Source organism: Paralichthys olivaceus, chromosome 17 (genome assembly GCF_024713975.1).
Source record: "Paralichthys olivaceus isolate ysfri-2021 chromosome 17, ASM2471397v2, whole genome shotgun sequence".
In the NCBI taxonomy this organism is placed as follows: Eukaryota; Metazoa; Chordata; class Actinopteri; order Pleuronectiformes; family Paralichthyidae; genus Paralichthys; species Paralichthys olivaceus.
The window spans coordinates 13188773-13310668 of NC_091109.1; the positions used below are offsets into that span (position 1 = coordinate 13188773).

Sequence of the window (121896 nt, forward strand, 5' to 3'; positions counted from 1 at the left end):
AAACTTTATTATTCGTCTTCAACACAATAAATGGACTTGCACCCACCTACATAAGCGAAACCCTGAAGCTCCACCAACCCGGCGGAGCTCTCCGCTCTGCTGGTCAGCACCTGCTAGAGGTCCCCCGATCCAGCAGCAAACAGTGGGGTGACCGATCACTTGCAAACTTTGGAATGCACTGCCCTCTGAGCTACGCACCACCACTGACCTGCCTCTGTTCAAAACGAAGCTAAAAACATACTTGTTTGAGCAAGCCTTCAAATGAAACTGTTGTTCTTGTCTCGTGTTTGCTGTTTGTGTATGTTGGATTTGCAATTGTGAAGCACTTTGGTCAACCCTTGGTTGTTGTAAGGTGCTATATAAATAAATGTTGATTGATTGATTTCATGTGCTGAAATGTCGTATAAAAAAACTTGAAATGTCACATGTTTAATTGTTCAACCAGTCAATAAACTAACACCAATCCTACACCTAAAGAACGTGATGAAAAAAATCTGATTAAAATAAAAAACGATAATTATTCAAAATATATAATTTTCTGTGCTTGGGGTGTGTGCAGCATTCTGCTCCTACACACTAAATGTCACGAGTGCAAGCATTATGGTTGCACTGTATGTATTCACCTCTGCTAAAACATTTAGAGGAGCCACCAGGTAGCTAAAATAACACATCTACACATTCAATTGTGTATAGCAACAATGATTCAGTCTAAGATTGTGAGTATTTGGATGCTTGTTTCCTTTTATTTGTAGATTAAATGTGCTTCACATTTTTGCAAGTTGAAATAATGTCACACTGACATGAATATGAAGAATTAAGACTAGGAGAAGTAAGAAGGTCCAGGTGAAGTCTCCCACTGAGCTGTTTAGATCGGCATCTTCGTACACTGACTCACCCATTCAAACTATTACATTTTCAAAGCTCCAAGAACTACAAATAAAGCATAATGATATTAACCCTGAAGTATTTATTCAGAATGCAGTATTACCTGTGTTCAGTAATGGGAGTGAGGCTGTAAGATATCTTGACATTTACAGGTCCATTTATGCAGAAGTTGTTTTTCCCCTGCCTGCCTCCCTGTTCTGTGAATACAATTCAACACTGTTTTCTTAATCTGTTGAAACAGGGTCTCTCTGCCCTGCTGCGTACACAAGCAGCGACAAAGTGGTGGAGCTGAACAAAACTTACAACTAGTTGTTAAAAATGATCAGTAATTACACGCGGTACATTTTTAAATAGATCGTCTTAAAAATAACTTCATACATTAAGTCGCTATTATGGTATGAACTATAAAATATGTTTTTATTCCGTAAATGGTATTACATATTCAAGATTTTCAGATTCCAGCTACTTGTGAGAGCTAATGTGTGTATGATGAAATGAAAACATGGGTAGCACATGTACACACCTCACACAAACTGTGGATTGGTCATCCAAGAAATAAAATATCCATACCAGTGTCAAAAATAAACCGATGGCTTTGAAGCTTTCCAACGTTACCAATTACAGCATGAATAATCTAAATAAAACCTACTTTTAGGAGCCCAAGTCAAATAGAACCAATCAACATGGAGCTGAATTTCTTCAAGGGAAGAGAGCGGCTACCTTCCTGAGATTGCTTTTACTCACATGTGTACGTAACATATAGTTGTGAAGAGTAACATGACCCCAACCTCTCCCCATGTTACAAGTACCTTTCTGTGTACATGTACATGCTCTGTTGGGTGTAATTACAAGTGCAACATAGCTCCCAGCAGTCAGTTATGCTGGCGGCGGTCAGTGGTAAAACGGTTGGAATGTACGACCAGGGTTTGCAGTGAAACGCTGCTTTTGTCTTTCCAGCTTACTTACTGTGGCAGTAGACCATGCCACGGGGCTCTCACCACAGCAGCTAGAGACAAACCATTCTGGTTTAAGCATCTTCATTTAAACATTTTAAACTCTCCACAATACAACTTAAAGTGTCCAGCTCAGTCTCTGTCCATCACTGTCCTGTGTGTGTGTGTGTGTGTGTGTGTGTGTGTGTGTGTGTGTGTGTGTCTGTGTGTGTGTGTGTGTGTGTGTGAGTCTTTCTCCTGAGTCTCTTTGAGGCAGCTCCGCCGCTGCCTTTTAAACCTGCGGACCAATCAGCTAACAGCTCTCACCTGCGCTGATTGATCCTCTGTGGTGCAGGTGAAGGTGCTCTCCCAGCCCCCATCACCTCCTCACTTACATTTTAGCAATTCAAGATAATGCTAATTCAGTCGGTTTGAAACGACACAGGAACTAGGGACTCTCAAAAGACGCAGCTCGTGGGCAAGTCGCATTCGAGCACACATACTACCGTGCTCTAATATTTCAGGATCGTATAGAATGCATATTTATTGTCAACATGTTCCTAGCAGCTAATTAAAAGGGAGTGTTCGTGTCCCTGGGCCTTGTCTGGCTCTACTGAATGACTTTAATCTCAGGCAGGACTTGAGACCGATTTAAAGCATGTGGAAATGATTTCTGATCTTAGGTATGCACATCAGTCCCTTGATGTTTTCAACAAAGAGCCTTCAAAGCATTGTCGTCATCAGCCTCATGATCTCGCAGGACGCAGTAATCTCCTGTGAGATGCAATCAGCCTGAAGACGCACTCAGCTCCATCAAAAGACCCCGTTAGTAATCAGGGTCCTGAAGCATCTATGTGACAATTAACATTGAGACTACACTTCAACCTTATATACAAGCTACTTGTCATCCCTCAAGAGATGGTCTGCAGCCCTTTTGTACTCACTTCATAATATTCACATAAAGTAAACAAACTTGAAGTGACAAAAGACATTAGTCTTCTGGCACCCACACACTTTTCAGACGGGAAAAGTGAAACAGCTGAGCACACCCATATCTCCTTGGCTTTAAGTGTGCATTAGGACGGTGACATGCTTTCATTATTATGGCTGTGTACTCCGACACATTGACTTTGAGTTGCCGGAGTGACTATGAGGTTGAAATACAAATTTGTAGCTGTAGGGATGTTCAAGAAGAACTCACACCAATATTGTGTAAACTGTTGTGACTGGTTGCTCAATGCAACGCAGTTCAGTACAATGTACACACACGTACACACACGTACACACACGTACACGTACACACACGTACACACACACACGTACACACCCATGTTAATAATCCCATTACAGTTTGTGCAGGATTACAAACTAAAGATCAAATATGTGCATATTTGTGCATTTGTTGAATTTTTCTTGGCAGTATTAAATTCACCATTCAGTGTAGGCTGGAAAAGTATGCAAACATCCACTCTACCAACATCGACCACTCCTAATTGGAGTCTTCTCAAACCTGGAGTCCGGTCAATGAGACAAGACTGACAGTGCGGGTTGCCTCACAAAGAACAGACCTCTAAGACTTGTGATCAAGAATAGCTGCATTTGCATGAAGCTGAACAATGTTACAAAGACATCTCAACAGTTTTGATATTATTCAGTCTAAAGTTTGACAGACTGTCCATGGATGGAGTTTTTGTTTTGTTGTGTCTGCCCTCTCTCTAGAATCCAGAATGATTCGAGAGGTAAAAAAAAGAAGCAGGGTCAGTCATTTGTTTTCTTTTCATTTTCAATTAAATCTATTTATTTCTGGGAGTAACTGATGGTTAAACCTGTTCTCTGTAATAACTGAAAACATCTTTTCTCAAGACGTGTCATTCCATTTTAAACAGGAAACAGTATTATAACTGTCAGCGCACAGCACAGAGTACTGCACATTTTGTGTGTATCTTCTGGTATAAATATGTATTTATTTATTTTGACTTTGACTGTTAGAAGAGTTGGATTTTCTCCACACAGTGGTTCTCCTTTCCTAACTCCTTACATCTTCCCCTTCACATATTTCCCTGACCAGGTGACATATTCCACAGAAGCCATAGTCTGTGTTTAAGTGGAGCAGGATTACGCCACAGAGGAAGTAGCTCCAAATAAAAGAGAAAAAAAGATGACCGCTGGCCTGAAGTCTGGCAGAGAGCAGCTCAACACTTGGTGATGCATAACTGTGAAAAGGTTTATTGAATTGATGAATCCAAGTTTTAATTTGGTTTAGAGGAACATGCAGCACTGATGGCCAGGTGGCCAATGTTCTTCTGGCAAACCGTGGGCAGTCACATTCACGTGGCTCTTACATTGTCATTAATATCGCTGCAGATCAAATAAAGAATCACTACAATTGTTTTACTTTTCACGCACATTGAATATGCAGTGGGTCTAACCTCTCTCTGAGTGCATTCCTATATATAGACCCTGACATGCAACATATTTTTCAACAACTGATGCAACATATAATCTACACTCAGGGTAGAAATGACTGAGTGGTCCCCTTTTGGATGTAGAATTATGTTCATCGGTGGTTATTTACAGGCTCACCGGACCCAGCTCATTAATGCCATTTCTCCCTGATCTAAGTGGACGACTCTGGCCTCTTCACAACAGAGGCAGGAGTCAGGTCAGGCAGCACAGGTTGATGTTTTGAGGGCGCGATGATGGAAATAGCTGCAGTTCTCTTAGGTGGGGGAAAGCGTGCATGTTACCACAGACACACAGTACTACACACCTGCACGTGCACACACACACACACACACAACACACACACAGTTCCATAAAAAGCAACCTTGCCATGGTATCAACTGATGAGTCATTTATTTCTAATCCAGACATCTCTGGTGTGCACGTTCTGCCACAAGCCTTTGACAGTAAACTGTTAATCCTGCCTAAAGTCTAACTCCACAGATTGTGATTGAGAATTCTTCAACCTCATGCAAATAAATCCCCATGTCAACAACTGCTGTACAGAGGATGGTCTGTGAACATGGTTCCGATGAATGGGTTTCATTAAAGGGAATCAAAAAGAAGAAACAATACTTAACTAATCATAACCTTTTCTGATACAATCACGGGTTAACAGGCTTAGTCATCTGGTTTTTGCAAAGGTATTTAAAGACAGTGAAGTAAATACACCTCATTATTGCAGCAGCATCTCGCTTATGGGACGTTCAGGTGTTATTTTCCCTTTAAATTGATGGAGGATTTCATACGTTTCATTGTTAGGTGTCGCAATTTTTTCAGACAAATACAATGCAGCACACTAACATGAAAACACGATGCTCCATTACAGTCCCACGACATTAAAATGCAGGTTACATTCATGATATCGGGCTGATGCTTGTATCATGACAGCAGAAAAAATTACAAATTATAAATGACATGAGTCTATTCTCAAAAGTCCACAGGCAACAGGACCAGGAGGAATGTCCACAGGCCACTAGGACTGACTAATGTTAAATTCATATGTAAAAACTTTTTCAAGCTGGAACATAAACTCAGGAACTTGTCGAAGGTTAGACTTTGGTTACTTGTAAACTGTATGTCCACCTCTCACCTTGCTCTTCGTTGTCATGTACATATTAGAGAGAACTGTCAGGGTGATGTTAAAATGCTGTAAACACACAACTACAACACATTTTGTTTGCAACCTCCACATTAATACGAATTCACAACTCAGGAGATGAAACCTTGCAAGGACCATGTGAATACACAGCCACTTGGATAAATTACTTTAGTAAGTAGTATTCAGCTTTCTGTGATGCGCAAGCAATGGTTGGGCATGTACGCAAAGTGCAGAGGCAAGCATGATTGAGTGTTGGTGTCAACAGCAGCCAATTTGTTGCAGTACGTGCACACGGCTATGGAAAGCCCTGAGGATAAGCAGGTCGGTCAGTCACTGTTAATGAAAAACTGTAGGTAAGCATGGACAACCTGACAGGTCCTTAAAGTGATGCCATGTTATCTTGACCCCCCCCCCCCCCCGCCTTCTCCGTGTTAGCAGAAACAATGTTTCCAAAAGAGGGTGGAGGGTTTAGATGCACCCCGCTAATCTATTGTTAGTCGCCAAACGATCATTTCTCCTGATACGATTGGTTTCATGAGTTGATATAATTAGTAATTTGTTGCTATAAAAATAGGCTGATAAGTCATGATTGACAGCTGGGACTGCCTTGTGATTGGTAGGAAGGGTGTATGAGTCAGACCTCAATACTGCAGCTCCACTCAATGATTTTTACTGTGTGTACACTACTGGATAAGATGAGGCCGTCACTATCTGGAAAATTGTGACTTTGACTGGCATTGTCCATCCAGCACTGCTCTGCTTATAGCTTAACTTAATCTCTCGAGTGTGTGACTGAGTTTGTAACACTGCATCGTATATTATGCTCTCATTGATATGGTGGGCTTCAGTTGTAACGTACTGTGTATTCACATGCTCCTTGGAAGGTCATATTTCCTGAGTGGTGAAGTCGTTGTTTGGACTTTGGTGTGTCCACGTGCACTGATGCCAGGATGTGGGGAAAAACACCCCTTTCCAATATTTGCAGACTAACAGAGAGCAACAAAAAAGGATCAGGTGTGACAGACATAATTTAAACTGTGCACGGTTATCATGAAAATGTCTAAATTGAATAAAGTCTAGGCATATGTGAGGGATGGACACGCCATTTGAAAGTGAGAAGAAGAAATTGCGGGCTGACCGGCACAGAGCGACGCGCTTCCAGTGTGAACAGCCAAGTGGCTGCTCCCAAGAGAGTACACGCTTCGCAGCGCGTCCGCCTCCGGTGTGGTACAGGCGTTAGTGAGGTGTAGTAAAAAGTACATAGCAGAACTAAGGGATGGTTTAGGGCTCAGCCTTATGAGCTTGATCAACGAGAAACTATTTTAAGTCTCACCGTGAATGCAGAGATAGTGTCTGCCTCCCGAACCCACAGTGGGAGTTCACATTAAAAGCTACTTAGAGGTAACTTTCAGAGTGGTTCCAACTTGAGATGGCGTTCACATGGATTCTCCTTGTAATTTCTGAACACACAAATACACCAATTAACGCACAAATACACCAATTAACCACCACAATAAAACCAGTTTCCAATTTTGATGATCTGTGAAATAAGTCGTAAAGTCTTGTTAAACTTTGGAGATCCAGGATACATGTCCTGGAAACTAAACATCTAGTTTAAACTCAAACATTATGAAGCTGCAAAGATTTTACTCTGAGTGCAACAGCTTAAACACATTTTCCAACAAAATTTCAACAACTTGCTTTCGAAGAACGTCCCACCTGTTTGGCTCTCTCTTCTGTACAGAGTATCTGCCCTTGCCACAGAAATACCACACAGATGGGAATGTTGCTTGCACTGGTCGTTGTGACACTGAAAAAATAGTTTTATCTGATTTTGCCAAGGCTCGATAAGTGGGGAAGGGACTGAGAAAATACGATTCTGCAGGCCAGGTTTTATTTTGGAATCAAAGAATGAAGAACACATAGATGAAATTGGTTTTCAAAACATTGTTATAATTACCTCAATTATTGTGACAGCAGGACTCATTAAAATACTGATGGAATAATAATTATTAAACTTGATTAGACGTTTTTATGTTTTATCCTGGAGTTCTAGTATTTAATCAAGTAATGTTAATAGGAAAATGAGAGCTCTTATATAGTGTTTTTCCATCCTGACTCACTCAAGGCACTTCACAGTACAAGTCACATTCACACTCCACATTTAGTGCTTCCACAAGCAATGCTTATTTGATTACATCACTCATACCCTCACTGTCGTCAGGGGCAGAGATTGAACCATGGAGCTCCTGGTTAATGGACGACCCTCTCTAACCTCCGATCCACAACCGTGTTCCCCAAGACAATTTGGAGTAGCATGGTAAAATGATCCTTTTCCTTTCAAATTCAAACTTTACTCCATTTAAAATCCAACAGATGAATATACTTTTCATGTTTTCACTGTGACACAGTCTTTGGTGTTCCTCAGCTAAATGTTTGGGATGTCACGCTCGTTTTCTGCTGACTACAGCACAGTCCGCATTTGAATGTGATAAGCGTATCATCTGATGGCCGTCTGCTGGTTTGCCACATACACTCCTTTATCGCTCTCTTCTGCACTGTGATTGATCTCTGTTGTCAAAGTACTTTATATCTGTTGTCAGCAAAATGAAGAGGTGATTGGCTGCACATTTGTCCACAAAGTCATTCTGAAGCATTGGACTTGTGAAGGTTATCAACTCACACAAAATCTAAGGCAAACATCGACTTTCAGTCAAAGTCAAGTTGCAAGCCTTATCTGATAATGTCAAATCAAGTCGAACGTCGTCACATTCTTGACTCTGTCCCTCTGACTCAAATTCAAGTCATGTGGCAGAGGTCCACACCTCCAGACATTTCTAAAGACAAGACAATGGGGCCGGACAAAGTTTGAAGTTCAATGATCAGCCTGCAGAGGATCAAACTTCAATCACGTGGTCAGACAAAGGCTTCAGGCGTCTCTGTCAGGGGGGATTTTATTCTCTGATGTTGAGACGCAGCAGTGAAGATCAATTGGTCACATTTTTTTCATTATTATTATTATTATGATAATTTTCAACAGGAAAAACCCCAGTAGCTGAGTCTTTCTCTCCTGACCTCCTCCACAAAGGAGAATGGCACAGCTGAGCATGCTCCAGAGTCCTCTTCATCCCCTCTGCCCGTCTCTCCCCATGTCTCCGACCAAAGCCACGTGCTGATGGTGGGAAGATATAAAATGCAAGATAAAACAGAAACGAATGCTGTCACTGAGCCTGGAGGCGCTATGAAAATGACTGATAGGCTTTCATCATAAGGAAGAACTCCCTTCTCTGCTCTGAAATGCTCAGTAAACTCTAAACTTTTGATGTGAGAATGTGACAGTATAAAATGGGGTCGGAGTTGGTCTTTGAGCAAACACATAGTGTGGACAGCTCTTCTGACTGCGTGATTGGCTCATTATCCTGCTGGCCCAAGGCTTCACTGAATACATTAGGGCGGTTATATACTGTTCTTGGCAGGAGGCGTTATGTTTTCGGGTCGTCTTTCTGTATGTCACCTTTTTATGAGTGAGATTTCTTAAGAATGCCCTGAGGAATGTCTTCAAATTTGGTACAAACATCAACCATGATAAGATTTTGGTCGACAAAGGTCTAAAGGTGAAGGTCACGTGACTGCTCAAAACACACGTCTTACCTCGTGGATGTGATATCTCAAATTGGGCTTGCACGTTCACTTACACTCACGGACTAAGTTATTCGATTTCGGGGGGTCAGAGGTCAAACGGGCAAGGACACGGTGGCCTCTTGAACGTGACATATTTAAAGCCCGCCTTGAGGGAATGTCTAACTTTTGATCAGTTATCATTTCGACTCAAAGATTAACTGATGATATTTCAGTGGTCAAAGGTAAAATAAAAACATGTATGTAGACGGAAAACTGCACTGGGTGGTGGAGGCATGCAACCTCCAAACACATTACAGTATTTTTTGGCCTCACCACACTTTTGTTCTCTAATTGTTACTAACTATTGAGGGATGTAGTGATCATGCTGGACAACTGAGCGGTAGAGCGGTCATCCTCCAACCAGAAGGTCAGCCGTTTGATCCCAGTCTCCGTGCCAAAGTGTTCTCAGGCAGGATGCTGAACCCCAAATTGCACCTCTTAGAAATGTGTTTTTCAAGACAAGAAACAGCTTTATAAATACAAACCATTTACCATTTGTAGGAATATGATTAAGTATCATTCACTGCTAGAACAGTATTCTATGATAATTAGTCCATATGTATTTGGAGCAAAGCTATCATGTCTCCAATCAATGTACCAACAAGCTTGTTCGAGATGAGACATGTCTGTGCAGAACTCGCTGCACACTGCATGCAAATTAGATCAAACCCACAAGATCAAGGTTGTCGGCAGATTTTGAAGCCACGTGTTGCAGTTGTGCCCTGCCAGCTGCAAAGCATCAGGGCATGATGGGAAACGCCTGGCTCTGATCTGATCTAAGAGCTGATTGGTTGATATTTTGATTCTATTAGTCAGAGCTGCACTCTGATGTTGTATTCTATAAAGGGTTAGGGTAAGCTTGAGCTAATTTTACAAATATTCCTCATTAAGTGCGTTGTGATGTGAGGATTCTGGAAATAACATATCAGCTATCAGTGTGTGTGTATGTGCTGTATAACAGTATTTATATGTAGGACATCAGAATACTGGAAATGTTCCTTTACATATGCAAATTAAAACGGGAACAGATCTCCTACAGCTGATTGACCCCTTGTGATGAAGAGACAAATATGATGTTAAATATCTGTTTCTGAAATCGCCCTGGCTGCCTTTGTCATCCACACGAGACGCTGCAAGTGTAACAGAGCACATGTGAGTAAGGAGAGGGTATTTCAAAGTCATGTATCCCCTCTTGGCATGCCAGAGGAGTTAGAGCCCTCTACAGGCTTTGAAGTCATAAAATACTCAAGATACAAGATGAGATGGAAGATGATCTGGAGCCAGAAAATACAGTCACACTTCCCAGCAGTAACAAAGCTCACTTTTACCCAGCACAAGGCTTCTGTTCCCATGCTTGGTGGCACATGTTTTGTCTTTACGCCTTCTATTGTCAAAAAGTGTTGCATTTACAGTCAACGTGGAAAATTCCAGACAGATCGACATGCCCTGCTGGAAACCAATCACAGATTTTATAATATCGCATATTTTCCAAATGCGCTCGGTGCAATTGACTGCCCTCATGTTCAGATTGTATCCCTGTGAGCAAATGAGCACATATACTGAGATATATTCCAGCAGGTTCCAGGCCTGTATGTGGGAAATTACAGAGGGGATAGAAAAGCTATCCCGAGTATGAACCCTCCCCAATCCTGTTAGGGCCCTTATCACTCCACTTCCGTTTTGAGTGACACTCAATTTGAAGTGTCAGTGATGTGATGGAAGGGGGCCACTCACAGGTGAGGATCTGAGGTGGAAGAGAATGAAAGTTGCAACTCTGGGATGCACTGCGCTCCATCATCAATTCACGAAGCCATTCTCCATCACCAGAAAGCTGTAGCCGCAGATAGTGGAGGTTTTAGTGCAATTATAGATTTGAAGTTTCCCCACAATGTAATATTTACAACACTGAATCAATAAAAATGAAAAGATTGGCGGGACGGCTAAGCCCATTGTCAATCAACACACCGATCCCTGCTGAAAGGAGCAACATATTTTGAATGAAACCTATTTGTTATCCTCTCTCATAAACTCTATGCTATGTTAAATCAGGAATTTCTCCACAAGGAAAGTAGACTTGAGCACACACCTGCTCATACTATAGTCAACGGTCTACCCAGATCTATTCCACACATGTAGTTTTGTAAATATCACAGTGACCGTTTTCAGACATGACCCGAGGACACAGTCCAGACTTTCCCCACAGTTTGCTTTTCACACATGCACAGCAGGAGGTTTTCTGCACAGATGCTTCACAACAACAACAAATCCTGTTGATTATCCAGGCGAGAGGTGGAACAGCAGGGCGTAGCCAGTAGAGACAGGAAGAAACAAAGTAATTCTGCTTTTAAGATCACGTGATTTTCTTTTCAATCGTCTATGTGCATGACACTACTTTTTCACCGGGAGGTATTTCGTGGAGTTATAGTTATTGGATACTCTGACTACTGATGCGAGGCAGAGAAAAGTCCACAAATAATCTGGAGGCTCTTACCAGGACATTTGTGTTCACACATTCACTTCCTCTGGAGGAAGTACGGAGATTCACCAGAGTTCACTGCATGTCTGAAAACAGCTTTTGTTGTGTTTGGCCGACATGAACAGCACAGCATTTAAAAGCATGAAAAAGAAAATACTGTGTGCAACTGCCAAACAAGAATTAGAAAAAGAACAGGAAAACAACTCTAAACTGTACATGCATGGCATGAAACAGGCATCCAGCTTGCTCTTCAAGTATATGCTTGTGTAGCGATGCCAAATATACAGAAGTAATGTATAAGAGTCCATTATGCCTTTGTGATATCTATTCTAATACTAACAGCGAAGCACACTGAACATCAGACAGTTGCACATGCACCCGGTGTAGAAGAGCCACATGATTACATGGGGGATGAGGAGCCAAAGGCAGGTTAGCCAGCCTGGAGAGTGGAAGATGCACACTACCTGCTTTTAAGATGTATGCATACAGTGAGCAAAATGTCACAAAACTGAATGTGGAGGAAAAGCACTGATACTGCACCAGTAATCGTTGGACTCATGGGGCCTGATCTACTAAGATCCCAAACAAAGAGTGCTAAATTGCATGTGCATTATAACAGACTGCACGTTTGGTCGGTGGCTGTTTTCAGGTGGTCTACTAAAAATAATTGATAAATGATAACAGGAGCAAACATGGTAGAGGCAGTGGTATTTTATGTTTTGCGTACGGAACTGGTTTCCACCATGGAGCATTACGGAGAGCAGAGTGACCACAAGCGCAATGCGAAATTTAATCCTCATGGAATGCGTGTACTAAATTAAAGTATTTGCATCTACTCCTCCCAATATTTGCACACTCAAAACCCCCGATATTGCATATTCATTGAGGCAAAAGTACTAAATGAACAGCACATTTTATTCTTCACACAATCATCAGTGCACACCATTAGTAGATCAGCTCGCATGTTTTTTTGCAGGTGAAATCAATTTTCATGAAGGCTCATGAAGTGTTGCAGGACTAAATTGTAGTGGTGGAATCACAAGTGTGTTGGTGGAGTGGGATTGAAACCATTGTAGTAAAGGACACCTAAATACTGGGAACAAGTGTATTTGACAGTTAATATTAGAGTCAGCTTCAGTTAAGGGTCGAGATTTAGGGTTAGATGCTAGAGAATGTATTGTATAAATGTGGGTCCCCATTAATGTGGAGAGACAAAGTTGTGTGACACAGATAGAACAATAATGTGACACTCACTTTGATAATTCCACTGTTATCACCAGGGAGAATGGGAATAATGTAAACAGAAACATGAATATAAATATATATTCTTGACTAATTACATCTGCCAACATAGCAAGTGGCTGCATACACTACAATCAGTGGTGCAGTACAAATATTTGGCCTCCAAATATATATATATATATATATATATACAGTTTAATTAATCCTAATTGGACCACTTTGCCCTTTAAATACATTCATTTAAAAACCTGAACTAATAACTGCATCAGCAAGTTAACACATGTATCCATGGTCATTGGAGTAAATACAAATCAAGTGATACATTTAAGAAAGTTCCCACTGTGATACTTTCACACATCATAGGTTTATCTCAATAAGCCATACACTTTTAAAGATCACTGCACATCTCTTTTCCACATTACAAGGATCACAACTTAAAAAAATCTGTTTTATTTGCACACGTAAGGTGAATTAAAATCAATATGAAGAAGCAAGAACTTTTGCAGCAGCTCTGTGCATTTCCACTGAAGGGACCGGGATCTGAATTAAGTTCTGAGGAAATCTATTTACTCCCCCAAAAGTCCCTGCTCTGGAGGTACTGGGGCTTGTGATTGGTTGAGAACTCCAGCATTTTACTATGACAGATCAACCTCTGCAATATTGCTCATAAAAAGCATTTCCTTATTTAAAGTTGAGTTGCTCGAGCCATTCTCCACCACTGACTCAATCAACGAGCAGTGTGTCACTATCAACAGCATTAACATCCTCCATGTTTACTGTTGTAGTGTAGCTTGATTGATATAGTGTCATCTCTGTTGTATAGTCTCATGACCACCCTCTAGTGGATTGACTTGGAAGACTGTGAACAACAGTAGGCAGTAAAAAGTTCCTGGGACTAAACACTCCAGGTTCTCAAAAGGTGACATACAAAATTGCTACTTCATCTATATATTGCATATTCATTTCAACCACTAGGATTCACATCCACATGACACACTACCCCTGGTCCCTGGAGCAAACCAGAACTGAAGTAATACTGGACTAACATTTGACAGGTTGATGTTTTCTTCCCTTGCCGAAGTCATCAAGAGTTGCTGAATATATTTTTAAGAATGCACAGGGGGTAAATACTTCTGCTTGTTTCTTGTTAAAACTGCCAGCCAATTTACCTGCTGCGGGGTTTTACTGAGGAGTGCAATAAAAGTACTATTTACTCAATCGCTTGATTTTCTGTAACAAACCAATTTTCTTGATGTCCTTTGGTGAACATTGATGTTGCATAATCTTAAGGGCTTAAGCTCAAACCAAAGCAAAGCCCGAAAGGTTTGTGCTCAGCTGTTCAAGGACAACATCATGCTCCCAGACCGGAGAGTGGATGAATAAATTCAATGACTTTTTCTCCCGCCCAACAGAGAGGCTGACATTTATGGCTAAAGGAGAGATTTGTCATGAACTTTGGTATACATTCAAACATAAGTTATAAAGTTGGGTCTATGATTTTTCATCTAAAACTATTAATTATAATGTCGAAAATGCTGATTTCGTTCTTTTGACAAAATTGATTAATGACAAAATACTTCCTGTCTCAAATTTACATCAGCATGTGGCCACTGTCATCAGCTGTGTTTCCACTGCAGAGACTAGGGTCTGACTTAAATCAGAATCCCTTGATCCCCCCAAAAGCTCCTTGCTCGGGGGGGGTAGTAGCTACACTGATGATGCCTGATTGCTCGAGTGTTCCAGTGTTTTATTTCAGTGCAGTTTCCTTATTTTGTTTTAATTTGTTTGTTTTTTGAAACACTTTAATCAATAGCAGTATAATTTGATTCTCCTGTTTGTCGTTTGATTTAAAGGGCATCACCGTTGTTATATAGTCATCTGTGCTACTGTGGAAGAGCTCGTTTATACATCTGCAGGCTAAGGCAGGTGAACAACGGGCTGCAGGATCTTTTTACTTCTTACTAGGGACTTAAAGTTCCAGGTGCTTTTGGTTCCAGGTTCTTCACCTCAAGGCATTGCTGTGCTGATGCGCAGTTTCTAACAGCAATGTTGTACATTCCTATTCTTTCAAATCAAGATGCAGACACTCTTCCAATAGGAATAATGTTTGCTCAAGGACTGCATATAATAAATTCAATCTCAGACCACCTCATTCAAGTACTTCTGCGTGGTCCACACCCAAGTTTGGAGAAAAGCTTTCACATTGAAAAACTGCTTCAGCGTTCACACTAAACTACAGACAGTAAAGTGTGCATAGCCGTTTTTATAGCACTGTGGATTTGTTTTTAAACCCGTGTGCTCATGTTGCTTCGGCTGCTGGATTCAGCTCTGCTACTGCTCAAGCCTGTCCAACTCTCGTGTCACAATCCCGTTCGATTTACGGGGATGCGCTTTTGGTTCAGTTCGAGTTTACACATGCATAGGATCAGGTGTTCAGATGTGGGGAAAAGGCTGGTGTATTTTTCCATCTTGAAAATTGGAGGAATATGACAGTTCAGTTAATCCATTTGATGGGCCAAAAGCCAAGCATTGGCTCGGAATACGCTGACGGCGATCTAGGTGTTTGCTGTCAATGTATGTTTCAGTCTGTGATAAACTAATTAAATTAAGCACGAACTTGAATATCTTTACAGACAGTGTACACTTGAGGAGGAGACAGGAGAGAATCTGAAATGACATTTACACCAGTGAGTCTCCATTCTGCCTGCCTGTCTCTCTGACCTAAAATAAATTGCCAACCAGAAAAAGGAAAATGCATTATTACAGAGTTCAGTGCAAATAAATGGTGGTGGCATCCAACTAGGGGCTATTTTCTCTGCCCGGCCCACTCTTCATACATCTGTGACTAACTCATTGAGACAAGACATCTCCCGTCATGCATATTCAGTGGGCATCAATCTCAACAATCCTCTCACTCTAAGGCTCTCTCCCCTTCTGCTCACAGAAATGGGGCTTTGTCAATACCAATGAGAGGAAACTCAAGACGTCCTCAGGGGGGGGAGGGCGCTTCATGTGTTTTAAGCATCCCTCTCCCTCTCTGCCCTTCCCTCCTCTTATTTTTCATTCCAAATTCCATTAAACATTTTGAAAATTTGATGTCTGGCAGAGGCATCTCGGGACCCAAGTTTAGACAGAAGTGCTGCTTAATGACTTAAATGGTGTGAGGTTAAGTTTGGGTGAGCAGTTGGAGGAAATAATTATTCTGTCTGCTGAAGTCAGCTGAATGAAGCACCTCCCCTCTGCGTATCCAGATGTTGCAAATTGTTAGGAATGTATAGGCATCAATTATATATTCCAACAGTAAGCATTTCGACTGCTGTTTCAGCTGCTGCTCTCACAAATGCTGATCCCTAATTACACATTTAGCCATTAGCCTTATCTTAATTCAAACCTTAAAGCCTGCCTCATGTCAGCCCCTGTGCTACAGAAGTATTGCTACAATGGAAAAGACAAATTAATAACAATTACAGATTTAAAGGTCCAGTGTGTAATATTTAGGTGAAAGGGACCATCTCTACGGAGGCCGCCATGTTTTTTACATTAGTCCAGACTGGACAAACTAAACACCTTTTGAGTTTTTATGACAACTGAAGCTACCACAGGTTCTTTTTCATGTTTAGACGGAGAGGGTGAGGTGAGGGGTGTTCAGCTGCAACATGCAACTTCAACAGCAGATATCACTAAATTCTACACACTTTAAAGAAAACGTACTTATATACAAGAAAACTGAACCGTGACTGGTACTGGTGATGGGGAATATGTTTCAACTTGTTTTAATAGTTCATCTTATACCATTAATTATATCTAAAATACATTAAAAATCATATGGAAAACAAAGTGATCTCTTTCCCAATCTTGCTTGCTCTTTCTCCACTTTCTCTTGCATGTGCACCGATACGATACATCTGGAACACTGTTTCATCAGCGTAGCTCTAGATTCAATCACATAACTGCATCACACAGGAGATGAGGAGTCAGGAATCTCCTGCAGAAGCTTGGTGTGAGAGGCTTTCAGTCAGCTGATCTGATGGAACAGTAACAATAAAAGCCACAGGAAACTGGGCCTGGTGAGAAATACGTCTGAAAGCCTCAACAGCAAAATTCTGGGAGTCTCAACAAAAAATTGTTGTCAGGAGAAATTGTCATTAAAATGTACTATAAGCATATTATGTCCAGTATTAGATAGGCAGGGTTTTCACTACATTCATTTTGCCTCATGATTGGGGTAGACACCCTTGCACCATGTATTACCCTGCAGCACGTCTTCCCTCCTCCCCCACAGGTTATCAGACCTGAACAGTTCAAACAGTTGATTCGCTCTCAAGTTTATAAAACACGTATTTAAACCCATTGAAAAAAAGTCCAACAGTTCCCACAGCACTAGACTCGCACAGCCAAAACATCAGGGTTAAAGTGACACCCTCAATTAATAACTTTATACATGTTGGTGAAGAGCAACAGAGACAAAGCAACACCCTGTTTATCCATGAACGTAAATATGAATCCAGCATGTTTTTATAAAGACCACTGTGAGTGATTAAGAGAGAGAAGAGGATACTGCTTCAGCATAACACTGGAACACTAGGTAGGGGGGACCCGCCCCGACTGCCACTGGGTATTTCACACACTGAGCAGGGCAATTGTGGAAACTGCTTCAGTCTAATGTGCAACTTGAAAAATAAATTTCTCGGAAATGGAGCCTTGACAGAAAATAAGTACTGTTAGGAACTTTAATTGCTGGCTGATTATGTTCAGAGGCAAAATATTATTTTTTTTTACAACAACCAGTGCTACATTTTTAAAAGCTACAGAATGATCAGTGGCTGCTTTGGATAAATGTTAGGTGTACAAAGAATTGTCTCATCAGAGACCACATACATGGTGCCGGTTTGTGGTTAGGATGAGGCAACAAAAGGGTTTTGGTTATGATCCGGAAGAGACCACGTGTTATTAAATTTAACATGCAAACTACAGTCGTTCCTCATACATGAATGACCTATCTTACAATTAAAGAGACTGAAAAGACACCACAAAGCAATGGGTTCTTCCCCGGCCCATACTACATCACTCCACCAAGTTGCATGTTAATCTGTTATATAGTTTGTGTAATCCTGCAATCCACTATCAGACAAACAAATGCAGACTAAAACAACCTCATCGGTGCAGGCATGAAAATATTATTATATTATTATATTGTATATATTTCATTGCAAGATTGATAACTTCAAAGAGAGAGAGAGAGAATCTTGATAAAAATCAATTCTCAATAGTTTAAAGTGAGTTTGTTAAAGTGCATGTTGACTCATTATGGAAAAATAAACAGCTTATGTTAAATACAGCAACATATTTACAGTCAGAAATAGTTCCTTAGTGTTGGAGCAGAAGTTATTCTCTATTTCTCATCTAGTTGCGATCTTGCGCAACATGAAAACGATGCTGGAGTGAGTGAAGATGTATTATCTAGTTAACGAGTGTTTCTTCATCTATCTCCCGCATTTATCTCAAATGCACTTAGAAGACGATCACACAGAAGAGCCAAATGGAAAACGTCATAAATGGCTGCCCACTCACCCCTCATGCCTGATGACCATCCTTGACCTTTCAAGTAGCCGCCAACAGAACGGTGATCCATCGTCCTTCTTCACCATCAGAAACACTTCAGCGCTGCCCTCACTTAAAAGCCACATCGGAAATAGTGAGCTCAGGATATTGTACGTGCAAGACACGCATTACCCTGTCGCGTCACAGCAGCTGGTCCCCTGCTCTTGATGGACCCTGTTCAAAGAGAAATGAGGAAACATGTAACCAGCAGGCTGGGTCGTGTGCATCAAGTCAGTTAGGTGGCTTTGCAGGGACTGCACTTAAATCTGGGTAACCAGTATTAATGGTGGGGGTTAAAATATGTCAATATCAGTTGGAAACTATATTTAGTCATCTCTGGGGTTTGAAGTGTGTCGAAGTAAAACACTGTAGAGTTAATTTATTCATTGTAAAGACAAGGAGCACATTGAAGCTGGAGGAAGGTAGTTACCGGCCTGCAACTGACCCAGCTGCAGAGAGGTGACCCCCAGTGACAGAGGTAGGTCAGCGGTGTTAACACCCACATCCATTTCCCATGGTAAATGGACTGAATTCATAAATCGCTTTTCTAGTCTTAAAAGACTTTACAGTACAAGTCACACTAACCTCTATGTGCAGTGCTTTCTCTATCACATCATTCACACAGGGTAATTCAGGGTTTGGTGTCTTACCCAAGGACATGTAAGTATGCGGACTGGAGAAGCTGGGGATACAAACTACTGGCGTTCTGCTTCTGGGATGACCCACTCTACTTCCTAAGTGACAGCTGCTCTTTACAGGGAAATGTTTGTGAATACAAAGACTTAAAAGTTTGTGGGATCAACTGGCGCGTGGACATGTCTCTTCTGTCACTGTCAGGACCTAGCGTTTATCAAATTTGGATGTGCTTGCTTTTGTAGACTTTCTGAAAATAGCAGAATTCAGATATCCTCTGTTGTTCAGTAGTGCGAATAGCCTCTATCACAGGACTGCAGGAGCATTGATGTGAGTTTGTGGAGGTTACAACTCCAGTCTGAAGCTCTACCCATTAATGAACTCCTTGAGGGAGTAGACAGGATTTTGGGGAAAACAAAAGCTGGTGACTCACTATTTTTGGACATGAAACTGAATTGTGATAAATTAACAAAATATTTTCTTTATTGGTAGGGCTGTAAAATGCCACCATATATTTTCTTATGCACATAACCACTTAAACTGGGAATCACAATAGAGTGAACGAGTTCTGTTAACGTGTTCCTGTAGTTGTGGAATGCAGAGAGAAGTTCACTCCATCTTCACTTTCTACTGTGTTGAACTGTAAAATCTCATTATTATATTATACCTGCATTAAAATAGATTTCTGACCTCTCGAGGGCAGAACAAGCTGCAAACACAACATTAACAGATTGGCCCTCATCTACCATAGGTGAGCATAAGCCTGCTGTTGGGCGGCTATTTCAGTTGGCACTCTCCTAAACTTCTGCTTCCAGCCTTGTATTATTATATTTAAAAAAAAAGACAAACTACACACAGAAAATAGTAGGTTTTGGATAAAAATTTGGATCATGCAATCTCACAATTGTTAAAACATTTGTATTGTTTTATTGCAGTTTCTTGGTTGCAAATTAGCCATTTTATTGACAGCGCTGGATCCACTTGTGACATTGTAAGATTAGAAATCCCTCCAAACCTGAAGTTAAGTAATGTAACATTCTGGATAGAAAATTTAAATTTTTTGCTAGTTAATAGTGACAACTATTGGAACAGAAATGAGAGAGGTGCAGTATAATTAAGTCTTTCATAAAACAGCAGGGATAAGGCTTACGGATGTAGTGAGGCCTCCAAAGTCAAAAACCAGGGGGAGCAGTCCAAGCTGTTCAACCAGAGCCAACCAGGAAGCATGTGGTAATCCAGAGGCCAGAACATGAGTCCAAAGATCCAAGGTAAGAACAGTTAGGCAAAAAATAAGCACAGGAGAGAAGAGCAGAACCACGCATGGGTGGAACACAGAACACTCAAGCAGAACACAGTGAAAAGGGGGGTTTATATACACCGAGAAGTGATTGGTTAATAAGACACAGGATGGGAACACACAAAGGCAGGAAGTCAAACCCACAGCAAACTTCTGAGAACAGTGATTCCAAAATAAAACAGGAAGTCAGAGAAAGTTCACACAGGGAGAAGATCGTGGCTGAAACACATGAAACAGATGCAACACTGAGAGCAAGAGAAGGAGATACTCTAATTCAGCACAATGTACAAAACATGCTAAACACATTTAAGAAAATTGCAGTGCTGAGCAGAGTAAAAGTATAGTCTAAAAATCAATACTATAACATAATTGAGCAACACATTCTACCTCTGTGAAGCCTATGTTTAGCTTTTTTATTTCTGTTTTTCTTATTTGAGGCTGACATTGATGTGCTGCTTAAAATCTATCTATGGCTTGTGAGGTTGTAATTGGTAGTGCTGCTGTACTAAATGATATCCAATTATTATGTTGTGTTTCTTTTTTAAGATTACAAACATTAGAGCTGATGAATATATTTGGAATGTAGTTTACTCCTCCTACCATAAACATCATGTGATTGCAGCAACATTTTGAGGCTTCTATGTCCTGGCTCTGTGAATGTTACACTGAAGCAATAAAGACATCCAGTAATAACAGAGCTACATTTGTAGTAGTGAGTTTACATGAGATGAATATATGTCTCCTTTTAGCTGTTTTCAGTTTGCACCAAGTCCTGAAAAAAATTTATGGCTCCTCATCAATTGAAAAAAACAAAGGTCAGACTCCACGACAGCAATGTCAAACCTCTTCTTCTTTATGGCTCGAAATGCTGGAGCGCAGCAAAGTGAACAAGATCAAGGCCTTCCACAATGAATGCATCAGGAAAACATGCTGCATCATCTCGCCTTAAAAAGATCTCAAATAAATAATTGACAAGGAGAATAAGAGCCAGAGGGTGGTGCTAGAGAGCAGACATTGGTGCAGACAATGGCTTGGGGGTGTCCTTAGAATGGATCAGAGGAGCATACCGAAGACCTCCCTGAGATGGACACCACCTGGAAAACAAGGTCAGACCAAAATAACATGTCGGTGCACTGTGACCGGCAAACTGAGGCTCAACATGCAGCGCAGGGGAGGCTCAGATGGAGCCAGATCATTGATGTCTTATCCCCCTCAGGGACGAAGAGGTAGCAATTAAATGCTCCACTGTTTTCGCCAATGATTTGTCCGTTACTTGTCTGTCTGTAGTTTGATGCTTGAAAGGCAGCATTAACTGGATTTGTCTGAGCATTATTTTCATAAGAGCTACATGTCCCCCCTTAAAACAATGAACGGGGATGAAATGTGAAGAAATATATTTCCTGAAAATATACTGTGGTTGAGTAAGTAGTATTATTTTAGTAGTATTCTTAATAATTTACCTGACAGCGTTAAATCAGGAACAACATTGTATGTCCCTGCACAAGAAGAAGAGAAAGTTATGCAAGTCAATTTGGCACTTAGACCCCATTGTGATGTCATTATGTGTGAAAGAGGAATGAGAGGAGACCTTCCCCCTGGGTCCAAGCACTGGTCGTGGTTGTGATGGGATGTATAGAGTCTCTGAGGTTCTGAATGGGATGAGGAGTGAGCTGGGGTCCAGCAGGGCACTGGAAACTGGTGGTGATGAGGAGGGGGAGGATCAGGGGGAGGCAGTGGATCACTGAAATGGCACATTCTGATTGGATCACTCCAACACCCACAGTTGTGTGTACGTGTGTGTGTATGTGACAGAGAGAGAGGGGGAGAGGGAGAATAAATGAATAAATGAGTCATCCTCCTCCTGATTGAAGTTATACTCGAAGCTTCATAACAATGAGCTGACAGACACTACCTACCCCACAGAGCTCAGGGGAGACTGCACAGTCATTTGATCATTCTCCGTGGGTTTGTCACTACTAATGGCATCTTTGATATTATACACTTCCATTTGATCCATTGTTAATATAAAAGTATTGATTGTAGCTGTAACTTTAAGTTGGCACATTCAGGTAATTTTGATTTGCAATTAAGCTGAGCATAAATGTTTTGCTCGATATCTTTTAATTCTTTTATGCAATTGTAGGATGAGAAACAAAAATATCTTATATTATCTTTATATTTGTATTTTCTCATGATTGATCAGACCTGAGAAGAAAATCCTTGCCAGATTTTAGTGGGATATTAAAAATTATTTATCAGCATTACCGTTGAAAAATAAGTTATACAATAATTAGAACTTCACATGGAGACGCATTATTGTGCCATATTGGAATTGAAATGTTACATGGTCTGAGTTAATGATATAATATCATTGTTGCCACAATGGTGGTTTGGAGCGACGAGGGCCAGAGAGCAGACACGCAGGCTGGAATGTGAAGGACGTTTTCATGAGGTCGGAGCAGAAAAGCAGACTTACAGGCAGAACGAACAAGCAGGGTGGTGAGTCAACAGACAGACAGACAGGCAACAGGTAACAAATGGAACTAAAGCAGACAAAGAATGAGCGGAATCCAGTGACTGAATACACGAGGAATGAAAGGGTAACTGGGTGGGAGGTGGTGGAGCATGCAGACAGTGAAACACTCATAAGGGCAGGAAGAAAAAGAAAAAAAAAGAAGATAAGGGATTATGAAAATAAAAAGTCGAGAAAATTATAAGAAAAAGTTATCACAGTATATCACAGTATCAAATCCTGCAGTGTGATGTAAAAGGATATATGTGACACATTTTCCTAGGACTGATCTTTTAACATGTATTCAATGTCTTAACAATGTACTCCGTAATTTGAACTAATTTGAACATGAATACAATACATCACGTTACAACACAACTTTATTAAGGCAAATTGGTAGGGTAATTAAAAGAACGCAACAAAACAAGATACAGACATGCACTGACAAACATCCACTAAACCATAACACAACAAAACACTATAACAGAGCCTATGTAGTATACAACTCATAAAAACATGAGCGCGGCAGACAGCACCTCTGTCCCATGTACCAAGCCTTTCTAAAACCAAAAGAAAACTATTAAAACAATAGTTATCACATTCACATGAACAGAATCATATCTAAAGGGGAATAATGTATTTTATTTTAAAAAATCGGAATGGCAAAATGATTATGAAGAGTACAGGAATGAAAAAAAAAAAGAGCAAATACTCTAAGACACTTTGAAAACTACTCTGGGTTGTTTTTTTCTTTCATTTAATGCTTTTCAGTCATTATGGTTCCATACAGAGCCACTGTTCACATGCTCCCAAACACTGTCTTTTGTCTGCACATAGCCCATTTAGTCCATTAAAATAAGTACCTGCTGGATCTTAACAGGAGCCAGTAGAAAAGGCTCCAAATGTATTAAAAGCTTGTAGTGTGTCGTTAGCTCACCCACCTGACAGTGTGTTACAGCTCACCTTGACAGACACAGGGAAAGGTCCTTCCTCTTCTGACAGATGAACTTGAAACCCGCCCTCTGAGACTTCATTCCTTTCCACTCTTCACCTCTCTCTTCTGACTTCAAATCTTTTTTTTTTTTTTCATATTTAATCATATGTTCTCTGAAAGATCAGGCTGTCAAAATTCCCCTCAACCACAAAAAAGTACATCTTAATAAGAAAAGGTAAAAGAAGCCTTTAAAGTCTGAGGCCCCTAAAAATGTTGGTGTCTTTTACCCCCATAGAATGAATGTCTGAAACATGAAACATATAAATGTCTTTATAAAATATATATTATCATTAAGATTACAATTATTTGAACAAATGAAGGCCAATGCTAATAAAAGTCTTCCTGCAGATGTTTCTAGCAGGACAGGGCAAAGACGTGATGGACATCTTTGAGTTAAAAACATCTGCAAAGGAAGTGTTAAAAGACACTGTGGCGTTCGACCACGCCACCGGGTTCCCCTCACGACAGCCAGAGACAAACCAGTCCAACCATTGTGGGTTCAGCAACATCTCTTTATTAATTCCCAACAGAACATACCAAACATGTAACTTAACTGGTCCAGCACTTTCTGCTGGACCTTCAGCTTCACCCAGTCTCTCTTCCCAGTGTCTTTCTCCAGTGTGTCTTTCCGCGTGCGTTCTTTCCTGAGTGTTCTCAGAGCCTTCTCTCGAGGCAGCTCTGCTGCCTCCTTTTAAAGTCTGAGGATCAATCAGCTAACAGCTCTCACCTGTGCTGATTGATCCTCAGTGGTGCAGGTGAAGGTTCTCTCGCCGCCCCTTCACCTCCACAGACACAAAATATTCCAAGTGACTACAGATAAATTCTGGATTTTGTCTGAAATCAGAATTAAATTATATTATGAGACTCTTCCTACCAAGAAAAACAACATCAAGTCATTTCAGTGAGTGTCCCACAACAACATCTGTTTATGTTTAAATGAAAAGCCCTCCAGCAGCCGAAATAATGAAGAAATAATTTGGGATGATCCAGGCCTGTGGAGAATTTATCTTTTCGCCTATACATTACATAAGCAACTTCATTCCAACTTGCTCTGAATGTAAATGCAGCAAAGATAACCTGGTGTAGGTTTTGCATCGAGTGAGAACTTCAGGGCAGGGAAACACTATTTGTTTAAATATAAACAGCGTTGAAACCGTTGCAGGTGAGATGGTCATTCTTGCGGAAGAAATCTCAGAGTTACATGATGTGGGTTTAAATGCATCTTTAAATCCACTGTGAACACTGCCTTTTTAAAATGGCAGGGTTTGTATTCACGTCGCTGTAGTTTAGATTAGATGAACTGAATTGATCGCTGTTGGGAAATTGTTGTGTCATAGCAGCAGGTCAACATTCACAAAGAGTAAGAATACAAAGAGACAAGGTGCAACATTGCAGTATTTGTTTGACATGACTAAAATAATAAATAGGACTATATGTGGTAAAATTAGTATGAATATAATATGAGCAAAATAAATAAATACATTGACAGTTGTCAGCAGTAATTACTATGAAGTACTATCAGAGGTGGTAATTGTACAGTCTTATTGCTGTGGGCAATAAGTATCTGTCCTTGCGGCAGCGCAGCTGATCCAGTCTGTTGGAGAAAGTGCTCCGCTGTCTGTCCACCAGGTGGTGGAGAGGGTGCTCTTGATTGTCCATGATGGGTAAAAGCTTATTCAGCATCCACCTCTCCACCACCACTTCAAAAGTGTCCGGTTTGCAGCCAATGACGGAGCCAGCCTTCTTAATCAGCTTGTTCAGTCTGTTGGTGTCCGATGCTGCTCCCCCAGCAGACGACAGCAAAATACAGTACACTGGCTACAACAGACTGAATTTCCAACATCTTGCTGCACACGTTGAAAGATCTCATGAGCTTCCTCAGGAAATAGAGTCTGCTCATTCCCTTCTTAGACAGCATCAGTGTTGGCTTTCCACTTCAGTCTGTTGTCGATGTGGACGCTCAGGTATTTGTAATCCTCAATTGTTACAATATCCTCTCCCAGAATACGAGTGGCTGTGAAACCGTCCTCTTCCTGCTGAAGTCGACCACCATCTCCCTGGTCTTGGCCACATTCAAAAGCAGATGATTTTTACCAGCCCACTCTACAAAACCATCCACCGGCGCTCTGTACTCACAGCCCATCATTTATACACCCAACCACCGCAGAGTCATCAGAGAACTTCTGTAAGTGGCATGACTCAGAGTTGTCAGAGTGTGAAAAGGAAGGGCGACAGTACAGTCCCCTGCAGAGCTCCTGTAGTGCTCACCACCACATCGGACAGAACGCTGCCCAGTCGGACAAACTCTGGTCTGCCTGTCAGATGGTCAGTAATCCAGGAGACGGTGGATCTGTCTACCCCCATAGCCTGTAGCTTCTCCCTCATAAGAACTGGCTGGATGGTGTTGAACGCACTGGAAAAATCAAAGAAAGTGATTCTCACTGTGCACCAACCTGGTCCAGGTGTGAGTGGACTCGCTGCAGTAGGTAGATAATAGCATCATCCACTCCCACATGAGGCTGGTAGGCGAACTGTAGAGGGTCAAGCGATGATTTCGACCTGTGGTCAGAGGTGGGCCAGGACCAGCCTCTCCAGAACTTTCATCACATGAGATGTGAGGGCAACTGGTCCGTAGTCACTGAGGCCAGATGGAGTCGTCTCCTTGGGAACTGGAACCAGGCAGGACGTTTTCCACTGCAACTGTATCTTCTCCTGATGCAGGCTCAGATTGAAGAGATGCTGGAGAATAGCAGCTGGCTGGTTGGCACAGTTGAGGAGCAGCACTTTGAAGGTGGGGGAGTTATGTCCAATGAGCACTCCAGGGTGGGCAGAAGCTTTGGAAGCAGTGAGGGTGTGTGGAAGTCTGGGAGTGTGGTGGGGAGGACAGATGAGGGCTGTGTACTGAACCTGTTGAAGAACAAATCTGGCTAATTTGCCCTCTCCAGGCTGCCTCCTGGCTGTTTGCTTTTCGCCTTGAACCCAATTATTTCCCTCATTCCCGACCACACATCCCTCACATTGTTCTGCCGGAGTTTGGCCTCCAGTTTCCTCCTGTAGGAGTCTTTGCACTCCCTCAGCTCTCCCCTCAGGTCATGTTCTATGACCTTCTGTTCTCGTCTGTCCCCAGACCTGAAGGCTTTCTTCTTCTTGTTGAGAAGAGCGCTCAGCGGTGATCCAGGGCTTGTTATTTGGAAAGCAGCGCACAGTCCGGGCTGGCAAGGTGGTTTGTTCACAGAATGTATTCTGTTGATGTCCTCCCCATGTGGCTCACAGAGCACATCCCAGTCAGTGGAATCGAAGCAGTCCCGCAGTGCCTCAGTGGCCTCCTGATTCCACCTCCTCACATTCCTTGTGGATGCAGGCTGTCACTGGACAAGAGGGACATATTACGGCGTCAGCAATATCAGGTTGTGGTCTGATCTGCTGAGTGGGGGGAGGGCAGTGGCACTGTATGCGTCCAGAGCATTTGCATACAGGTCCAGTGTTTTACTGTCTCTTGTGGGGCAGTTTACATACTGGTGGAATGAAGGTAAGTTTTGTCCAGTGTGACATGATTGAAGTCACCAGTGATGGTTATAAAAGCATTGGGATAATGAGTTTGCAACAGTGGAGTGAATGATGTTGCTAGCTACAGTCGCATCAGCTGATGGAGGAATGTAAACAGTGACAACGATGGCGGACGTAATCTCCCTCCTGGTGGAGATCCTCCCAGACCTGGATCAGGACATCAGTGAGCTAATACAGTGAGCTAATACATAACCAATACATAATGTCCCATAGGTGCTGACTTGGATTTAGGTCAGGGGAACGTGACGGCCAGTCAATGGCATTAATGCCTTCATCATTGATAGTTTGGTCAGACACATGCACACCAGCCTGCTGGAGGTCATGCTGTAGGGCTCTGGCAGTGCTCCTCCTGTTCCTCCTCGCACAAAGGAGCAGTTACCGGTCCTGCTGCTGGGTTGATGCCCTACTATAGATTCCCTGTCCAGCTCTCCTTGTGTGGGTTAAATACAGAGGTCAAATCTCCCCATGTTTGCATGTTGCATGCTGTGTGTGGGACCAAAAATTGGAATCTTAATCTTAATCTCCTCCAAATTGAGATTGTGCTGGGAGACACAGAAAACCCTCTCGCAACCGCACTTGCCTTCCTGGAGGAGCTGGACTCCCTGTGCAACCTGATCGAGCTGCAGGTACCGCCTCATGCTACCAGTAGCGACACAAGCAGAACACAAAACTAGAGAAGAGTCAGTCAGGAAGGATAAAGAGAGAGCAGCTGTCTGTGGCCACCACATGTAAAACCATTTCCTTTTTGGGGGTTGTCTTGATTTTTCCCCTCCATTGCACCTGTTTGCACCAACGCAGGTGAAACTGATTCATTATCACTTGTGCTTCCTGAATGGACGGATTGAAATCCCTGAAGTTTAACAGATTGGTGTTATACTGTGACCATTAAGTGTTCCCCTCATTTATTTGAGCGGTTGTATTGAGGTATTATCGCCTTAATAGATCCGCAGCAAGCTAGTTTTGCAACAGAGATGGCAGCAGGAAACATGGGAAAAGTGACAAAGTGGATGATATAATCTTCCTAAATGGAATAAAATAATGCCTCACATTTTTATGTCTTGCCCTAACAGATCGGAATTCATATAGTGTGTCCAGACATGTGTGCAGTAGGTGTCTTCCCTGCAGGAAATGACTCAAAAGAAAAAAATCCCCCGCTTCCTCCCTCCTTCCCTTTCTCCATCTTTCTCTCTCTGTCACGTTATGACCACCTTGTCCACCTTTTAACACGGGATGGCTACCACCTTCATCCTTGATATGAACATTACAGAGGGAATTACTGTGCGGCTGAGAGCAGTCTGACTCAGCTCTCTGCCCATACAAATGAGCTTGGATGGTCCGGGCACTGAGGTGCACTAAAGTGCTGTCGTGCACGTTCCTCAATCTTAGGTAAGGTTTTATTATTTTATCAATATTTAATGATATAAATGCTCTTAAAAGACTTCATTGTCATCCTCCAGAGGTTTAGCTGAATGTGCAGACATTTTAGGTTTAAAGGCAGCCTGAAAGCATGAGCTGTCATTGATTTGAATTCAGAATTTTCAAATAACATGTCATTTTCTTTCAGGCTAGATGGCTCTGCTTTGGTATAAAAGAACAGAAGAGCGAAAAGAAAAGAAAAGAAGAGAGAAGAAAGACATTTATATTTTCCAGCCACGAGCAGTGATTACAGTAACGCTGCATGCATGCAAAAATATTGCAAATGTAAGCTTTTACTGGAATTAAACATATTTACATGTACCTGTTTGTGCTGTTTGAGCATTTTTAATGTGGACAGCAGAAATGCCTCTCTAACAGCGGCAGCCTTTGTTCACTGCAGTGATTAAAAACAACAGATGAACACATAGAAGTACAGTTAAACACGTCCATTTGGTGCAGCAGATGCCCCATCACTGCTTTGATGCTGTCACAGTATAAAGCGTAAGTAATGCACATTGCAACTCTTTCCATATCATTCAGTGCTGTCACACTTGATGCCCATGGTCACATCACTCATGGTGATGAGAAGTGACTCCGGCTTTGCCGGCGGCGGCTGCAGGCTTTCTGCTTGCTGATGACCTCATCATCCTTTTAGAAGTGTTCCTTCATGAGTTCCTCCTGCCACTCCAGAGCATAATGAGTTTTAAAAATGGATGAGAAAACAAGCAATAATAAAGTCATGACCAGAATTCAGTTTACTTTTTGTTGATAAAGTGTTATGTATTACTGCGTTTTGAACTAAAGTACGTGTAGCTTTTAGACCCAGAAACTTGACCAGTGGAGATTACCACAACTGTTCCACTCAGTCCACCAAGCAGCGGTAATGCAGAAAACTATACAACTGTGATGACACTACATAAATCCAGCATCAACAATAAAACACATAAAGAGACTCAAATTGTGCGAATGTTTATGTAATTTAATGCTGGCCAGTTTGATTATAGAATCAGCCCTAGAAAAGGGTCAAGCACTCGTAACATAACCTGATTAAAACTCCTGAGATGAATTCGAGTAAGAGACTGATTTTATGAGTTAATGTGGGGATTGACCAGCTGAAATAAAAAACTGGAGGCATGTTCAGTGCAAGTCCCAGTCAAAGGGTTCCTGTATGATCGTCAAATAACTGAATCTAATTTAGACCCTGGTCTCTGAGGTGGAAATACACAGTTCTTGTAAAGGTTACTAGTTCCTATGGAAAGAACCTGTGGTCGAAACAGTCTCACATATAGTATATACATACAGAGAGAGAGGAATACTTTTATACAATTGAGACTGTAGGGTCTGTGAGCACACACAGAAATCACATAAACTGATTTGAAAGATTATTTGATAAAGATTGGTGATTAGTTGTAAACAGTGTTCTCCTTTTCTACATGTTCATGTGTTTAAATCTCTGGAACACTTTACAAATTAACAAAATGAATTCAAATTTGAATGCAACTATTACGGTCATTAAAACTTAATCATACAAATGCAGAATAAAAACCAAAACTTTCTGCTCTTGAGGGTGTGTAGCTTCTGTTTTTATACAAAGACAAAAATCCCAGATGAGACAACACTGGTGAAGGTCAGAGTCTTTGTAACTGCATAAGTGGGTTTTAGGAAGACATTTCTTCTTAAGAACAGTTGGTGAATGAGGCCCCTTTTTTTCTTGTTAAAACCTGGCACTGATTACCCAGTATGCAACTCATCCTCTGACAACGAATGGCCTCAAGCAGAGGTGGTGAATGAGGTCTGGAAGGCTGCTTCCTTCTCACTGCACACCCCCAGATTCTGCAGAGCCTTCACATCCAACCAATGCAGTACAACCCACCTCAGTGTGAAGAAACACAATTTGACTCACACAATCTGTTGAGTTCAACTGCAGGGTCTCTTGCCTTTGCAGTGTTTGAACCCCCCCCCCCCCAAAAAAAAATAAATAATTAAAATTATTTCCCAAACTTTTCAGATTTTAATCATGTTCCTTTTAAATTATTCTAAATTAGGCGAGGGCTTCCCGGACACTTTGGAGGTGACACCAAATCTGCCATCCTTAACACCCCCAGGCTATGTATGAATAGGATCCTGTTCACTTTCAATAATTAATTCAATTAATTAATCCACTGTGTGTGGTGGGCAGGAGCCGAAGGTCAGAACAACAGACCGTCCCACAGAATATCAATGGATTTCTTAAATTAATCAGTTAATTTTTAACACAGTATGAACAGATATTAGTCTGGCACATTTTTAAACCCGTATCTGGCTAAATCTCATTTCCTTGCTATTTGTTACTGTCTTTATCAGCGTATTAAGAGGTGCCATATATTAAGTCCCTGATCCCTTTACCCTGACCCAGATCTCCATGAATTCCTTTTCAAATTTTAACATTTTCGCAGATTTATCCAAAAAGAATTAATGAAATGAAAAAAAATACAATTACCAAAAAATAAGACATATATAAATTTCTTCAAATGAAGTCTACAGATATATTTAAAACAAAACAAGGAAACAAAGAAACAATTTAAAATAAACAGAAACATGTATTAATTCTCAAAACATCTCGACCGTCTTCTCTGCAAGCACTTGGTTTACTCTACTGCTAAAACAAGAAGATATCAGAATCTCATAATGCCTGAGACAAGAAACAACGACACGATAAGTTTAAGTAACTTTGCAAGTTCTAGTAACTCCTACAGCAGCGTCACTTTCTACGATCTAAAGCCTCAACGTTTTTTAAGTGCAGTTCATAAACGCAGCAGAATGATCACTCTTCTCGACCCCGACCATGCAGGGCTCCTTTAGTTTGAAGAGGACCACTTGTTAAATGGGCACCAGCAGAGTGTTTGAAACTCATATCATCAGCAGATGAGTTTCTATACATTTCAGTCTTTGCTAGAAACAAAGTTGTTATTGAATGTACAGAGTAGGACGATGCATATTAAAGCCATTTATGAAATATTAAGGATCGACCACGGTGAGATGGAAACAGTGAGAGGCCCTATCCTTTTTTCTTTGATGTGGTATTGAGAAATAGAAGCTCAAACCTAAGCTGCTGTGTGTTTCCTCTTTAAGGAAACGCTCATGAGGATTGCGAGAGGGCAAAGTTATGGAGACTTTGGTGATCTGAGGGAGCCTGGTTCACTCACAAAGACATCAAGCTTCAATGAGAACTGAATGAGACAGTGTACTTGCTGCGCTCTGTGGATTCTGCCCACTATTCAGAATTATTTAGAATTCATATGGAGCACTTTGGTGGAACAAAAATAAGAGAAACCCTGCATTTCAAAGCTCAAATGGTCAAAGCTCAGAATGTAATCACACATTTTTTTCTATAGTTATGCATACAGCAAATAATTACATGCAGCATACCTACAGTAACAGGTTTTGAACTTCTGAAAGTGCTTAAATAAGAAAAATATCCCATTAATGCCTTTTCTGTGATCTGTTTTATGACTGTTAAACAAGTTTGTATTGGAATTGAAAAAAATGTCTTAAAAATTAGCCCACATCAACACATCTGCCTTTAAGTTTTGTTGTCTATAGCTGCGGGCTGCTTCAGGTTATTTTTAAATATCTTAAGGGAATTTCTCTTGGGTGGTCAATCAATCAATCAATCAAATTGTATTTCTATAGCCTATAGTCACAGATTACAATTTGTCTCATAGAGCTTAACAAGTTGCAACATCCCCTGAACTTAATCCTCGACAAGAGAAAGGAGAAACCACTAACAGGAGGGAAAAACCTTAGAACCCTCGGAGAATCATATGTGAGGGCTCCCTCTCCCAGGTACGGAGATGGATGTCGCACCTTGTTAAGCCCTATTAACAATATTTACAACATCGATCAGAGGAAAAAGTTTTAACATGATGGAAAAGTGTTTCAAAGTTTAAAGTATTTATGGAAAAGAAAATGTCTGATAGATGAGGGGAGCAACAATGACAAATGAATGAAGGCGTGATTGCCATGGCAGAATATGTGAGTCACCAAATTGCAAAAATGTCCTTTCCTTCTTAGGCATATTGTAAATGAAGCAGTCGTAATCATAGTAATACTGCATGTCAACCAAAGGTGCCAAAGGTGGCCCAAATTTGATTTGTGCTGTATAGGCTATATTTACCATTTACCACATGGGCCACATCACATATTTGCAAAAAAGGCCCACAGCATTTTGGGATATAAGCACCATTCCACACTTAAGGATCAAATCAATTTTGTTCAGGCCACAAGAAGGCCAGAAGTGCAGCATCATCGTTTAAAGTGGCCCACATTTAAATACTTGCAAACTGGATATATGTAGCATGAACCCATGTGTTTTTTCAGGCACAAATGTGGCAACTTCTGTCCCCACGGAAGCTGTTTTCATCACTTGCACAAGGCTGCAGACTGAGCCACACATGTTCGTTGGAAGGCTGAAGGTGCAGCTCTCTCCTCATCGCAGCTGCATTTTATGGAGGATGGCACAAACAATAAGAAGAGGCATGTTAGCAGAGGTCATTTAAATATTCAGCTGGATTTACTGAGGTCACGCAATTTGCTTCAGGTTTTTTGGGGAAAATTCTCTAGAACATTTATAACCAGGATTTACAAGAGCCACAGCGAAGGTCCGCACATAAGTAAGAATAATCAGACATCCTTAAACTGAACCGCACCTATGAGCTCTTCATCATTTGCAGAATGTGTCCTGGATGGGAGAAGGTGCATTCAGGTGAACTGACTAAAAGACTGAATGACTTACAATATAATAAGATACTGAGTACACGGAGAGTGTGGCCTCCATGAGAACTTTACCACGTAATTGCACAATTCTATTTTTCTAATAAAACCAGCTCAGACCGGAGACAGTGTTTCAGAAAAAGCTTGGCTAGAAATGGATGAGTGAGTGGTGAGTGTGCATCGCAAAATGTCTTCATCCCTTGGTATCAGGATAGAGAGCGGTCTCTCAAGGGAGTGGGCAGCAAATGTAAATGCACTCTTCCGTCTCTGTTGACTGAATCATTTCATCTGTTTGAATATGGTTTATTGTTATTGCAGGACCGGAGGATGTACAGCTTCATACTGGAGAGTCCTTATATTTGGTTGACACCAGGTGATGGGCAGATATGCTATTTTATGCGCTGCATTCTCTCTATAGCATTTGATAGTTATGTATGATAGTAAACTGAGCGTTGGAAGTTATCTCGGCAATAAATGCATCCATCCCCTTGGGCCTTGGAGGGTTCAGCGGGTGGAGGGTCTGAGATGCTAGTGGTAGTTGCAGTGAGGCGTTGCATATTGTGTATGTGTGACCTTAAATGTCCCACTGGTCGATTGTCCATACCGCACGAGGCTGGTTCACATCAGGACAGGTGTTGACTCAGTCAGTCGCTCCTCTAACATCTCACGGCTTGGTCTCCCTCACTCCACAGTCCACCCCCCCCCCCCCCCCCTCCCTCTAATCCCACAAAAAGTTGAGAAAGCATATTAAATGGAAGTGAGGGAGAGTTGCTACTGTTGCTAATTGGATTGGAGCTGGTGGGCATTGGCTCTGCAGCACAACGGGAGCAAACGAGAGTGAGCAGGCGGATTCTCTTTGGCTGATGTTACAGTTATTATTAGGCACAGAGAGAGGTAATTCACTCAGATCAAATGGATTCTGTACTTGTTTTTTTTTAATCTATAGACTGCACTGTGAGGTTGGTTTGGAGGTTAGCTCTGTAACCCCACAGCAAAGAAGTTTTGGGATCGAACTCCTGCTGGCTGGGTTTTTTTTCTGAGTTACTAAATACTTTGTTTTTGCTTTCAACATGGAAGCTAAACTTCATGTCCATTTCTGAGGTTTGACAAGGTGCAGGGAGGACAATCACTCCTCCAAACTAAAATGAAGACACAACCATGTGTACATCACATTTTATTCAAGCTATAGTTGCAGGTGTCTGTGAAGACACTGCTTCATAGTCGTTGACTTTTATTTTGATGGAAATGTTGCATTCAATTAGTCACATTACATGTGCAAAAATAATGCTATGCCACTACTGTAAAATCTCCCCTATTAACCCAGGTGTCAGAAAAGATTTTCTTTTTCGAATTCCTTGTTTGGGATATTAAATATTCAGAATCACTCTATATTGGTGTAATAGACCTCAGTTAATTATATGATTTATATTACAATACTTTATTTATTTCATAGTAATAAAAAAAAAATTAAAAAAATCTTTGGTTGGACCAAAGGTAGAAGCAAATGTAGCTGAGCAGTGTAACAACAACAACAACAAATCATTTCAAAACTGTCAATAATTGATGCATTCATTAATCAAGTTTACAGCTGCATTGCTAACATCAAGTCTGAGCTGTCCTTGCAAAAAGGTTCATTATAAACCTATAAAGTCAAGGTCGTCACACACTATTAAATTAAATGTGGAGTTTCTCCGTTGGACAAATATGTGTCTCAACTGGCTCGTCTTGCCAAACCTTTGTTGTGTTTTCTCAATCAAGAGCATCACAGTGAATTCTCTCTCCTCCAGTTGGTTTCTATTTGGCTTTCTGAGTCAAATGTATGTCTTACGGAGGAATTGTATTGTAAGAGAAACATGTGGTGAATGTGGATAATCTCCCTCTGACCTGACTCTATGCACTGTGCCGTCCTCAGTAAGAGATGCTTGAAAAATAAGACAATGCATACTACGTGAAAGAAAAGACAAAAAGAACCTTAACAAATCGGAAACCATGAAAAGCTCAACACAGGTGATTTTTATTGGAAGCAGGGATCTGGAATGTGAACACACACAAACACACGATACACTGCAAACAAACTTCCTATTCTTGTATTAAGACAGAATCCTGTGAGTTGTCAGTGTCTGCTTTGTGGCGACGCGTTAAGAGAGCCAGACAATCCATGATACATACCCTCCTGACAGAGCTTAAAGCAGATCCCACTAAATTATAGACATTAGCATGAATTATCAATAGGAGAAGGTTGATGAGACCAAGGGCAGTGAAGGATGTAACATCCTCCATGCTCAACACCTCTTTATTACTTCAGATGCTAAACAGTGCTCTGAATGAGAAATGGCCACCGATGTCTTTATCTCCCGTTCCTCCTCGCTTTAGCTCTAAAACAAGAGGTTCGTGTGGGACATGTTGGGATATTTAGGCAAGTTGCTCTTAAGAATGCCTTTATTGTCATTGAACAGGGTGTACAATACAATTATAGAGCCACTCTTTCACAGTGCAAAAATAGTGGAAATTGACAACACTTACAAATATACATGTAACTATATTCAAGCAGCTGTATTGCACAGCAGTGGTTATGGCACAGTATGAGTAGTAAATATACTGCACAGTGGATGGATGAGTATCGCAGGTCTCACAAGTACAGTTCGTCCTTTGTCCATTGTTCTCTAGCATCACATTTCTACAAGCCCCACAAATATTAAAAAAAGGTCCATTATTGTTCTGGGAATAAGAGATCCAGTATTAATTCTCGGGGAGAAAAAAAAATTCTGATACTGTAATAAAAGTGAGTGTGTGTGTAAATTTGCCAGAGCAGGCAGAAGTCAAATATTGCAGAATCATTTTTTTCTCACATCTCTTTAGAACATCCATTCCATATTTTTTGTCAGTAGAAATGGCACAACACTACAGAGAGAACTCCATACCTACCTCAGCGTAGATTGACCCTGTCTGATCCAAACAGTATAAACATGAAACTCAAAATCTTCACTATCACTGTAGATGCATGACCCAGTTTTGTAGACACCATGAATCGGCTTTTTGTCAAAAACCAGAGAGCCCACTCACTTGGAATAGATTCATATGTGACCTTTAGCTTTGGTAACAGAACATTTAGCATCTGTCAATTTCTGCCTTCTCACAATAAGTCAAATGTTTCCCTGTTACTTGACATTTTTTGTATGACCCAAAAGACATTTCAAATCAATAAACATATTGAAGTTGAAATTTAAAATGGAATCCCAGTTTTAACCCAGTTCTCCACTACCTCTTCACAAACTTAACTTATAGAAAAAAACAAGTTGGGGCCTTGCTGCTCAGAACCTGGCATCACTCACTGCGGCATTTTCTTTGTCTTTCTACTTCCTCTCCTCCTTCCCTCGGGCAAGCCAACACTGAGCAGGTTTCTCTGTTGCCCAGACCAGTTCTGCCCTCGGCCATTTATTTTGCTCCAGATTGGCTTTTACATGCCACCACAGCCTCCACTTTCCTCGTGGTTATTGTAGTGATGCCTGCCTAAGACACCTCAAGGTCATCTGGAGCTGGAAACTGCAGGTGTTTAGTTGCCTGAGCCGCAAGAACACTCTTGGCTCAGACAGATGAAATGTACAAACGGGCTCAATGTCAATATACCTTCTCACTCTGCCTGTCTTGTTTCAGGTGTTGGATTTTGCTTTTGAGCCAGTGCATTTGCAATACTGAGGAAGGAACCCTTGCTAAATGGACAAAGAGGCAAAGTTGATAAAAAACAATTCTCTCTAAATCTAATCGAAGTAATTTCCTGACTGGAACTGCTTTGTTAATGTATTTATTGAGTCACTTTAATTAAAAAGTTATGATTATTATATCAGAAACCTTGTTAACACAGTTAGGTTTACACTCAGTCATTGAATTTATTGCAGCATGAAATTGCCTAAGATTTCTTTTCATTGTATTGCATCATAAAATTAGTTGCATATCTTTTAAATGAACCACTTTCCTTTATCACAGGTTTTCTGATTTAGGCTTCGGACACAAAACGTCCTTCAGTACCTTTAAAATAATGAATCATTCACCGGTCAGAAAATATAGCAATAAAAACTTTAAGAATACATTTAGAATCCTTAATTAAACAAAACAAACAAGATGACACATTTCATAGCTAGTTGTCTGAGCAACGAGCATGTATGAAGAACTTGACCACTGGAAAATTCCCCCTATGCATGTATTGTGTAGGTATTCTTACACACTTTAGCCAAAATCAAATCAATCAACAAACATTTTGTGTTTTAAATGGAGAGAACTACAATACTTCTTACTTTTAAATGGAATAATTTCACTTAATATCACCATCACTTCACAAGTGCCACTTGAAATAAGCAAAATAATCTTGAACACAACTTTGATTTATACCTTAATAGAGTATATTGATACATGTTGAACCTCTTAGTACACAGTTTGTGTGTCTTATTATATTTTGAGAGTCGTATGCTCTGTTTTGCTCTCTATTACACTGGAAAATGCCTAATTGAAAAATAAAAAGCAAGAGAAAGGGCTGCTTCAAATACTACAATTGGTTCCTGTTATACCACCAAATGTTATTTTGATTAAATGCCCTCTTTTGTTGAAATGTCTGTCTTACTTTAATTTATTTGGACTTGTTAATTTATTGATCTCCTTTGGCAGTTGTTTGTGATTAAACAACCATTTCAACATAACTAGTGTTGCCTGCTGTGTAAAGTTTGTCTTTGTTCATATTCTCAGTTTAAAAAGTTTGTTTTTCATTAAAGGTGAAGAACCTGCAGCTGTGGCTGCTTCTGTCAGAGCCACTTTGTACAAGAGTTAGCACAAAGACAACAAGCGAGGCTGCTCCCAGTGACTTTGTCACCCTGCACACCGGCGTAGCCAGAAGCAGGGTATGGTTTTTGCCTCTCTCTCTGTGCATGTGTGTGTGTGTGTGGGTGGGTGAGTGGACAAGGTAACTCAACAATACATAGATCAATTTTCAACAAACTTGGTGGGAATATTACTTGGCAGTGCGATGACTAACTTTTGGAGGCAAAGGTCAAAAAAAAAAATACAGAGAGAATAGCCAATATCCAAATATCTCCCCAAAGGAGAGATAGATTATCTAAAGTTCATATTCAGCAGAAAATGATTCTGCATCCTGTATGACATGAAAATACATCCCATCATGACAAGGTCACAATGAAGTTCATAAAATTCCACCATTCAAAAATGCATTTTTTGTGGTAACTCTGTATCCTTCAGAGCAATCGTGTAGAAATGGCATCATGATGGAATTATTCGAAATATTAATATTGCAAAATAAAAAAGCATAAGCCTGAAAGTAATGTCCCTTAAACCTTGTAGTGAAGCTGGCGGCGAATCTGAGAGTCCAACCAAGTCAGTGCAAACACTGTGTTAAATCAGTAGCTTTATTCTTTCATTTCATTCTTTAAAGTATAGCTGCAAAAGATTTGTCACTTACAGATTTGCAGAGCACAAAGCAGAATTCTTGAAGCTTTCATTCAGTACATTTGCAATTGATTCCAAATCTGATCCAGTTTTACACAAAAAAAAAACACCAAAACAACAAACGTGCATCATTATGTTCCAAACAATCCTGCATTTTAATTTGCCTGCCTCCCTATGTGGTAGAACAGGCCTTCTGATGTGGAAAAAGAAATACTGCAGCTAATAAGCATTCATGCCATATCCAAGATATACGAATTATGTAATAATATTTTCACCTTTTAAGTCCACTTCACATCAATATCCAGTTGTAATTAGCAGTGTAAGGAATTGTCCTTTAATGATTCCATGTGACCAACTGAGTTAAAGGTTTATCAGTCCAGTGAAAACACAACCTAAGGTATGATCTGACAAATAGTAAAGCATTTCTTGTAAAATATTAATATTGGCCTGTTTGTGCTGTGTGTGTTGATTCACACCAACCAGCCAATGGACCAAACGTATAGCTATTAACTGTAAAACAGCTTGAAATGGACAGTGACATGTGTCTGCGTGTATTTGAGTTACATTGTGAACTCACCAGGAACTTCAGTTCTTCTCTCATTTCTCTTCAATGTTTTATTTTTCCTCTTACCTGATGCCCTGCAAAAGAAGACTTACAAAGTCCATAGAAAAGCACATTTGTCTGTTCAAATTGAAATATATTAAGACCATGTGGAATCAGTGTGTCACCCTGACCTAAGAGCACTCATCACTAATAAAATTCACCCTGGGTATGTCTTAAAGAGTACGTCTCTTTGCTATTCCAGCTCAGTGAGGCAGCAATGCTATAAATTCAAACTTAACCTGTACGGCTAACTTACGTTCAAGCATTCATCGAGATTCATCCTCAGAGGACTTTGAATTATTTTCTAAATTTCAGGGGCCAAAAAACAATACTCCAAAACAAACTGTTAACCTCATGGTGGAATTAAAATAGCCTGAAGATGATCAATGTTTGAAAATGTATCATCCTCAAAGCAATCCATTCAATAGTTAGTGATATTTGTAGAACTCGTACTTCACATGAATTTTTCCTATAGTCACACTGTTAGCTTTTCTATGAAAATTGGTAATAATTAGCTGCCTAGTCTGGAGTTTTGTTTATAGATATTAAAAAATATTAACAAAAAAAATGATGTGTGGAGTTTCAATTTTGAGGCTTAAGACTTCAACTAGCCACAATCTGTCTCCTCTTATTTGCCTCTAATGCTCACATGTGCAACACGTGCAACTCTCAGCAACACCATTTCGAAATGACCTCCTCGGCTAACTTGAAGCACAACTTGTTCCATGATGACGCCTTTCATAAAGGTCGCAGTGAGATTCTTGGATCTTTCTTTCTAAAACAACCCGCGTCGGTTGAAATGAATGTACAGGTTGAACCGTGATCACTGGGGACATTATTACAGCCACTTTACTGTATTAAATGTTAGAGCAATTATGTCAAATTGAAAAAAATCGAAATGAAATTGCAGCTGTGGTGATTCAGATGACCTACATTTGTACTTACATGAGCGTATCACGCGATTGTTCTCTCAGCGTCTTTAATGACACAAACATTCCAGTGTTTTAACTGCTGCCGGAGTTAGCAGATAATTTGATGACTGATGAGAGCTATTTAGAGGCGCTGGGTACACTTGCCATATTTGCGTGCATCCGTGTAGAGGTTGGCTGTAAATTCGTAGCCGCCGCACTTCCAATTAAAATATATCTGATGGCATTCACAGTGTCAGTATTACTTTCACAGCTAATCTGCCAAACTGATAAGGTGAGGAAGTGAGTGTCTTACAGACAGAGAGCAAGTGGGATGACACTAACAGACTCTCTATTTAATCAATGATCTGTGCTATCTCAACCCCCTCATTCAAACAGCTGCCGCATTGCCGCCAACAAAAATCAGATATATTTGCATAAACACCTTATCATTTAATTACAGCTGAGAGTTCTCCAATCATGCCTGAAGATTATGCTTTTGTGGAGGCCTTGCTGACTAAAATGATGAAAAGCTGGAGGATGGTGTGTAAAAGAAGAATATATAGTATATTATAGCATATTGGAAGTAACTAAAATGAAAGGATGTGTCCGGTAAATTCCCCAAAGGATAAAAACTGCATGTATGTAATAGACTGTTTATGAATTGGGATGACATGTCAGCTTCCGAGAGTGAAGCCAAACCATTTGGATTGCCCCCTGGTGGCAGGCTGCAGTGTAGGTCATGAACCCCATTCCCTCCGTGTTAGAAGAAGGGACGTGGATCAAAAAAAGGAAAAATCCTTCAAATAAATGTTTCAAAAACTTGGTTCTGTCATTTCAGGTTCTTATCACACTGATGCATACTCAATTGTGTCCATGTTTCTGATAAGTCTGGTGTGATGCGATAAAAACAAGATGAAATTTCTTGATTGACAGCTGAGACTGACTTGCAATTGGTCGAGCTAGTGTAATCGGAGAGACTTTGATATTGCAGCTCCACTATCACTCCTGCACTTGCTCCAATTTACAAAGTACAAGATAGTAGCACCTTTATCCAGGATATGTTGGCTTCATTTTTTGTTCGGCAGCAGGAAGCGGAGACATGTTGTACATTACAAATGCAGCCTATTGTGTATCCCAAAAAATCTGGGAGTATACAAGTTGTTGGATGTCACACAAATCAACAATGTTCACAGAGAGACTGTAGGATGTCTTAATCACATTTAGCTATTATTTGTATTAAAGGTTTTTTACTCAAACCAATGCAGTAGCCTATAGCTGCATTATAGCTTGCATAGCACTCCTTGTTATTGGTCATCTGTACAACCCTGAGCACCAACATAAGAACAGTGTGGTGAGTTTTGGCTTGTCTCTGCTCTATTTACTCATCGACAAGCTTACTGGCAGAGCCAAAGTAAATCTGGCCTCTAATGTTGCACATATTCAATAATTCTATAAACACAAAAAAATAAATGAGTCAATGTCAACATATCTGCAAAACATTAACTTGGAAATTCTTCCCTGCAGTTTTTACTGAAGGCAACAAAAGCAACCATGTTAATGCAACTTAAAGCACTTTGCTGAGGTGAAGGAATGATCTTTCTGTTGGGCAGATATTAGTATTATTATAATATTATTATTATTGGAACATGAGACATGGAGGTTCTTTCTGCCTGAAGCATAAATCCTGACTAGAAGTACAACAGAGAAGCTTGATTCTGGTCTCTTTACTCCCCCGCTCTACTCTGACAACCTCGACCACTACTTTGCTGAACAAGAATGCCGAACTGAAAAGAACACTGCCAGTGAACATAATTCAAGCAGTAATTATGCTTCCTCTTAATGTATAGATCTGTATTTTTAAGAGAGGTTCAGCTGTGACCCGAGGTCACTTTTTACGCTTCAAATCTCTTTATTTTATCCACTCATGTGCGTAAGTACATAATTACGTATAAGACTGAGCGCTATCAAAACACAGAAGTGCACAGCAGTACAGTGGCTGAACAGATCCGTGGTAGATGCTAACAGAGGACTGCAGCAGCTGCTGCTGTTGTAGACGAGGCTTTGTACATCATATCCCACATGAGGCCAGATCCACGCATCACACATATTACAGATGTGGAAGAACGGCACCAACACATTTTCCGAGTTGCCATCCATCTGCATATCATTGAATATAAGGAGGAACATAATGATAGTGGATTCTTGTCAGCTCCAACACCTGACTTCATCTTTTCACAGGATTTGAGAATTCAAAATGTGATGCCATTTCTTTTTCTCCACGCTTTCCTTTGCTGACTTGACAGATCTGTATCTTGTTAGGATCAACAGGAAGTAGATTTTCATATCTGTCACAAGTAATCAGTCACATATGATGTGACAAACTGTATGCACACATTAGTTATTTACAAGTTTGCTGGAAAACATGTGTCTGCTTCATCTTTGATGTCCTATGATATATAATAAATGATAATATAACATAATCCAACCTGCTGGAAATGAAAATCCCAGCAATACTGTCCCATTCATAATGAAGGAAACTTGTGGAGGCAGCGATAAAAAAAGGATTTGAGGAAATTATTCACACACATATTCATAAATTATTTGTATTGGCATCCATTAGATGAAACCAAAATACTTCATAACGATGTACGATCACAATGAGTCTTGAGGAGTCAAATCAAGGTTGATTCTAAATCAATAATGATAATTTAAAGCAACACTACAATTTTTGATGCCCTATAATAACAGCGCCCCCTTGATGTCTGGAACTGCACCATGACCCTCTGTTGTAATGTACAGGAACACTGCTAACTTCTTCACTGACATCAAGGTGGAGCTAGTGAAGAAACAGAAAAGGAAGTTGTCACACGAAGCAAAGAGGTAAGAGAAAGTTAGTAATGAGGGTGAATATGATTTGATTCGCTGGTGAGAGCTAAAAGAAACCAAAGGATTCGGGAAAGATGCTGCTTTATTTTGTTATTGGATAAGTAAGTCAGAACTTTTGCTTGTGGTTGCTTTGTCTTGATCTGCTTGCTTGACATTGGGCTGTGTAAGTGAGGCTGGCTTATCATCAGAGGTCGGGTAAACCGATTTTTTAGCTGGTAAGTTAGCAAAACATTCCATGTGAATTAATATACATTATGCTCAGACATATAAAACTTCATTGGTTACTTGCTTTGCTAGTTTGTTGCTTGAATGCCACTGTTCTACTCTGAGCTGAGTTCAGGGAATTTACTGCCAGATACCAAAAACCCTGTCAGTCAACATGATTCTACGGCTTCTGAGGTTGCCAGGTGTGAGTTGCGTCTCTGTCGGCTTGTCAACAAATGGTGTACTGCTTTGTGCAAGGGGAGTAGTAGTACAACAGTTATGCATCCCACCTGTAAGGGGAGCACTAGTATGGCTGAGAGCAAATCTTGCGTAATTTTACTTGAATAAATAGTAGGGTAGTAGTTCCTAATCCAAGTAAACACTGTTTATAAACGCTGTTTACACACTTTACTAAGTTGCAATGATGGAAAAAATGAGGCTCTGTGTATTCCACTTTAAAATGGTTTGGTGGATTTTGGATAAAAAAGGGATGGATTAATGTTATATTATTTTTAGCCAAAGTCGATCCTGATCCTGGTGAGCTGGAGGTTAACTTACTCAACATATCTGTTCATATCTCTCGCTGTGCTCATTTCCTTTCAGCTCTCAACTGTTCAATAATGCATGTAATGCTCCAAAAAGTTCCTCTCATACTGTCGAACTATTAAGATTGAGTATCCCATTCGGAGCAATCACTTATAATGATCAATTGAAACCATGCCCGTATGTTTCTTAATAGTGGGGGTGGGGTATCACACAATGTAGGGTTAATATGGAATTAAAAACATACTTGAAGGAGCCCTGTGCTTCTGATGGATCTGTTTTCATGCCTTTTTGAGTCAAAAGCACCTGCAGATCCAACCAGGAGATCATTTAAATATACTGAGATGAATCCTAAGCAAAAGGTCTCACTGCATGACGCGAAGAAGACTTGATCTGCATATCAACATTTTTATGGACTCATTTCAACTCAATCATCTGGAACTGTAGCAGTAAGGAGGGGACAAAAGTATTAATATGAAGAGAGAAGGGGAAATGTGTCCCCCATCTGACTGAAATTGAGGCCCTCGGTCTAAGCATCGCTGCTTTCACAGTCAACAAAATTGTGTTCCGTTTGAGTGACAGTTCAACATATAAATCAGCCAGCAGATGAGATTAGTTGTCCTTGGTCCTCAGCAGAGAATCCTCAGCCTTGATGCGGTTACTCTGACTTGTGATTAATTTAAAGATAAAATCCAGAACCCTTTTTTTTGCATTAAATGCACAACAGAGAGGATGATGTAGCATTGAGTTACACTGTTGACAAGTGTGAAATCAAATATAGTGGAAACCACCCTCTGCAGTTTAAACGTTGATTTGTTTGAAATGACGCCACAATATCAACCCCAATCAACACATAAAGGTCAATACTTTTCTTAAAGGTACAGTGTGTAGAATTTAGTGATATCTAGTGTAGAAATTGCATGTCACAGCTGAACACCCCTCACCTCACCCTCTCCTTCCAAACATGAAAAAGAACCTGTGATAGCTTAGTTTGTCTGGACTTTGTCTGGTCCAGTCTGGACTAATGTAAAAAACATGGCAGCCTCCGTAGAGAGGGTCCCCTCGACGTAAATATAAAGTATTTAAATATAAAGGGTCTTTTCTGGGGTAAAGAAAACTACAATTCATACAATTTAGATTAAATGAACTAGTGAAAACATCATGAGGATTATTCTACATTAAATTTCTACCAAGAGATCCCTTTCACCTAAATCTTACACACTGGACCTTTAATACAAACAATAGCTAAATGTGATTAAGACATCCTAGTCTCTCTGTGAACATTGTTGATTTGTGTGACATCCAACAACTTGTATACTACCAGATTTTGTGGGATACACAATAGGCTGCAATCTTACACACTGGACTTTTAAATTAGTCATATCATTCTTCATAGCTGCATGCACATTCATTCGTAATTCAGCTTGTCTCTCGTGCTGACACACACACTGATACACACAAACGTGTAAATTCAGACTGGGTAAAAACAACAGAATTGGTCAATTTAGTCAATGTATGGAGAGCCATATGAGATGGTGTGATCCAATGGATCAGATTTGCCATTATAAAAAAACAAATTTAGCAAACTAGAAACATCAACAGTTCAGGCTTAAAGATTAGACAAAAAATATTTGCCACTGCACCATATCTCTCCATCAGGAGAGTCAAGCAGTTTGTTGCCTCCACTTGTTCGACAGTTTTACACCAGGAAGTCAATGCTGAGAGCTGTAATTTAAATTGTTGACCATTTTGTTCAGGGAATTATCCCGGCTGGCATCAGTGAAGTATTATTTCTGCAGAGAGAAACCCCAGCTATCTCCCTCTCTGATCAATGCCTACTGTGCATTCAATCATAAGCACGCGTCCATTCCACTCAAAGCACAAAGCAATTACAAATGGCTCCAAGTGAAGTGAAACAGGGAAGAGCTGTAGTGGTGGCTGTTGCAAATGGATTTACTTTTAAGCTGAAATTCATGGACCCCTGGCTCAATAAGAAAATATATATTTTTTAATGTGTTTTCACAACAGCCTCCTGTGAACTGAATCCTGAGATGTCTTTTTTTAGCCAAACACTGGCGGTCGCTTTAAGGCTTCATGGACCAGAGGGATAAGACAGAAGAAGGTAAAAACCTGAGTTTCTAACACAGTCACAGTCAGACTGACAATTAGTGCTGTTCAGTTTGGTTTAGTTCAGACATTTTACTATCCCAGATGGGAAATTTGGCTTGAGGTCAAGATAAAAAAAACGACTCAAATGTTTCATAAAATGTTTCTGTTACCGACACACAAAACATTATAATTAATTCAACATGCAATCAAGACATTATCTTAAGTGCTAAAGTAAAAAAATATGCCGTAATAACGTGCAAATGTCGAAAGTTCTAAGGAGAAGGAAAACAAATCATTTAATTGAAGCAGGAAATGTAAAATCTCCTGACAGGAGAGTTGCCAACTCAGAGTGAATGGGTGTTTTTTTGCTGTCTAGTATAGATCTATAATGGCGGAAGACCTGCTGGTAAAAGACAGACGCCAATGGGGGTCTCTGGGATGCCTGTCACCTTGCCAGCTGCCTTTACAATATGGCTTTTATCTCCCTGATGTTCAAATTACCACATTAGTCAATATTAGACAAAGTAAGGCTGGTGGGGTTTGCATGTTGTCCCCTTGTCTTCATGGGTTTCCTCCAGACACTCCAGCTTCTTCCTACAATCTAAAGACTGATTGAAGGCTTATAAATTGACTGTAGGCGCAAATGTGAGTGTGGTTGTTTTTTCTCTGTACCTTGGCCCTGTGTTACACCGACAACTTAATTAAACAAGGAGACTGTCATGTAAAAAATTAGCCTGGAGGTCATCTGTGTACACAGCTTATCATGACCCGTATTTATGTTTGATCGCTGGGCAATCACGTGGCTGTGGTAATTATGACGAGGCTAAGGAGAAAGTTGGATGATGTAGTTTATAGAGTGTATGTACAACGTTTTAGTGATGGATGGATCAACTAAACAAAGGACTTTCACAGAGGAAACCACACCGTGTACTACTTGAAACCATTGGGATATGGGTTTACTATTATAACCATGATGACAAAGGTCCTCTAACCTTACGTTAAACCAGAATCTTTTCCTGAACCTTACCAAAAACAGTGTGACTCTCCAGAGGAAGGTACACGTGGAGACACAACCACGTACTGCCTTGCAGCAGCAATTGAAGCAAAGAGAACCACTACCAATTCCTAGCCATCCAAAACATTGAGAGCTACAAATACATAGAGAGTACCTCCTTGACCGACCAGGATTGGTCAGCTGAAGCAAGCCCAAGACTGGGAAATATTTGTGGATATAGGCTAGTGGCCTATAGACCTGGTACTCCGGTCCAACACCCTGTGCATCGACTACTTTGTAGAACTGACTGGTGGTCACTAAAATCTGCTATCTTACAAGGGATAATCTCCATCTTGTCCTATTTTTTCAAAATAAAATCAAGCCGTGACTGTTCCATGACATTGAGGGTTTGTAACCTGAATAACAAATTAAAACCAAACTTATCAGAAACACAAGCACTTGCACAAACATTACTGTGACCTGTGTTATACCTCGAATAACAAAAAACAATGTTGGTAATTTCAATTTATAGGGACCTTAACTTTGTAGTTTTCTGGCTGTCCAATCTGCTAACATGGATGAGGCAGGGTTTATGATCTTTACTACAGTCAGCCACCAGGGGTAGTCAAGATGTTTTGGCTTCACTTTTGGTAGCTTTAATGTTGTCAATCTTTATAAACAGTTTATGGTCCAGGCACAACATTGAGGATGAATCAACTGTGTTTTTGCAGTGCTCAGAGCCCAACACACATATGTTGTAGTTATGTGCATAAAGGACAATAGACTTGATGTGTGAACACTGATTTAGTTTTCATTTATCTTTGTATAGCACTAAGTAAAATGTAACCTGCATAAAATACACAACTAACAAAAAATGTCTGAAACAGCTCTAGCATTAACAAACTGTCGGACCTGGCCAGCTTTGAAAAAAGTGAGTTTTATCTCAGTCATGGATTGTATCCTTTCATCCAAGTACCTGTACGTGTATGAGCTGCAATATGCGTGAGTCAAAGCCTCTCCTGAGTTCTCCACTCAAATGGCAAATTCCCATGAATATGATTTCCATCACAATAACTTCATTACTACAATTATCCATAAATGTATACTTATAAACACAATGTCACATTGCGATGTATGCCAAAATACATTCACTTTTTCCAGAAGGGGATAAAGCGAATGGTGCCAGATTTAGTTGAGGAAAGCATATACATATAATCCTTTCATTTGTCAACCTCCGTTCTGAAGCATTGTGAAAAAAACGAAACCATGTGAAGTGATGGTTCCAGCTCAAGCAGTTACAGCGTGTCAAGAGTTTTCTGTGGTATCACATGTGCAGGAATGTCAGCCGAGTCAAGAGAGAAACACAAGGTTTCTTTAATCATCTCAACATCAAGGAAATGCATCTAAATTCAGTCATGGATTGATCTTTCTATTAATCTTCCAGAGTAGCAAGATACACACTCCACCTGCAGTTCCACTTTGATCCTCTGAATTAGTAATTAACTTCAGCATCTCACTCTGCATGGTATCCTTATTTGTGGTGTTGCGTAATAGCTCCTTAAGGCAATCGTCCTCCAGCAGCAGGGCCCAAACATCTGTCCGCTGGTCTGACTAGACATGTAAAACTAAAGCAAATACAAGGTGAACTAATGACTGAAGTAAACCTCCATACCTGTTGATATTTCCCAGCTTCACTGGATAAATCCTGCTGATAAATGTCACCATCCCATCAAATGTATGCAGACTGACATGGTTTACTTTGCATATGAACCACCCTCTTAAATGTCAACTTTGCACAACATTTTTTCCTAATTTGAATCATTGACAAAAGATGGATGGAATTTATCTTGAAATTAGCCGAGCACATTCTAGCTTCAAAAGAGATCAACCTGTTTGATATGTTGCTAGAAGCGTAGTGTTGTACTATTTTTGCAGGGTCTTATTAATTCATTTGTGTTTTATATTCATAGTGTTTTATTGATCAGGTCTCAGCTTATTATTCTTGTTTACAAAATTCACAATCAAGAAAAGAGATCCAGTATCCACAATGTGTGAGGCTTTATTTTGTAAACCTGGAATTGGCACAACACCTCCAACAAATCAATGTGCCATTTACAAAAGAAATAAACTCACTTGTATGAGGATGAATACAGTTACAAACTATTCATACAGGACAACAACATGTTTTATATTTTGTCCACCAAAGTATCCACTCCTACAATGAAACATCCACTTGTAAAATCTACTGCACCAATAAACTTCTGTGTGATCCTTAAAACAGTCGGGTCTGAACCGAAGAAGAAGTGCTGCTCAGAGGGCAGAACGTAACCTCCCCTCCCTCCCTCCCTCCCTCTGTCAAAGCAGGTGTCAATGTTAAGCTACAGCTTCAATGAGAAGACAACAGAAGTATCTCTCTGTTCAGGTTCGTGAGCAGCAAACAGGTGAACACCTTCTCTCCACACTGAGTTTAATGAAACTGATTGAGCTGGGCAGCATCTCTCTTGGCCTGTATGTCCTGTAAGTCTGATTATGACTCGTCCATAAGCCATAACATCCGCTGCTCTTCTGACAGTTTTAAAACCTAAACCTGAAATAGTTCAATGGAGGACGCTGTCGTTTTTCTTACCATTTTAGGGGTTTTCGTTCTAATTTTCCAAAAGCCATTTCCAGCTTGTTTACACCCAGGGCTGTTTCCCCAAGTAGTGGTAACTGTTGCAAATCGATGTGGCAAAATGCAGTGAAAACTCTAATAGGGTATATTATATCTTGCGATCAAGTTTTGCACATGTCTACATGATGGGACTCAGGTCAGAATACTCCACTTAAATATTCCAGGCATGACTTTATTCAGGTTTAGGTCATCCTAAAATCCTTTTTAAATGACAGTCTCTAAATCAGACTATAGTCTTTATTGGGTTCATATCAGAATAGTGGTGTCCATATACATTTAGTCATTGTTTAGAAATTACAGGTAAGGCCAGTCGATGAGTGAAGTTTGTAGTTTTAAACTCTTATAATATGCTACTACATATGTATAAGTAGGGAATAGCAAACACTTGCTAAAAAGCAAAAAACATTTTACAAATCTGAGGTAGATGGACAAATTATAATTCCTCACTCTGCTTGCACATTATTGATCACAGGACTTTCATTTTATTGCTATTGATGACAGTTACATTGCAATAATTGATCATGATTTAGCGCAGAGCCTTAACTGCAGATTAAAAAAAAAACATGCTCACACAACAAGAAACTCATGCATTCCAGCAGCAACACTTATTGTTTGACCAGTCCAAACAATATGTTGGATTGATGACACTACTCATAGGCAGACGTCATTTTAAAACAAGACAATGATCATCTAGTTATAAAAGCTAATGCAAGATGAAAAGCAATGGAGTGTCACGGGGGGGGGGGGGGATATGGATGCTCAAGACGTATTAAACAGTAAGTATTCAGCCTTTTTATTTCATCAAAATGCTTTGTCAATGCTTATGGGTCAGGTAGAAGAGCAATGGCAGTTTAAAGTGAAACCCAGATAGATTTTTTTGTTGGTACCACCCACCCGCTGCCCTTGTCACAATATGCACGGCTTGCAAAGACAGCCATTCCTTCATCGGATCAAACTCAGCCTGGTGATCCCACACTCAAATGACGAGTTGGGGGATATTTATTCTGTCTGTTGTGTCATCCTGAGCCACAGAGAAAAACTCCCTTGCGGCGTCCTTTAGTATATCTTGTGAAATATCAGTAAATCCCTCTGCAACAGTTCTTCAAGACAAGCTGACACTTTGGAACAATTTAACATCGTCTGAATCTCGCAGCTCTGCAAGCGGCAATAAGGCTCCTTCGCAATTTATCCTCCTGAATGAGGATATCACCTCCGTAGCTATCAGCTCGCTCACCACAACACTGAGCTGCATAACATGGTCTTTTTCAGAGTGTGGTATTGGGAAAGCTCCACAGAGGAGCTTGCATGTTTCCAGCTGTAATGATCCTCACGTTTTGCCTTATTCCTCACACTGACTTTTTTTGATACTAAAAAATTGTAATTTATCAATTTCTGTTGGAATGTGGTCTTGTGCATATATTTTATTTTCTTGACATGTCAATGTTGACACGTAACTGCTAGACATGTGTTGCTTTCAATCTGACCCATGACCTGATACACAGCCAGAAGGGACCACACTGAAGGGCATGTTAGTTATTAATTTTTTAAATAATAAAAATAGGTACCAGTTCTTGCTTTGGTTTTATTCTTCATTGCTTTGTTGGCTGGAAAAAAACCGCCTCACAGGTTATTTATGTTCTGTTTATATACCACATTACTAACATAGTAAAGTCTAAATCCTTAACACAGAGAAATAAAAGTATTAGAACGACAATAATAAATATAAACAGGAATAAAATCCCATTAGATAGAATATAGAAAACAATTAATGGCATGAAATAAAGTAATAATGTAATTATGGTGCAGTTAGAGTGCAGTAATAGACTCTCAAACCTTTTCCACAACTGTTGCACAACCGCAGACTGATCTTCACTGGAAACATTGGTGTTACTAAGTGTAAAAAGCTCTATTTCAGTTTTCTGTATCAAAATTGTGCCATTTTTACCACGTGGAATTTTAATGGTTGCACAATGCAACAACAGAAGATTCACCTCACTGCATCCCTTTGACTGACACTTGAAGATCCGTCCTTGAAACAGCCTCCAGTATTCTGTTACAAAAGGTGTTCAATCATTTGCACGTGTAAATATTGCCGTCACTCGGATTTTCCTGCTCAGATCAGAGTAAATGCTTTGAAGCATGCAAAGGGAGGTGTTTCCAAAACAGAGAGGCCTAATCATACCAATCAGAGAACTGGGGTTATGCAAATAACAGCAGGCTAGAATAGTATTGCAGGTCCTTTCATCATTTATTCCACATCAAATAGTGCACTGATCTCTGTGATCATTACGTGTCTGTTACAAATCCCAGCTTCATGTAAGAAATGGTCTCAGGGTCAAGAACTTTCCCTGACACTGTTTCCCCTCACACTTACTTTAAATTTAAATGAAACACTAAGCATTTAATTGCTTCCAAGTGCATGGAAGGGAATCTCGTAATGCTAATTCAGTGTTTAAATCTGAAGAGGGTAAGTGAAGGCAGAGTTCAGTCTGGATGACAGTGCAACCTCATGTGAATATTAGATTTAGCCGCCCAAGGACGAACAGTTGAATTCCTCCAGAAACACTGGAGTGAATTACATCATGGTTGGAGTTATATCAACACTACTAATAATAGACATGAAACAAAAAAACACTGCAAACACATTGCATAATCTAAACAACTTGAATAGAACTGATTCTCACAGTGCTGGCAGGAACCCCACTCCACTCCAGCTCCTGACAGTCAGTCTTTGATTTATCTTTCAACTCTGTGTCTCTCTTCCACTCCTCCCTCCTTCCCGAGCCCATTGATTAGCATGATTAAGTCTCATCAACCCAAATCAACAGCACAACCCCGACACACACACACACACACACGTGCGCACACACACACACACAAGCAGGGAAAAGAAATCAGACATAACTAATCAAGTACAGCTTGATGCCACTTTTTAGCCAATCATGCGTAGCCTCTGGCACTGTGAATAAATAAGGCTGATTTGATCAGTCTAAATTTTTAATCAGACGTTTGAACTGCTGCAGTTATTTTCGCAGTTGTGCTGCTCTTTGTTTTGTTGAGATGAGGTCAAGAGGAGGTCAGGGTGACTTTGTCTGTGCAGCAAAATAATATTCTCCCCTTGTACACTTCCCTTTCGTCAGTGATGTCCCTTTTTGTTGCTACATAGCTCTAACTTTTGTCTTATATGTCAGCTTATCAACAGTTTTTTCAGTGGCTGTTCACTGCCAAAAGCTATTTTTTCATATTTCAATTTTAATTTCAGTGAGAATAGAGCTTGTCGGGGCTGCTGATGATTTGACCGAACAATTCTAATGGAATTGGAGAATAATTGAGAATAATTTTAAATGAAAGCATGAAATCTTTAACTGTCAGCATTAGTTGAAGTATTTTCTTCATCAAGCTGATCACTTCAGACCTGCTTTCAGACATTCACGGAACTCTGCAGATCCTCCGTAGTTTCTCCAAAGGAGGGAGAGGGTGCGAGTTATCTTCAGACTTTATCCGCCTGACCTCTTAGTATAATGTTGGTAAAAAGTCAGAAGAAGTTGCAGTGTGAACACTGCAGGGGATCAACAAAACAACTGTGAGGCAAATTACAGTGCAATCTTTCCAATTTTTAAAACACTTTATGTTGCATCTATATTTGCATATTCCTATTACTATTACTAATTAAATAGATATGTTTGCCATAGGATTCGGGGGGACAACTGGGGGGGGGGGGTGTACTCTGGATCAATCACAAAAGCTGACATTAGGGTCATACATTCATCAACTTCATTTTCTAATCTTCCGTTATAGGTAATAAATGCTCAGTGTGTAAGATTCGGGTAAAGGGATCTATTGGCTATTGGATATAAAATAATCCTAGTGATGTTCTCACTAGTGTGTTTCATCTAAATTGTATGAATTATTGTTTAAATTGTATGAATTATTGATTCATTTAACTCTAGATCCAGTTTTCCATCCAGCCGAGCGTGCTGCCAACAAAGTGCTTCAACTGGTCACAGCTGAGAACAACTGAATTAAGCCATCAGAAAATGAAAAATTAACTGTTTTTTTATTTTTTTTTTCAAACCAATTTTCTATTGTGGAACATAGGACAAGCGCTACTTCCAGCTCTTTTTTTAAACGACTGGTACATCACCAGGTTAAAAGTGATTTTGAAAAGTCACTCCGTTACACAATTTCCCCTCAAGGTTCAATAACGTTCGTTTTACCCTTAACCTCAATGATGATGAACAGTGACCCCCATAAATGCTACAGAAATAGAGATCGCTGACATTTACCCTGACGTGTCCTGCCCCCATTTGATGGCACATTTCACACCATCAACTCCACAGATTCTTATTTTCCTGCAGCCAAAGCAGCCTCTCTTTATACAAAGTGTTCCAGCGAAATAACTCATCAAAACAAATGAGAGCGAGAGAGAGAAACAGCATTAGGAAAATGGATCGATCTATATCTTTAACGTTTTCCCCGCAACCCTGGCTTAAGTTTCCTCACACACCCCCTCAGTTTTTCATTCATTTTGAGATGACTGTTGGTGTTTTCCTTATAAAGCCCCTTGAAGTTGAGTTCTTTAAAGTGCCACATTAAAGAAATGATACACAGGCAGCCTCTGAAAACTGGCACGCTTCATGTTTACCATTTCTCTCTCAGATATTAAAATCCCCCTATTGAATTTACCCTCCTCAACTCCTTCCTCTGCCCTCAGCTTTTGCTATTATTCCAACTGTTGGAGAGACGGAGAGAGGCCAGAAACCCTCCATTACGTCCTCTGGTGTATGTGTTTCATGTGCATGTGCCGACAGGTTATGAATACAGATTTGGACCATCGTACTATTTTAGTTTCAAAAGGACACCAAAGGTAATGCCGTATCTATTTCTCAGAGAACAATCACTGAAAAAAAAAAAAAAAAAAACACATCTTGTGATTTGACACCGGGAGCGTGTGTAGCAATTCACCTTTTACTTTCCATCACAGTTTGATGAGATGCCATCCTGGGTTGCCACAATTTGGGCAGGTAAACGAGGCAAAGCGGAGCAAAGCGACTGACTGATATGGAGATGAGATGGTGTGTGATGTCCCAGAGGGGCAGGGGTGAGATTGAAGGCTCGGATTTTTGGAATGCATTTAAAATGTTTATGTATTTTCACCGAACTTTCTTCGCGCCTGCAGCACTGACCTGCGAGCGCCACCTAAATCAACCCAAGCAAATGAAGTGAACAATGACTGATGTTTAGCAAAGCGCTTGTGGCGCTTCCAATCAGCTGTTTGTCACCCTGCAGGTCACTCTCAGCCAGAGCCCATATCTATCATCTGCATTCATATAGCAACTCCCAAACCACTTCTCGCACCATTAGGACAATATAGTATCAGAAGCACTCTGAAGATTTGTAAATAAGTAAAGAGAAATGAAACATTAAAAATGAAAGTCATTCATATGCAGCTCTTACTGAGCACAATGGGATTTTCAAGGAGTTAGTGTTTTATAAGCCAAACAAAAAGCAAGATTAAACTTGACAGGCGGTAATAGTTGTGCCACCTATGACAAAACAACAATGATTTAAAAAATACATTTGCAAAACACAAACATCTGTGTCCCAGCATCACTTGTTCTATTGTCATGTCACACTATATATATTTTAAAACTCTCTTAAATCTCTCTCCATGTTTTAATGGGTCATAATATGCAAAAATATTGAATGAAATGTTATTTAGAGCTGCCAAGTTGCCCTTCCACTCATAAACTTTTCACCTTATTAACTCAACAAGTCCTCAAACAAACAAATGTTTTGCTTGTCTCTAACCTTGGATACGACCCCAAGCAGTATGTCGGACTGTATGGAGGCCAGCTGTCCCCTGGCCTGAGACTGCTGCGGAGGGGGGACGTCATGCTTCACTCTAAAGGGGGATTTATAGTCCTGTGTTAAGGGCTTATGGCACGGCTTCACAACCTGTAGTGTGTAGCTGCTGTAGGCTACATCGTGGCACTCTGATGGATAGCATGGGCTCTATGGACTTGTCCTGACAACTCTGTATAAACAATATTTAGCAGGTTGAAGAAACAATACACATCCATTCATAAAGTCCTCTCCAACACACATCCTCTGCTCTCTATCAATGAGTGATTATGAATACATAGAGTGATAGCAAAGCTATAGGCTCCTACTTGGCAATTAAAGAAAGGGAAGAAAGGAAGTGGAAGTTACCTGGATGTTATCATGGTATAGACAGACAGGCAGTCTGTATTGGAGAGTGGATACCCAGACTGGATCAGAAAAAACATTAAAATAATATTCAGGTTTGATTTAGGTGCGGTCACATTGGCTGGGCTAGTGTACTTGATTTTCTTTACACTATCCACATCACGGACAGAACTCTAAGCCTCTAAGGTTTGGGTCTGGCTTGGTTAGTTTTTCCTCGGACTCGGAGGTTGCCAGAAATAAAAATGTAACCCCAACTGCAATGATTTTTTTAAAGGTTCGGTGTGTAGAATTTAGTGACATGCGGCTGAATACCCCTCAACTCAAAAAGTATTTTAATATAATCGGTCGATTCTAGAGTAAAGAAACACTTTGAGTGAAAACATCACTAGGATTATGTTATATTCAATTTCTGCCGATAGATCCATTTCTCCTAATTCTTAGAAACTGAACCTTTAAATTCTGGTTCATTCCACAAACCTGTAACTTTGCTCCTAGTGTTTGGTGCATTTGTATTTGCTTGTGTTTATATTTTTCCTTATCACCCTTATGAAGGCTTTCAGGCAAAGTGGTGTCAACCATAAAATATTAAAGCCTTTTTATCATGCACAGACTCCGTGCCCGGATATTTTCCTCTTTTTTGCAATCGCCGTTGCCCTTGGAGCACCTTTGTTTATTTAGTGTAATTTCTTCATAAATCAAAGTCTCTCTCACACACACACACACACACACACACATCCGCAAACACACAGTTTTTACCCCTTCTTTTGAAAACCCCATTGTGAGTGTGTTAATCGCTCTTAAAATGATATCACCAGCTATCACTCTGAAATATATCCCATTACAGGAGTCAAACACGGTCTGCCATGTCACCTCTGGAGGGGATAAGTGAGGTTGGTTAAAGTCAGGTTAGATTAAGAGCTGAAACAAACAGCTCTCCCCCACATACAGAACAACTTTTAATCCTAACAGAAGCTTGTTTGTAGTTATAAAAAATATCTTATTCTGGTGGCATATGGTTTTGCTCCAGTTTTCCTGGAAGAGGCCTCATCTGGCCAAGACAAGATCTATTGGCCATGACTTGCTGTTGTGTGATCTTGCACACACTGAACAATCTTTCACCAGGAGAAACCACGACTGGTCCCCAAACTACATTTGATCACAAAAGCACATGAATGACACATTGAGCTTGAGGAGATATTTTCATGAATGAATAATAAGACATATTTTTATGAATTTCAAATTCTGAATAAAAAATGAGAATAAAATACTATTACTATAAAGCCATCTCTTTAAAAATATCCCACAGCTCTTCTAAGAACAAATCAAATTTGTTATGTTTAACAAACATAGTCAACGGGACAACAATGTTACATTTGATAACTACACACTTATATTTTTTACCTTTACCTGTGTGGCTCATTCTCAAACCTAGCCTACATACTAAATTCATGTCTATAGTGCTTTACATAAAACCAATACACACAAGAGCGGGGGGTAACTCACCACTATTCAATTTGATTCAATTTTATTTGTGTGGCATCATATCATAACAAACATTATCTCAAGACAGTTTACATAGTAAGGTCATAACCTTACAAAATTATAGCCCAAAAGCACCCAACCGACTGTGGAGAGAAAAACTCAATACATGTAAACTACATTTAGATACATTTCGCCAATGCATCTGGATAATTATTCTAGAAATCTATAGGACACTGCAGTGTGTTAGCGAGCCCCTGGATTTAAGTATTTGAAGAGTTTACACAAAACTAAATCCAACTGCAGAAGAAATGCCAAGTTGGCTCTGATCTGCGGATTTTGTTTTTGCTACTTCCAAAACTCATCGGTGACTGAAAAATCATGATCAATTTTGTGAAATGTGAAATAGGCTTCGAGGAAGTGTGCTTTAAAACTGTTCTGAAGTGGTTTAATAAACACCTTTGGAAGTGTTGCCCCAGCCTTGGACTTTTAATTACACAGATAGAATGCCAGGCTGTCATTACCAGCAACCCTGTCTCCTAGACATTACATTTATATAAAACTTACTTGCAACAGGAAGCATTAAACATTGTGACTGGATGTGAAGAGAATAAAATGTTTTGAATGTGTTTACTATGAACTAGTATTTAAGATTCCCGGTTCAGCTAAAGGATAGATCTGGTTTATTTATTTTGAACCACAACTGTTTCCTGACTGAAGAGCTTTTGTTGCCTGGAGCTGCGACTGTGAACTCTGGTTTGCGGTGCAACAATCTTTTGTGTTTCGTTTCACCATCCACACTTCCTCACTCAGGACTCTGCTGCCATTAATAAAGTGCTCCTTTCATTCGTTCATCCTTTCTTTTCTTAAAAAAGAAAACCGATGTTGTCACCACAAGAAAACTGGGAAAAGAAAGTGAATCGTGTATGATTTTGAAATTTAAGAGACAAGGTTGTTACCATATGTAAGAAGTAGTGTGTGTGTGAGAGAGAGAGAGAGAGAGAGAGAGAGAGAGATAGATTTGGGATCATGCACAGGCTCCACTCCCATAAATCTGCCACTGAGATTATTAAAGTGTGGAAAAGCTCCATTGCTTTGTAACTGCAACAACTAAGGACCGACTGTGATGGTTAGAAACACAACGCTTCAACTTAATGAACTCACATGATGCAGACAATTATTTCAGACATAGAAAACCATCTATCTCTCCTACATTTTAAAACCCCCCAAATAAATGTGTCTGCGGAGAGACTGTGGGTTCATTACCACACTGAAATTGATCTCCCCCCCCCAACCTTTGTGTTGTCTAATGGGCAAAGTTTGGCCGGTAACCCTCACTCCATACGTCAGGTCTTGAGAAGCAAAATTAAATGTGAAGACTTTGCAATGGTTCATTTTAACCTGCTGTGCAGTTGGAGTAAGCCGTTCCATCGCTATGGTGCATTTACACAGACTGCAGCTTCACGATACAATTCTGGCTTTTTAGTTGACAGCTGTGAGAAAATTGAGGCAGGAAAAAGACATTCAGATTCCATAATGTAAATATGAGGTATATGCACTTTAACTGGTTTCCTATCATAGGTTGAGTCTTTCTCTTTTTTATTTTCCGATGCTCTCTTTCACCTCAGAGCTGCCGCCTGTGTGTGTTTTCACTGTGACGATAGAAACAGCTGCATTGTGATGGCCAGTTTCCAACACTGATGCAATCCAGTGCTCTGTCCCTTTAATAACGATGACTGTTGTCACAAATAAAGACAAGACAAAATGTTCATGTTTGGCCTTTCGCATGTGAGTACAGTTCTGTGTCTGAGATGCCAAGTGAACCTAAACACTTTAGGTTTTACTGTACAACATGTGTCATTGCACTCTATCTGAAAGCATAGAGTTTTGGATTTTTGAGTTTTAAATACAATTTTATAGTCTGCTGTGAGACCAACTACAACACCTATGAGCGGCTGTGGCTCTACCTCCACTCTACCGGTCATCAGACTTGAGGATTTAATAATTCCTGGGAAAGTGCAAAAGGGGCTTGAAGGGGACTTTAATTCAAGCTAAAGAAAACTGTATGATGTATAGATGTTAAAATGTAAAAGAAATGCAAGTGTCACATTTACTTTTGAAGAAATCTACTTTTTCACATCTTGTTTTTTTAGATAATCGAGGTGCTGAGGTTTCATACTGCACATGGTCAAATAGAGGTTGAGTTCTGATAATTTTGTTGACCCATGACTTTACCGAGTGTCCTCTACAGTTCGCCGCTAAAAGCATGAAAATCTAATGAGCAGATCACAATGGAATTAAAGGAGCACATAAACGCGGAGGAGCAGTTTTCATTTTCGTATGATCCATTAGCTTTCTTCTCGAGAGTAAAATATGAACTTTGCACACAAGACATTAGACATGATCATTGCATTTTGTTTGGTCCAATACTTGCAGCCTCGAAGAGCCACTATAGTGTCCCCTTTTCTCTTATTATTACTCCATTATTTCTTTCCATATTTCAAAACCTTTTGCGTCCGTCCAAGAGATGCATCAACATTTTGCCATTTATGTCTTCTCTTTTACATGTCTCCTTATTTGTTCTGCGATTTCACACTGCATTCTCTTCCTCTCTTGCGCACCATGATCCCACGTTCTTCTGTCCTTCCTTTAATCTGCACTGGCTGCCATGCTGTGCCTTTACAAGCCTCTAATGTGACTACCACAAGAATAGCCTCTTAATAAATTAGCGTGTGCTTAAACCATAAAGGAGAAGTTGAGTGCGTGACACACAAATTATCCCCATATGTTGCCAAGTGGTGAGAGGTAACCGTGTTGTTGTCATTGTGTGGTCTGATGTCGGCGGAAAGCTGTGTGCGTGTGAGGGACACGCTATGATTTCAAAGGTTAATGCATGGCAGAAATAGAACATGAGTGGGTTTGATAATCACAGGCAAACAATGGAGTGGTGATACAGCATGTCCTCTGGAAGATACAACAGGATGTGTACGTGTGTGAGAGACTGCAGGACAATTTGTTCAGGCAAATGGCTATTGTAAGTTTAATGTGAAGGACTGAGATGCATAGAGATTACATTAAAGGATTGCAGTGCATTCGAAATTTGACACTGTTTGCGTATAGCGCTGGGTGCAGTCTACCATATCGAAGATTATCAGTGCGTTAACTTGCAATGATGGATGTCTCAGAAATATGCAATCGACTAAGACGCACAGCCACTGACCCTATCTGACAACTTCTCTTCCTTGTCAAAGAGAAATCGCTCCACACTTGGAATCACTGCAAATGCAAAATGCCACAGGGATGGTTCACCGAAAAAGTGAAAATTCACTCATTATCTATTCACCACTATGCCGATTGGAGGGGTGGGTGAAGTGTTTGAGTGTCTGGAGTGTAGCAGCTGAATCTGATACGATTGAAATCAATGGTGACCCTTCTTCAAACAGAAAGAAACATAACATGCCTCCATACTGCTCGTGTGGTGTCAGTCAAGTGTCCGCAACAAGGTCAGTTACACTGTGTTGTAAGCCTAAATGTCCACTGACAAGAGGCTATGCTAGTGGTCGTAGTGTGTCCGCGGGTCTGTCAATGCACCTCGTAGGGAAGATATCAGAGGACATTTAGGCTTAAAACATGGTGAAGTCTCCCTTTAAAATACTGGAGAGCGTTTTAATTGCTTCTCAGAAAGACACAGGCTTGCCTTAATTTCCACACGGCAGGGAAATCAATTATCGGAGTCTTTGTCCAAATTGTGTAATAAATCATAACATCAGGTCTGCGTTGTGTTTTGCAAAAATGATATCATCGTGTGGTAATCCAGTCCAAGTGGAGATTGATTTAGAGGTTTGAAGAGTCGCGGGTTGATTTTGGCACCGCACAGGGAAGACTGCAAAACAATAATAATGAATCGTCTGTATTTATTCTGCACTTTTCTACTCAACACTTCATAGTACAGTTTTGTGTCATTTCACCTATTGGCAGCGAGAAACATTAAAGGTGTGGAACATTCGAGCATATGCATATATATAAATACATATATTTTAATATCTGTGCATAATGTTCTGTTGTATCTGTGTTGATGTTCTGTGTATCTGTGTTGATGTTCTGTGTATCTAATCTGCAGGTTCAGGAGTGGGTGGAGTTAAGGGGTGGGAGAGACAGGGAGGTTGTGTGTGTGAGGGAGTTGGATAGAAGCAGAGAGTTGTAACGGGAGTGTTATCAGAGAAGTATCAGCATGAGTTGTGGCTGTGACAGCAGCTCGTGTTTAGGGACCCTTACTGTGGTTGAAATAAAGCATTGAAAATAAGTAAATGACTTAACCAGAGGCATTACAAATGCTGTAAGATCAACAAGGACTTAAGATCAACAAAGGCTTTGCTGCCCTCTGAACGACCCTCAATGAAACTCTAAAGAGCAAATGATTATCTATGTTTTATATCATTAATACAATGATACAAATGTAGCTATATAGGCATACAAAATAAATGCATAGTGTAATTATTCTACAACCAGAGAGCAGCGCACATGACATTATGGTCCCTTAAGTCAAAGTTGTTGTCATGGAACTACACTTTTTTTGTTTAAACATAAAATACCAAAGGCACCACTTCACGAACCGGATAAGATAAATGTGAAGCCTCATGAAGAAATTCCAAATCGACTCCCAGACTTAAATGATCATAGACCGACAGATATTGTATATATACTGATCATATATATGGATGGGTAATATTGCAGGGATATTATATATTTGCAAAATCAACAATACCAAAAGGCAGTTGCTGTGGTGGCAAAGCTGTCATGAGAAGCAGCAAAGTAAAGGGCTGCATCGCCATTCCTTTAATCGCCTCCACGTTTTCCTTAACGTACTTCTGTTGTATGCATTTTAGTCCCTGCCGCCAGAGATACAAGAGGGGACGCAAGAAAAAGATGTGAGAGAAGGAAATGTGCTTTTAGAGAAACGAGATGCCGTTTACCTCTGTAACTTCATCTAAAGGAACCTCCACGAGTGATGACGGTGGCACAGCTGGATCACAGCTGAAACAGGCATCATTCAACCTTTAACAGTCAAATTGTTTCATTTAATGATGTGGAATTGCTCATATAGGCACATAAAAAAAATGAAAAAACAGCAGTGTTTATTTCAGCCTCTCTACATGCACCCTTTTAAAAACAGGCAAATGTGTTTATAAAATGCACATTGATTGGAAATATGTCTTTTGTATTTGCTCTGTGAACAAACCAGTGCCTAAATATACTGAAAATACCAAATATGCACAGAGCACTTTTACCAGGTTGTGATCAGAATGTATTGTGTCTCATAATTTGTGGAATGAATTAATGATGTTCGAAGTGGAAATACATAACGTATAACTATAAAGTGTTTGCAAGTGACCATAGACAAAGCTGTGTTTATATCTGACAGACATTCTGAGACTCCTCTTCACTCAGAATGTAATCTGCATGCTACAGATTAAAGGGGAATAACAGGTTTATGGAACCAACACTATTTCTAATGAATCAACAAAGTTGTGCGTGTTTCCATATCCACTATTTTCCATTAGATCATTGAACTATAATTTAAATTATAACTTTAATTATTGTCTCTACTACTTTTCTGTTATAGACCTGGGATTGTTGAACCATGAAAGATGATCGTTGATTACCGTTACAATTGTCATAACAGTTCCCTTCATCTCTGCCTCTTTTTCTTTTCTATAACACTTTATACACCTCTCCAGTTATGTTAGACACAGTCTTTTCCCCTTAATGTTGTAAATGATATTTTGTTGATGTGCTCTGCTACATGTGCCATCTAATGCACTTCTGTCCCTCCTGGGAATCCTTCACATGTATCTCTCTGAGGTTTAAGGGTTAAGGGCAGAGAACGTTAAACTCTACCAGATAAATTGTGATTTGTGACTATGGGCTATAAAAATAAACTTTGAATGCTGAATGAACCTTTGATTGTGAAGCAGCTGATGTGAGCACAACTTCAGTGACATAAAGGGCTGACCCCCCTGCTATATACCACGTACTGAAAAACATGATGTGCCACTAATTCTCAACAGCAAATTGTCAGGGAAGGGGATGATGTGCAGGGAGAGGGTGGGACCAAAACGCTCAACTAAATCTCATGTAACAAAAAGTGTCCTTTATTTTAAGGTGAACGTTACAAAAAGAAATCCTCAATAAAACAAACGTTGCTCTCAGACAAAACAGGGGAGTAGCACAGGGAAATAAATGAAACACTGGGGACGTGGCGAGAGGTGACACAACACATGAACAAGACCAGGGTATATATACGACGACGAACCAACAAATACATGGGGGGGGGACACACAAAGACTTAAATCCACACTGAACTGATGACTAACTCGAGACAGGTGGCACAGGACAAACAGGTGAGCCTGATGAGGGCAGGAAGTCTAGTGGGGAAAAAACACCAGGAGCAGGGACTACAAAATAAAACAGGAGACAGATGAACACTGAGATGAACATAGCGAGGCACACAGGAGAAGCACAGGGTGGAACACGAGAGGAACACAGGGTGAAACATAGAAAGAGAAACACAGGAGAGGGACACAGAGAGGGGACACAGGAGAGGGACACAGAGAGTGATACGCAGAGTGGGACACAAAAGGAGCAGAGCGGGACACAAACGAGGGACACAGAGGGGACACAGGAGAGGGACACAGAGAGCGATAAGCAGAGTGGGACACAGAAAGGAGCAAAGTGGGATACAAGCGAGGGACAAGGAGGGGACATAGAGCAAACTTAAAACATGAATTCAAAACGTAACAAAAACACAGTTTAAACTTGAACTGAAAACTCTCTTTATAAAAGAGGACAAAAATACAATAACCATGACACAAATAGACTGAAAGAAACAACGTCATCCAGATTTGTGTAATTGGAATGATGCATTTTGAAATTACAGCTAACTTTAAGCCCCTAATTGACTTGGTATCGTCTCAGGTGGAATGTTCCATTTGCCCACAAATTATTTCTAGTCATTCAATACATTCAATTGAGGATGTAAGCTGATGCAGTCCCTGTTTCAAGTTATAACATCACGGGTATGATTGTTGAAAAGATAATAACCACTATACGATCATTTCAGTTGATAGATTTGCATTTGGAGCTGAGAGTGCAGGGGTCTGAGGAGAGGATTTAAGCTGATGCTGTCCTTGTTTTGTGTTATATCATTACAGCTGCAGTGTTGCAGTGTTTTCTTGGATTGTGTCCTGAACTCGCTGAATTATTACTTCTAAATAAATTAGAAAATGCATCAGCAAAACATTTACCGTCATGTTTCATTGGGTTTTTTTCTCTCCCTAAAACATAATCTGTGCTCAACCTTTTTTTTCACACTTTGATGTAAACTAGGAAGACATTTTGGTCTTGGTTAAATACTAAACAAATATTTTATTTTGCAGGTCTGCAATTGTCTGTAATTACTGATAATTTCCACAGCTATTTTCAAGGAACATTTTATAATTATTAGACTTTCAGCTCATTAGTTTCAGTCAATGTGGGCAGAATCTTTTGCAAACTTCTAAATTTGTGGTGTTGCATACAGGTTAACATATGGAGGGTAAAGTTACCAGTCATATGGGAATAATGATTGTTTGAATATTTTTTTTTTTAGAATTTAGACCAACAAAACAAAATGTGGCAAAAAAAGTCAAAGGTCACATGAGACAGGACACCTTTTTTTTTTAGAATTTGAGACCCAGGCCTGACTGGATACTTATCAACCCTACAGTAACTTCGACTTGTGTACAAAAAAAGACAAACTTCCTGAACTTGAAAACATGAACCATACCACAATTAAAGTTCATATTCAGGTAATCCCATTTAGTACATGAACTCAACTTGTAGACGACAGGGCTGCAAAGTGCAAGAACATGTCAAATCATTGGTGTGATGCTTTAACACAGCTGAGAATCTGCCCCCAAACAAATGTTTCAGTTTGTCTCCAAATCCCTCTACGAACTTGGGATCAAGCCACTTAAAATAAAACGCACTCCAAATGGCATGGGAAATTAACTTCTTCCAAATTTCTGTCAAGTGGAGTTTAGAAGTGAGGATGTGAAGCAGACTCTCAATTTGTGTATGTGTGGCTTTGATCTTCGTATAGGAGCGGCTCTCACTCTGAGTATGAGGTTGATCCTCTGGTACATGAGCCACTGAAGATGCTAAAGGCCACTAAATCTTTGCTAAATAAGCCTGTGTCTGCGTGTGCATGTGTGTCTGTGCGTCAATGTGTGTGTGTGTCAATGTGTGTGTGTTTATGTGAGTGTGTTCCTGACATGCCTGTGTGGGCAAATGCATGCATGCACGCTCCATTATCTCATCTTCTTCAAGTACCCCTTTGAGTGGGTTTCAGTTTTCTTCATGCCACCCGCTCCTCTTGCCATGCATTATGCACTGTTCCAGTACACATATTTATTTATTACTGTGTCTTTCAAGATCAAAACGAATGGCAAATAAGCTCCAGCAAGATAAATATTGCAGCAGAAGTGGGAGTCAGCTGAGGCCATCAGAAGGGGAGGTGTGCCTGAACAAAACAGATCGTATCAAGGTATATTTTGAAGCTGCTTGTCGGAGGCTCCACGGGTCATCAAGTGAGTGAAGTTGGAGAGCGAGAGAGGCACACACAGAAAAGGAGGGCGAGGTCTTATGGAATTCATTAGAAGTCTTTCGCTCCATCCAGTCAGCTCCACTCATCACTTTCTCTGTTCTCCTCACACCTAAAGCTATTTGCAGCCAGCCCCACCTCCACATACATACATACAAGGTTACAGACTACAGGATACATCTACAGCACCTCCAGGCAAGTAGGCAAACGCCTGGAGCTCTCAACACCAAATGCTCCCACGAGCCTCCTGTAAAGAGTTGAAGAAATAAAAGGCAAATTGTTGATCCCCCAAAGGAAACATCAGTTTTCTTCTCCACTGATGATTCAGCTGGTAAACCAGTTGTTACAGTACCCTGCTAGAACAAACAGCACTTCTTAAAGTGACATTTACTGCAAAAGCGAACTGCCTGGAAGCCGCACTTTGTTCACCAGCACCCAGCTCAACTGCATTAGGAAAACTGAAGATGGAAAATAGGTGAATTCTTTCTTCCAAAGTAGTAAATGTCAGTTTGATTAAAAATGAAGCACTGGAAGGTGTTTACGTGCTGCTTTTTAACTTACACATATTCCTCTACTTACAGATTGGGCATATTTGAAAAACCTTGGCAACACATTGATTTGAATGTGCAGAACTCACTGAATAGATGAGAGACAACAAGGTGTTATTTTACGTAGGAGTCAGACAGTGAGACGATAATTAAGTGGATGAAAATGAATCATGATTGAGAGAATAATAGTATAAGAGTATATAAAAAATTTAAATATTTCTGGGATGTCATTTTATTGATAAAAAACGGAATTATAACTGTTATATGAACCTCATTACAACATTATATTCAGTCACATTGGAATATATGTGAATCTTAAAGGTAGAATCACTTTTTTGTATAATAGAATTGACAACAAATACCATAATTGTACGTGCTCTAAAAACCCAACACAAATAATTTAAGTAAAAAAACAAATTCCTTAATCAACAAAATTAACAAAGACTGAGCATTAAAGGAGCATTTCTGTATTTTCTCAACATGGGCCCTGTATGTATTAATGCCTGTGTGTAAATGAATTGTACTTACAAAACATTTAAATATGTCCAGTAGATCGTTGCGGCTGATTTTTTCACCAATAAAAGGCTGAAATTAAATTGCTACTCTGGGTTTTTGCTTTGAGTCTGGCCCACACTACACCTCTTTATCAATCATCGCTGCTTCATACACAAAGGTGACAGATGAAGACGTTTACTAACCAGAATGATGTTTCAGTCACTTCCCTTCACGTGTCCTGTAACTACAGTATCCAAGCTGACGTTTACTCTTAAAAAGAGACTTTAAAAACGAAGCAAAGCGTTAGTAGCCTGTTACATGCGTTATAAATAAACGGTTGCTGAAACCAGCTCAATGTTCATTATTGAGGGGCGCTTCAATACGTTTAGAGGAGATGCATTTTCCAGAATACTGATTTGGACATTATTTATATTACTTTCTTTTATGGTCCTATTGAAATACAATACTCATATCCTTTGAGGGTTACGCAGTGAAATTGGATCCACATATCACTGACATTGGGAGAGAGTGGAGTTACACCCTGGACAGGTTGCGAGTTTACTGAGGCAGCTTGTTGATTTTTTTTTTTTTTTTTCCATATAGATGGAAAGCATGAACCGGAGAGGTGAACAATGCTCTTTCATGGAGGCATTGGTGGCTTAAGTCAGACCACATCATGTGCACCAGAAGTGCTTGTACCAGTGTACAGAGCGTTGACCTTCTGTTGTGAATACACTGTGACCATGACCTGGGGAACACAGTGGAACAATTCATGGATTATCCTCACAGGGAGGACAAACACACCTCTAACTGCATAAGAGCCCTTCTTAATAGTGCCAGAGCTGGTGTGATTCAGGAAATGATACCCTCAGAATCAATCTAAAGTTAGATCTAAAAACAATATTGTTCCGGGAAATGACTAATATAAATCAGAACATAATTCAAGAGACAGAAGAACATCTGGGTAACGACTGTAACCATGGTATAAAATTACTTTCAGACTTACTGATGTAAGTGAACAGTAAGACAACTGCTGGGGTGCTAGAACTCTAAGGGTAAATGATAAAAGGCTACATTTTAATGTCACTATTTCACAAAGGGCTAAACAATCTGTCTCACAACTGACAGAATAATGTTACTAAACTTTGAATGTTTTTGCAAGAAGTTGACAAATGGGCCTCACTATGGCACTAGAAACAGCTGGGGAAAAAAACGAAATGTTCTGATTCATCCTATGAGAATATAAATGTCGGTGGGCTAGCGTAACTCCAAGCCCAGTATTGATACTTACTCTAAACATGACCAAAACATATCTATCATTAGCGGTACTATTTACTTTCAGCATCCTGTTGTAAATCCTTCTAAATGAAGCATTATCCTTTGCCCTTCCCTTGTTTCTTTCCACTACAGACAAGACAAGTGTGGATAGTGTGATACATTAAGGCTCTAAAACTGTCTGGATGCATTCTGATTGTGCACATGCACGCACACACACACACGCACATGCACGCACGCACACACACACACACACACACACACACACACACACTGGATGTGGCTGCGATAGTAATTACAGTTGCAATCAGCTCAACAGGTTACATAAGGAGTCTTTTATAGGAGCATATAGTGTTTCTGCTGCTCAATTAAAAAAAAGACGAATGGGTGACTAAACTACATAACGTTGTTGTCTTGTGCAAAGGGAAAATAAAGTCTGCAGACATGCAACGTACACAGCAGCACAACATGTGTTTCTACAAGAGTAGGACACACTGAAGGCTTCAGTTGACATTACTCACAGAAAACAGCGTTTTTTGACTTTTTTCCAATTTGTTTGCCTTTTGCATCATGGATTGAGTTAACTTGCCTTGCATTCATAGTGTTAACCCCTTTCACAATTCTGCAGACATGGTGACAGTCATTAATCAAATTTCCCTCAGGACTCTAAAACCAAACTATGACCTAATTTCAAATAAAAGAAAAGGCTACTGTTTGGAGTGGCCCATCCAGAGCCTAGATCGTGCCACAGTAGAGATGCTGTGGAGGGACCTAACAACAGCTCAGATCACCCTGGCCCATTGTACAGTCAATCTGTCAGTCAATCAGTTAGGAATAGGTTGGTCTGAAATAACAAAACACAATGGTCAAAATGTAAAGGCACGCATGGAAGTAGAAAATTACTTGATAGCTAATTATCCACAGCCCTTTATCTGAGTACCTCGCAAATCATGAACCCATTCAGGTCCTGGCCCTTGCACTGTGCTGGTCAAACCATTTAATTTCCAGGTGCCATCAACAGCGACAACTAATTGTGACAATGAAAAGAACTTCCTTTGTCACTAACTTCTGTTGTGGTTGTTCTTCAGTTGTGTGGCAGTTGTGTTGGGGCTTTGGCATTCACTGTCAGAATATTCCCACAGAAGAAAGAGCTAGACACTCTGATTGGGCATAACTTGGACTTATCACCTCTTCAGTGTGTTTTAGCAGCCAAAGTGCCGAACGCAAGAAATCATCATAATGCAAAACTCATCCGAATACTCTTGTATATGGCAAGAAAGACTATTCTCAAGTTTTGGATTCATAAGAACATTCCTACACTGGACGATTGGTACAAGGAGGTAATGAGCATCGTCCCTCTGGAAAAGCTGACCTATACCCTTCATGACAACATGGGAGCTTTCGCAAGGGCATTGCAACCTGTTTTAGATGTTGTGGACCACTCTGGTCTGAGCTTTAATGTTCCTCAATAAGTGATGCAACATGGATGTCGCTGACATAGCTTAGAATTGGGTGTCAATCTGTTGGTGTGTTTATGTGTGTGTATGTTTATATGTAAGCTTTCTTTCGTTGTATAAAAAAGTATGGTTCTGCAGGAACTATATGTAAAGGACAATATGTGGACTGCTGAACCTCAATAAAAAAAGATAAAAAAAAAAAAAAAATGAATATTCCCACAATGAATGGTGACATCTTCAGGAACTCTGTCCTTGAATGCTTGTCCTGTGACTGTCCTGCAGTCTCTTATTTCCCACATTTCAAAGGAACTTAAATATACCCACTTTCATGAAACCTTCTTTTTATGATTATAGAGTTCACAAACTTAACTCCATGTGGATTTATACTGCAGTATGAAATGAAGGTTGGGTGCTGTAGGCCTAAAGAAGGGAGAATTATCATTACATTTAGTCACTTTCCAAAGGTTTTTGTTCAAAACAACTTAAAATCAAAGCAACACAACAAAACATTTACAGGACAGTTACTCAAAAGATCTGCTCACTCATGTTGAGAGGAAGATAAACAATATTGAATGGTTTGAATGACAAAGTCAGAGCAACAACACAGACTGATTTAACCTGCATGGCTGTGTTGGTCTTCTGTTTATCTATGATCATATACAGTGCAGTATGTAACATGTTATAGAATATATATTACTTATATAGGTAAGAGTCAATGTTCGTATACCCAGATATTTTACAGAATTACCCCTTTTTATTTCTCCCCAACATTTGACTGTCTGTGCTCTGTTTAGATCCTGGGGATATCTTAATTTCAAAGGCTGGTCTCATACCACATCAACAGGAGGAAGCAGTTAGTTAAACAGCACAACAGGAGATTAAAATATGTCATCATAAAACCCTTTAAATAAAATAATAATTTATAAAAGGAAGAAATATCACCAAGCGGAAATTAGCTCATGCTACAATTATTCTAGTCCAGACAAAAATAGAACCAATCAGGTAACAGTGTGGTGAAACTATTCGAAAAGAAAGAATCATATTTTATTATGCATTTCTTGTGGTATGCTTTGATTAGATACTAATAGTAATAGCAATATGTTATGAGAAACCTTCTAGGATTGTCAAATATATTGATTTCTCAATTTATATAGTTTGTAAATTGATATATTGTCAGTATTTATTTCCTTACATTCTCTCCAGTTCTCTAATTCGCTCTGACAGCAGCACGCACACACGCACACGCACAAGCACACACCCACACACAGAGAGACAAAAGTGAAGATTGTGTGAATTAAGTCTTCTCGCTCAGATTCAATGTCAGAGAATCTTGTCTGTGCTGCTTCCATGGCCAGTCTCTGCTGTTTTGTCAAAAAGACAAGTTAAAGCTCTGACAATGTCCAATACTGAGTGTAGCTTGTATCTTTCCTGAAGGTTTGCTGCTCATTCAATGTCTCTTTCATCAACAGCATACATTCACACGCACTTGATAGCTGCATTGTGTATCCTGCATCTGCAAGTCCAGAAATTTGTGCTGCATGTAGGCAAGATGCAATGTGCATATAAAGCATAAGTATAGATGCAGTATCACAGTAACATTTCAATACTAAAATTCCAAAAGGGCAATTTGGTTGATACTGTCCAGCATCAAAAGAGTTTTGTAAGGTCACAGTGGACTTGACCTTTCCCCTCTAAATTCTAATCAGTTAATATTTCTGCCAGATTTGATAAAATTCCCGATGGGTTTAGCTAATATATCACATTCACAAGAACAAGAAGTCACCCAGACCTTGACCTCAGACCACCAAACTGGAATCATTTCCTCTGCTCAAGTTAACGTTGGCACCAAATTTGAAAAGTCCCTTGAGACTCATAAGACTGTAAATGTGTTTTGTAAGGTCACAATGATCTTGACCTTTGACCACCAAAACCATATCAGTTTAACCTTTAGTTGAACAGAACACTTGTACCAAATTCTAAAAATTCTCTTTTAGATATCATGTTGACAAGAATGTGATGGAATCCGAAAATGTAATGCCTCCGGTCACCTCCTATTGTCGGTACCGAAGCATAAAAAAGTAGCCGTCTTCGAACAGAACACTGTTACATGTTTCCCATTGTTTGACTGCTTTTAACAAACACTCATAGTTTTGCCTGACATTGAAATGTTTGGAGTTGACATCTGCAACATAAAAACCTATCAACTGCTCTTCTTCACTCTGCTAAGAGCAGAGAGAAACTCACCAATGACAGAAACTTAATAGACCCTCACACTGAGCTGAAATGAAACAAGAGTGCAGAAATAGGTAAATAACATCAATATATTTTATTTATTTATTTGTAGACAAAAGTAGGGAAAACAGTGCTGTCTGAACCAGTTTATGTCATTCCTCTGTATCGCTTTTCCAGTATTACTATGTGAAATCATTATTTGCATTAGTCTGAAGTTGAGTTAAATGCTGATATAAAGTCAATTAGCCTACTTTGCTGTCAGGGGGATACATACATTGGAAAACAATGTTATTTAATTTGCTTTCTTGAGCATTATCATTACATTACATTACATTACATGTTGTTTAGCTGAGGCTTTTATCCAAAGCGACTTCCAGCATTCAACGTCTATGAGGGCCCATTCAGGGTTCAGCATCTTGATATTCTGAAATGACTTAAAAATGAGCCTCTATTATACCAAGACCTTTGCCAACGAATCCTTAGCATCCTTTCTTGAAAAGTTATATCTTCCTCATGAGCTCACTTTTGTAAATGCAAAGGAATATTATACCAAGAAGCTCAACTATTGCTTATAAAGACATTTAGCTGCACCCCATGTTGTAGGAAGAGAAGAAAATGTAAGCACACAGCTCGTCTTTTTTTAGAAACAATAAAATTAAAATGTTAGCATTTGCTATTCTATTTTTTTTACAGGGTAAGCATGCAGCGGCCCAACCCAGTCGTGCCACTGGTCCCTTAATCTCATCTCCAGTGACACAAACACTTGGGCAGGCATTTAAAAGACAAGCTGCTTATTCACCCACATCAAAAAAATGCTCAAGACCTCACTGCAGCCATTTCATATTACACTACAAGGGCCATGATGCCATTTCAAATTTCTCGAGAGGCCTGGCTTTCGGAGGCTGATGAAGGTTGCTGTGCTACAAACATTCTCTCCCAATACAGAAATCCCAAAACTGTACAGTCAGGTAAAGTTGATGTCGGAAAAAGTTTGGCTCAGGCTATATGGTTAGTTAATTTACTAACCTCCGGACCACTGACGACTGGTCCACCCTAAATCAGCTTCATTACCCATTACCTCACCCCGGATAGACAACTGGAATCAAACTGCCAGGAAACACAGTTCTTCCCAGACGATTGCTTTGCTCGCAACATCAGAAGGGTTTGGGTGAATGCTGCAACAGTGGGGGATCAACAAACAAGCAAAATCTGCTCCAGAGCTTCTCATGGAACTGTAAGAGAGAGAGCCCAAACAGAAAAGTAAGCTGCCCTCAACATGCTATAGACTGTATTCATGGTGTGGTGACCCAAATGGGATCAATTACAAGAGGATTCAGTGTTCCCTCAGCCAAAAACGGCCGGCCTGTGTGAGAACAGCTGCAGAAACAGGACTACGGTCTCTGATGCCAAAGGTGCCCATGCAAGTGTGAAAGAGAGTAAGTTTACAGATGCACTTGCCTCAGTGACAAGAGTTGCATTGCCGGCCATCAAGCCTATCCTATAGCCTCCTGAGACCAATTAATTGTTTGTCAAATGATTGACTTGTGTTCAGGAAAAAAAAAAATGAAGCTTGAGTATTTATCCAGCGAACTCTGTGGCGCTGCTGCGTCTGTGAATGCTGAGGAAAAAGAGCCAGGCTGTTGAGCATGGGTGCGCAATATTCTACTTTCCATGCGTACGGAGATTAAGCAAGACTTCAGTCGTTTTCTCTCTCTTTAGCCTTCAAGCTGTCATATTTATTTAAGGGAGGCGAGCACACGCGGCTGTTGATACAGGCGTCTCTCCCGTACACATCCATACTTTACACAGAGCGAGATGACGTCACATCAGAACGCACTGCATGACACTCAATAGAACACAATATGGCTGGTGCTTCAACACAGGGAGTAAGGGCGCCATCAGATCATAACATTTAACACAGGCGTATACAAAAACTTAATAAGAGTCGGCGAACAAAGTTCCTGTTGCGGAGAAAGAACAGTTCTTCAGGTAATGAGGAGACTGGCCCTGGTTGTGCTGTACTTGTGTTTGATGGCTTATGCTTCACTGGTGGGGAGTAAGAGGGAAGTACCAGTAAAAATACTGAGATATACAGGGCCACTGGAGTCATTTACTGTAGACTCTGCTTAAAATGTGTCTCCTGGGACAAGACACTGATTCCAGTGTTACTGTGCAAGGGATTGGGGCAACAATATATTCTGCTCTATACCATAAAATGATAATAATAAACCGACATTAATCTAAGGTCTGCTGAAAGGTGACCTGGTCATGAGAGTGCACCCTTCCTTAGCTGCAGTACAGAGGGGACTAGGATTATATGTCATCATCAATGACCTGGCAACTCAGTATGGCCGGATGTATCTGTGCCTTCGGTTACTGGTAGAACCCCGACTGAGGTACTTTCCACCTGTGAGTCGTGCAGTTGATGCTTGTCTTGACAATTCAGACAAGGAAACTGAGTTATTTTCTGTTGCCTGGGAGATAACAACATTCACACCACTCCTTCATGCATACAGATCAATGCTGTCCACACAGATCTTTCAACACTTGCACTGATCAGGGGTCAGAAAATAGTCTGATTTGCCTTTTGTATATGTAACAATGCCAATTATACATTAATAGTGTTTTTCCAATATGCATTTCATTTATTTCATTTTAATTTATTGTTATTATTACACAAAACCTCTGTGCATAGTTATTACCTGGCATGTATAGACCTGCATTGCCAATGTGGAATTTTATAATTGATACAATCCTGTAAACTTAATGTGCACTTTCTGGGGACCCCTCTTTAATAGAGTGTGTCCCACGCTTCACTGCACCTTTTAAATGATGTAGAGAGGTACGTAACATTTTGGTCATTCAAGTTTTTCTGTCATATGTTTGCAAGATTGGAAGCTTGTTTAAATTTAATTGGTAAGGGCTCCACATGTCTTAGGTATATTTTATGTGTTTGAATGTGCCCTTTCTATTCTTGTATTCCAATGAAGTTCCACATACTGTATGTATAAAATCATTTTTGTCAGAATAAATGGAGAAAGACACTTCTGTTATTAAATTATCTCTATCAAATAAATCATAACAGGCAGTGCAACATGCCACCTGTTACACATATATGATGAAATTAATCTACTTTATACCGTACATTGAGTAATGTGAGCATTATTCCAATGTAGCTTCAGTTACCATTATAAGGGAAGACACAAGACTGCAGCAGGTACAGTTTACATTTTCAAATATTAACAACATTTGTTGTGAGGGAAGCTTTCAGTTACATCTGTTCAACATCTGGCTTGGCTGTGTCTCAAACCACTTCCCGAAGTGATTTGAACAGTCCGTCTCATAAGCTTCTTGTATTCATTTATACTCAGCATTGGAAAGCTGCCTGATGTGTGCAGAATGCATGAAGTGACTGAATGCAAATGGGGTCGTAGAGAGGATTCTTAATATGGCTATATAATTGAGTTGTCAGTTCAGACAGCTTTTTTCTGATTTGAAAGAAATGTTTCATTCTGTGCGGGAGAGCAGGTCCCATGCAATGTTGAAACTACACCTGGAAGTAATCTCAGCCACCTGCTGTCACGTTTTTCTCTTCATATCCAAAGACATTTCATCTGAATGCTCATTAAAGGGATTTCACCTCGGTGTCAAATATCTCAGGAGGCTGCTGCAAAGTGCTGTGAATGTCATGACACAATTTAAACGCAGTGAAAAGAGAAAGCAGCAACATCACGGGAACGAATCAAGGAAAAAGGGTTTAACAAAACTATTGTGCTGTGTACTGATACAAAAGCTGATGCATCTCAGCAGTGTTAAAGCCGCTAACCTTCTATCAGCAGGGATTAATAAGGCTGCTTTGTTTCCTTGCTGTGCAGCGTGCCCTCTCACATCCTGCTGTGATCATACAGTATCATCCAAACATTACAGATGAACAAAGAGCATGCAATCCACGAGACACTCTACTGCATGTTGCACAAACACACGACATGCAGTGACTCACCAACTCATGCAGGCTGCATAAATGCATCAAAGTCACTTTTTTGGAAGAATTGGCCTTTCATCCGAACAGGAGACATCATCTGCCCTCAGCAGAACCTCCACTTGACTCCTTGTCAACTATAAATGAAACCATAGGCAGCCAGATTTGATGCAGTGGGGCACACACTATCAATTGGAGGAAGCGCCAGGAGCAAAGTCACACAAATTACGAAATCTGAATAAATTGCACGAGAAAGATTCTGCACAAATTAACCTTGGACATGCAATTTGATCTTTTCACACAGCTCAATGTCGTTCCAATTCATATTCAGGACAGTATTACAGGCTGAATTTAAGCCCTTATTCAGTTTTTGTGGGTGAAATGGGAGAGCAGAAAGTATTCTGAAGATATAAATGGTCATGTCTTGCAGAAAAGTTGGAGCCATAGTTTTAAAGAAAACAATCAGAAGTCAGAAATATATTCGGTCCGTCGACCATTTAGTCAGACTGACAGCAACAAATATTTAATTTAGACTGTATGGGTCGATAACAGCTGCTGTTACTTTATATAGTTCATATTCAATTAAACAATAAAAAACAACAATGTGTTTGTTCCTATATTTTCTTACATATTTATTTTTCTGTCTGTGATTCTTATTCCTAAAACATTTGGATCTTATTGAAGACACAACTGCTCACTGATACAAGGTCTGAACAGAGGACCCAAACACAGGCACTGCAGCTGGGTAGGTGAATGGATTATTTATTAAGGGAAAGCAAAACAACACAGTCTTACACAGACGCCAATCAGTGAAGAAACAAAAAGTAGATCCTTAAATGAAAACAAAACCGGAACATGAGGATGTGCAAGTGTCAACCGATTTCAAGTAAGATGAACTGACCAAGACAAAGGGAAACACAGAGTCTATATTCACAAGGGAGGCCGGAGAACAGGTACAGCCCTATGGGTGGGAAACAGGACAGAGGTAGGAAATCCATTTAGAAACAAACAAAGGAGGGAAGATTTCAAAATAAAACCAGAAATGGAGAACCTTGGGTGAACCACCAAACAGAACACAAATCCAAACACATGGTAAATGTCAACAAACTAATAAAGTCATACAAATGAAAATCTGGTCTAAAAACAGTGTTCCAATAGTTCATAAAGTTCAGGGCCCTTCATGACACTAGCCATAAAGTGCTTTTCCAATGTTTAACACACAGTAGCAAATGGTGCATTTGGGTGTATTTGTTGGACTATTTTCAGTGGCGCATTAATCCACATTTGTTGCTCCAGTGAGTATTTGGGACAGCGGGATGATGTATGTAGTACTGAGAAAAAATAAACTACAGTATTTCTGTTTTTTTGTTTTTTTAATGGAGAAACATGTTACCTAGTGCAACAGTGTGACTCATTGGTGTGATTTTAATAGTTTTTGGACAACGGTGGAGCTGCGTGGCACAGGGGAATAGGAAATAAAAGGCTTTAGATGCATACACGGTACTTGTTAGTAAGATTCATTCAGTGCTGACTTTGTTTGTTTAAGCATTTTCATCTCTTTGTTTTCATGCTATGACAGGTATTCTGTCTGGGTTCAGTCTCATTAACCTTCCAACAGCAGGCTGCAGCAAAAACAAAAGGCATAGGGCTGATGAATACCCTGCTTGTGCCCTGTATTTACCCCAATCAGGCAATGCAAATTTTTTAATATGGGATTACTGCCATTTCATTATGATGTCATTGATACCATACGATAACGGATAATTGTTCAAAATAACCTGTAGATCATGTCTCTAATCTTATTAGTTAGTGTATTTCTACTGTATAGATAAGAGATAAAACTAGCTGGTGGACATAGTGGATCATTTAGTCGGTCAAGAGCCAGATATTTTCTTAGGAGTCGGTGGAGACCCATGCAGAGCTCAAAGGAGACCACATATTGCACTGACATTAATCAGGTGGACAGAAATTACAGGAATAGAAAGTTGTAATCAACTTTATCAGATGCTATTATGCAAGTGCTGTGTTTACAGATTGTTTTGCAAGGTTAGATATGCTAATGTTTACCATGTTATGACAGCCAGTTAAGATAAATTCTTAAATTAGGCTGACAGAAATTAGATCATTAGCCTTCATGAAATAAAGTACAAGTAGACAGTGTGGTGCCAGAAGAAAAGTCATTTGATTACTCAAGTCATTATGGGATCCATTGTCTGGGCACCAGGAGAGTCTTTATCACATTCTTTGTGATCAATAGATATTTTACTCTGAATCAAAGTATTGGACCAACAGACGCTTTATTACCGTGGGGATATATTGCTTTAGCCATTAATCATTTATGGATAAATCTAAAATAATGTCCAGTTAATTATTTGTGGCTTAAGAAAATGTTTTAATTATAAACTGTCCCATTCTATTAACATTCAATTATGTTTGTAGTAACCCCTTTAATAAATGTCTGATTAAAATGTGAACTAATTCAATCACTGCGTATGTGGAAACTGGGGTCTTCTCTTTCAATAAAAACAGTGGTGAATCAGTATAAGATAGCAACAAATGTTGTCTGGTAATATGTATATTTAGTTCCCTTCCTGTTAACAAGTTCAGTGATTCAATTACAGGTAATATCTCCCTTCTGTCAAAGCTTGATGATTAATGCTAGCTTCCTATCATATGTATTGTTGATTTAGTGGCATCCACATAAAGAAAATTGTTATAAATTCAGATGTCGCAGAGTTGGTTGGTCGTTAGGAAGGACTGTCTTCTTTTACTTATGTAACATCTCAAAAATCAGTGCTTGTCTCAAAAAGATTAAAAAAACTAGCCTTTGTTACATGCAAACTTTATTATTGTAATTCCTTATTATCAGGCTCCAGCAGTAAGTTTGTCCAAAATGCTGCAGCATGTGTCCTGACAAGAACCAGGAAAAGAGACCACATTTCTCCTGTATTAGCTTCACTACTAGCTTCCAGTTAAATTGAGAATAGAATTTGAAATTCTCCTCCTCACCTACAAGGCCCTTAATAATATGGCACCATCATACCTTAAAGAGCTCATAGTACCATGTCACCCCACTAGAGCACTGCGCTCCCAGAATTCAGGCCTACTTGTTGTCCCTAAAGTATCGAAAAGTAGAGTAGGAGCCAGAGCTTTCAGCTATCAAGCTCCTCTCCTGTGGAACCATCTCCCAGTTTCAGTTCGGGAGGCAGACACCCTCTCTACGTTTAAGAGTAGGCTATAGGTCTAGAATGTCAAAGGACACATGAAACTTCTCTTTCCTCTTCTCCCTCCTTATCACATCAAATAAAGGAATGTCTCATCAATACATGTTACTGACTTGACTTCTTCCAAAGGGTCCCTATGTCTACTCAGATACTATACCATTACTGACAATTTCTTCAATTCATTTACCTTCCATTATGCTACAAACTTTTTACTCTAGAGGTGAGACATTATGTTGTAATAGCTTATATCCCCTTTAAGAAAACATGCTCTGACTGTAACACTGTATTTGATGTTTACTTAAAGATACAGTGTGTAGTATTTTGTGGTTTCTAGTGTTGAAGTTGCATGTTGCAGCTGAACACCCCTCACCTCACCCTCTCCTTCCAAACATGAAAAAGAACCTGTGGTAGCCTTCAGTTGCCATACAAAGTGTTCAGTTTGTCCAGTCTGGACTAATGTGAAAAACATGGCGGCCTCCATAGAGAGGGTCCCCTTGATGTAAATATAAAGTATTTGAATATAAAGGGCCTTTTCTGGAGTAAAGAAAACTACAACTCATCCAATTTAGATGAAACGAACTAGTGAAAACATCATGAGGATTATTCTACATTCAATCTCTGCCAATAGATCCCTTTCACCTAAATCTTACACACTGGACCTTTAATTTTTGTGTGTCTCATGAAATCATTTATGTATGATGTATAATAGGATATACATGTAGGCACGCTGGGCAGGCAGGCTGTTGAATTGAACAGCTGCAAAACACACTGAGAACAGCAGACACTGGTGTACTGGCTGTAGCCTCAGCCGAGTACTGTCGATACACAGGCTGTCATAGCCAGTGCTCTGCAGAAGGAGTGGAGTGGCAGGCAGGCAATGGCTGGTTTTCATGAGTTTGATTGAGTGTGATCTGTTCCCGGACACTGGGAGATTGTGTCGGATGTCGGACGCTGCTTAGAAGCCAACAACAAAAATGCTGCAACTGGTGCCTATTAGTGTGTTGAAAAATCTCTATTGATTTAATGTTATAAAGATCTGTGGTGTACTGATTATTAAATATGACCCTAACTTAGAACACCAGGCTGAGTTAAAGTCTGAAATCTTTTTCACCTGTGTCTACAACCCCTGTGGTCAGGAGTGTGTTCTGGTGTCCCATTAACCACACCCAACAGTGGTGATGCAGTGAAAAGATGGATTTAACAAACATTGAAGACCTTGGTTGGGTTCTTAGGAAATATCTGTGGTGTATTGGAATCAAAATGTAAACAGGAAGTAACTGTAGCATCACAATGTGTACTGCCAAGGACATTACATTCAAAGAAATGCCAATACTTCATATATGGGGGTGTTACACTGGATTACTTATGCATAGATAGAGAAAAATGTCTTCCGGATGTTATTCAGCATTTAGCACACCTATTGAGAGCACCTTTCAACACAGCTGCACATTGAGTGATTGACGCACATACAGATGATCAATGTTGAATTCAGATGCATGGTGCCTATATTAGGCTTTTATATTGGGCTTGGTAATAATTAGTGGAGCAGAACATGATATTCCTTAATATCTTGGTTTAATATTATATTACTTCCATTTCATGACGAACCAGGATGTGTGTTCACCATCGTAAATACTTACTGTTGAACTCAAAAAGAGCTGATTCACATACATTCTACTGTATGATGCCTTTTCCTATTTGACTAATGAAAGACAACCAATTGTGGTCTGTTCTACTTTGGTCTACTCTAATCAAAAATATCTCCCACCAGTGTTTGGATGGGTGGATCCATTATGGCCTTTCCTTTCAGTTGATTAAATCTCCGTGCCCTCGTGATCTGGCCTGAGGACACATATACTTATAGGTTTAGAGTACATTACATTTCTCTCTTGACAGCACATCATTAACTCTCTTGGGAATCTTTGCTGTCACCAATTCTGCATCCTCTTGAACAAAATGTCTGAAGGCCAGCCGAACCACAAATTCCTCAAGCACTCCAATCTTTAAACTGAAACACAGGTAGATCCGTGGTTATATTGAACAAGCTGTTAGTAGTCATGTGTGTAACTATTGTCGGAAATAACGCAATGTCTTTCTTTTGTACATAAATCGTTGTGGATGTAGCAATTAAAATAGCTCACAGCAAAAACCTGCACTGGGTACCATGAATGTATCTGAGATATAGAATATTTATCACTTTTGCTGTATCTTACACATGTACGCAAATGTTTGGTGATTATAAATTAAAGTAATTGCCTGACCATTCAGTCAAAATGATGGGAAGCTGAGTTGCATCCGCTCTCTTTGGCTGGTTTAAGCCTATAGGTGCTGTTGCATTTTGGACCATTTGAGATTACTTTGCATGCTCTCATCCCTGCCAGAAGGGTGTTACCAAATAATGTAAGAGATGATGGGAACCTGTATAAAATGTTGATGGTACATAGTGCACAAGTTAAAACGTGAGGCAGAGCTGAGCTGGATAACAGTGGTGAGCTGAACAGAAGCACCGGCTGGGATCACCCAGAGTTCAGTCACAGACTGGGTTCAGAATAATGTTCCATCATCCATTTTGAGAGCATTGAGGAAAATCTGAGCTGAAACAGTCAGGTTCTCTTGTGGCAGATAGAGCTGCATTTTATCAACCTTGTGAATTGTGAGTGGAAAATCTAACCAAGTGGGAGGGATGGTGTAGGCTACATTGAGAAGGGTAGAGGGCCAAACACAGATACTTGCAGTACCCTGTTAAGGTGGCATGATCACAAGGCTAGCAGTGAAACAAGCTAAAAGAAGAGCCGCATGTTTAGTTAATTTGAAAATATGTTTTACTCTAGTGTACACATTATATACACTGCAGTAAAAAACTCTATGGCCAGGTAACAATGTCATGTCTCCTCCTTCAACCACATGGCCAAATCCTACAAGGAGGCTATAATTTTTAGCTTGATTTTACTAGCACAAGAAATACAATTTTTTTAAATATAAGACATTTTCCTTAGAGAGAAAATCATTATTCAATATAATTCAATTTTATTTGTATAGCGCCATATCAAGGCACTTTAGAAGGTCAAGACCTTATCTACTCACCACCATGCCAATGGGGGGTGGGTGAAATGTAAGAGTCCACAAGACACTTTTGGAGTTTCAGGGGTAAACAGAGTTGCAGCCAAATCAAGAAGAGTCATGTAAATGGTGACGAATTCATCGAACAGAAAAAAAAAAAAGTAAAATGCCTCCATGCTGCTCCTGTGGTGTGCAAGTGTCTGTATGCCCCGGCATTCAAATTCGACTTGAATCAAGGTCATTTACACCATGTTTTTAGCCTTAATGGTGTAAATGACCTTGTTTCAAGTCGAATTTGAATGATAATGATAATAAAATAACTGAATCCAGATGATATGTTATTTGGATAATCAGTAATGAATGAAATGCATATATTATAAAAATGTCAAGATAATCGGTAATGAACATTTGTTATGCATTCAGAGACTATTCACAATCTCAATTCTTTTGTGCTCAATATAACTGCGCTGCATCTGTACTATCATTATTACTTTATTTCCAACTGTTAGCCGAGTCTGCATGTGGCAAGACAATCTCAAACTGACTCAGTGGCCTTATCAGCAGGAGCAGCATTAAATAATAACTAAGCTCAATAGAAGCCCATCTTTTCTGATGCTGCAAAATGCTTATTTACATCAGGAATGATTGTATGTACAATAGTACAAGTATTCAAACCATATGTATACTGATCACATATCAAAGATCAATGCTTGAGAAACACTGTTCAATAGAGGCCCTTTATACTTGTATAATACTGTGTAATATCTGTTATTTTTGGTATCTACAGCTCAGTCATCCTCAGTAACATCAGACACATCGCAAATGTCGGACTATTTATTCAGTCAACAGTTGTAGTTAAAATATTATGCTAATAACCTATTTTCCATGAAATTATCATATGCTAATAATACAATAGCTGCAATTCACAAACTCCACTGACTTACTTTGACATTCCTTAAAACAATGTTACAGAAATGAAAGTAGTTGAGGCTAAATGAACAAAAGCAAGAGGACAATGGAAAAAAACCCCCCACATATTTGCCAATTGACTTAAAATAATTTGAATATCGCTCAGTACCTCTGCCCCCTTATGAAACCACACTTCAGTTCACAATTTCATAAAAATGTATTTGTATCTGCACCAAATTACACAATTTGTTTTTCTTCATTAAGATCCATCAACTATTTAATTTAGATCAATGTTTGAAAGATTGTATAGTAGAAAGATAGGTATGATATTTTACTAAATCTAGGAATGATAACTTCAAATACTACAAAGAAAGAATGGGATAAAGAACTGGGGTTGGAGAACATTTGGAATGAAGGTTTAAATTGTGTTAATATCCATGTTCCATCAATGCCGGACACTGTTTGAGAGAGTTCAAAATTTTACATTGATTACACTACTCTAAAGTAAAGTTGCATAACATGTTTCAACAAGTATCACCAATGTGTGATCAATGTAGCCAAGCAGAAGCAGATTTACCTCACAGCTATATCACATGCTCAGAAATACACGACTTCTGGGTCAGAATACTTCCTTTACTTTTCCAGGGTATTAAAAACTAGAATAGAACTAGATCCACTCTTGATTAGATCCGGCGTCTCTGAGAACTGTAAACATTTACTGAGTGAACAACAACTTCTTCTGTCTTATGGCCTCCTGTACAAACAAGATCATTCTCCAATGCTGGAAGACATTGAATAACAACTCTGACTGATACCCTCCACTTGGGAAAAATCTGAAATATTTCTTCAGTGGCAGCTCAGAGGTTTTTGAACGGATTTGGACACCTGTGATCACTTTCTTAGAATGAATGGATGGATGAATGGAATGAATATTCTTGATTCTAACGGACAGTAGTATTCTTGGTAGCACAACCCAGGGTGGGAGAGAGATTATTTGTGGGAATTGTCAGGTAATTATTTTTTTATAATCTTTTGTTTGTTTGTTTGTTTTTTATCCTTTTTTCCTTTCATAAGTCTGGTGCGTCTTTCCCTTTGTAATTTTTTTTTAAATGAAGCAAAACGTATGTTGAACTTTGGAACATTTCAATCAAAGCTTCTGAATAAATATATTTTTAGACAAAGATTCATTAATTTTTTTGGGGGAAAGCGAAAATGTTGAAACGCATCTCACAATTCGCAAAGAGACTGAAAAAAAGATTCCTCCATCTTCTCCTTGATCCACTACCAAAACTTGCTTTTGTTTCTGAACCATACCACATCCTTCCACCAAGCTTTGTGGTAATCCACCCAGTAGTTTTAGTGAAATCCAGCTAACTAACAAACAAACGCTGAAAAAAAACATATCGCCTTAGGGTAAAGAAAAAAATAATGATGTGATTATTAGTCAACAATATAATTTTTTGATGCTATTGTCTTGCTAATGTATATGTTTCACATCTAAATACTATTTGCCTCATGGCGAAGAAAATGATTGTAAACATTTTCAGAAAGAAAGGCTTTACTGATTGAGATGGAATTTATAGTACTAGTGTATGGATTTAGCGTTGTATAATATATGTATAATACTTTCCGACTCATGCTGGACAGCTTGAAAGAACAAGGATCAAAATAGATGTTTTACTCCCCATAGTCTTCTTCCTTGTCAAACTCCAGATTCTAGATTATCCACAGTGCAACTTAATTGCTAGCAGTTCACTCCAAGATTGGGATGTGTTATGCGAGTAGTACTAATAGCCCAGAGCCTGTAGCCTCAAGCAGAGATGGGGGCAGTCTACAGAGGTCGGGTAAGCTCACTTCTTGAACTAACTCCATGGCTTTAGATTAAAAAAAAATATATATATAGCTCCCCCTGGAGACACAAAAGGTTGGACATCCCAGCAAAAAAATTAATGTGGAAGGGTTCCCTTTTAATTGATTCAATAGAAATCTTTACAGTTAGAATAACTGAAAAGATGTTCAAACGAGATATATATATATATATATATTTATGAAGCATTGCCTTAATTCATGTAGGACACGGAGTCATGTGCTCAGCTGTCAGCTACAGGTGCTTGTCAGCCCACCACCAATCACAGCCCGTTCTCTCACCAAAGCAGTCCCTTTAAATATGACCTCATCCTCACTGATCCCTGCTCAGCTACACTGCCACCCACGCCTGCTGCCAATGTGGTCAACATGTGGCAATGGTAAACGATACTCATCATAAACAAAGGCACATTGCCTGCTACGCCCAACAGGGGGTTCTGCACATGTTCCCTGTTTTATCTTAGCACAGCTAATCCAGGGAACATCCGAAGAATGGAGCCTTCAACACCAATCATAACTGTATCCCCATTTGCAACTAATGGGTAAATCATGATAAAGTGTTCCTGACTGAATTATATATATATATATATATATATATATATATATGTGTGTGGTCAACACCTGGCAATGACTACCGATGCTCCTCTGATTGGGAGACGAGATAATAAGCTAAATTAGCCTTGGTTATAACTGTATTGATAAATACCAGTGATTAGACAATGTTGGCTGAACAACATCTAAAATTGTTACACATATGTGGTCTTAGCAGGGTTTTATTTTTTCTTTAAAACCACCTTGTCTGGTCTTCACTCCCTAAGGGAGGATCTCCTGAAGGTCTGAATTTTATAGAGGTCCTCTCTCTATACATTGATATTTATCCTCAGGATCAACAGCAACCATGTCTGAAATATTAAAACAAACATGTTGCATTACTTACAGTACAGTGCCATCCCCGACTAAAAGACATTTACTTCTGCAACTTAAAGTATGGCCATATAAACATCCTTGAATACTCACTTCTGTTACTATACCAAATGTAAGGCTGCACTGTACATAAACTGATTTTTTATTCATGAGCTGAAATGTCTAACACTCTTAAGCCAATGCTGGAGTCTCCCATGTGTTATTTCCAGGTTCTCTGGAAGCTGCATTTTGACTTAGTAAAACCTGACCAATCCCTTTCTTCCTGGATGAACTAATGGCTACAACTACAGCTCCAAACATCCCCAGGGTGAACGTGGCCTTCCAGCGTTCCCGTTCTCCCTTGGCTGCTTAGTATATCTGAACTTTTTCATTTTATATGCCTCATCTCCTGCCTTCCCTTGGTACCAGTGTATAAAGTAAGCAAGTGTGTTTAACCTCAAGGTCAGGGCTTGAGGGCTGCGAGGGGACTAGAATCTCTTGGAAGCCAACACAAATGCTGTTGATGTTGTATATAACAATATATATATAAGGATAGGGTATACAGATTGTTTATTGTACAAGCTAGAACGTTTGGTTGAGGCTGTGCTGGACGAGGCAGAGGACAAGACTCGCAAATGAGAATGGAACAGAGGCGCAAAGAAGCAAGAGATAGAGAGACTTCAGAATAAGACCTGAATCCAAAGAGAGAAGTTATGAGTCAGTCCTTGTATATTGCAGAGTCTAGGTAAGTTGATGAGCTGATCAGGGAAGGGTGCACACGTTAAATGGCCGGAAGTAGCCAGCAACCAGGTATCCACAAATAGAGAGAGATGAACTGGGGACAGACAACACATACCATGGAAGGAAGCACACAGAAGAAACAAGGAATGGCAAGTTCCCTAAATATTTCATGATCTGCCTCTCGGACTGACTCTTAGTGACTTTTTGAACTTTTGGATTTCCCATGTCATTTTGAAGTTACTTCCATTTTTTGTCTCTTGGCCTTTTTGTTGTTTTGTTTCCTTCGTGTTTGTCTAGTTTCTCACTGTGTCCAATTATTCCTTCTTCCCTTGTGTATTTAGTCTCCGTGCTCCCAGCCATCTCCTGGCCTAAAGTCCCCTTAGCTGCATGTCTTTGTTTATAAAATGGGAAGTGAATTAACCATTCACCAAATATCATTGCCCTTGGCCTTCCTGAAGGCTTGAGTCCAGGGCTATCTCACTAGTTTACCTGTTTTTTCTGTCCAGATCAGTAACTTCAGTCAGTCAGACAGGAAATATAGCAAAGTGAGTGGTGGATGGAAAGGCAAGGAGAACAATAGGTCAGAAACAGAACTGAGAGGTTTAATCTAAGTAAATTATTCTGATAATCTGCTCAAACAATTTCAATTTTAGAACTTTTTTTTACTTACAGACAGTTGCTTCCTATCTTTGGTGCCTGTCAAGCAACACTATGTGACTTTTTTTCCCCTCAAAACCACAGTTTTTGGTTGGGACACTGACTTGCAATAGAGACAATTGTGTAACTTTCATTCCAACTCTTGCACTATGTAATGCCAAGTGTACAAGACGCATGTGACTGGCTGATGGTCGCAGCTTAAATTGTCAGAATCAGGCCCAGCAAGTAAAGAGTAATTCCGAACTGTTGATCAGTTAAAAGACGTAGAAGTCATTAAAATGTGTTTATCTCCAATATTCAGTAAGGAAATGTTTTAAAATATCAATAATTGTGAACATAGTTTAGTGTGTTAGATACAACAGCAGCACTTGCAAGTCATAAAGCTGGGGATCACAACTAATATCAGGCAAGCGGTCACCTCTGTTTCAACATCTTAATAATGTACATTCGGCGGTGACCAGGTGGACTTTGAGTGTTGGAAGGAACTTAGCAGTATACCTAACATTTAACTACAGGGTACCCATTTAATTTCTAGTATAGGAAACCATATGACCATAAAACTGAACGTACAGTGATGATTTCTCCATGATTTCTGTATTTATAGGACCAGGGAATGTTGGCTTATTTATTTCAGACCAAGGGTCCAGGGGGCAGAGTATTGTGACAGACTGTCTCAGCTCAGCTTAAACTGCATTATGGGGTGGTAGTATTTTAGACTTGTGGCTATACCTACCATCAGTGGCTGGAAACAAGTCTGACCTGGAGTCACTTACTCATGTTTAAATTTTTTGTCCCTAATTTTTTTGTTGTTAATTGCTTGTTAGAAGACTTTAAACATTTTGTGTTCAGCAAGTACATCATTGTTCCTCAAGGTGCAAGCTTACACAGCCTCCTTTGATTGCTGGCAATAAATACACATACTAAACTCCAACACATGGAACACATATATATATATATACACACATACAGTACAAAGACACACAAAATAAATATAGTTTTCATTTGCTGGAATTAGTCTAAAAGTAAGGCAGCACCATGACCACTTCTCTCAGCTTGAAACACATTCATACTATTGTAATTTGAAGGGCAGACTCAAACAGAACTGTTACTTCACTGCTGTTACCATGTTTCAGTTAAAAGCATTAAATCCAGATTGTATGGAGTGAGATCATTAACTAAAAATGACTCGTTGGAGGGGGATCTGATACTGAGCAGAGCTTTGTAGTATTAATGGAAGTCCCCTGAGCGGTTTGACTTTGACAGAGCAGATAACAGGTTCGAAAGATTTGGAGCTCGAGTTGAGTGCATCTCTCTCATTACTATATTACCCATCAGAGCAGGAACAGAAAATGCTACAGGCACACAGAGTCCCTGCTTGTTCTGGAAACACTCATAAGTGCCACTGTCAACGCTGCAGGGACCAAACACATCACTGAGAGCTTAGTGCATTTGTATATATTGTAATCAGCTGCACCGGCTGCACTTATTGTGTTTTGTACTGCGTGGGGGGGATGAAGGACAACTATGATGCTGGTAAGAGTGAGCAGGTCAAGGGCAGGAATGTGAGAGGATTTTTAATTCCTGTTGTAAGTGCATGCATCACAACAGGCCAGGGGCTCATATCATTGCTGGAGCTTGATAGAAAGAATACTATGTGGTGTTTTCAAACTATAACGATCTCAGTCCACACAAGTATTTTGGCTCTGTCTCTACTAACGCCTGAAAACCACGTGACCGCTCACATACACTTAGCAATTGGAAAAATATACACGTGCCATGTAGGGCTTGAAACGTATCTGAACACATGAATTATCTCAGGTTGTGCGAATACTATCTTGTCTCTTATGCCAGTGAGCAGTAACATTGTAAAAAACACAATTCCAATGCACAACAACTGTTGGAAAAGACAACAGGGTCGACAACATTTGTAATCAATCATCCACATTGCGTTATACACTCCTATGTCTGCATAACTGTTAAAAAACATCTAAATTAAAAAAAAACAGAGATTTCAAGCAAAACTAGGGCTGGCAGCATTTCCAATCTTCTTTTGTAGCAGCCTTAAAACTTGTGAGTGTGGACACCAGGCTTGTCTGTAGCAGGGATGATACATTTTCAAATGAAAGTAGTAGTATTATATTGTTCCTAAACAAACAGGCAACATATCAATAACTTGTCAGAAATCACTGCTCAGCCTTTACTACAATGAGTTTCTGCTTTATTTCTCAATAACCTGATGTGGATCATCTATTTCCACTTTTTGATTTGTTAACTACCTGGCTGTCTTTTAAGTCAGGAGTTATTCTTTTTTTTTTATACAGGCAGCACAGACAAAGCGTCATCCAGCTCGGCTGACATGTCAACCACTGGCACAGAAAGGTTGCACATGGATGGATCGTTCTTAACCCTGCAATTGACTGACACAGTAGCTGACAGCTGGCTCTGATGTATGGACACCCCCCTACCCCTCTTACTGAAGCTGACACACTTTCCTCCGAGGTTTTTTTTCCTCCTCTATAAAGGGCAAGATTGATTGCAGGATTTCAGTTTTTCTCTCTTCTGATGTCTTTGAGTATATATGCATGTGCATCTGGCTGCACTATTTCAGTCTGTGCACTGAATAATTGTTGAAACTTGCTTTTTTATCACACTGATAATGGGAGATATAAATGGTAATGTAAATCCATCTGTTCATCCAACATTTTGCCCAACAGTTACAAATTCTGACAACTTGTCGGATATAAATTACATTTTATAAGCTAATTAGCATAATATCACCAAGCCAAAGCAATTGCGTTTTTAAAATGACAATAATTACAATATTTTACTATTCCAAAATCCCTATCTCTTGTTCTGCCTTTAAAGGTTCAGTGTGTAGAATTGAGTGGGGATGTCAATTCTAGGGTAAAGAAAACAACATTTCTTTCAATTTAGATGATTGTGCACTATTGGAAACATCACTTAGATTATTTTATATTCAATTTCTGCCAATAGAGCCCTTTCATGTTGCATCTGAACACCCCTTACCTCACCTTCTCCTTCCAAAAATGAAAGAGAACCTGTGGCAGCTTTCAGTTGTCATAAAATTTTTAGTTTGTCCAGTTAGGGCAACTGTAATCTCCCGATATAAATATAAAGTAGTTAAACATAAAGGGTAAAGAAAAACAACTGTTGTATAATTTAGATGTAACACACTTGTGAAAACATCACCAGGATTATTTTATATTCAATATCTGCCAATAGATCCCTTTCACCTAAATCTTACACACTGAACCTTTAAATTGAAAGGGTATGTTCCTTCTCCAACCTATCCAAGTCTGAGTTGTGACTTAAAGCTATATGAAAGAGGTTTACCACAGTTTTCGTTTACAGATAAATATTTAAGAAAAAAAGGGTTCTCTTTTTTTTTTTTTCAACGAGAGCAAGCATGTTGACAAAACTTGATGCAAACACTATTATGCAATAAACTGCAAAAGGGCTTGCAGAGAAAGCAAACTTTACTCTGGAATGACCGTTCACATTAAACAGCGGTGGACAGGGAGCTGCTGAGATTACCACCAGTTTAACCCAGCAGGTGGGTTCTCACACATCTGAAAATGCGGCGGCAAATTTCCAAAGACACAGCAGTGTAATAAACTCACCATATATTGGAAATCTTGCATGAAAAAAAACAAAAAAAAAAAACTAAATGAAATGGCTCTAAATATCTGCCAATGTCACAGCAATAACACCCCACTTAGCAGTTAGCTGAGTGGGAGGTTATTGTTTTTTCTTCGCTGCGGCAGAGTGTTGTGACCGATGAACAATAGACAGAGTGTAACACCTCCTCTTTATCAAATCAGTTGTCCATTTATCTCTCACTTTTTCCGTTGACACACATTGCATCACTTCCTCTATAACTTCTTCAGCATTTTCATCCCCTCCATTTTCCCCCTATATATATTTTTTGTTACTTCCACTTTCCTGAAATGATGAATGGCGATTTTGTTTTGTGTAAATCATGAGTGTAGGCGAGGGAAATTATGAAAGTGTGGTTTTCATCACATAACCAATGTTTTAATCAACTTTTCTTTGAATTCATCAATTTACTTGATCATTCATAACTCTATTTTCAGTTTAAGAGACATTTTTTTCAATTTATATGCATTTTCTTCACCTAAATTTGTATCTACTTCCACTCTCATGATAATGACATTCAGTAGTGTGATAAAAGTGCATTTGAGACGGACATGGAGAGAGAATGCATCATGGACTTCCCCCAGCACTCTCTGTCTATACAGCAGCATAAAGTTTTAGTGTGTAGGACTTGGTGATATATTTATAACCAACTGAGAACAACTTACCTCAACCTCCCCTTTCAAGCCTCAATGAGAACCTCCAATTGGTAATCTCCAAAGGCCCTCTCTAGCTGTCTAGCTCTTGCAGTGTTTGGTTTGTCCGTTCCTGGCCACTGTAGACACAGGGAGAAAGAAAACAAATCCAATAATCGAGGTCAATACATCTTGAAGACATCACTTAAGTTTGACTGATTAGTTTCATCATTCATTCCTTATGTAATTGCTTGGTGGAAACCCAAAAAACAGTGTCCGTCCAAGCACAGACCCTTGTGGAGCTCCCTGACAAACTAGGTCTAGCAGTCCTTTAAGACCACTAGGGGAACATTACTAACTTTTGCCAGTGCTGTTTATGCTATGATGCTTTCTAAATCCTGATTGAATAACCCCTCAAACATTCTATTGTTTGCAGCATTTTTGGCTAGATTTTTGAAATAAAGCAGAGATTGCATACAGGTCTGTAGTTGGCAAATGAAGCCTACTCCCAGTGTGTTTCGGTTGCAATACACTGAAAGAGCTCCTGCCAGATTCTGGCTTGAAATGGGTTCACTTGTATTTAGCTCAACAGAAAAATACATTCATCAGAAATAAAGCAGAGCTGAAGGAGTAACAGTCTCATGTGTATTCAGACAGGAGGAAAAATGCATGTTGTTTTTTTGATTGTTGTCTCCTCCTGCCTCCTCTCTCTCTGTCCAATCTCAGTATATTTCATAAAAGCAATGATCTGTTGAGATCTCTGAAACGGGACAGCCTTGTTAATTTTCCTACATCCTCAGCATGTTTGTCCGTATGGGATGAGCCGAGCCGGCTGATGACAATAGAAAACAAGAGGCAGGGAGAGTGTCTCGCTCCGCAGGCAATGAACTATTGGAGCCCCGCAGAGTTCAATCAATAGCATGTGTACGGCAATCTGTTCACAGTGTCTGTGCCCAGATACTGCTGCTCTAACTCTGCAAGCTGCCTTGTGTTGTCATTTCAGGGCATCAGATATCAAGGTTGCATCCATTTTCCAAACACGCACTTTTATGTTACCAAGATCTCTTGTGTCTAAACTCACACCTGGATGGTTTTGTTAAATGATTGTTACTGTTTTTCAATTGCATATGTCCACCAAGCCTAACAATCTTACACAGTCTATTTCTTTCAATAGAAAAATATAATAATCCATCCCAAATTGTACAACCTAGTAGATCTCAACTAAATGAGGCTTCCATTGCATCAGGATTTATACATTATTCAATGAGAAACTGACAAAAATGTTGAAAAAGCCCATTCTTGTGACTTAAAACCTCTTGGATCCAGCCCTCACACCAGATCTGCACCAAAATTCAGCGGACACAAATAAGTTAAACACTTTTTGTGTGTTCCTGCTGATAAATAAACAAACACAGACCTCCTTGGAGGAGGTGACAATAATTATTTTTGACAAATATATACATTTTGTTTGCAATCTTTAAGCCCCAAAGAACAGCTCTATGACTTGCTTCTAAAATTTTACTGAATGCCATTTTCCACAGAAACATTGGGATCTATAAAAACAAGTTTATCAGGAGAATGTGTGCACCTGTATGGAAATTCTGACTCAAACATATGGACATCGGTCACACAGATCATGAGCTGGTGAACTGAAGCTAGATTGTACAAATGAAATACAAGAGGCATCATTATTTGTAAAATGAGGCCCGCCTGTGAGGCATCAGAATGACTCAAATTTAATTTCATTTGATATACCCCATTACTTAAGGATCCGTTTGATCATAAACATTCAAACCAGCGGTGTTATTTGTGCTTTAAGTGAGCCATAACTCTTCTATAAGCACATTTCCATCGTAAAAGATATGACCCAAGTCAAATTCTGCTCAATATTTCACCAGCATTGCCCTACAATCTCATCCCTCACCCCCCCGAGAGGAGAATACAGGTATGTATGCTGCTGACACTCGTGGTAAGTTGTGGTGCCATAGCATCTAATGAAATGTGAGGGTGATGCCAGGATATTGCAGGTGGCAGGTTTTAGGAAAGTCTTTCAACTCCACATCAGCTAAATTATCATCATTGGTCATGCAGAAATCCAAATTACTGTATGATCAAATAACGATGAACTGCAAAACATTGAGAAAAGTTTTAAATAAAAAGAATAATACGTTTGTATCAAGTACATCGTTAGTCTTTATATAGTTTTTGGTAAAAATGCCTCATTGAACGTGAAAGTGAGGTCAGGCACTGAGACACCATGCTACCACACACCCGCCTTCTACAGCCAACTCACCAAGCACATCTTCACCTACCGCTCAAGTGAATTGTGTAAAAACTGGAAATAAAGCCAGTGACAGCTCTCGCACAAACAGAAACCCTAATATAAAGAAGCCCCTCTCAGCAGGGTCACTTCCATGCATCAACACCAATGATGTACCTTGTACTGACCATTTATGGTTGGATGTGGGCATGCAAGCACACAGTTTTATTAATCTGATTACTTTATGCACTGCACATTTTAGGCATTTGTGCAAACACAACCACATATGCATCCTTTGTACAGTTTTAAAAATCAGGCCCCTGATCCAGCTTGATCCCATATTGTCATTGTCACACCCAAATAAATCTGCAGGAAAACACATTTTTTGCCAGTCACTAAAGCACATCAAGATGATCCTGCATGGACAAGAATTCTAAATATTTAAGATTCACTCAGGGCATCATCTTAATCCAGACCCAGAGTGAGTAGTCCACTAAAAATACGAATAAGCACATTCATGACAAAGACGAGCTGCAAAGACCTTGGGACATACTAACAAACTTTCTAGAGGATAACCTGTTTGTAGTGTAGTATTGCAGTGTCGGGTTTTTATAGTAGTGTTAAGCATACGCGATAAATGTCCATCTTGCAGGTGGCCATTGGTCAAGAGGTAGTGTTGGTTGTTGATCAAAAGGTTGGTGGTTCCATCCCCTGCTTCCCCCAATCATGTTAAGTCCTTGGGCAAAACCCTCAGGGTTATTTACATTATTTACTTCTTACTGTGGAGGCTCCATACAAATTGCCAATTGTTTTACATAGTGTGTAGTGGGCATTTGCAGCCGATGGCAGCTGTCGGGTTTTACAAGTTGTATTGTACAGTGAGAGTCTGCAGTAGTTGTGTTGTGCTGGTTTAAAACATGAGAGTATATCCAATTGTAATATAACAAAAAATGTTATTAGTTTGGAACAAGGACCAGTTAACCAGGCAAATTCACACAGATTTGCATCTGTGTTTCACTGAAACACCTAGGGAAAAAAAGTGCAGCTAAATATTGTTTGTTAAATGTTAACATGACATGGTTGTTCATTTGTTATATTTACTGTAGAAACAAAGGCACATTGGCACTTGGCCATAAGAAACATACCATATAAATATACAGTTTGAAATGTAAGTTTTAATATTGAAAGGATCAGCTTTTTATTGAAAGCTCAAGATTTTACGCTCAAACTCAGTCAAGAGCCATCTTTTGGCACAGTTCTGCTGCTCTGTAGCACTAGAGGTTGATCCATTGATGAGCTGTCAGCACACATATCACCACATGTACATTCAGGCAGTATTCAAACCAGCATCACATGTTATGTCGCAGCGTTATGCTGCAGTGTTTAAAATCACGTTTCCCACATCAATCTACACTCAAAAGCCCTTACTGATAAATCAAACAGAGTGAGGAATTATTGACATGAATATCCAAACTCTAATTATAAAATGTATTTATTTATTCAGCTCAGGTGCCTATTACTCTAGACCATTTTTGAGATGATCCACCTCTCCATCTATATTAGACACAGTCTTTTCTCATGAATGTTGTGAATATTGTATTTGTGTTAAAGTGCTGTGCTACACATGTAATCCCTTAGTCTCTGAGGTTTATTTTATGTTTCTAAAGGCTTTTTGATTGATTGATGGATGTTGGTAGTTTTCTCCCTTACTTTTGTTGAGGGTTAAGGTCAGAGAATGTCACATCTCGTTCCTCCCTACGAGACAACGTATTATTTGTGAATATGGGCTTTACAAATTGAATTTGATTGGTTGACTGGACTCCCCCTGTGGTCAATCCAGTTGATTGGACATCATTTGGAAGAGCTGGCAATGCTTATTCAAGTAAAAACCAATCATGAGGTTGAATGTAGTGCTTGCGGAGATTAGAGACAGAATTGTGCCGTGGCACAAACTTTAAATGTTCTGACGCATTGAAGGTTCCCAGGAGCACTGTGGCCTACATCTAACTGGAGGAATCTGTGTCTTTGCATGTTGAAATTTGGCCTAATTGTCATTTTCTGCCTAATAGTTACATGAGTTACAGCTTCTAGGGTTAAGCCTTCTTGCTAAACATCATCAGCAGTCCAAATGTAGGCCGTCTCACAGCACAGACCGCACAGTTTAACACAAAGCAATGTGTCTAGTGTCGATTGCAACCACCACACTCCCAAACAATACTTTAAATACTGTACACTGAAGGCATCTCCAGTACTGATTCCTCATCTTTGTTGTTCATTTGAGCTGAATATCAAGGTGTTACCCCATGAGCACAGTTTAGCAAACAAATCGAGTTCTTCCTAAATTCAGTCACTGACAGAAATAAATTCTTCAGAGAACTCAAGTAGGTTGATGGTGTACTACACGATTTGTTTTTGGATCTGTGTTGAATGTGATACCCACCATGAACATCCTAACACAACCAACACAAATAACAATAGGCAAATAATTCAAACATGGCAAATAAATTGACTTTCTCAATTTCAAAGACACCATATTCGGTCAATCTATAGTGTCATTGGGTCACAACCTTGAGCAAGAAAGACAGGACATTGGTGACTAGTGGATCAGGTTTTTTGTTGATTAGACACATTAAGTACTTTGTCTTATTTTGTTTTGTGGGAGAAAAGTCTATGAAAATATGTATACTGGAATACCCAGGTCCCAGTTTGGGCTCAGTTAAGAAAGACAACTAAAATTCCAGATCCATGTCATTACAAAGCCTGCATGAAATTATTCGTCAACAAGCAGTCAAGAGGACAGTGTAAACAGATAGAGGGTTAAGGACACATGCATTCACACGGACACACACACACACAGAGAGAGAGAGCGAGAGAGAGAGAGAGAAAGAGAGAGAGAGAAAGAGAGAGGCTGACACACAATTTTCAAGGACATTCCTGAGCAATTAACTTGTGGTTTTTGCTATCTACCCCATTAGTCTTGGGGGTTTGGAAACAGGCATTGATTTTGGATGTCAGCCACTCTCATTTTATGGAAATTGCACTAAATGGCAGGGAAACAAAAACAAATTGAATTTTCTGTGCTGTTACTTGTAATGTGAAATTAGATATGTGGCCATGTGTGACTGAACAAGCCAGCCACAGATACAGAAAGAGCGATGGTGCAGTATGGGTAGGCTACATGCCACACACATTTTGTTGAGTGCTATTGGAAAATTGAAGATGTACTGTATGTATAAGGTATAGTATCTGAGTGGCAGTACACAACAATTTAATTTCTTCCCTCGTATTTGATTGTTGTGGACTTTGGTAATACATAGTTCAATTTGTGTCGTTGTTAAGCAATTTCCTAAACTACAAAATGGTATTCTGTACCTTCCTCAAAAACAGTCACTGGGATATATTGCAAGCACTAATAACAACACCATAATGTCCATTAGCTCAGGCTGAATTAGCCACTGTGTTTTTATAGATGCAGGTGCTACATTCAATCCTGTAAGTCAGGATTTTAAAAATAGTTTGACGTGATTTTACATCCCTGTGAAGTTTTTACAGCAGCACATTTGTTTTATCTTTAGTTGAGCTGAACGGGAGGTAAACAGTAGAAATACTGTGCTTATTTTAGAAATCTACCAACAACGACTAAGTATGTGTAACCAATTTGCCAAAACAGCAGCTTTCCAGACGATTTTACTCTCTGGCAAAAGTTGATTCAAGTTCAACCTTTTTGCTGGAACACGCTCTGTGTTGGCATCCCCACTGCACCGTGGGACAGGCCTTATTTAACTTAGTAGGATGCCTGTGTCTGTTCAAGCATTCAGTCTGAATGCGGCCTAAGACATGCAGCAGAAGTCATAAACACGGTACAGGTTAAACACACCTACACCCATATTACCCAGGGATACAGGTAGTTGCTAGTTGAGGGTTCAGGTTGGCTGTCTTACATCTCTATGTAAACACATAAGACACATTTACTGGGTGCCTGTCACAACCCGGCTCAAGACTGGACAAATTAGTTTAAACTAAAAATACGTTTATTTAAAGACATGAAAAGGTGTTAATAAAAAAATCTAATTACAGCAGTAACCAAATGTTGTGGAGGCCATGGGGAGAGGGAGACTGGCTGCATGCCACCCTCTGCAACCAGACTAGGTGAGGTGAATCACCCTGTTGATCAAACCCCCTCAAAAAAGTAATCCAGCCATAATCCCTAGAATTTAAACAGTTAATTAAAATTTAAAACAGGCATTCCACATTGAAATAGTCGTTTTGTCTTTGTCCCTTTGGATCCAAGGATTGAAATGTTCACCAACACCTCATCACTCCCTGAAACAAACATCCAAACAAATCATAGGTTGCTCGAGCTTGTCCACCCCTGGGTGTCCACAACCCTGGTACCAAAGGAAGCAGTCTAAAAACAATCCTGTGTAGAATACAGCTGTACTGTTAGCTACTCTCAGCTACCACTACATATGGAGGCCTTGGTTTCAATTTACAAGATAAAGAAAAGATGCAGGCTGTATAAACCTCTGAACATGACTATGTTGCTCCCATCATGCCTCTTGTTCCCTGCAGTGCTCTTCTCATGATAACCATTCACCGAGTTTGGCATTTGTTTCAATCCGTTCAAGTTAACCAACAGACACGGAGAGAAACTAAACCCAAATACTTCAGGGATGAGCTCTTGACATTTATTTTCCATCACACTCTTGACAAAAAGTTGCTCTTCACATTCATCTGGAGCTGGAGCCCCTCTCATCCCCACTAGCTTGCACTCTTCCCTGGCGCCTGCCCTCTGGCAGCCTCATATAAAGTGGGCTCTGTTCTCTTGAGATCTGCAACCAATCAAAAATAGCAAATGGTAATGTGTGACCACGGCAGGAACCATAGCTATCAGATAAGATTACACTCAAAAGAATAGAATCTGGGACCAGGTTGACATTGCATCAACGTCTACTGAGTCAGGAAACCCAAGCAGTCAGACGGTCAGCCGGTCAACCGGATATTAAAAAACCCATTATTTGGAGGTCAACCTCAAAGTAAGCACTCATAACTACAGAACTGACTGTAACAGTGAACTGTAATGAGTCACAGTTTAATCAGGAAACAGGTCTTTAAAATGTTCTATTTGTTAGATTTTCTGTTGCTACACAGCCATAATTTGCATTTACAAACAGATCATCAGAAACAATGCGAGTTGAGCATCGTAGGCTACTTCAGTCCTTTACTCGCCAAGGTCTGTCTCCTGAGGTGGAAAACAATGCCAGTGTTTGCTTTTGTTTTGCTCCCATCCAAATTATTTCCATTCTTTCTCGAAATTAGAATGCTAACGAGCCCTGGTCCGGTAGGTCTGTCTTGCTACTTTCTGATAAAGAGTCACTGTAGCCTCTAGTGAGGAAAAGAAGAAGCGCTGCTCAGAGGGGGTATTATATATTCTTGTCTTGCAAATGCAAGACTGGCTGAAGCTCTTGGCAAGTAACCATCACCACCATCCACTCCCGGTAGGACACTGGCTTGCATATAGCAACTTTAAATTGGGAGGAATTGAAAGTTTACGGAATTATTTTGCCATTCACCGTTAACTTTAATTTTCCTGTATCGAAAAGTTGGCTCACTCTTAACCAGGATAGATCACTGTGGTAACTGTGACATGATGCATGGCTAACCTGCATCAAAACTTGCCAACAGATGACTAATCAGATCCCTGGAAACATTGAGTCATACAGGATGTTGATAAAAAAAAGTACAATGAACTAATAAATAAAGAGAAATAGCTATTTTTATCTATCATTTAAAATATGTTGCTATTCAGAGCTTTTCATATCACTAAAAATAGAACTCCAAACCAAACTAAAGAACTCCACAACAACAATCGGAGCTGCAGTTTAACTTCACAAAGCTTATTTCATTCCCAGGAGGTTTCCCTGCTGGTCTTGATGCTTTTACAATCCTATGCCATCACTGTGGTTCAGAACAACATGGGGAGACTCTGTGATGATCAATGGAAATAAAAAACTAAGCTTGCGAAACTGAAAAAAATACAGATACAACAAGAATGGCAATGAGTAGAGTTCATACCTTGACCACTGCTGGACAATACAGTAAACATAAAAGAAAACAAACATTAAGTGTTCTGATAACATAAATTATTTATTTGTAATAAAACATAGCTAAAGAAAATTACGTAAATCCCAGATCTGGCACTTAATCGGCCTCCATGGCAAAATGTAATGCATTATTTCTTCCTTTCGAGGCCCAGGCAACATTCCTCCTCTAAATCACAAGACAAGCAGCCTCGTGGAGACATGACCTCCTTGGTGGAGGTAATAAGACCCATGGAGAATGATACAGGAACCTCTCTATTAAAGCTTCGTCAGACACTGCTCATGTGCCTTTCCTGATTAGTAACTGAAGGTGATAGTTCATGTCACAGCAGTTAATAGCTTTACTCAGTCTTCACAGTGTGAGTGCAGTCATATTTGTGAGCATGTGTGTGGGTATGGATGTAATATTTACATAGGGCTGTCTTCCCAGACATGAGAAAGCCGATCCAGTGATGTCAGTATTTGCCCAGGGGCTTCCAGTACCTCCTCAGACATCCAGCACTCTGAATGAGGCTGCAGGGAGCTCTGCCACTCACTGGCCCAATTCTGTCTCTCCATCTTCTTTTTCTCCCTGCGCCTGCCAGAATCCACAATGCATGGATGAATATGCATCTCTCCAAACTCTCTCTCACGCACAGAGAGAGAGAGCTAGAGAGAAAGATAGAGCGGGAGCTGTATAGACATAAAATAAGAGAATGAAAAAGATAAACCTTCATTAGTAAATGTGGAGAAATCAGGTTGTCGCAGCCATAGAGAATTTGACTAGCAGAGAGAAAGATGTTGTTTAAAAAGCAATAAAGCAGAATAATCAGTATACAGTCTGCTAAATAATATGGTACCTCTATATTTCTTATTGGCCGTGAAAGAAGGGTAAATACAAATGTAACTTAATTCATTTGATTTAGTTTTGTTTGCAAGAATTGTAAGAATTCTGAGGGTTGTGAAAGATTCTCCGGTCATTTATCAGTTTAGAATAATAATCAATTTCTAAATGTCACTTGTGGAGAAAAGTACTTCAGTTTCTAACAGTGATTAGAGTAAGTACAGTTTATTATGTGTTTGTATAAAAACTGCAGATATGGGACACAAACATGATATGAACCTTTTCAGTAAAAACCTGAAAAGGTTTTAAAAAAAAGGTTTTGTCTCCATGTCATGGCTACTCTGCAAAAGTGAACATGCTCAAGCACCAAACCAAGGCAGCGTGCATGAGCTGAGATATAAAATATTCTCTATATTGGACATCAACATTAGCAGAGCAGCCTCCAGCAGACTTTCTGAATATGTATAAATGAAGCATGCAAGAACATCAGTGTAATGCTTGTACATCATTAAGATGAATAATTGAGGGAGAGTAGATTCACTCTCCTGTAGTAAGGCAGTCAACTCCCATCAGATGGCAGAACGAGTTCTAAAGCAGATTGACAATCTGCTAAATACTTAACGCTGATCAGCCCGAACATTACTACTGCTAACTCAGATATGCTGGTCGGTCTCTATTTTGACAGTAAACATATCCAGCATATATATCAGGCATATACAGCATTATATAGTATATCAAATATAAATTATAAGGATTCTGATTGGCTGGGTATGCTGCTCCAAGACTGGATAAAACTTATGAAAACTGCTGCTGGACCCCTTGGACGTAGCACTGAGGTCATCAATGTTATGAGCAGTGACGGCTGGTTAATACAGGACACTTGGGTGCCGCCCCCTCCGACATACTGCGATAAAAAAGCCTGTATTAAAATGTTAAACATATTTAATTGTATAGTTATAGTTTACTCATACAATGCTCCTGGTAGACCTTGAGTGTCTGTGAGCATTCAACAAGTTGTTTTCAAATTGTATTTGGTTCATTTCTGTCTAAACAGTTACTTCCGGGTGCAGGGCACCACAGCATTCTGCGCCTGGACACTCCCACTTGTATTTACAGCCAATAGGTATTGATTTCCGTTTTTTTTGTGGTTGGTTGACCCCTCGACGCCGTCTCAGGTACATCCAACGTCACTGAGACAGCGAAAGATAATTCAGTAATTTCGATACAAAAACACCCCAGCAAGAAAAACAGGATAAAGGAGCTTGGTCCGGACCGACCCGATTTACAGATTGAGCAAGAAGTGATGAGGACGAGCTTACACCTTGTCCCACTCTTCTCATGAGAAACAGAGTTGACTATCTGGATGTGGTTTAAGTAATGTATTCACCTGTTTGTTGTTTTGCGAGACCTAAAACATCTTTCTGAAAAATTGTTGCCAGGGCCACAATGAGGCTACATTTCGGATGCAAGCTACAGGACTGGCATACTGCAAGTTGTGTTGTTTTTTGTTGAGTCTGACTTCAGATTGTTCAGTCTTAGTGTCTGGTTGCCTGGAGTCTTTGACGTCTATGACAGAAGATGCTGTTGAAGGAAGGTAGTCACCGTGTGAGTGATCTCAATCTTGCTGCACAAATATAAATGTGTTGAACATGTCTTTCTCTGTTCGTGGGCATTTTTTCAGTGCCTTCCCACGCAGCCATACAATAGTGCATAATTGCTGAAAAACACAGGAAAATGATAAAAACTCATACAAAGGCGTGAGTTTCTGGTAATGTGGCTCCAAGGTCTTTCAACAGTAAATAGCAGTAAACCTGTTGACATCTTTTTTGTTGTTTCAGGAAAGGAAATTCATGGTGGCCTTAACAGGCACTATAATCTGACCTGTGTGGTTCAGGTGTGGGACCACAGAAGCAGGCTCATCACAGCCGACCTGCCCGATGGACCCCCACCCACCCGAGCTGATGGAGAATACCTGGCTGCTGTCACCCTCCACTACACACAGCTATAGGTACTGTCCATGCATCATATTATGCTAATAGTGTTCAAAGGTCTCGTTATTGACGTGGGTCTCACTCTGCTTTGTGTTGTAATGGACACATGGGTCTCTCTTGCATAAATGCATTATATGTTTCCAGGAAACGGAACTCTGCTGTGAATACATAGTGGATTTCCAGATAAAAGAGGCATTTAAAGCCAGCAGAACCTTGTAAAACGCAGTGTCGATAAAATTAGCAAACATGCAAAATAAAGCAATAAGCAATTACTTTAAATGTTAATTTAAACTGTGCTGTTCTAGTTGGTTTACAGTACAGTTTTGCGATTCATCCATAAACTTACACATGCATTCATACAAACACACACACAGTGCGTTGTAATGGAGATCCTCTCGGTCTCGGTTACATTTCTGTGTTTCAGAATGCAAAATTTGCACAAAAAGAAAGAGGACAACCAATGAATGCATTAAAAACATGTGTGATGTTTTCAGAATGATTGTGTTGGTTATGTAATGTACCTGTTCCACACACCGGGTGGTGGGATTGGTGCAGACCGACAGTTCTGTGGTCAGATATAGCCTACTATACTACATCCATGCATGTAATTCTTAAGAATAATAGCATACAAATATAACAAACACTCCTATGTATGTTTTACCCACCTGTGCTCCCCTGTCTCCAGCTTCCTGGGTGCGCAATCAAAAGAGTCCCCGGGGAAACGAGCACTCTTTTATGGTTCTGGGAGGGTACTACCATGCAGGAAAGGTATAGGGGTGGGTGAAATACATAGGGTTTGTTTGTTAGCTTTGTGTGGCATTTAGGATTTATTGAACTGATACTTTTATGTAATGCTAGTATTTGTTTTGTCAGGTTTTTAATGTTTATGTGTGGAGTATATAAGGCTGCTCTGATTGGTCGGTGCTGGCAGTTACGCCTGTGAATGCTTCTGACTAGTTTCACGTTGCTGTGTGACCTGGACTGTTTGCATGTCTGTGAAGAAATGCCCACATCTGAGATCTGTCAAAACTTTAAGTGCAATTAAATCGAAGATAACGAGGCCAAATTCTATAAATACAAAAAAAGTCCAAACAACAACGTATACAAAACCGAAGTCCAAAGATAAGAAGATTGCAGAATCTTAAAACTGGGCCTCATTCACCAGAGTCACATAATTGAAGTAAAAAAATGGTTTGATCTCAGATTTGAGATCAAACACAGAAGAGAGGCTGAAGGGAAAAGGAAAGGACGGTGCACAGTTATCTGAGCTGGAGCAGCACATCACTGGAAACTCAGGACTGCAGGTTAACCCTCAGCTGAGCATCTGTGAATACTCAACCTGATGGGACCCATCGGGACCGGACATGATTGCACATCATGAAACTGATCTTGGTTCAGTGGATGTTCAACCATGTTTCCTTCTACCAGTGATAGTTGACTCAACAAGCCAATATGAACCATGGAAACTCCATCGCCTACCTCCAGACAAAGCTACTTTTCTTAAAAATGAAAAAAAAAAGTGCTCATAAATTAATCTCAATTCATTTGAATTACATAATTTCTCCTTAGTATGTTCATGTCAGAACCCTTAATATTTCTCAGAGCTAGAAAGGCATCCTGTTAAATTCTGAGAATATGTCTGATACATTTTCATATTCACATCATCTCTCTGTATATTGACTGTGTCCTTTCATTTTGAGGATAACTAACTTCAACCAACCCTGACCTGCAGCCAGCACTAGCACTATGTTCCAGAAAGACTGCAGGCTGTCTGCACAGGTTCCCATGCATTTAACTGCAGTGTCAATACTTTATGCTTTCCAGGACATTTGTGTTTTTCCTATTCTGCAGCAGTCGAACCCTCCTGATAAATGTACAATGCTTTTCAATGGGAAAGCTTCCACAAAAAGATGTTTTTTGCAAACCTGACTGGAAGACCTAAGCAAGCCTTTACATCATCATCCCTTAAATAAAAATCTAAATCAACTTTGAATTGGTCTAAATTAAGTAAGTAAATTTGCCTTTTCTCACTTGTTGAAGGTGTGAACTCACTTGTTTCACTGGGACGAGAACCAAAACAGTCACACCTACGTGGTCTCAATTTGGTCCCAAATATACTGTGGATTAGTTAATTTGTGGTATGGTCATCTACCACTGTAAATTCTGGTTGAGCGGCGCTTTTAGCTAAGTGTGCTTTACATTCTCAGATGCAGCAGAATACACAAGATCACAGTCTGTGTAATTGCAGCAGGCAGAGAAGAAACAAAGGTCTAACTTGGACTACGTGAGCTGCCTTCGATGATTACTTTTGTCAGCTCCGACAAACACTTCAGTGTCAATTGCTAAAAGGGGAAGATATTTGATCAGGTAACATTGCACTTGGATGAAAGGCATAAGTACATAAACATTTGAGATGGTGTGAGTGCATTTTCGATGTACAAAGCTTAATGTCAACCATTATTATTATGCAAATACAAAATTAAGTGTTAATGCATTTTTATCATAGGCCAGTATATGAACCAGGCAAGGTAGCTATGGCAACTGCAGATAATCAAGAGGCTTATAGATGCAGATTTCCGAAGGCTATATCTTCTTTATCTTTTTAGAAAAGTCATGGAGGTGCTTCCTTATCTTGTCCTGAATATCAAGTTGTACATCAGGTTGAAATTTAGCATAGTCAATTAATATAAACATGAATACTGCCTTTACATAGGTTAGGTGGTATATAAATGTTGCTGTTATCAGTTTTTATGTGCAGAACAATCTTACAACAATGCATCCAATTATGAAGAGCAAAATATTCATCAGTGCTCCACAGGGAATAAGCAAGAACAAGCTGGGATTGCGGGCAAAACAAGCTGAGTGGGTTACAGACATATCAGAATCAGGATCAGAAATACTTTATAAATTTGACTCAGAGAAGGAAGAGAAAGGAAATGTATGTAGCTGATGCTGAGAATCGTCAAAAAGCACCTAGTGGGCACTACTTTTTGTCCTGGGCAATAACATCAACCACAATCACCACACTGGATTCATGCAGCTACAGCGGAGTCTGCCTCTGCTGTCCCACAGCAACCACATCACCTATGACGGCCTAAGGAATAAAGCCTACAACTATGCCCTGTCAAACTATCTCTCACATGGCAACATACTTGTTGGATCTTACACTACATGACACTCAACAGTGTTGGGTCTTCAGCCTAAAAACGTGATCAATGATGAACCAGCATCTGCAAACACAGCAAAAAAGAAATAACCATGCAGTGGTTGTAAGGAAAAGGTGATACATGCTTGATTGAAAACATCACTTTTCAAAATCTTAAAATGATGGATTCTTCTGAAAGAAAAATGTGTGTGATGTGTACTTTGACTTTCAGTTTGTTCTTTGTCACATCCACTATAATGGAGGAGGCGGAATGTATAAGCTACATTGCAGCCAGCCTCCGGGGGGTAATCAAGACACTTCGGCTCCACTCAGAGACAAACACAGCGACATCAGAAATACACTTTCTGCGACTGTGAGGAATTATCTTCTGTATTCACAAATCAGCAGTAGAATCTATATGTGGCTTAACTTTTGCTGCACATACTCTACATGCAATTTTCTATTGCATTAAAATGTCTAGCTGGCTTCAGGCAAAACAGCAGATAGAATAAAATTGTGTGGCACTATTTGTTTGGTAACGGTTACACTACCGAGCTATGTCCTTGAGAAAGCACAGCACTCATCACCTCTCTTTTCTCACACCTACCCAAATTTGCCACCGTTCACCACTTAATCAACTTCTATTTCTCTGTTTTCTCATTGAATTAAACATCATCTTACAGAAGTTATGCAATAAAGTAGGCAGAGATTATGTGGCTGACAAGGAGACACTTCCATCGCCCTTTGAGGCATCTAAAGCTTCTCTCTGCAATCATCAGTGCCTGACTCAGCCGCTCGTTCCATCAAGATGTGTTGCTGTTACAGGTCTGTAATCAGGACACAGCTTTATAAGCCAGGGGAGTAATGGAAAGGCCAAGTCACCCAGGATGATTAGCTCATCTATTCCCCCAAATGTGTCTGATCATCTTGGTAATAGTCTGTTGTCCCAGCCTCAATCATGAAGCGATGAGAGTGCAAAAACATGACCATCGTGTACTATAACATGTTTTCTAACATTTATATCCTCAAACCTATTATTATCATCTACCTCCCCTGTTGAATGACCGAACCTTGTCCATTTCAGAAGAAGAAGTCTGCTGGTGCATTAGGGTCATTGTGTGTATCATAAATTGTACTAGAAACTTGGAATTGTCATTTGTTAAACATACCATGCACTGCAGATTGTTTTTGATGTAGGGGGGGGGGTTTACAAATACATTTATTGTTGCAACAACTTACTTGGTGGTGATGGAGCATCACGTGTCTAAAGTCAGACTGCAACTCAGAGCTCTACAGGCAGGGTCCTCTGAACTTTGTAAACGATCCCACTCGGGCATCAGTGTGCATCTTCCCCTCTTCCTTTCCGTCCAGATGATACTAATGTGTGGGTGACTCCAGATCCTCCTGTACAAGATGAAGAGGAATATAAAGACACTCTTATCAATGTGTTGCACATGCCAGCTGGATTCAAACTAAATATCCCACCTCACACACAGTCACTGTGCTGTGACTGTACTGCGTATTGTACGCATGTCATTCTACATCCTCACCATAAGCTCCTTTCAGTCAGGAACACTATGTCATGATTTACTCATTTGTTGCAAATGGGGACACCGTTATGATTGGCGCTGAAGGCTCCATTCTTTGGATGTTCCCTGGATTACCCGAGCAGCGTGCTAAGATAAAACATGGAACATGCGCAGAACCCCCTGTTGGGCGTAGCAGGCAATGTGCCTTAGTTTAGGATGAATATCGTTTACCACGACCGTGTTTGGACTCTGTGCTAAAAGGTGGAGGCAAGTTGCAGGCAGCAGGCGTGGGTGGCAGTGTAGCTGAGCAGGGATCAGTGAGGATGAGGTCGTATTTAAAGGGACCGCTGGGCTGTGATTGGTGGGTGGCTGACGAGCACCCGTTACCTATCAGTAGCTGACAGCTGAGCACATGACTCCGTGTCCTGCATGAACTAACGCGATGCTTCATGAGTCATCAGGGGCAACACCTCTTCTTTGCGATGTGTCAAGCAGAATCATATTTTCAGGACAAGTCCTTGAATTACATTTGGTATTCTGGTGCTATAGTTTTGCCTGGTATATTTCCAAAATAATTACCAAGGTTATGAACAAATGCCAACTCTGCCGTTGTACCGTGTTAAATTGCATAGTTTCTCTCACAGATATAACCCAGTCCAGAAACATACAACAAAACATAGATCTTTTGCTCCTGTTCCAGACACTACTGACCACCATCGAGCAGAGTGAACATTAACATTTTAGTGATTCATTCTAGTTTGCTTTGATTTTCCATGCATGAAAAGAAACTGAACCAATGGAAAAACATGGCAGGTTTGTATTTCATTAACTGAATCAGACCAGAGAAAAAACTAAAAAAATGGATGTGGAAACAGCTTTTTTTTTTTTTTTTTTTACTTATTCACCAATTTCCTACTGTTTTCTTGGGTTGGTCGGCTCTTTCAGCAGCAATGGACCCCCCACCAATGCACCAGCCTATCCTGCTGCCCATCTCCCCCCCTCTGCTCTCCATCACCTTTCTATACACTTCCTCTATCTCTTTGTAGCCTTTCAAAAAGTGTCTTTCTTCCTGTTCCTTTTCACCATTCTACCTGCACAGGTTTTATCTGCTTGTCTAGAAGTGTTCTTTCAAGATAGTAGTTTAGGTCAGCTGCTGCTGCACTTGTCTCATTGTGTGGCCAAAGTGTGATTCACTGCGGTCTTCCCTTTCTAAAAAAATAACCTCTGCTACTGTTAAATGACAGAAGAGGGCATGTGATTCTAAAAGAACTCAGGGGAGTCTGATTTTATTTCTGTGCAACGTTCAGAGTCTCCTTTGCCTCACCAGTTCTGACCTAACCTATATGGTGTTGTTCATGTTTTCTTCAAGATAAAAGAAATTTCTCATTTGACAGTCAGATAATGAATTAGTCTTTGTCCCCTCCTGGCTAATTTTTCAAAGATCATTACACTTATCCTTGCATGGGTTTTAATAAACTTCAGCCTTCTTTATCAGAGGTGTTTGTTGATGTGTGCCCACTGTTGTAGCACTTGAAATAAAGTGTGTTTTTGTAGAGAAAAAGAAGAACTCATGTTACCATAATGAAATGTATAATGATAGATTTATTTATTTATTTATAGAATGGCCTTATTCAGTCAGTCTTTGAGCTTCCAAAGAACACTATGAGCTTTAGATGTACAATCTGCATTACAACTTTCCTTTTTGTCAAAGTTAAGTCTCTGTAGAATAGACAAAAGTGCTTACAACTTGTAGTAAATATAAATGTTCATAGGTAACTGTGATGTAGTGTTCTGCAAATGTTTTGCTCTCCAACCGATAGATGACTGCTTAAAAAAACCCAACCTTCTCAGAGCATCATCATGGTAACTGATCTTGGTCATATCCTACCTTTCTTGCTCAAGGACGAATGTACTTCTCAGACAGTTATAAGAAACCAATGCAATCTGCAACATCATGTGTGTTTGTGTATCTAAAATGAATTTACAATTTGTGTGTCATATCCATGTTTGCAAATTAGACAGGTTAGTTATTATGGGAAGGTGAATCAATACATAGGTTACTGAAAAGACAGCCAAAGTCTTACTTTGAGCATTGGTACTAATGTCAATAGGGTACACAGAGGAATACTCTAATGCAAGTATAAGTTAAGTATTCTTTATCCACTTAGATAATGTAAAGAGGTTTTATCAGCAAAATCTACTCAAATTAGCGAAAGTAAAAGGACTCAGTGTAGAGAAAAATAACAATTATGTCTAATACATTAGTGTTTTATTTGATTGATGCATCAGCCAGCTGTGGTGGAACAAGTTTTATCTACTTAGTTAGTTAGTTAGAAATATGGTAAATGAGCTGTAAAGTACAGTAGTTGTTATTTTTTTCCATTCCATTTTATGTATTTGTATCATTTAGCAATTTAACAAACATGCTTTAATGGGTATTCAGATGATAAACACAACATCATTTAATATGAATAAAGGCTAAAAAGAAAAACAAACTAATAATACATGAATAAGTATTAGTCTTAATATATTGTTAAAAATTGGTTTTGACAAATTTAATGTTGGGGGTCTTTCTTGCTCTACATTGCTCTACCCCCGCTGCCATAATGTGTAAAAGGTACTTGTCTCTGAAATGTACTGAAATATAAGTTCCATGTTGCATAAAAGAGGAGCGTGTGCATAATGTATTCACCTCAAATCCTTACACAAGACTCTGACCTAAATGATTGTACTTTAGCTCATTCTAAAAATTAAAGTGTCACTTTCAGTATTGATGATTCTGGCCAAGGTATTACTCACCCGATTGTACTGGATTGAACCTAAATTTTGGGGTACTGCCCTCCCCCATTGATTATGTAATTAGCTTGATTAAGTAGCACCAGACAATAAATTGAGCATATCAGTTGAGCAAGATAATATAGCTTTTCCTGTAGTAAACCATTTCCTGGCATACAACACTGAATATTATATTATATATACCTAACTTAATTATTTATCTTATATACTTCATCTCCTTTCAACTGGAAATTCACAATGTCACGAGTAAAGATGTCAAAGAAACTGCTCTTTTACAGGAACTGTCAACTTAACTAAAATAATGAAATGGTTTCCTACCATCAGAACCTTTTGCACTCAGTACAAATACACCACCAGTCCAAAGCAGGCGTGCAAAGCTGCTAAAGTTTAATTCATGTTGTAGTGGTAGCCAGGTATGAATGCTGTAGGAGAACAGAGAGGAAAGCAGCATGAGTGTATATCCCAGCACCATTTAAGACCCAAACAGTGCTCGGGCAACAAGGTTCACCAAGATGAATAGATCAAGCTTTTATAGCATTTCCTTGAACCCAGTCCAACCCACAGGGGAGCCAGGTTTGCTATAAACACAGCTGACCACGTCCACAAACATACTGCCTGCTGTGGAGAGGCTGCAAAACTCTGCTCTGCACTAAATATGAGTCCACATACATATGCAGGATTCTAAGGAAAAACACACAGGAGCATTTTTATAATCTATTCATAAAATGTTCAAATTGTCCTTCACTGAGATAGAAGTCATGACATTCATGTAAAGAATTGTGCTGCTCAATGTTACAATACCACATTTATAATGACATCTATTCTTCCCTTTCATGAAGACCTACTCAGCCTTGTGTATGGTCACACTGTTCGCACAAGTGTTTCTTTTGGCTTCTTCAACTGTCATAAAAAATGAAATTACATGGAGTATATGATCCACTAAATTTCGCTTTTGCTGCTTCACCTTTCCCAGTTTCACAACAAAACTGTTTCTCTGATCTAATTGTGTCTGGCCTGGATTTTTCTCCGCATGATGCCGCCGAAGAAAACCAATAAATGCCACACAGCCTTTTTGCAAACACAGTGGCAGTAAACATGTTGTGCTCCACCGATGAAGCAGCCCCCCATGACCTGTAATTGCAGATCTCCCCTCGGGTGAATCAGAGTGATTTTAAATTTGGCTCACTAGAACTCTCAGAGCTTGTCTCTATGCATTTCAGTCTGCAGCTGCAGAGGACATAAAGCATGTCTGAAAAGCTTGAAAACTGATTATAAATTGCAGCATGTTCTATCGCACTGAAATGAGAACTGACCACTTCATCTGCAGGAGGCTTTTTAGTCACCTGGAGATGTTGATGCAAGCTGACAAGACTTAAACTGGCATCAAGTCTGTCTTATGCTTGTCAAATTTTTATGATGCTGAGAGCTTCTGGTGCCACAGGGGCGGTCTTACGCTAATGTCCAGAGGGATCAGTAAAGGCTGTCTGGGAGGCTCATTAAGCATCAACCGCTATGATGTTACGTGTTCGAGTGCTTCTGCTGGCTCATCTTCCTATAGGTTTTTTTCACCCCCAAGAGACTTGCATGATCAAAGAGTCAAAGAGGATATAGAGGCCAAATCCTCACACATCTTTACTAGGCTTTAAGCATACAGCCAAGAGTGTGACTGAGTCCCTGGCTCTATCTTTGTGCCGGAAGCAGTCAGTGGCCAGTTTCTGCTCTGATGCATGAGGAGTGTCGACGTCCACTTGGTGTTGGCCTCTAGAGAAGCCCTTCTGGGTTTCAATTACACTACACAGCAGCTATATTAGATCAGTGTACAAAACCAAAGATTGCATAGAGCATATCGGTCTCACATTAATGCCAACTGCTGATCAGTGAAATTTTATGAAACTATTGGTTGAAGTGGTAATCACATCTCCCACAACACAACAGGGATCTGCCTTTGACTCAGCTTCCACTGTTCTGAAACCAGGGATCTGTACTACAAAGCAGGATTTGCAGTTATCAGGGTAACTTCAGGTTTTCAGTTCTATGAAGTTTATACCCATTTTATCGGGTTAAATTACCATGGTAACTTACGCTGAATGGCTAACATGCTACGCAGCAGGTTTAGATGGAGATAAGAGATCAACCCATATGAAAGCTCTGCCCACTGACAGTGAGTTCCTTTGAAACATGACATCCCTATTCTTAGGGGATCCTGTGGAGTTCAATGCTTAGATTGTAAGGGTCTCTGAGGAGGACAAGGGTCATCGGAGACAGACAAAATCATTCTGCCTGCTCTGATGAGTATCTTTATGAAAGTGTAGATTCTCATCAGAGGGAATGATAAAGCTTTGTCAGCTGCCGGAGCCGTATAGAACCAACATGACATGTAGGAGCAATGCGCTCACAGACTGTCCGCATCGCCCCAGGTTTCTGTACTTGTAGAAGTTACTGATATTGATGCACTGGGTGCGTTAGCAGCGTGATAGTCAGACAGATTTATACTTTGTCCTTCCCTTTAAGTAGGTTTACCCTATCAAATTAAATATTTATTTGGAATAGGGGAAAGAATGTCTACAGATTTACCTAGTGACAGCCCACATCCCTCCCTCCTATCTCTGAGACTCGCACAAAAAGGACATTACACTGGTCCCTTAAAGGGATGGATAAGGGAAAAAAACAATGTCTGGTTAGTTAAGTCAATCCCCGCCACTAACACATCCAGTACACCTCAATCTCTCCCTGTTTCCAGACGTGCCAGACGCATGCTGTCACCAAAATACAAAATGTGCACAATCAAATAAGTCCATAAGTGTTTCTTCACCAGAAATTGCAAATGTTTCCACCGCAATGTTTCCTCAGAGTCAGCAGACAGTGTGTGTCAAACTATAGCCCATTACAGAGTCTACATCATGTGATGAAGTGATGTGTTTCAGCACATTTGCACGATCAGTGTCTTTTTTACCATCTGTCCTCCCTGCATTTAGCAGCTGTAACTGTTTCTTTTAGTCTGGATAATGTGTTTGTACCACTTGTATTTTTATAAAACAACAGTTTGCCCCGTGTTTGTGAAATATGAGGCCCGGCTGCCTGTACACTTGTCCATGTCTGTGATTGGTCATAGGCAGTAAACCCCACCCCTTTTATTTTCACACACTCATATCTAGAGTAGGAAAGCTTAAGTTGACTTAGCAAGTTGATAACCAGCATTATCTGACTGCGCTTGTTAGATTAAGTCCTAGGGAAATGTATGCGGTATGTTGAGCTCACTGGCCCCTGGTATCTTGCTGCCATTATTATACAAAATGCACATATGCATGTGGAAAGAGTTGTTGAAGGAGTGGTAGCTGGTAAATTTGCAAATTACAATTTGACGTATCGCCTCTGTGCAAGATGCCTAGTAAGTTTGAGACAGCATATTGTTACACAAGTGCTGCAGCCACCATAAAGGATAGGTCAGTGAGTAAGTTGTGTGTGTTGCTGGCCTCAGGCCTAGGGGTGCCTGGGCCGGTGATAAACCTGCTGTGCAGCCTGGAATAGCTGAGCGTAGAAACAAAGAGCCAGAGAGGCTTGACTGCAGGATTTGGTCTGCTTTAACATGAGAGTTTACACATAACATCATATGTTACTCCGTGTCAGTAACACACAAATGCAGAAAGAGCACGACAAAGCCTGAAATACTTTTGAAAATGCATGAAATAAAATCAATTGAGGACCAATACTCGCAAAACCTTTCTGTTACTGCTGTTGTAGTTTCTTTTAACAAGTAGAGTACAAATAAAAATGTTTTTATATGGTGTGTATGTTACTTGAACAGTGAACTATTATTCATGAACTGAGAAATCCTGTATCCCTTTTAACCCTTTACATGTGCATAACTTGTGGAAAGAGAGGGCTCCACCATCAACAACTGCTCGAAAGAAATAGCTACGACAACAGACTGATGAGCTGATTCATCACCTCTGCTGCTTTTCAACCCACAGAATTAATCACTACTTTCTCACATTGGTCTGTTAAAAGTCAGGGAGGCAGAAATGGCTAGTAAACAATGGCAAAAGACCCAGTCTTGGAAAAGGTAAGTGGCCGGTTTATCTGTTGAAGGTCAGGTGATTGGCAAAGGGCAGAAAACTCTGTTCCTAAAAAAACAACAGTGAAGTCTGGCATTGAGGGACCAGCACTGAAAAATCTGTGGTTAACAATCCAGGCATTGGGTTGTTTGTTAAACAAAAGGCTTAGCATGTGTACAGAAATAGAATGAAACAAACATTGTCAGGAACAGGGAGCTCTTCCAGACAGCATCTGTCTGTAAAAACACTGACAAAAGATTTAGATCATTTGCATTAAGCTTCTTCCCACAAGGTGGCTTTCCCTCCTGTGGTGATAACGTGTCCGCCTGTGAAAAACACACTTCAACCCTTCAAGAGCATGATTCTTCCTGGAGAGATGCACTTTTAAGCCACAGTCAATATGTTCCCACCTGTCACTGCAACCCATGGAGATAATCTCTACCTCGCTTTTGTCTCTACCTGCATCAACTGTTTTTAAACTCAAAGTGAAATGACTTACAGTGGTGTTTTTTTTCTGATGGTGATATTGAACCTGCAGAGAAAATGTTTCTGTGTCAATCCACAAAGGTGAAGTCACCGAAGTAAAGTTTTTCTTTTAGGAATAAGGAGTACAATAGAGAGTAAAATTACAACTGAAGAGTTAACAATGAATTCTGCAGATATTCTGATCTTTTTTTAGTTTACATTTTCTTCTCAAGCTCTGTAGAATGCTTCCATTGAAAAATGATGCAGGTGACATATTTTATTCCACCTGCCCAGCATTAAATAACGAAACAAGATTATGAAAAGACTGACTGATTAATGGTTAAACTGTTCAGTAAAATCTCTAAAAAAAAAAAAATAGAGATGTATTTATCAGGAGATGGTTGAGACCAAAAAACAGGGGGGAAACTGTTTTTGTTAAATGACAGGCTCTCTTTTTGTAGTTTTCTTGAGGTGTAACAGCTCAAAATGTGTAATATAAAGTGCAACTATATTTTAAAATCAAAACTATAACAGGATCAATATAAGAGTCTTGAAAATCCTCTGTGACCCTGCTTGCGTATCAGGTATTTCCAAGAGGGAGTCATCTTGGGCTTGAGGAGCTGCCTCCTCACCTCAACAGTTTTTTTTTTTAAGTTTCTCTTACTGAGCCACATGTGTCTGTTACGTTCATAGTGTAATCCAACAACAATGTGAAATGTCATTGTGTTGTTTGTTTCACATGTCCAACAATGCTCAAGATACAACATATTTATGCAATTAGATAAATGCAGTGTATCTGAACAAAAGTACCATCCCTCCATACTGTGATATTTCTCCTGCATGTATTTCAGAATTCAACTTGTAGACACTGGCTTGTTGAACAAACAGATATACAGACTCCACTGATTCTGCCAAGAGTAACTTTGCACTTGTGCTGTGTATCAACTTGCAAGATAAGCAGATACAGGTGGAATCCAACAGCAGGTGTAAATAGGGCCGTGTTGACAGCAGCAATATTGTCTGGGAAATATTGGAGCTGTTTAACATATACATTGTCACTCTTGATATCTGTTAGTACATCAGTTCCTTTGGCCTGCAGTACAGATTTGCATCAAAAGAATCCGCAAGCAGGCTCAAGCAGTTGTGGCAGTCAAAACTGAATTTGATTTTTTTTCCTCTGACACAACAGCTGAACATAACATATTTATCGTGGTCGTGTTTAGCTGCTGTTTTGGAAGCTTTCTTGAAGCACTTTCCTCAGGGCCTACTTTTCCAGCCTGTATGGTAAAACTGTTGAAAAGTAGCAATGTTGTCAGTTGTCAGCGCTGTAATAATGTACGGGGCTTTAGGGCCCGCTAATACATTTAGAAAAAACTAAAAATTACATTGTGGCGTGAAAGTCAATAAATACGATGAGTAAATACCACATGTATTCACACACATTAGGGTACATGCACTCACATACACAATGCCCTGAAGCAAGACCTCTTTAAAATAATTTTCTGCACCAGTAAAGGCTTAAATGGAGGCCAGTGCTGCAGATCACCTTCATGTGTGATCATGCAGTGGGCAGTTGCCACTGGTCATAGCGGGAAATATAATGGATTTTTACCTCCGCCAAAGATATATATTTTCACCACTGTTCGTTTGAGGGTCGCTCGGTTGTTTGATTTATTTGTTCACGACAATGGCAACAGCAGCCGATTCTCCAGTAAAGAGTCAAGCTTTTGAATAAACATGTGAACAGCTCCTAGAATGGGCAATGCACTAGCACTGTAAATTTGGTGATGGACGACTTTAGACAATGCCATGAACTTCACATCAAATCCTCAAATGTCTATTTGGTGCCAATAACACATGAGGCAATATCTTGTTGTGAGTTTAGGCCTGTTTTAAAATGCCTGTGATACATTGCAGCTGGACTACACTTCTGTTGGTTTTATCCACTGGCCAATGAGACACAGACGTGCATCTGTGAATAAAACCTCGTCCAAATGTCTTATGGCTACTGTGACCTTAGTTGTAAACCTTTTAAAAGTGGTGGCACATTTTATGTAAATGATAAGGGGAGTACAAACATCTCTCAAGGAGACCTTTGTGTTACATTTGCGAGTGAGGCACCACATCAAGGAAATACAGGGCTTTCACTGTGGGTACCTCGCTCTAGTGCAGTGTTGTGGAAATACAGTTTTAAACCTGAAAAGTAATATAAGAAGCATTTGTGGTTGTTTGACATAGCTGTGAAATGATGTGTGTGAAGGGCTCGGGTACGTGTCACAGCGGGATGATTGAAAGATAAAAGTCTACACCACAGATGTTGACAGATGTTCATCTTCAACTCTACTATCTTGACTACACAGACAGGGAAGTTATCTCAGAAGTTGCTGGGTTGTGTGTTAGAGAAACAGTATGGTCTGTTAACAAAAACTACAAATTGATTTTTACCAAACTTGGTGGAAGAATGTGGAAAATGTGTAGTTTTTAGATACACAAAACAGGAGAGCAGTTTTTAGATAGACAACAATACACAAAACAGGAGAGGAGTTTTTAGATAGACAACAATACACAAAACAGGAGAGGAGTTTTTAGATAGACAACAATACACAAAACAGGAGAGGAGTTTTTAGATCAACAATACACAAAACAGGAGAGGAGTTTTTAGATAGACAACAATACACAAAACAGGAGAGGAGTTTTTAGATCAACAATACACAAAACAGGAGAGGAGTTTTTAGATACACAAAACAATACACAACAGGGGAGCAGTTTTTAGATACACAAAACAGGGGAGCAGTTTTTAGATACACAAAACACAAAACAGGAAAGCAGTTTTTAGATACACAAAACAGGAGAGCAGTTTTTAGATAGACAACAATACACAAAACAGGAGAGCAGTTTTTAGATGCACAACAATACACAAAACAGGAGAGCAGTTTTTAGATGCACAACAATACACAAAACAGGAGAGCAGTTTTTAGATGCACAACAATACACAAAACACACATTTCCACAATTTTCATGTAACATTTCCACATCACATGAAACAGGAGAACACAAGAAAGTAAATAGTGAAATCTAACATGTTTTAAGATCAAGTGAACAAAGCAGCTGGCAGATTTTGAAAGTTGTACCCGTCTTTGCCTTATTTCATCTGGGACAACAGAACCTGGCAAAATCCATGCACTACTTCACTGACAATACTCTGCGTCCAAAATCCTATATGTGAGTTGAATGAGTGGACTCACTGATCTGAGACAAATCAGTTACTTACATTCTTCAGTCTTACTCTAATCATAAAGATGACCTAACCCCAATCATTCCACTCACCTTTAATCTTAAAACATGTCTTCACATATCTTAAAACATCTTGTTTTTGTCCCCATAAGGACAACAAGTGTGTGTGAACAGATTTTAGGTCCCAACAACACAAGTAATACCATGATCGCACACACACACACAATACCATCAAAGTCCAGTGATGCAGGAGAAGGAAACTCATTCCTCTCCGGTAAATATGAAATCTTGAATGTGTCACTCCGTCTTGTCAGCCGTCCAGTGCCTGGAATCTGCAGATGTTGTTAACATTACTCACATCTGTCCCGTGTGACACACCAGCGTGTGAAATAGGGGGGAGCATTTACATAATGTGCCATCTCATCTCACCAGTAAGACAGTCATCGCCAATCTGGCAATCTGCATTTTATGAGATCCACTCCAGCAGGCTAGGAGAGGAGGGGGGAGGGGGGGTTCTGACACAATGACACACACACAATACTGTACAACAGCTCCCCATCAACAGCAGTAAGCATCAGCTGCACTTTCACTGTGCATTCTCGAATAGGGAGCTGAGCGACTTCCACCGCATCAACACAATGGCTTCCATTATTAAAATACAAGTAGGCAAAATTAAATCATCATAAGAGCACGGTCGAGTTGCCCTGACATGTTCTTCCACCTAGGACACAATCTTCAGCTATGACTACAAAAACAGTTAGAGATATGGAGAAACACGGAATGGGTTCTTAGAGGAAGTAAAAGAAGATAAAGGAAATCACTGTGCGGTCACGTGCTCCACAGAAGGTCCCATTTCCTCAGTTTTTAAGTTCCCTCAAAACATGCACGCTGTTAACAAAATGTGCAGAGCAAAGAAAACGCATGCAAATACTTTAAAATGTATCAACGTCAAATTATAAATATGTCGGTATAACCCAAGAAGTGGCGTTAAGAGATGCATATAGAAGTTCACTATAAGTCAGAGCTTACTTTTGAAATGTGTGCAGTGGAGAAGTGTCACTCAATTGTTCCCCCCCCATCTTCTTTGTATCATTACAAAACACACAACTAGACAACATGCATGCAAATATGTCAGGGTTGGAGGTGTGGGGAGGGAACGAACGTGGTAGGTAAAAGGGAAAGGGAAGGACCAAGACACAGAACTAAATATGGATTAACAAAAAGTGTCTTTTATTTAAAAAGGTAAAAGTAACAAGAGAAATCTACAATAAACAAAAGTCGCACTCAAAAACAGGAGTGGAACAAGTAAGGACAGGAAAGTACTTACAGGGAAACGTGGCGAGAGGTGACGGTAAGGTATCAGATGACGAACAGGACATGACCAGAATCGATGACGTACCAACAATCACATGGGGGAACACAAAGACTTAAATACACACTGAACTAATGAGTAACTGGGGACAGGTGGCACAAGACAAACAGGTGAACCTGACGAGGGCAGGAAGTCAAAGGGGGAAAACACACCGGGAGCAAGGACTACAAAATAAAACAGGAAACACTGAACAAACTTAAAACATGAATACAGGGGAACACAGGAGAGGGACACAGAGAACAACACAGGATGGAGCACAGAGGAGAGCAGAAGGGAACATGAGCGAGGGACACAGAGGGGACATAGAACAAACTTAAAACATGAATTTCCAAACGTAACAAAAATGCAATTTGAACTAGAACTGAAAACGCTCTTTCTAAAAGAGGACAAAATACGATAACCATGACAAAATACCATAACCTGTGACAGAAAACAATACCAGTGACAGAAAACACCATAACGTGACAGAATACAATACCAGTGACAAAAACTCCATAACCGTGACAGAATACAGAAATAAATCTCAATCAATACAATAAAGGATCTGTAGCTCTTGAAAAATTTGAAAAGCAAGCTTGGGAACATTCTTCCTCTCAGTGACATCACAATGTCAAGGCAGCAAATTGCTATTCTCTTTATAGTGCAGACTATTGAGTGTGCTTTTAATAGAGGAAACAATTAATGACTCCAGGCACGCTACAGACTCCTCAGCTCAAATTCACAGGATCCAGAGAAGCTTCTGTTATTTCTCAGAGCAGCCACTTTAATAATTGAATTAAGTCTGTGTTGAATTGGCTTGAATCATTGACTCCTTGTTGTGTTGCATCTATGTGCTGATGTTCCCAGGGCTCTCTTTAAAAAGGACAAAAAATGATCATGTATGTCTTTGGGCGTAATCTGTAACAGAGGGGATTGTGTCAAGGAAAAAAGGTGTTTCACCCATGATCCCCTGAAGTCAGGGTACAAGCAGGTCGTGCTGGATGGTTTTACATCTTCAAGCTTGTCCGGAAACATTGTGGGGTTGTTCAGGAGGAACTTGAACATATGTAGGAGGGGAGGAAAAAAGCACAACTGTGATTAGAATGAATGGAGGAGTTCTGAGAAACACTTGGGTTTAATGAGCATGTGTTGATTCGAGGACTCAAAGTGAGGCTAACGCACTAGGTTTTCTTTCTAAACCCACGTTGCTCATTCAAGAGGAGGACGACCGGAGATAAAAATGGATGATTCTTTATGGGGGTGTGCTTTAGTTAAGCTTAACTGCACTGAGCAGGAAATATATACATCTCTCCTGGCGCTGCTGTGTTTTTCTCTGTCTGATGCCGATTTTGTGCATTGCAGCTTTTAGCAGAGACCCCGGAGCGCCTTGGACAGCGCCCCAAAACACCAGTCATATAGCTTTCAGGAGTCACATGGCTGCTGCCAACCACACATTCACAATAACAGAGGAAGACTCAGACGTGTTCAACAACATGTCTCATTTCATCGCGGCCTTTTGACCTCCAAACCAAGTGATTCATAGCGTCATGCTATCGATTTCTTAATGCAGTCGTCACATAATTGGACATTTTTTACTATGTAAATATGGTGACATACCATGTGTTAATGGTAAAGCATGCAGAGCTCAGATTTAATGCACTTGTTTTTGAATAAACCTCACATCTGGTTGCACAGTTGTGGGAAAAGATTAATTTCAAATAATTATTCTGACGATCCTTCCAACTCAGTAATGTACAATGATATGGGTCATGTGTGGTCGGGGAGATGTAAATTGTTTTTGGATGGAAATTTACGGTTAAAAAACCTTTCGCAGTGTTTTGTAGTCTGCTTCTTTTTGAGTGCTTGACTATTATAAGCTCAACCACACTGCACAACTGTTAATAATTTCAACGCTGGCAACCAACCAAAGGTGGAAGGAAAAAATACTGCCATCATCCTTCTGGCCACACAACGCTGCCTCCCTGAACTCCCTCCAAGAATCAAGTGTCTTGCATGTGGCTTCAAATTCCTGAGGCAATGAATCTTACAAATGAGGATTTGGTCGCAAACTTTCAGCCAGTCAGCGGATTAATGTGATGCAAATGTTCTGCTGTTTGGATGTGCACACATCCTCACACCTGGCCAGGCATGACATGAAGTAGGGCTGGTGCGACAGAGGGTTCAATCACTCATCC

The 121896-nt window shown here is 39.8% G+C and overlaps 2 long non-coding RNA genes across 6 annotated transcripts; both read right to left on the minus strand.

Annotated features, from left to right (window-relative positions):
• Positions 1-7134: 7134 nt before the first annotated feature.
• On the minus strand, positions 7135-21207 carry LOC109638424 (uncharacterized). The gene is made up of 3 exons (XR_002203331.2): positions 20205-21207; positions 18392-18595; positions 7135-8593 (listed from the first exon to the last, which is right to left on the minus strand). It is a non-coding gene; the product is annotated as an uncharacterized lncRNA (long non-coding RNA).
• Positions 21208-77005: 55798 nt separating this feature from the next.
• On the minus strand, positions 77006-119806 carry LOC109638399 (uncharacterized). Of its 5 annotated transcripts, XR_011239043.1 has the most exons (6): positions 119678-119758; positions 110915-111018; positions 107511-107675; positions 100725-100984; positions 91985-92091; positions 77006-77242 (listed from the first exon to the last, which is right to left on the minus strand). It is a non-coding gene; the product is annotated as an uncharacterized lncRNA (long non-coding RNA). The 5 variants fall into 5 exon arrangements; XR_002203324.2 differs by lacking the exon at positions 110915-111018 and having other exon boundaries at positions 77010-77242; positions 119678-119806; XR_002203326.2 differs by lacking the exons at positions 77006-77242; positions 110915-111018 and adding an exon at positions 87266-89734 and having other exon boundaries at positions 119678-119806.
• Between the last annotated feature and the right edge of the window lie 2090 nt (positions 119807-121896).